Genomic DNA, 144179 nt, shown 5'->3' on the forward strand with positions numbered 1-144179 from the left:
CCATAACCTGAAAGGTAACTTGGAAATCACTTGGTCCAATCTTGATTGGGAGATCAACTTCCCCAATCACGGTCTTACGCGACCCATCGAAAGCCTTCACAACAACACCACTCTGCCTCATGGGAGGCCCCTGATATGACAATCTCGAAAGAGTAGTCTTCGGCAATACATTCAAAGATGACCCAGTGTCTACCAGCACGTTGGACATGGTGTCGTTCTTGCAATTCATAGAAATATGTAAAGCCATGTTGTGGTCTCTTCCCTCCTCAGGGAGATCAGCGTCACAGAAACTCAAAGTGTTGCAAGCAGTAATGTTTGCAACTATACTATCAAACTGCTCAATAGTGACGTCATGATCAACATAAGCCACGTCCAATACTTTCTGCAGAGCCTCCCTATGGGGTTCTGAATTCAGAAGCAAAGATAGCACGGAGATCTTGGACGGCGTTTGTAGAAGCTGGTCTACAACGTTGTACTCACTCTTCTTGATGAGCCTCAGCATCTCATCACAGTCTTCATTCACAATGCCACTAGGGCCAACAGAAGATGCATGAGTCTTTTGTACAGAGGAGGGTTTAGCAACAGGTGCCGGATTCGGAACATTCACTGCAGTCCCAACCGGACGCTCAGCAGAATCAGAAACAACATGAGTCTTCAGGGGTGCAGAAAATACACGACCACTACGGGTCAACCCGCTCATATCAGCAATATTTACCACAGAGGTTGAAGGCAAAGGCACTTCTTTCCCATCTTCAACAGCAACTGAACTGTAACGAAAGGGAATTGCTCTATCTGAAGCATAAGGCACAGGGCCTGCAGGTTTGATCACTAAGGAAGGAGAGGCCTTCGGCTTGCTACCATCATATCGGATGACACTAGGCTCAGGGATCTTGAACACAGGAGAAATCACATTCACCTCAGGTTCATCTTCATCAACGTTTCTGTTTTGAAGAATCTCAATAGTACCATCATCTAGCAGCTCTTGAAGCTCTCTGCGCACTTGGCGACAACCCAATCTATTGACAAAGCAGATACGGCGTTTGTCATGGTTGTGCTCCATATGACTGTAATCACACAGCAGACGATGCAACTCAACCAATGACTGTCGAATATGGCTTACATATTTGACCTTATACTTGCTAGGGCAACCCTGGACCATGTTAACCGACTTCCCATGCTCGGGCAATGGGTTCTTCGTAACATTGGGGCCTGAGTCCTCAAAGCTCAGAATGCCGCATCTCATAAGGTCTTGCACCTTAGTCTTCAATGGATAGCAGTTTTCTATATTGTGACCGGGAGCACCGGAATGATAAACACAATGCTGGTCGGGCTTGTACCACCACTTCGGGTTAGCAGGTACAACCGGAGGATCCCTCGGGGTAATCAGTTTCCGCTCTATTAAAGAGGGATATAGCTCAGCGTATGACATAGGAATAGGATCGAAAGTGACCTTCTTCCTATCATAATTCAAATTAGCCTGATTACTATTGCCACGAGGCTGGTAAGCCTGTTGCTGTGGGTGATGCTGTTGTTGATACTGAGGTTGTTGCTGATTATGCTGATTGTTGTCTCTGAAGACAGGTGCTATATGAGCCACCTGATGCTGATTGTTGGCATGACGCACAGGCTTCCTCTTGGCAGAGGGTCTTCTAGGTTTAACATGGGATTGCACAGCATGTGCCTCCCCATCTTTCTTCTTAAACGCCCCATATCGTTTAGAAGAGCCTTCATCCTTAGATAACCGTCCTTCCCGGACTCCTTCCTCCAATCGCATCCCCATGTTCACCATCTCAGTGAAATCAGAGGGAGCACTAGCGACCATCCGCTCATAATAAAATGAACTAAGAGTTTTCAAAAAGATCTTAGTCATCTCCTTCTCTTCCAGCGGAGGAGTAATCTGAGCTGCCAGCTCTCGCCACCTCTGGGCATACTCCTTAAATGTCTCTTTGTCCTTCTGGGACATAGCTCTGAGTTGATCACGGTCAGGAGCCATATCCATATTATATTTGTATTGCTTGACGAAGGCTTCGCCAAGATCGTTGACGGAACGGATGTTTGCACTATCAAGGCTCATATACCAACGAAGAGCTGCACCAGACAAACTATCCTGAAAATAATGAATCAGCAGTTGATCATTATCCGTCTGAGTAGACATTTTCCTGGCATACATAACCAGGTGGCTAAGAGGGCAGGTGTTCCCCTTATACTTCTCAAAGTCAGGGACTTTGAATTTGACAGGTATCTTAACACCGGGAACCAAGCACAGTTCAACAGCAGACTTGCCGAACAAATCTTTCCCTCGGAGGGTCTTCAATTCCTTGCGGAGCTCAAGGAATTGGTCATTCATCGCATCCATCTTTTCATTAACATCTGGGCCCTCAGACGACTCAGAATGAAAGATGGTGTCATCTACCCTGGGAATGGTATGCACGACAGGAGGAGGCATCGCAAGGACCGGGCTAGATGCCGGCATAGAAGCAAAGGTAGGAGCTGGAATATCAGGCATAAAATCAGGAGGCATACCCCACGGAAACCCGACTGGCATAGCTGGCATGAATTGGTACTGGCAGCTGGCACTGTTGACGAAGCGACCTCAGAAATAACAGTCCTCTGGGGAGGAGTTGTAGGAGGTGGAGATGGTTGATTCTGAGCAGCCAAGAATTGCTCCATTAGAGCACTCAGTCTAGCGACCTCTTCCTTCAGCTCACGGTTCTCTTGTTCAAGTTGATCCATCACTCTTGCAGAATTGGCTCGGGTGTAGTACCGATGAGTCAGCTTGTCTTCAAAATAAATGAAGATCACAAAGTTAGGCCACAAACAAGAAGACCAGAACAACACCTGCTTATGCAAATGATGCATGCAATGCTCGTGCATATGCTTTGTTTTTATTTCGAGGAAATTTTAGGGTATCATTTGCAAAAATGTTTTTTTTTTTGAAATTTTAAGCATTTAATCGCATATAGAAAATATCTCATCAAATATATTCAAGATAAAGAAGTACAGCATTGTTGGTTATTACAAGGGAAAAGGAAAATAAACATCCTATGGATCCCTAGAAGCTCGAGATGCTGGAAGACGAGATGCACAAAGCCTCTTGATCTCTCTCTCATATGCTGCTTCCATATCTGCTTTCTCCTTAGCAAGTCGATCATACTTCCTCTTCCAAAACTTGGAAGACTGAGGAAGCAGAGAAGTCCAGGTATCATTCGGATCGTCTATCACCTGATGCTCGAGGAATTCGATCAGAGCGTCCTTCTCCTTAAGCTGTTGGAGCAACTCTTCTTTTTCACGGATCCAGGCACGTGAAAGGTCTTTGTCTCTCAACTCCTCTACGCCTTGGTTAGGGAGGGTTGAAGGCCCAGCTACGACCAACGGTGTAGGTCTCGGATAATCATATGGCATAAGATACTCAGAGGCTCTCTGTCTGACCCAAGAAGTATACGGCTCCAAAGCAATGCAGTTCTTCGGACCCAACTCGCTTCTACCCTTCTTGTGAATCTTGTGCCAAGCGCGGACCATCCTGGCTTTCAGACCTTGGGGATCTTTACCCTCCTGAAATAATACACCTTCTAACAAAATGTTATGAGGTTTATCCTTTAGGGGGAACCCAAGTTGACGATGTGCTAAGATAGGGTTGTAGCTGATCCCACCACATGTACCAAGAAGAGGCACATTAGGGAATTCACCACAATAATCAATGATCTGAACGGTATCATACACGCGAGCATACCAAGAGATATCGTCATTAGTGAGAGACATAAGTCTCGTAGACCACCGTAGACATCCCTTGTTCTCCTTGAAAGCAACCGTCTGCGGTAAGTGAGAAATAAACCACTTATACAACAGAGGCAAACAGCACACAATAGCTCCTCCACCCTTTGCATTCCTCAGATGCAAAGAGAAATAGGTATCGCCCAACAGAGTAGGAACGAGATTAAGAACAGAAAGAATCCTAATGGCGTTCGCATCCACAAATTTGTCGATGTTGGGGAACAATACCAAACCATAGATGAGCAGCACGAATATGGCCTCAAAGGCATCCTCACTCATGGCCTTCCCATAAACGGTAGCTTGAGCGACGAGGAAATCAGAAGGAAGACCCTGAATTCCACCTTTGGTGGTCATATGCGCTTCAATCAGGGATTCATCTATGTGCAACAAGTCTGCAATCTCTCGAGAAGTCGGAATACTCTCTAAGCCATTGAACGGCACCTGATCCAGAATAGGAATACCCACGAGATGAGCATACTCCTCGAGCGTAGGCAACAGCTGAAAGTCCGGAAAAGAGAAGCAGTGATACAGAGGATCATAGAACTGCGCCAAAGTACTCATCAACCCTTCGTCAACCTGAGTAGTCAACAGAGGCAGAAGCTTCCCATAACGAGCTTTGAAACCCAAGGGATCTAATACATAAGATGTCAGATTCCTTAACTCTTTCAGATCGGGCTGTCTAAAGCTGTACTTCTTTGTATGCCTTTTTGGTCTTTCCATGTCTAAGTTTTGCAAATAAACCCTTTAAGTTCCTTGAAAATTTTCTGATTTTTATGATGACATGAATGCAGATGAATGCATGAATGTATGAATGCAGCAATCACACTCAAGGATCAAGCAAGTCACACCAGACAAAGGTCATGGGAAAGCTCATAGTATCCTTAATATCAATCATCCATTTTGGTGAATTATGGTTTACACCTTATCAACACCCAAGTTCCATTGATATTAACAATACATGAACCGGCTCAATCATCCTTAATATCAATCATCCATTTTGGTGGATTATGGTTTACACCTTATCAACACCCAAGTTCCATTGATATTAAGGATGTCTGAACGACTCAACCACGAATCACGGGTTTGTTGAGAGTCACGAGCATGGAGTCTCGGTTGAGAACCACCCAAAGGGAGTGTACTAGGGTTTAAACCTGCCGAACATGTTCTACCAGAGGTTCCCATAGTCATCATCCCATCTTTAGAATATTATCGGAGGAACGAATACTCGTATTCAAAAAATATTCTCAAGAGAGACTCTTATGAGTGTAGTGTCGCGTAACAATCGCATCAGATCTTACATCTAAACGACCTCCGCACTACGTCCTAAAAATAGGCCAAGATGGGCTTGGTAAACTAAGGTCCTTGGCTTCTAAGGCACATGTTAAAAGAATAATGCCTAACCACAAATGACTTGTGTGACATTATTAATCCAACATGACCTCCACCAAGTGAATGGACTCGCAAGTCAACTTGCTAAGGAATACTCCACACAAGTCGACGAGACTATGCCATTCTCCTATCCTAAGGTGCACTCGAATTCGGGTATAGAACTCATCTCACAGATATCACCAAGCAAACAACAATTATATATCAAGCAATTCAAGCATTACAATCAATACAGTAATCCCAAATTGTACAAAAATATGTCATATAACAAATAAACAATATCATACAACAAGGGTGAAAAGTAGGCAAAACCACCAAGGACACTCCCCAGCAGAGTCGCCACTTTTCTGTAGCGGTGTATTCGTCACTTTATGATTTATTGACTAAATCAAAAGCAAAGCATACAAAGAATCGAGCCGCCACCGCACTTTTATTTATCCAAAGGAATGGCTAAAAAGCGAACAAAAGCCTAAGAAGTTTTACACATAGAAAACTAATGAAAAAGGACAGAGATCTGGGGAAGGGGTTAATTACGCAATGGGAAGGTGTTAGGCACCCAAAACGTCCTAGGTACTTCTAGGGAGCCCTTTTCACAACTTGTTGTATGAGATGTTATTTGTTTATGAAATATTTATTGTGCAAACATGATTGAAGGGATGAGAAAAGAATATACAAATTATTATTTCTGTGTTTGAACGGATGAACCCGTTGCCTACGTACCTTTCCATGGAAGGTAAGGATCAAAACGCCGTAGTTCGGCTAAAAGATTTCCAAAAGTAAGTGAATTGATTTTAAAACAAAAGCCCTAAGGTCTTTCGTTATCCACGGGAGAAAACTCAACCTATACAAACAACAAGTCCACCATGTGAGAAAAGCTTCAACTTGCTAGTGAGGGGTTAACCCTATAATAAGCAAAGAAGTCTTACAATTCAATCACTAAGGACAAAAGGTGAGATTAACATCAACCAACTGGGATAAATCAAACCTATGGCTAATGTATGAAAACTTATCAAGAAAGTGGACTTGAGCCACAAAATAATTGAATGAGTGGAATTAACCAATTAGAATTTATTCACAAAAAGATGGTCAAAGTATGATTAGAATTCAATTCAAAAGAAGTATTATGAAAACGAAGTTTGAAAAATCAGAGGCTTAAGGCCTAGGTTTCTAATTTGAAAGAACAAAATGAAAATGTTTGCACAATAGTTTTCAGGTTTTGGGTTAACATGCAAATGGAGGTTTAAAGAAACAAAAAGGTGGGAGTGTTAAGGGAGTAAAACTTCTTAGATGTTCACCTCTTGAGATCATATGTAGATGATTCAAGTGATTCCTTTGGAATAAGGCAAAAAGCAAATAACAGATGAACAAAGTAAATGGATACCGGATGCCAATCAATGGACTTATTCCAATATCACAAAACAAAATGGATACCGGATGCCAATCAATGGACTTATACCGATCTCCTAAAGCAAAGAGCAAACATGGATACCAGATGTCAATCAATGGACTTATACTAGTCTCCTAAAACAAAATGGATACCGGAAGCCAATCAATGGACTTATACCAATCTCCTAAAACAAAATGAAACAATGATACCAGATGCCAATCAATGGACTTATACTAGTCTCACAAAACCAAATGAAATAAGGATACCAGATGCCAAACAATGGACTTATACTAGTCTCCTAAAACAAAGAGAAACATGGATACCAGATGCCAACAAATGGACTTATACTAGTCTCCTACCATATCATGGGAAACAACTGCCAAGTAATGGACTTATGCTTGCCTCCTCCATGGACAAAACAAAATGTTACAAAACAATGTTTATGAAATGATATACAAGTAATGATGACAAATGCACAAAGGCACACTCAAGCAAATATGCACAGATGAATCAAGTAAGCAAACAAACAAGTCAATTAGCACACACTATATACACTCAATTAGGCTCAAGCAAGGTTAGGCTTTACAGCCAGCTGGAATGGGGTTATTTGAGCTCTTAACCCTAACATTGAGAGTTAGGGTGAAGCAGATGAAATGAAGATGAGGGGTGTGCCTCATAGCTCTTATCCCTGGTCAGGGAGAGCTTTGATCAATGGAAAGTGTGGGAGTTCAGAAAGTTGGAACTCTTCTCCACAAATGGACTCTATAAGAGCTTGGGTTATTATTCACCATGCATCAACACATGGTGTGAGAAAGGTGAATGACACACTGAGTAGAAGGAGATGGATTACACATCTCTTTTATCTGCCAATTGCCTCATGAGAGGACTTTTCCTGCTTGGCACAAAAATTAAACAAGCACAAACATTGCCTCTTAAGGAGGACTTCAGACAGGTGCCTACCAATAACAGTAGGTCTTCCAGACTACATGAAGATTAGAGATTATACCTAAGTGGTTAAGCAACCAAGCAAAAGCAAAGTTAAAATGAACTTAAAGCAACTTATGTACCTGTGGAAACACTAAACTAATTAGTACAATGCTCAGACAAACAGACAACAGTCAATAAGCAACAGGCAATCCTAATGTACAAAATGTGTAAGCCATAAGGCAAAATAAAATGAATTAGCATCAACCTACAAAACACACAAGTGTTAGTAATCAAAATCAAACATCAATATTCACATGATGGAGCATCATCAACTATGGAACTTGGATGCTTTAACCTGAAATCAAAACTCAAATATAAGCAACAAACCACTAGGTCAAAGCCTAGGGTCAAAGATGGAGAAAAAAATTCAAAGCAGGGGCTGAAATTTAACACAAAGTAACCTCACACACATATTGACATATCCTAAAAAGGATCACATCAAAATCAATCACCAAAAGCATTTCATGATCAAGTGAAGTTCAAGGCAATTTCAAAGCTCATATGTGACCAACATGAATGAAAAATTCAAATCAAAACAGAAATGATTCAAATAAATCTGGAAAAGTTCATGCACATTCAAGACATCTAACATGATCAACATACAAAAAATCAGGGGAATCAGAGATCATTTGGCATAGAAATCAAGTTGCACAAGTTGGACAATCAAAGGTGTGACACAAATTGTCACACCAAGTTAGCACAAGCATAAAACAGCAATGGAGCATAGGAAAAATACCAAACCAAAACCAAAATGTCAAGCAATGTGTCTAGATACACCATGGAAAATTTCAGGTTCATTGGATAAGAAACAAGCATTTCACAATGACATAAGCAAGGCAATGTGACTAGACAGAATAAGGAGCATTTTGCAAAAAATTGGGATGAATTTGGATGAGTTTTCAATTTTATATGATTTTTCTAAGTTGAGAAAAAAGTTGAAATCCACATGTGAAGCACATAGCAAGGTTCATGGAGGGAAAATGAGAAAATGAGATAACATTTGAAATAATGTTCTCGCTGGGAATCGAAGTCAGTGCGAATTCAAAAAGAAGCGTGCGCTTCCAAAACGACCGTGTTTCCCTGTAAAACCCTAGCGCGCGCTGAGTTCGTAGATAATTGGAATTTCGTAGCAAAATCATGGCCAATTCGTAGCAAATCTGGAAATGCATGAAGTTCATAGGTTAAAGATGAAGATCATGATGATCTTCATCTGAATTTCCAGAAAATCCAAAAAGTGTCCAGAAATCACAAACAAGCACAGCATTCGAATCATCATCACATGCACATCAAAGATCCATAAACATTTCAACATAATTCATCATAACAAGATCAAATCGAAGAAAATAAAATTGAACATCAAACTTTCAATCATGCATATCTAGCTCAAAATAGCACCAAATCACACGATTCAAAGCTCAGATTCATCAGGACAACAAGATCTACAACAATATCCTAATGAATTTTAAAATTAAGAGAGGCGAATTATGACCTCTTGAAGTGCAGAGCCTTTGAATCGCGTGCTACAAGGCTTGTAATGGCTCAAAGTTCCTCTATGATGCTTGTGGAGATGAATGCTGGTGAGATTGAAGCTCAATTGCACGTGAATCCAGTAGATTTTTGAAATTCCATGGATGCTTCAAGCTTCGAGTATGAACAAATATGGCATGATTTCTTCCAATTCCACGTTCAAATTTCCTCAAAAATGCTTCCTCATCATGAATCAATTAAGAGAAATGGCTTTTGTGTGAAGAAATTGAAAAATATTTTGAGAGAAAAATTTGGAAAAATTTCTAGATCTAGATCTGAAATTAGTGTTTTTTCCAGAATGCAGTTATGATTAACAATATATAGGTCCTGCTAATGATGCTGAAATCAAGTTTAAGCCAAATGCAAATGAGATTAGCAACTTATGAGGTGTATGTACAAAAATGGTTTTTCACCTCATGCACTTCATGCATGCGTGAACAGTGCACAATGTTGATCCAAAACCTCTTAAACAAGGCCCATGCAAGCTTATGGATTGGTATTTTATGCATATGATCATCCAAATTGATTTTATGAAATTTCTCTTCAAAAACTTCATGAATAAGCACATGATAATGCAAATGGAATTCAAGCCGTGTAATGATATGTTAATAAACTACAAGTCATGATGAGAATATTGCAAAAAGAACCACTCATTTTGGAGCTTTGGTTGAAAAGTTATGCCCATTTGAATCTTCAAACACACTTTGCCATGATTTGATCATATCTTCTCAACCACACATTAGAAATTCATTATCTTGGACATTTTGGAAACGGGAGAGAAAAATCTACAACTTTCATGTTCAACAAAATTTCATTTGAAGCTTTCTTGATGATGTACTATTGAGTTGAAGTTGGTCTAAAATCTTTCCATTTTTGGAAAGTTCAAATTATAGGTCACTTGCTATTTTTGGAAATTCTTGACCTGACTTCAAATTCTTCAATGTGAGTGTTTGAAATGTCAAATGAGACTTGTTTGAACATGAATGAAGTATTTCTAATCACTTCCCACCTCCAAATCCACAGTTGACTTTGCAGTTGACTTTCTAGGTCTTTAGATGACTTGAAAATGTTCTGATGAAATTCAAGGCTCTACCACTTGGGATTTTTGCTTTAAAATGACATCATAACTTATATGAACTCTTGTGAATGATTGTGGGGTCCAAATCTTTAGAATGACCACCATCTACTATTCAATAAATGCCTTTGATTGCCTTGACCTGTTAATGCTTCATCTGCAAGACAAAGGTTAGATGACATATTTTTGTACTTTTTGGTTAGTGATAAAAAGAACAACAATGATATACAAATGCAAACATGCTTGGTGATCAAGAACCACTCTCAAAAAGATGACCCACCCACAGGGAAGGAAGCAAGGTGTCCAATGATCCTTGAGGCAATGCAATGATATGATATGATGCCATGAGGGATCTTTGGGACAAAATTGGGGTCTTACACTATATATATATATATATATATATATATATATATATATATATATATATATATATATATATATATATATATATATATATATATATATATATATATATATATATATATATATATATATAGTGGTTCACCAACCAGGCTCACTATGCTTACTCCACTCATCAATGGTTTGAAACCATTGGGAAAATAATAATGTCTTACACTATTTTCAAGAGTTAATATACAAATATTTTAATACAATTAACTATCATCAATCCAAACTCTAATAGCCATACTACATTAGCCTACACACAAATCCAATGATGATTCCTTCTGTTGATACAAATACTCAACTGTTACACACAAAATCCTCAAAGACCTTGATCCAATAATCTTGATATCCACAATAACCTGCTCCAAGCTTCCTTTCTGCAACATTCTTTCCTCTAATCTTACAAAGAATTGTCTAAGTGGTTGCCATTATCCCTGATTAATTGGATAACTCCCAACTTTGTTATGTGACAACCTTCATGTGGTTTCACCAAAGTCTTCAATTGAGTATAGAGACACTCTTCTGTCTTTATGAATGACACACAACCAAAATCCATATCCAAGAAACGATTCTTGCACCTGATACACAAAAACACAACTTCAAAGTAAAACATTAGATTCCCTAATGTACCTTTGGTCTATCTCTCATACTCAATCTTTAGAGTTGAAGGTCCATAACATTTGTTCTTGACAAAGGTTGAAGATGATGAATAGTATCTGAAGAATCTCATACACACGGAAAACTCACATGATCCACATTGTAGGAGGTTAATCACAAGGTATCAACAAAGAGTTATATGTTGGTGATTGAGTAACACACACTAGGTTATCTCAAGGTTCTTGGTGAAAAATGGGTTTCTAGGTTCTTGGTTTTGTTCTGAGATTGATCAATTCTATTACTTCATTGATCAATCTTCTCACCTTTTATGGGTTTCTTGTTCTTCAACAATAAGACAACAAGGATTTAAGAGAGGTGATTCCTCACACTTTTTCTCAGTTCTTCTTTCATGGGTGATACACTCTCACTTTATGAAAAAAATAAGAAGAAGAAAGTGAGTTAGAAGGTGCAAGAGGTATAATTCTCTTACAAGATGCAACCCTATCTCTCTCTCTCTCTCTCTCTCTCTCTATCTCTATCTCTCTCTCTCTCTCTCTCTCTCTCTCTCTCTCTCAAAACTACTTGGACTATGGATTTTTATCAAATTATTAAGTAATGATTCAAATCAAAGAAACAACCAACTTGAATCATAGGTTGGAAAGAATAAAAAGAGACCGTGATTCGAATCACGTGTACCTCATAATTCAAGTTAAGAGGAGTTATGAATCAAATCACACTCTTCTTTGATTTGACTCAAAAGAGGCAGAGACAAATCCGAACTTTCATGAAACTTCATGATTCGAGTCATACTTTATATGATTCAAACCATACATCCTTTCAGCCTTAATTTAAGTGTTATAACTTATGATTCAAGCAATACTCAATATTTTTGAAATTCTGGTATCAGATATAAGATGTCGAATGTAATGTTATGACACTAATATCTGTTAACACACAATGGATAAAGATACAGAATGGTAAAGCAAATAACACAAGCAATTGTTAACCCAGTTCGATGCAACTCACCTACGTCTGGGGGATACCAAGCCAGGAAGGAAATTCACTAAAATAGAATTAGTTCAAAGACTCTCCGTACACTTCAACAAGTTACAGTCTTTCTCACCTAATGTCTACCCGTGCAATTTCCACCTAAGCACTCTTAGATATGAGAACCCACTCACTTCCCTACAATCACACACCAGTGATTTTAAACAACAATCCCTTGAGAAAAGAAAATACTTTTCAATTACACACTCTTGATTTTACTTCACAGTTTCAATCAAGAAGACACACTCTTGATCTTGCTTCACAACTTTGATCAAGAAGACACACACTCTTGCTTAACAGCTTTAGAGTGACAAATTACAACCACAAATCAGTCCAATTCAATCATCAATGGATGACTTGAATGGCTTACAAGTCTCACGACTAAACAGACACAAACCCTAGCTCTCTCTCTCTATATTTTGCTCGGTATTGGTTGTGTGTTCAAACAGGTTTTCTAAGTCCCTTTTTATAGAAGCTTTTAGCTGGGCTTGGACATCTTGAAAACCCTAAATCTATTTTCCAATCAAATCTTTTTATAATAGCTGGTTAGATCTCCTTGGAAAATAAGTAAATCTGGTTGTAATCCATGATTGAATGTGCCAGCTAATCAGATCTTCAATCATACAAAGATTGCCATTAATTGTGCAGTCACAGAACACCAGACATTCACACTGAATGTTCTGTGTACAGGATGTCATGACATCGGGTCTGACATCCTGGAAAAATACTGCATAATCCAATAAATCCTTTTATAACTTCCAGCAGGTACAACCATATTAGATGCCATGACCTTGTGTATGTCATCTGAAACAATCTTGTATGAACATGTCTTTCATTTAAGCTCCAGGAGGTACAACCAATATCAGAAGCCATGGCATTGTATGTGGCATTCCAAAACAATCATGCATGAACATGTTCTTGAACTCCAGCAGGTACATATGATATCTCATGTTAAGACATCACACATAACATCTTGTGAACACTCTTTGTTTTACCAAAATTGCTGCCAACACTCAGAATCAACAAACTCCCCCTTTGGCAAATTTTGGCTAAAACATATATCTGTCCTTTTTGTTCACAAGGTAAACTATCAGCAGTTAAACAACATAACAGTAGTTTAATCAGCAGCAGAAGCAAAACAATTACTAGCTATGGCTACTAGTAATGCACACATGCACAAGGGTACTTCTCCTCCCCCTAAATTTGTGCAACAAAAACAGAATTACTTGTTATGGATGCAACTAGTAAGACACACAAATGCACAAGGGTACTCCTTCTCCCCCTAAATTTGTGCACACAACAAACAGTCTCCATGAACATAACAGCTACTGTAACTCCAGCACATGTACCAGCCAGAATGTCATTCTGACATCTGCTTCAACAACAACACCTGTGCACCATATCAGACATCCTCTTTGACATATGTAAACAGAATAACATTCTGTTTTAACACCTGTGCACTTCCTTTAAAAATAGCTGTCCTCACAACTTCCACAACAGCTTCCATATCCACATCAACACTTCTCCCCCTTTTTAGTCAAAATTGACCAAAGGTGACCAATTAGACAAAATAAATGTCAATTAGTCTATCAGAGAATGTCAGGACAGATGTTATAACATTAAACATGTTAAAACATAATAGTTAAGCAGTACAAACCATCATCATACACAGCTGTGATAGCTGAGATAATGAACAAATCCAAGGAACTCTTTAAGAGCCCTAAATATTACAAAACAGGCATCAATGAGGACTGCCACACATTACACAATTGCCAAAAAAAAAAAAAAAAAACTTCAGCATCCATACAACAACAGCAGAACAGCTTCACAACACCTTTTGCACCATCTTCATCTCGTCATACTATTCTTTACCACAGGAAAGAGCCATTAATCAGAATAAGAAGTGTCATTTTCACATTCACTTTCACCTTCAGAGCCTTCAGAACTTTCAGATCTACCACTGGATTGGGCTTTTGCATCTGAATTTCTAGCAGCCTTCTCCATTTCTTCCTTTTCCATGCTGCAGATGAGAAATTCCAAAGCTTCTTTTATTGCCTTGGCTACTCTTATTCCATTATCCAGTTCCTTGCAGGTATCTTTCAGTTGATCAATTAAGCTTCCTTGAGATGCAGGCTCTCTTTTGGCAGATGTCATGACAATATAATTTACATGACTTCCCTCAAACACCTTATAATGAATGGATAGAGGGGTTTTTCTTCTGCTTGGCATGTCATTTGTATTGAGTATGCCTGGTTGTTGACTTAAGATAATACCACAAATAATGGATGGGAAGGGAATGGGTAACTTCACAGCATTTGTGGAGGCATGTCTGATGGTTTGGTCAAACAAAAACTTTCCAAAATCATAGTTTATCTTGGTTCCAATTGCATGAATGATTCTTCCAAGAACAATGGAGATGGTAGAGACATGATTAGTAGGTACCTAATTTGCTGAACCAATCTTGTGCAAGATGGCATATTTGATAGTTAGTTTACTAGCTGATAGGTGTTTCCTACAAGGCCATTCCTTAACTTGGCCAGCTGTAATAATCCTACAGACCTCATTGTCTGTGGTCTCTAGATCTACTCCTTCATCAGTTCCTCTCCTCAGGAACTTGTTGATGATGGTTGGTGAAAGTTTCACACACTTACCCCTTACAAAAACTTTGCAGACCTCTCTGCTGCTCCTTTCACAAATCTCCTTAGGGATGTTCACAATGAATTCTTTTACTAACCCCTCATAGCACTGAGGTAGAGCAGTCACAGTTTTCATAAGACTAGCTGCCTTAATTAACTCCATGACTTCCTTTACTTCAACTGCCTCTTTTCCCAATTCTGTTTCAACCGCTACCCTTCTTTGAGTCACAAACTTCCATTTGGCAGCACCATCTTCTATGTGAAAAGAGATATTGTCTAGATGAACAACAGCCACTTTGTTTGGAGACTTCTTTACAACCTTCCTTTTAACAGGGGAGATGTCTGGGACATCGTCTTCGACATCCTCATCAGATTCAGAGCTCTCACTTTCTTTCCTCTTCCTGACCTCTACTTTACTCCAAGACTTGGAGGGACCTATACCAGCAACCTTTTTATCTCTCCTAGCTGTCCTTATCTCAGCCATACTCTTCCTTTTTCTCAGTTTATTAGCTACACTTGTTTTCACAAGATTGACCAAAGTGTCATCTTCTTCCTCAAACCTTTCTTCCTCAATATCCTAAGCAGTACCCGGAGACCTGCTAGGTAAATTTTTTCCAAGAGAACATAGTCCCTCAGCAGCTACTTCCTTTTTTGTCTTAGATGAGTCATCATCTTTCTCAGCTTGGGTTTCCACCTCAGGAGAGGGGTCCCTTCTGGACAGAGGGATAAACATATCCTTGACTCCATGTTCTTCATTCAGTATCCTAGTAACTAGGTTTCTTATGGTGCGATCAGTAAAGTGTATGTCCTCTTTATCAGAAGATTTTTCAGGAGTGTTACCTTGCTTAGCTCCAGCCATGGAAGAGGAGCCTGGGACGCAACCTGGTATCATACGCAGAGGAGTCACGTCCATCAAATCTTCATTTAGAAACTCCATGGAGGGAGTTCTTGTATGAAGGGGTTTTGAGCTAGATGATGATGGATGTTGAGACATGTTGAACTTTTTAGGAAAATTTCTTTGCCCTAGCGGAGGTTCTCTGAGTAGTTTGATGAAGATGGAAAGAATTGTGTTCAGGAAGAGCGTGCAAATGAAATAGATATTATTTCCAATACTAGGTGATGATTCATTATTAATGTGGATTTTTCTTTTCATTGGGCAGACAATATTTTTGTTACCTTTTCCACTCCACATTAATTGCCATATTTTCTCAAGAAACCAAGCCCCTAATTTCCCCCTTTCATATTTCAGTTGGTCATCATACAAATCCCTTGTAGCCTTGTTAGTTAGTTGTATTTCATGCTGTAGAACTATGAGTTTGTTTTCCACATATTTTCTAATTGAGTGATGACATCAAATAATGTACTTGGTCCAGCTGTGCTGAATATGATATTTGGACATAGTTGTACCATACAAGTTGTCATAATACAATGTCATGACATCGAGTGTGACATTGTATATAATTATCAGTAGTTTCATCCAACCTGGTTGAGAATTGTTGCTTTCATCTGATATATTTTCATCATAAACATCAGTTTCATCTTTCAAATGTGTAGGATCAGGTGTCCTTTCACTTTCTATCTCAATCTTCCTTGCACACATAGTCCCTTGTGGCCCAGGTCCAACAAAGTTCTCACTAACTTCAGATTGCATATAACCAGTCACATGTTCCCCTTTTTCAGATGTTTGGGCCATCATGACCTTCTCTTCCTTGAGGTTAGGTCTTAGCTTCTGGTGTAACATCCTTGTCTGACATTTCCCACAGACTTGTCTTACATTACCCTCGAAGGTTCTTCTAGCAACTGTACTCATCTTAGAGGAGTCATCCATTTGAGAGTTCCACATGTAACAATTGTCTTTGGTTCTGATTCCTTCCATAATTACTTCACTGTCTTTGTTAATAATCAGACACTCAGTTTTAGTGAAGATGATATTCAGACCTTCATCCCCTAGCTGACTGATGCTTATTAGATTTGAAGTCAAGCCCTTGACCAGTAGAATATTGTCAAGTTTAGGAGCTCCAGGACACTCAAGCTTGCATATCCCCTTTATTTCACCCTTTGCTCCATCACCAAAGGTTACATAGCTTATGTCATGAGGGTGAAGACCAGTTATCAAGTCTGAGTTTCCAGTCATGTGTCTAGAACATCCACTATCAAAATACCACTCTTCTTTGAGGGGAATGTGAGCTATTAGACTTGTAACATTAGTCTTAGGAACCCATTGCTTCTTGTTGATAGGCCTGTGCTGTTTGGGTCTGGGTTGATAGTGAGTCTGTTGATGAACAGGGGTAGGGTAACCATACAGCTTATAGCAGAAGGGCCTTGAGTGTCCAAATTTTCCACAGTAATGACATCTCCATCTTTGGTGTTTGCCTTTCTGCTGTTTTCTCTTCTGATAATGTGACATATGATGTGACATCTTAGGACTGCTCTTACTATTGCTGCATTTAGGTTTAGCTTAAGGTTTGCAACTAGTGTAACTGCTTTCAGCCTTAGATTTATGGTACCCTATTCCATATTTGGCTCCTGTGATTAGTCCAGTTTGGAGAATCTTGTCTAAGGAGTCGGATCCATTGTTTAGCATCCTTACATACTTGGTTGTCTCTTCTAGTTTTGAGTTTAAGAGCATAACTTCAGTTTTTAGCTTGGAGATGGTTTCCACATGTTCTGCCTTTTCATTCTCCAGCTGTACTATTTTCTGGCTTTCAACTTGTTGACTTTCATCTAGCTTGACCTTTAGGGCCACGACTTCTGTTTTCAATTTGGAGATGGTTTCCAATTGTTTTCCCTTCTCATTCTCAAGTTGAGTTATCCCCTTCTTCTGACTTTCAACCTGTTTACACAGCTCTACACTTTTGTGACACAACTTTCTGTAGGTGGAGGCCAATGCTTCAAAAGCCACTTTTTCATCACTTGAGTCTTCATCAGAACCCCATTTTCCTGTTAATGCAGTCTGTAACACCCTTCTAAAATACCCCAATAATTACTTAAATTCAACAAATATAAATCAGAGTAGATATGCAATTTAAGGGTGTCACACTTGACACTTCACACCATTCACCATAATAACTTGTCATGCTCATTTATTAATCAAAAATAAAACATTGCACAATTCGCAGCGGATAGAGATCTAATCAATCATGCAAACCATGTAATACATTACATGTAAAGTTGTTCAACAACCACAATTGAAATCAAAGTAAAACATCCCGTCCCGATGTTACATCTACCAGAGCATGACCCACTAAGGAACTACACTAGACTCCAAGCACTAGCTTCTACTCAATCACTGCTCGTTACCTGAAACATAGTTGTAAGGGTGAGTTCCTCAATCGATATAATAAGCATTATAAAATATCATGTAATTCTAAGTAAATTAACACATTTCATCACCCAAATCAGATCACACATTCAGCAACGGCAACATCAACTCAAAATCATAATCATACTCAACCCAACACAAAACACACGTATAATATTGGAATACATCCATTCATATTATACGCCATACATATATTATGCAATGAGACTCCATGCATGCGGTACCGACTATTCGTGAACACATAGTTCAACCTCACCGATCAAACCCAGATACGGCTACCAAGCTCACTAGTCCCACTCATTTGAGACCTAGTGACTCACATCACTAATTCCTCACCATGGGAATTAGCTACCACCCCAAGGGCTATGCTATGCACGCTAAATCACCTAGCATGCAAACATCAACATCAATCCACAATAATTCACTCACTAATTCCTCACCATGGGAATTAGCTACCACCATAAAGGCCATATTATGCACACTAAATCACCTAGCATGCAACCATCAACAATCCACAGTGGACATATGCTCACACTCTAAGCCATAAACAGTCCATTCACAATAGCATACATAATAGATATATTCACAACATTATGCACACCATCATACATCATCAATACAATTATCACAGAATCATATTATGTCACGCCACATAATCAATCACAGTATTAGCACACTCTACTAATACCTACACTGCTCAAAACAACGGGAAATTGATCCCTCCTATATCATACACCAATATAGGCCAATCATCAATTGTTCACAATTTTTAAAATATCAGTTTTTCTACTTTTCAAACAGTGTTAATCGGTTAACGCCCTGGGTTAACCGGTTAACGCAACACAGAACACGCTTCCTGGCACATTTTAACAGTGTTAACCGGTTAACACCCTGGGTTAACAGGTTAACGCAAGACAGACAGCAATATTTCACAATTCATAACAGTGTTAACCGGTTAACATCCTGGGTTAACCGGTTAACGCAAGACAGAAAGCTGTTCATGCGCTAACACGAAGCAGAATGCAGAATTCTCCGCATTTTCCGCCGTAGTAGGACTTCCGGACCTCCGATTCCAATTTCGTAAAAAGCTACACGTTCGGAAAATCACAACTCACCCAAATATAGATTCAATTACAGTTTTAACATAACTTATTCATCACAATTCTTCAGCACTCATCATCCCAATTAGGGTCAATTCAACGGCTTATTACTACCCATTACATGTTAACCCATAATACCCATTAAACGACGATAAACCCCCCTTACCTGAGTTAATCCGGCAATTGATTCTTTGATCTTCAACAATCGAGAATTCTCCTCCTGAGCCCTAGCCTCTTCTTCTCCCTTTTTCAGTTTCTTCTCTTTCTCTCAATGTTACGTGTTCTCTGCTTTCACGTGAAAACCCTCTTTACCAAATGGGACCTTTTTATATATATTCCAACTTTATTATTCCAATAATAATAATCCAATAATATTCCAATTATTTAATTAAATTAATAAATATACTATTAACTTAAATTAAATAATTATCATATTTTTATCGGGGTGTTACAACTCTCCCCCACTAAAAGAGTTTTCGTCCTCGAAAACATACCTCAAGCGAATAACTCTGGATAAGACTCCTTCATCTGACTCTCAAGTTCCCAAGTCACATTGCCACCTGCTGGTCCTCCCCAAGCTACCTTTACCAAAGCAATCTCTTTACCCCGCAACTGCTTCAACCCTCGATCCTCGATCCTCATAGGTGATGTTTCAACAGTCAGGTTATCTCTCACCTGTACATCATCTACTTGGACCACATGCGACGGATCAGGAATGTACCTCCTCAACTGAGACACATGAAAAACCTCATGCAAATTCGCAAGTGACGGCGGTAAAGCGATACGATAGGATACTTCCCCTATCCTCTCCAAAATCTGATAAGGACCAATAAATCGAGGTGTCAACTTCTTCGACTTCAAAGCTCGACCAACCCCAGTTATCGGAGTAACACGAAGAAACACATGATCTCCCTCTTGAAACTCAAGTGACTTCCTCCTCTTGTCGTGATAACTCTTCTGACGACTCTGAGCAATCCTCATCTTCTCCTAAATCATCTTAATCTTTTCCGTAGTTTGTTGAACAATCTCCGGTCCAACCACAGCACTCTCACCGGACTCATACCAACATAAAGGTGTCCGACATCTCCTACCATACAAAGCTTCAAACGGTGCCATACCAATGCTCGAATGAAAACTATTGTTGTAGGTAAACTCAATTAAAGGTAAATAACAATCCCAAGCACCTCCCTTTTCCAAAACACAAGCCCTCAAAAGATCCTCCAGTGACTGAATCGTCCTCTCAGTCTGACCATCAGTCTGCGGATGATATGCAGAACTCAATCTCAGCTTAGTTCCCAAAGCCCTCTGCAAACCTTCCCAGAACTTCGATGTAAATCTAGGATCTCTGTCCGAAACAATACTCGACGGAATACCATGCAAACTTACAATTTTCTCAATATACAACTCAGCTAATCTCTCTAACGGATAATCCATTCTGATCGGAATGAAATGAGCCGATTTTGTCAATCTGTCAACAATCACCCAAATAGCTTCAAAATTCTTAATTGTCCTCGGTAAACCAGAAACAAAATCCATACTGATACTATCCCACTTCCACTCTGGAATAGCCAACGGTTGCATTAGCCCAGACGGCTTCTGATGCTCAATCTTTGACTTCTGACAAGTCAAACAAGAATAAACAAAACTCGCAATTTCTCTTTTCATTCCCGGCCACCAAAATAACTTTTTCAAATCATGATACATCTTCGTAGCCCCAGGATGAATACTCAGGCCACTACGATGTCCTTCCTCAAGAATACTCTTCTTAAGTTCGGTAACATCCGGAATACACACCCGATTACCAAATTTCAAAACACCATTCTCATCAACTCTGAATTCACCACCTTGACCTTGATTCACTAGAGTCAACTTATCAACCAAAAGCACATCGGATTTCTGACCCTCTCTAATCTCATCCAAAATACCACTCGTTAACTTCAACATTCCCAATTTAACACTATTGTGAGTACTCTCACACACCAAACTCAAGTCTCTAAACTGCTCAATTAAATCCAATTCCTTAACCATTAACATAGACATATGCAATGATTTCCGACTCAATGCATCAGCCACTACGTTTGCTTTACCCGGATGGTAATTCAAACCAAAGTCATAATCCTTCAGAAACTCTAACCATCTCCTCTGTCTCATATTCAGCTCTTTCTGATCAAACAAATACTTTAAACTTTTATGGTCACTGAAAACCTCAAATCTTGACCCGTACAAGTAATGCCTCCATAACTTCAGAACAAATACCACAGCTGCCAACTCTAAATCGTGTGTCGGATAGTTCCTCTCATGAACCTTCAGTTGTCTCGAAGCATAAGCTACAACCTGCTTATTCTGCATCAAAACACCACCCAAACCCAACAATGAAGCATCACAGTAAACCTCAAATGGTTCCGATGGACTTGGTAATATCAGAATAGGAGCAGTAGTTAACCTTCTCTTTAACTCTTGGAAACCTTCTTCACATTTTGAGTCCCAAACAAACGCTTGCCCCTTTCTAGTCAACATCGTCAACGGTAACGCCAACTTAGAAAATCCCTCAATGAATTTCCTATAATAACCTGCAAGTCCAAGAAAACTCCTTATCTCAAAAGCTGACTTCGGAGCTTCCCACTTAGATACCGCTTCTATCTTAGAAGGATCAACAACAACACCACCTCTTGAAATCACATGACCAAGAAAACTAACCTCTTCTAACCAAAATTCACACTTAGACAGTTTCGCAAATAACTTCTTTTCTCGTAGAATCCCTAAAACCACTCTCAAATGTTCAGCATGCTCTTCTTCAGATTTCGAATACACCAAAATATCGTCAATAAACACCACAACAAACTTGTCTAGGTACGGATGGAAAATCCTATTCATATACTCCATAAATACCCCAGGCGCATTAGTCACACCAAAAGGCATTACAGAATACTCATAATGTCCATACCTTGTTCTGAAAGCAGTCTTCTGAATATCCTCAGTTTTCACACGTATCTGATGATACCCCGATCTCAAATCTATTTTGCTGAACACACTCGCACCAACCAACTGATCCATCAAATCATCAATCCTCGGCAAAGGATACCGATTCTTGATCGTCACTTTATTCAGTTGCCTGTAGTCCACACACAACCTCATAGTACCTTCTTTCTTCTTAACCAATAACACTGGTGCACCCCACGGTGACACACTCGGACGAATAAATTTCTTATCCAACAGATCTTCCAGCTGACTCTTCAATTCAGCTAACTCAACAGCAGACATACGGTACGGAGCCATCGATATCGGCCTAGTACCAGGTACCAAATCAATCGAGAACTCAACTTCACGTTCTGGCGGTAATTCATTCACTTCTTCAGGAAACACATCAGGAAAATCACACACCACGGCTAGATCGCAAATCGCCAGTTTATCTTTAGCCTCCAAAGTCGCTAACAGCATAAACAACTCTGCCCCATCTGCTACTGCCTCATTCACCTGCCTTGCTGATAGAAACAAACTCTTTCCTTCCTCAATCTCAGGAAAGATCACAGTCTTATCAAAACAGTTGATATAAACTCGGTTAAACACCAACCAGTTCATACCAAGTATAACATCAATCTGCACTAGTGGAAGACACACGAGGTCCATCCCAAAGTCTCTACCAAAAATACTCAAAGGACAATCTAAACAAACTAAAGTAGTAGTCACTGAACCCTTCGCAGGAGTATCAATCACCATACTCCCATGCATCTCAGATATCTCTAATTTAAGTTTCACAGCACAATCCAAAGATATAAAGGAATGAGTCGTACCTGTGTCAATAATAGCTACAAGAGGAAAGCCATTAATATAACACGTACCTCGGATCAAACGATCATCTGCAGAAGTCTCAGAACCCGATAAAGCAAAGACCTTGCCTCCCGACTGGTTCTCTTTCTTCGGCTTAGGACACTGTGGGCTAATATGACCCACCTCTCCACAGTTGAAACAAGTCATAGTCTTCAACCGGCACTCTGCAGCCAAGTGACCACCTTTGCCACACTTAAAACACTTCTTCTCAGTACTGGTACACTCATGGAAACGATGTCCCGCCTGACCACATCTGTAACACTTAGCAGGGGCACTGGAGTCTCCCCCACTAGGTCTCTTCATCTCACTCTGTCTCTGGAAACCTTTGCCAGCTGCATACGGTTTCCCACGATCATTCTGATTCTTGCCTTTCCTATCAACCCTCTGCTGATAGCTCTCCGCTCTGGCCTTGGTATCCTGTTCAAAAATCCTGCAACAGTCAACCAAGTCAGAAAACACTCTAATCCGCTGATACCCAATAGCCTGCTTGATCTCGGGACGCAACCCGTTCTCAAACTTCACACATTTTGAAAATTCTCCAGTAGCCTCATCATAGGGAGTGTAATACTTCGACAGCTCTGTGAACTTAGCAGCATACTCAGTAACAGACCGGTTGCCCTGCTTCAATTCTAGGAACTCTATCTCTTTCTTTCCTCTGACATCCTCTGGAAAGTACTTCCTCAGGAATCTCTCTCTGAACACCGCCCAAGTGATCTCAGCATTCCCAGCAGCTTCCAACTCAGTCCGGGTGGCAACCCACCAATCATCTGCTTCCTCTGACAGCATATGCGTACCGAACCTGACCTTCTGGTTATCGGCACACTCAGTCACTCGGAAGATCCTCTCGATCTCCTTCAACCACTTCTGAGCACCATCTGGATCGTAGGCTCCCTTGAACATTGGAGGATTGTTCTTCTGGAACTCACTCAGTTGACGAGCAGCTCCCATTCCCACAACATTCGGATTCCCTCCAAGTACTCCAGCTAGCATACCCAGAGCCTCAGCAATCGCAGCATCGTCTCTACCTCTTCCAGCCATCTCTATTCTGAAAGCCCAACAAGCTAAAACAATAAGTACTGATAGGGTTACACAACACTTATCCCGTACAAGGGAAACAGAATAATTACGACTCGACTCGACCGACTATGCTCTGATACCACTAATGTAACACCCTTCTAAAATACCCCAATAATTACTTAAATTCAACAAATATAAATCAGAGTAGATATGCAATTTAAGGGTGTCACACTTGACACTTCACACCATTCACCATAATAACTTGTCATGCTCATTTATTAATCAAAAATAAAACATTGCACAATTCGCAGCGGATAAAGATCTAATCAATCATGCAAACCATGTAACACATTACATGTAAAGTTGTTCAACAACCACAATTGAAATCAAAGTAAAACATCCCGTCCCGATGTTACATCTACCAGAGCATGACCCACTAAGGAACTACACTAGACTCCAAGCACTAGCTTCTACTCAATCACTGCTCGTTACCTGAAACATAGTTGTAAGGGTGAGTTCCTCAATCGATATAATAAGCATTATAAAATATCATGTAATGCTAAGTAAATTAACACATTTCATCACCCAAATCAGATCACACATTCAGCAACGGCAACATCAACTCAAAATCATAATCATACTCAACCCAACACAAAACACACGTATAGTATTGGAATACATCCATTCATATTATACGCCATACATATATTATGCAATGAGACTCCATGCATGCGGTACCGACTATTCGTGAACACATAGTTCAACCTCACCGATCAAACCCAGATACGGCTACCAAGCTCACTAGTCCCACTCATTTGAGACCTAGTGACTCACATCACTAATTCCTAACCATGGGAATTAGCTACCACCCCAAGGGCTATGCTATGCACGCTAAATCACCTAGCATGCAAACATCAACAACAATCCACAATAATTCACTCACTAATTCCTCACCATGGGAATTAGCTACCACCATAAAGGCCATATTATGCACACTAAATCACCTAGCATGCAACCATCAACAATCCACAGTGGACATATGCTCACACTCTAAGCCATAAACAGTCCATTCACAATAGCATACATAATAGATATATTCACAACATTATGCACACCATCATACATCATCAATACAATTATCACAGAATCATATTATGTCACGCCACATAATCAATCACAGTATTAGCACACTCTACTAATACCTACACTGCTCAAAACAACGGGAAATTGATCCCTCCTATATCATACACCAATATAGGCCAATCATCAATTGTTCACAATTTTTAAAATATCAGTTTTTCTACTTTTCAAACAGTGTTAACCGGTTAACGCCCTGGGTTAACCGGTTAACGCAACACAGAACACGCTTCCTGGCACATATTAACAGTGTTAACCGGTTAACACCCTGGGTTAACAGGTTAACGCAAGACAGACAGCAATATTTCACAATTGATAACAGTGTTAACCGGTTAACATCCTGGGTTAACCGGTTAACGCAAGACAGAAAGCTGTTCCTGCGCTAACACGAAGCAGAATGCAGAATTCTCCGCATTTTCCGCCGTTGGAGGACTTCCGGACCTCCGATTCCAATTTCGTAAAAAGCTACACGTTCGGAAAATCACAACTCACCCAAATATAGATTCAATTACAGTTTTAACATAACTTATTCATCACAATTCTTCAGCACTCATCATCCCAATTAGGGTCAATTCAACGGCTTATTACTACCCATTACATGTTAACCCATAATACCCATTAAACGACGATAAACCCCCCTTACCTGAGTTAATCCGGCAATTGATTCTTTGATCTTCAACAATCGAGAATTCTCCTCCTGAGCCCTAGCCTCTTCTTCTCCCTTTTTCAGTTTCTTCTCTTTCTCTCAATGTTACGTGTTCTCTGCTTTCACGTGAAAACCCTCTTTACCAAATGGGACCTTTTTATATATATTCCAACTTTATTATTCCAATAATAATAATCCAATAATATTCCAATTATTTAATTAAATTAATAAATATACTATTAACTTAAATTAAATAATTATCATATTTTTATCGGGGTGTTACACAGTCACCAGATTTGCAGCCTCTTCTGTATCACTCTCATCTGACCAAGTGGCAGCAAGACTCATCTTCTGCTTCTTGAGGTAGGTTCCACATTCAGTTCTAATATGTCCATACCCATCACATTCATAGCACTTTACTTCTTTTCCTTCTTTGGGCTTCTCATCTGACCTTACTGTTCTTCCATTGCTGATGTCAGGTGAGATGTTCTTGACATTTGCCTTGGATCTTACATCCATTTTCTTTAACAATCTGTTGAACTGTTTCCCCAACATTGCAACTTCATTGGCCCACTCTTCATCCACATCTTGACTGTTTTCCTCTTCTGTGTTTGATATGAAGGAAATGCTTTTGGTTTTCTTTTCAGTTCTATCATTCAATCCCATCTCAAAGGTTTGGAGGGAACTAATTAGCTCATCTACCCTCATGTTGGAAATGTCTTGAGACTCTTCTATGGCAGTCACCTTCATTGCAAATCTCTTAGGGAGTGACCTGAGTATTTTCCTTACCAGTTTTTCATTTGTCATCTTCTCTCCCAGGGCTCTTGAAACATTAGCAATTTCAAGGATACTCATGTGAAATTCATGAATGTTTTCATATTCTTTCATCCTTAAGTTTTCAAACTTGGAGGTGAGCAGCTGAAGTCTAGACATCTTTACCCTAGAGGTGCCTTCATGAGTGGTCTTGAGAATGTCCCAAGCATCTTTGGCCACTTCACAGTTGTTTACCAGCCTGAAAATATTCTTGTCTACCCCATTGAATATTGCATTCAAGGCTTTAGAGTTTCCAAGAGCAAGATCATCCTCCTCCTTGGACCATTGTTCTTCAGGCTTCTTCTCAGTGGTGGCTTCTCCTTCTTTAGTAATGACAGGATGCACCCAACCTTTAACACAGCTTTCCAAGCCTTGTTATCAAGGGATTTCAGAAAAGCTACCATTCGAGGTTTCCAATAGTCATAGTTAAAACCATCCAAAATTAGTGGCCTATGAACAGATCCTCCATCTCTCTCCATTGTACCAGAAAGTATTGTCCCTAGATCTCACCCAGAACCAGAGCAGGATGCCTGCTCTGATACCAATTGAATGTAATGTCACGACACTAATATCTGTTAACATACAATGGATAAAGATACAGAATGGTAAAGCAAATAACACAAGCAATTGTTAACCCAGTTCGGTGCAACTCACCTACGTCTGGGAGCTACCAAGCCAGGAAGGAAATTCACTAAAATAGAATTAGTTCAAAGACTCTCCGTACACTTCAACAAGTTACAGTCTTTCTCACCTAATCTCTACCCATGCAATTTCTACCTAATCACTCTTAGATATGAGAACCCACTCACTTCCCTACAATCACACACCAGTGATTTTAAACAGCAATCCCTTGAGAAAAGAAAATACTTTTCAATTACACACTCTTGATTTTACTTCACAATTTCAGTCAAGAAGACACACTCTTGATCTTGCTTCACAGCTTTGATCAAGAAGACACACACTCTTGCTTAACAGCTTTAGAGTGACAAATTACAACCACAAATTAGTCCAATTCAACCATCAATGGATGACTTGAATGGCTTACAAGTCTCACGACTAAACAGACACAAACCCTAGCTCTCTCTCTATATTTCGCTCAGTATTGGTTATGTGTACAAACAGGTTTTCTAAGTCCCTTTTTATAGAAGCTTTCAGCTGGGCTTGGACATCTTGAAAACCCTAAATCTATTTTCCAATCAAATCTTTTTATAACAGCTGGTTAGATCTCCTTGGAAAATAAGTAAATCTGGTTGTAATCCATGATTGAATGCGCAAGCTAATCAGATCTTCAATCATACAAAGATTGCCATTAATTGTGCAATCACAAAACACCAGACATTCACACTGAATATTCTGTGTACAGGATGTCATGACATCGGGTCTGACATCCTGGAAAAATCCTGCATAATCCAATAAATCCTTATATAACTTCCAGCAGGTACAGCCATATCAGATGCCATGACCTTGTGTATGTCATCTGAAACAATCCTGCATGAACATGTCTTTCATTTAAGCTCCAGCAGGTACAACCAATATCAGAAGCCATGGCATTGTATGTGGCATTCTGAAACAATCCTGCATGAACATGTTCTTGAACTCCAACAGGTACATATGATATCTCATGTTAAGACATCACACATAACATCTTGTGAACACTCTTTGTTTTACCAAAATTGCTGCCAACACTCAGAATCAACAATTTTGATACAAAACTATTCGCTAGGCTAAAAAATAAGACACAACCATGGATATAACAACTAAGTCAATGAATCAAGAAGTTTCTCAAAGGTACAAATACTTAAGGAGACGAAGCAAATGAATACAAGTACTGTTGGTGTAAGCCATAGAGGCCAATACTTTTGGTACTTATATTGAATTATTTATTAATAATAAAAGGCTTTTTCTTTATTATGTTTGTTTAATAAAGTCCCTAGAATAGCTAGTCTATTTAATGTATCAAGTGTGACTTGATCATGAGATCCCATTAAACATAAGGACATTATTCTTAAAGTATTTGTAGTCGAGCTTTGTTGAGAAGTGGGATAACATTAAAGCATTAAGACTATTATGGATATAGACTAATGATCACATCTCATGGATCATGGATAAGGAGTTATCAAGTCTTAAACATAGGTATGAATATTAGGAGTAATATTTATACTGGATTGACCCGCTAAGAGAATACTACATAAAATGTTATGTAAAGTTTCATAAGTTATTCTCATGGTGATAGTGGTGTATACCACCCTTGGACCTGAAACCACAATGGACTCTAGATATAGAGTCGAGTGCTTTATTGCTGATCAAACATTATCCGTAATTGGATGACAATAAAGATAGTTGATGGGTACTCCACGAAGCATGCTGAGGGACATGATTGACCTAGATGGAATTTGCCCATCCTACATAACAGGATAAGTTTCTAACGGTCCAATATTGAACTGGACAAGGATGACACAGTCTATGCCTTGTGTTCAATATAGACATAAGAGAAAAAAAGGTAAATTGTAAACACAATTATTATCACAAAAAGGGATTTGTCAGATCTAATGACATTTTCGTGTCTTTGGTAACAGTGATGTGTTGCTACATACCGCTCACTATTTATTATGTTAAATACACGATTTAATATAATTACCAATGTCGTGAAAACCTACAGGGTCACACACAAAAGGACAGATTGATGAGAGATAGAGTAAATAAGGAACACCGTAAGGTACGGTGCACTTAAGTGAATTGTAGAACATCGTAAGGTACGATGCACTTAAGTAGAATACTAAATATGGTAAGATACCACACACTTAAGTGATTTTTGGTATACCATAAGATATGGGCCACGTACACTTAAGCGGACTTTTAGCTTGCAACCCACATAAGTGGTAGCTGTTTCTATCACTAATCATGACCATTCGTAAGGATCACTAAAGGAAAATTTTAATTTCCGATGCGTCTTGGATTGCCATTTTCCTTCAGTAGTATCAGAGCCACTTACGAAACCATGCATCTGATAGCTGGTTATTTTTTTTATTTTTTGTATTAATACGATTAAAAGACATAATGAATTAAATAATAAATGAGTAATTAAATTTGGCATCATGTGTGTATGATTTGGATGATTGATGTTGACTATGCTTCGGAATCCGACGTTAGTATGGTGAAGCAGCGATACATCGATCGGCCATAGGTTACACAAATGAGATCGATCTATATATATATATATATATATATATATATATATATATATATATATATATATATATATATATATATATATATATATATATATATATATGTATATCAATTCTGATGCAAAATATGGTATATATGGTATACTATTTCTATTTTATTCATTCAACCACTTAATGATTGTTATTCCTTTGAGCGATAAATGGTCATTTGCTTCGGAATTCGATATTAGTATGGTGAAGCAATGACGTGTTGATCAATCATACTGAATTATCAATCGAGGCGTGCTCGACGGTATGAAATTGATGCATTAAGGTTCATGACGGCACAAGGGTTATGTTGTCAAAGAGTTATGCGATTAGGATTGTGACTACACAAGAGTTGTGATTTAAAGTATCAAGTGTTGATGCAAAAAATGACTTCGATTTCAAATGAATTGTTCATTAAAATTTATGCGATTAGGAGCCACCGTCTGCTAACCGGGCAACAGAACCCCCGACTAACTCTGTGTAGTGTGATCCATCACCAAAATTTAATTTGGTTTATTTAATTAACAAAATTTAAATTAATAATAATAATGTGTTCATTCTTATTGTCTTGTGGTGATAAAATTATGGCCTTAGTTTTCCTTTATTTTGTTTTAGGAATTTTAAAATACGACCTGCGTGTCGTGCCTCCCTTTTAATCTCTTAATGTAACTTCTTTTCTCATATCACTCCCTCGTATGTAAAACGAGTTTCTTTTACGTAATGTAATGTTATGAAGAAAGAGAAGAATACAATATCAAAGGAGGACAACCTTGAAGATCTTGCTTGGAGAAACTTAGATCGTTACTAGGTTGGCTTAGGTTCTCTCATTGGCTTGGGAGAACAATTGTGCTAGGGGCCATAACTGTTTCATTTTGTATGTATATTGATACATGTGAATGTATGTTTATGCACGTGAGAGATGATTTATATGATAAATAAGTCGGTGAGATCAAAATAATTGCAAAGTACCTCAAATTAAATATTAAGTTTATGCTTTCCAAGTTTTAGCACTCATCAAGAGTAGTATCGAATAATGTAGGTTTCCCCTATGCGAGGTGCATGTTCTATATTAGTAAGGTGTGATGGGATAATTGCAATATCCAATTGCTAAAAAAATAGGTCAAACTTAACTAAACAAATTATAATAAGATTATATAAGTTTAGAAGCAAAAGTTGGAAATGATCCATATGATGGATTGAAATAAGGAGTTATTCACCCAACTAAAATATTCGAGAGTTGTATTAGATACAATTGGAAGGAGTTCCTACCTAAATAACCTAGTTTTGTATAATCTGCCTACACGGACTTAAAACAAAGTGAAATATGGATCACAACCCACAAGAAAATCTTCCAATGGGATTTTTCGAATCAAATGGTCAGGGTCATTTGTTTTGAGTAAAATAGTGGGAGCATATTTAATTAAAGGCCTAATTAAATATGTTATTTTAATGATACTTATATTTTCATATTTTTCATGTAGATTACCATGACAACAAACACGTCTAACAACATTTTATGATCAATCCTTGATAAAGAAAAATTGTATGGGACAAGTTTTCTAGATTGGCACCGAAATCTGAGGATTGTCCTCAAGCATGATAAATAGTTGTATGTCTTTGAGGAATCTGTTCCTAAAGAGGAACCTCATAGTTCTGCACCTAAGGATGAAAGAGATGCTTATAAGAAGCATGTTGATGATGCCCATGAAGTTGCTTGCCTCATGCTAGCTACCATAAACTCAGAGTTGCAAAAGCAACATGAGAACATGACAACACTCGATATGATTGGACACTTGAAGATGCTCTATCAAGAGCAGGAAAGGCATGAAAAGTTTGAAGTTTCAAAAGCCCCTTTTCAAGGCAAGTTAGCCGAGGGAGCCTCTGTAGGTCCCCATGTGCTCAAGATGATTGGGTATGTGGAGAACCTTGATCTTGCAATCGTTTCCTGAGAGCTTCAGTCAATTTGTTCTTAATTTCAACATGAATGCTATGGACCAAACTCTTCCTAAACTACTAGGAATGTTAAGAACTGCTGAGCAGAATGTAAAGTCAAAAGGGAATTCCATTCCGATGATCGGAAATGGAAAGAAACAGAACAAAAGGCCCACCAAGCAGGGTGGTAAGGGGAAACGCAAGGAAGTTGCCAAACCCAAACCCACTGCTCCTGCTTTGAAGCCTAGTGGAGGCATAACAAAGGATGGCACCTGCTTCCATTGTGATAAGACCGGACACAGGAAGAGAAACTGTCCAAAGTACCTGAAAGATAAGAAGAATGGAGTAGAGACTTCAACTTCATGTATTTTTGTTATTGAAATTAATCTATCTACTTATGCATCGTGGGTATTAGATACTGGATATGGTTCTCACATTTGTACCAATATGCAGAGGTTAAAAAGGAGTAGAGATTTGGAAAAAGGTAAAGTTGACCTACGAGTTGGCAATGGAGCAAAGGTTGCTGCTTTAGTCGTAGGAACTTATGTATTGACTTTACCTAGTGGTTTAATAATTCAGTTAGAGAACTGTTATTATGTACCTGTAATTAGCAGGAATATTATTTCTGTTTCTTGTTTGGACAAGTTTGGTTTTTCATTCATAATAAAGAAAAATTGTTGCTCCATTTATTTGAATGATATATTTTATGCTACTACACAAATGAACAATGGAATATATGTCTTTGATCTTGAAATGCCTATTTATAACATTAATACTAAAAGGATGAAACCTAATGACTTAAATCCAACTTACCTTTGACATTGTCGATTAGGCCACATAAATGAGAAATGCATTTCCAAACTCCATAAAGATGGACTCTTGAACTCTTTTGATTATGAATCATATGAGACATGCAGATCTTGTTTAATTGGAAAGATGACAAAGTCTGCATTCCCAGGAAAATGTGAAAGAGCTAATGATCTTTTGGCCCTCATACATACTAATGTATGTGGACCACTGAAAATACCAGCCATAGGAGGTTTTCAGTACTTCATCACATTTACTGATGATTTCAGTAGATATGGTTATGTATATTTAATGAAACACAAATCAGAGTCCTTTGAAAAATTCAAGGAATTCAAGAATGAAGTACAAAACCAACTAGGTAAGAATATTAAAACTCTTCAATCATATCGAGGAGGTGAATATTTAAGCCTAGAGTTTGATGACCATCTAAAAGAGTGTGGGATTCTATCCTAACTTACTCCTCCTGGAACACCCCAATGGAACGGTCTATCTAAGAGAAGAAATCGAACCTTGTTAGACATGGTCCGATCCATGATGAGTCACGCCGATCTTCCAAACTCCTTTTGGGGACATGCACTATTGGCAGTAGCTTACAAACTTAACCGTGTTCCATCCAAAAAGGTTGAGAAGATACCATATGAGGTATGGATTGGTAAGAAACCACATATGTCTTACATGAAGAGTTAGGGTTGCGAGGTTTATGTGAAACGACAAATTTCAACTAAGCTTGAGCCAAAATCTGACAAATGCTTATTTGTGGGGTATCTTAAAGAAACAAGAGGGTATTATTTCTACAATTCTTCTGAGGAAAAAGTGTTTGTCGCTATAACTTGAATCTTCCTAGAAACATATTTTATTTCCAAAGGAATCAGTGGGAAGAAAGTAGAGCTTGAAGAAATTCAAGAATCACAAAGCATTGATACACCTATGGAGGAATTAGAGCAGGAAACACAAGTAGTTGTGGAAGATAAACCTGCTCAAGTAGAACAAGACCAACGTAGGTCAAGCAGGATACGTCACCTACTTGAGAGATATGGATATCTCATAACTGATCAAAGTAGTGTATTACTCATGGATCAATATGAGCCTGTGACCTACCAAGAGGCCATAACTGGTCCCGAGTCTAAGAAGTGGCTAGAAGCCATGAAATGTGAAATGGATTCCATGTACACAAACCAGGTTTTGACCTTGGTAGAGCCTCCTGTAGGAGTTAACCCTATAGGATGCAAGTGGGTCTTCAAAAAGAAGATTGACATGGATGGTAAGGTACATACCTATAAGGCAAGATTGGTTGCAAAAGGATATAAACACATTCATGGGGTTGACTATGATGAAACCTTTTCACAAGTTGCAATGCTTAAATCTGTTCGGATTTTACTTGCTATTGTTGCATATCATGATTATGAAATATGGAAAATGGATTTCAAAACTGCTTTCCTTAATGGGAATCTTCTTGAGGATGTGTAACATGACACAACCTGAAGGATTCGACATACTAGAAGAAGCCCAAAAGATATGCAAGTTACAGAGATCAATCTATGGATTGAAGCAAGCTTCCAGAAGCTAGAATCTTTGTTTTGATAAAACAGTAAAACAATATGGATCCATCAAGAATGAAGATGAGCCTTGCGTCTACAAGAAGTTTAGTAGGAGCATGATCGTCTTCCTGGTATTATATGTAGATGACATATTACTCATTGGAAACAATATCCCTACCTTGCAACAAGTAAAGACTTGGTTGGGGAAATGCTTTTTTATGGAGGACCTAGGTGAAGCAACCTATATATTAGGAATCAGGATCTATAGAGATAGATCACAAAAACTGCCTCGCCTAAGTCAGAGTACATATATAGACAAAATGCTGAGACGCTTTAATATGCATGATTCCAAGAAAAGATTCATACTTATGCAACATGGCCCGTGTCTATCAAAAACACAATCCCTTTCAACTAAGGAAGAAAGGGATCGCATGCATAATATTCCATATGCATCTGGAATAAGATATATCATGTATCCCATGTTATGTACTCGACCAGATGTCTCGTATGCTTTTAGTGCAACTAGTAGGTATCAATATGATCCCGGTGATGCTTATTGGGTAGTTGTCAAGAATATCCTTAAGTATTTGAGAAGGACTAAGGAATCATTCTTGATATATGGAGGTCAGGAAGAGCTTGCTGTAATTGGACACATTGATGCTAGCTTCCAGACAAATAAGGATGACTTTAGATCACGATCTGGTTACATGTTCTATTTAAACGGTGGCTATCACACAAGCTAAGGAGCCTAGATCTCACCAATGATCCAAACACATACTTAGGTGTTATCACCTTATTCGAGAGATAATAGATATAAGAGATGTAAAAATATGCAGAGTACCTAAACTTGACAATATTTATGACCCACAAACAAAGCCTCTTACGCAGCTGAAGCATGATGGCCATACTAGATCTATGGGTATTAGGGGTATGCCTGATTGGCTCTAGTGCCAGTGGGAGATTGTTTGTGTAAGCCCTAGAGGACAATACTTTGGGTACTTGTATCGAATTATTTCTTAATAATAAAAGGCTTTTTATTTATTATGTTTGTTTAATAAAGTCCCTAGAATAACTAGCCAGTTTAATGTATCAAGTGTGACTTGATCATGAGATCCCATTAAACATAAGGACACTATTCTTAAAGTATCTGTAGTTGAGCTTTATTGAGAAGTGGGATAACATTAAAGCATTAAGACTATTATGTATATATATTGATGATCACATCTCATAGATCATGGATAAAGAGTTATCAAGTCTTCAACATGAGTATGAATATTAGGAGTAATGTTTATACTGGATTGGCCCGTTATGAGAATACTACATAGATTGTTATGCAAAGTGTCATAAGTTATTCTCATGGTGATAGTGGTGTATACCACCCTTCGACCTGAAACCACTATGGACCATAGGTGTAGAGTCGAGTGCTTTATTGTTGATCAAACATTATCCGTAACTGGATGAACATAAAGATAGTTGATGGGTACTCCACGAATCATGTTGAGGGACATGAGTGACCTAGATGGAATTTTCCCATCCTGCGTAACAGGATAAATGTCTAAGGGCTCAATATTGAACTGGACAAGGATGACATAGTCTATGTCTTATGTTCAATATAAACATAAAGCCAAAAGGGTAAATTGTACATACAACTATTATCACAAAAAGGGATTTGTCAAATCACATGACATTTTCGTTTCTTTGGTAGCAGTGATGTGTTGCTAGATACCACTCACTATTTATTATGTTAAATGTATGATTTAATATGATTGCCAATGTCACAAAAACCTACAGGGTCACACACAAAAGGATGGATTGATGAGATATAGAGTAAATAAGGAACACCGTAAGGTATAATGCACTTAAGTGAATTATAGAACATCGTAAGGTTAAAGCGGTAAATTCATGACCATCAAACTATGGATAAGTTTAACGTCAATAAAACCAGAGTTGCCACCACGCTTTTATTATTTCCAAGGGAAAAAGGGAAAAGTACGAACAAAACCCAAAGATAAGAAGTTTTCAAATCAAAAGTAATAAAATGCCAGAGATTACAGTTAAGGGGGTTGGTTACACAGAGGGAAGGTGTTTTCACCCAAAGTGTCATAGGTACTCCTAGGGAGCCCTTTTTTTATGTGTGTATGTGTTTTTGGTATAAAATATGTTTGAGAAAAATAGAGTGTAAGGATGAGAAAAGAATTCATTGATTATATTTTTGTGTTTGGAAATACCTTCGGACTTGTGCCTACGTACCAACATAAAAATGAGGGATCAAAACCTCGTAGTTTGTGGTAACAATTTCAAAGTTGGTGAATTACTTTTAATCAAAATTTTAATAAGAAAAGGAACAAATGTCCAAAAGTTTGAATGGGGTTGTTAGTTCTTTTTTACTTTTGAAATTTTAAGTCAATATGATTAGATTTATTTACCAGTTTGATTTAAGAAAAAGAAGTTCAAAAATTCAATGGCATAAGGCCAAAGTTTCTACTTGAAATAAGGTCTAAGTTTAAAATCACAAGAAAAGAAAGTTTTTGAAAAGGGGGAGAGATTTTGAACTTTTAGAAGTGGGAGGAGATGAATAGGCTATCCTAAGTGTCGCAACGCGAAAAACAACCGGCGGGAAAAAAAACACAGAGCCGCCACCGTGCGTTATTTATCCCAAAGGAGGGAAAGGAAACGCTCGAAGTAAACCTGAAAAAGGGAAAGGAATGGTCTTACGACCAGAGATTGCAAGGCACGGGAGTCGGTTATGCAAGGGGAAGGTATTAGCACCCCTCACGTCCGTCGTAATCGACGGGATCCACGCTCGAAAGTATAGGAAAAGGTTGCTGATAAACTACTCAAAGAATGCACACACACTAGAATGAACAAGTGAAAGAAGACGAAGGAAGGGGACTCGGCAGGATGTCGCATCCTGGGCCTACGTAGTTTGTCAGAAACAAACATCAGAGTCAACGTAGTTCGGGGAAATGGGAAACAGGCTCGCTAGGATATCGCATCCTATGCCTACGTGTCTCATTTGGAATGAGAATCAGAGTTGTCGTAGTTCGGCTAATGCACGCTGAAACAAAACACAACACAGAGACGCTGAGACGTCAAAAGAAACTCAACAAGGAAATAGAATGCCAATAGCTGGGCTTACATCCGACTCCAAACAAAGCAAACAGGAAACAGAATGCCAATAGCTGGGCTTACATCCGACTCCAGACAAAACAAACAAGGAAATGGAATGCCAATAGCTGGGCTTACATCCGACTCCAAACAAAGGCAAACAAGAAAACGAAATGCCAATAGTTGGGCTTACATCCGACTCCAAACAAATAAACAATCGCTAACCAGGGAACACCAAAGGTTCTCCAACTGACAAACTAAAAGGGAGTCTGGAACTCGAGCCTAGTAGCTGTCACACAAACACCAAGAAGACGCTGACACGTCAGAAGAAACAAAGAGGTTGAACACACGAACTAAAAGGGAGTCGGGAACTCGGACCTAATAGCTGCCAAGCAAAACACACACAAAAACAAAAAGGGGTGAACAAAACACATGCAAAAACAAAAAGGTTACCCGGAGAGATCTCGCACGATCTCCTGCCTACGTACCTCATCTGGTATGAGGATCAGGGCGACGTAGTTCCCCTTAACAGGGGAGAAACTTTCTCCTAACCAGAGACCAAGGGAATAACAAACTAAAAAGGAGACTGACTCGAGCCTAATAGTTGTCATACAATCCACAATAGCCCTAGGTTGAGGTATCTAATCAAGAGTTTGACTCACACAGGAAGCGAGTCAACTCAAGTCCTAACTCTACATACGTTCAACTTCCTCGAAAGTTAAACGTACGACTACTACAGAAAAGGAGGTGAGAAGTGGAAAGCAGGTAAACATACCAAAAGCAAACACACAAGCAATCATCACACTCTATATGCAAACAAGAGGCTCAGACATGGTTGGGCTTTAGTCAAGGGGTCATATCAACCTCGACAAACAAGCCAAAATTGTAGGGGTTCTGAAACTCTTAACCACTGACATTGACCGTTAGGGTGAGCAGATGAAAGGTAATGAGGGTTAGACCTCATAGCTCTTAACCCTGGCCTGGGTGAGCTCAAATCAAAGAAAGTGTGGGGGTCCAAAAAGAGGGACCCTATTCCACTTGACTGACACTGTACAAGATCTTGGGTTAGGTTCAAGAGCATCAACACGTAGTGCGAGCATAATGAACGACTCAACGACTAACAGGGGACTGGCTACTAGTCCCTTCTATCTGTCAATTGCCTCTTCACTTAGGAGGACTTCACAAGTAACAACACAAATGTAAACAAACACAGTCATTGCCTCTTAAGGAGGACTTCAGCCAAACGCCTGCCAAAAAAGCGACAGGGCTTCCAGACTACATGGAGTTAGAAGGCTAAACTACCTCAGTGGTGTACTAACCACACTCCAAAGCAAATCAAAAGCAAGCTAGAAGCGACTAATGTACCTGTACAAAAGTCAACCAGTCAGTATCATATTCAGAAAACCAAACAGACAATCAACAGTGGTGCTTATTCATCATCTACACAAGGCAAGTCAAAAGGTAAGCAACTCAAGTGAGTTCATCACCCATGGACCTACAACACAACAAAGGTTAGTGGACAAAGTAATTTGCATCTCAAGAAGTAAGATCACATCAACCCCTAGAGCTAGATGCTTGAACCTGAAATACAAAGCTCAAAAGGTGAGTACAAGCCACTAGTACAAAGACTAGGGTCAAAGGCAAGGTAAACAATCAAAACAGAAGTCAATATTTGATATGAAGCATGTGCAATCAAGCAAGAAGAAGGCATCAAAAGGACCAAAGCCAAATCATTAAGCAAAGTCATCAATTAAACAAGATAAGGCAGAGGCCAACCATGTGATCATATTTGGATATCAAACATAGAAAATCCACATTAAAACAGAAATGAATCCAATGATCATGAAATTTTTTATGTGCATATAACATGTCATGAACAAGCATCATACCAAAAATTAAGTCCAGAAGATAACAAATGGCATGTGAATGAAAATGCACAAGTATAAGGTCAAGAATGTGACACCAAATGATGCAACATATGTCCATGTGTGTAAAACAGTGAGATTAAATGGTAAAAATGTCAAACAAAATCCAAAAGATCATGTTACATGTCATGAATGAGCATGTCAAATTTCAAGGTAATTGGACAAACTATGAGCATTTCACAAAACAATTAGCACAACATGTCATATTTGCATCATGTTCAATCACACAAACACATTTAAAAATCCAGGCACAATAAAATCAGGCAAATGTCATCAAAAAGTAATAGACATCACAACAATCCTGTGGAAAAAAGTTGCATTCAATTTGGATAAGTTTTCTATTTGTTATGATTTTTGCAAGTTGGTGAAAAACATTGAAATAATATGAGAAAATATGCATAGAAATTTGGAGGGAAATAAAAGATTGAAGGCAATTTGAAAAAATGCTAGAACCATGGATTGAACTCATGTCATGAAGGTTAACAGAAGCGCTGGAAATTAAAATGCACAAATGATGCAGCCAGGAATCGAACTGAGGAAAGCAAGGATCAAAAGGAAGCGCTCAAATGATAAAATCAATTGGAATCAAAAATGCGAGGAGCTAAGAATCGAACTGAAGAGCATTAGGTCAAATAAGCGCTTAAAAAGGAAATTAATTCTACATGCGCTAGCGGAGAATCGAGCTGAGGAAAGAGAGGTTCCAAGCGCGCTAAGTAAAAAACAATTGGAAATGCCAATGCCAGGATTCGAACGTGCACGCCTAAGGTTAAAGGCGCTTCAAGGCCAAAACGCAATCGTTTTGCCTACAAACCCTAGCCAGAATTACAGGCGGTGGCGCACGGTGGTTTCAACCACCTTCTCCGGCCAGCCAGGCGGAGCGCCACCGTGGCAAAATGCAGAATTCAATGAAATTTACATCAATGGAAAGATCTTTCCACGAGGATCACAGATATCCTATTATCTAAGCCTAAATCATCATGCATTTTCTGGATCGAAGGAAATAAGTTTCATGCCTCAAACTTAAAATCATCATATCTCACTCATTTTTCATCCAAATTCAAAGATATTTAGATCAGAATCACCAGCAATGAAAGATCTACAAGATCATGGCAATGAATTGAAGAATAATGAGATTCGAATTTTCACCAGCCTGTTATGCAGTGATCAAAAACAGTGGATTCAAGTGCTTAAATCTTCCAGATCTCCTTCCTCAACCTTGATATGAAGCTCTATGCACAAATAAACACTTGACACGACCTAGATCTTGCTTAATTTGAACTTTCCATTGATATGCAAATGCACTTGAACAACTCCAAACCTTGCTCAGTTGCCACAAAAAATGGATGAATCCTGCTCAAAACTCCATGAGGATGAAGGATCTATGAAGAAATTGTATGCTTGTGTGAAGAATTTTTGAATTTCAATGAGAGAGAATTTTGGAGGGAAAAGAAAATTCTAGATCTAGAATTGTGGTTATGGCAAATTCTGTTAAGGTTTGTCTTATATACCATGTGCTAATCCCATTGTAATCACAATTAGGCTTGGCTAATCATAATTAAGGAGATATGAGGTGCATGACCAAATTAGCAAAGACACCTATGCATGGTAAATGAGCACGTGAACAGTGTCATGCATGGTTCAAAATCACTTAAAATCAACTCATGATCAACATATAATTGGAATTTAGCTCATGTAATGCACCAAATTTGAATTAGGCATTTTCCCTCCAAAATACTCATGCATGGATAAATGATCATGTGATTTAATTTCATGCAATGCAAGGATGGATTTGGAAAATATTGGTCATAAAAAGCATAATTCAAAAAGAGGGACTCAGTTTTGGGCTTTGGATCAAAAGTTATGGCACTTTGAAGTTCCAAGCACACTTTGCAATCATTGGATCATAACTTCTCAACCATTCATCAGATGATCATGATCTTGGACTTTTTGAAAATGGGAGAGAAATATCTTCAACTTTCATGTTGACCAAAATTTCATTTGAAGCTTATTTGGTGTTGCAAAGTCAAGTTGGATGTGGACCAAAAACTTGCCATTTTGGGAAACTTTCAATTACAGGTCACTTTCCATTTTTGGAAACTTTTGATTTGACTTCAAAATATTCAATGTAGATGTTTGCAATGACAAATGAACCTCTTTTGAACATGAATGAAGTGTTGAAACTCATTTCCCCACCTTATAGTCTTCAGCTCTTGCACAGTTGACTGCATAGGTGCTCAGATGACCTTGACATGCTCTGATCAGCTTGAGCCTCCACCACTTGGGAAAATGGCTCAGAAATGAAACCCTAGCTCTTGTAAGCTCAAAATGATATTCATGTAATATCCATTTCAATAGAATGCCTCATCCCCTTGAGAAACTCTGATTGGAAGAATGCATTGATTAGGGTTGACCAAAGGTCAAAACCCTAATCTAAAGGAACCTGAGCAAGCACAATGAAACCCTGGATGATGACATATCCTTGATGATGATGACATATCCTTGCCAACAAGTTAATGCTCAATATCCTTGAAGAATCAAGAAAACCCTAATTGAAGCACAAACCCTCAGATGGTTGCCCTCGGGCTTGAATCATATAACTTCCAATCTTCTGAAAAGACTTTGGAGGATGACTTCTTATTTCCATATGATATGCAATATGCAAATGCCTAATGTCCTAAAACATGAAATGCAATATGCTAAACTAGTCCCAAGAAGAGGAGGGAAAATTTTGAGGTGTTACACTAAGCATAAAATTAAAAGTTAAGAGTTGAAAAGATCTGACCAATGGGATGCAATCCAACAGACAAGAATGTCATATAGAAATCCATTTCCCTTCGAATTTGAATAAAGCAATAATCAACAAGCAATTAGAAATATCAAACATCAAGAAAATCAAGGTATCAAATAAAGATAGCCACATCCAAGCAAGCAACTCCATAACTAGCAGTCTTCTTTGCCTTCTCATGTATCAGATGAAATATTCCTTGATCAACTCAGAAGAAAGCATCAGACACAAGATCAAAATAACAATTAGCACCAAGACAAAGTAACAAAATAATTCAAATAGAGTTCATGGGTTGCATCAGATGAAGGCTCATTTCACAATAGCTTGGTTTCAAAATGTTGGCATTGGCCAAGTCCTTTTTGCACAGGGAATGTTGCCTAATCCTAAGTCCAAAAGTTCAAGTCAAGATCAACAGTCCACCAAATATCTTTTAGGTTTTTTGTTGTTTATTAAGTGTTTTAAGGTCCTAAGACCACAAACAAAATCAAAACGCACAAACAAATATAATCACAAGATATGGATCAAATGAGCAAAGTAAAAATGACATAAACATAAACAAGTTAATTGAAAATGTAAATGGAAATAAATGATAAATGACTAAAATAAAATTGCATAAAGTAAATGACTTGAAAGTAAAGCAATATTAATAAGAGTTAGTCAAATGTTAGTCATGTGTTAGTGGTGTTTTTCTTTTTAATTGATTAAGTAATTCTTTGGAGAACACTCAACCATCCATTCACAAGCATGGATTCTTAAACCAAGACATATTCCATAGGAAGGAAAAAAGGTCAAGTTTCCACATAATACCATGAAGGATGGGAGACTTACAATCTCACTTACTAGAATGCTATGTCTTTAGGATCAAATTTAGCTCTATGTTAAGTAATCGTAATTGGACTTATGTAGAAGTCACAACTATCTGGGGCCGAGCAATAAAAATTTAGGTGTTAATGCATGTTAGAGATTTGGTATAATGAACCAAACTCCTAAAATATACCACACACTAAATGAAAAGATCAAGAGGGATGTGCCTATCTCATCCATACTTGTATTGGTTCATCTGACACAAGGTCATTGATGAACCAATTGGCCTTAGGATATTTGAGATTTCATTGGTCAATGAAAGGAAATGGAAAGACTAGGGATGAAGATGAAGGGGGAGGGGAATATAAGAAACACAAATTGGTCACTGGAGGAATTTTATCAAATTAAAATCATTCATTCATTTTGGGAGATGAAATATATATTTCATCAATCCCCTAAGTCCAATGATTTTAATCCAACAAAAGTCAAATCAACCTTGACCAAGGCCCAAACAAATAGTCAAACATCACAAGACCATAAAAATGGCTAAACATAATTTTTACACATTTTATCAATTAAAAATCAATTTAAAAATGCATTAAAATACAAATTAATTTGGTCAAAACCTAAAATCTCTTCAAAACACCAAATAAATGGCCAAGAGATTTATCCTAGGTCAAACAAGGTCAAAGGCTCTTAGACAAAAAATTTCATGATTTTTGAAAAGTTAGAAGTATTTTTAAACAATTAAAAAACATTTAATTCATGAAAGATATCAAAATTAATCCAAAAAATGGTTTTAATTCAGAAAATGAAAGAGAAAAATATTTAAAGATTGTTGGTGAAAGTCCCATATTTTTTGGATTAAAAATGAAATTATTATGAATTAAACAAAATAAATGGATTAAACATAAAATCAGAAATTAAAAAAAAACAAAAAAAAACAAGGGCCATCAGATCTCCCTCATTAATTGAGGTGGCATATCTGATGGCAAGCGCGCATATTCCACAAACACCTGAGTCACACGTGTTGCACACTTGGTAATCAAAATGGACGCTCAAGATTAAAATGTTTGAACTAGATCAGATGGTTTGGGCTTTTCCAACGCACCACCGGATCCCTAGCTCCGGTCATCTTCTCCGGTGACCTCCTCCGGACTGGTCCAACCTCAACTTAATTAAAAATGAAAAACAAAGACACTATTTCAAAGAGAAAATGCCCAGGAGCTCGAATCTGGCCTCAATTTTCTCCAATTCCAAGTATATAAAAAGATACATGGATTTGAATTTTGAGGATCATGAACTGAGTTGCTTAGATTTGACCTTGAAGCAACTCAATCTTGTTGCCTACATTGGTAGGACTTCAGCCAACCAGAAATCACAAAGAATAGTGAAGAATTGAGAGAGAATCGAAGGGATGAAGTTTCTGAAAATTCACCTTCGAGGGAGCTTCAACCTTGCTTGATCTTGATACCAATTGTCCTTGGATTGATTTCAGAAGTTTGTAGGAGGTGATTAGGATCAAAGAAATTATTGGACTCTTGGAGTTTCAATCTCAAAACAGAATGAGATTTGAAGCTCGATTTTCAAATGAAAACCTTTAAGATTTTCCTTTAATGGTGAGGGTTTGGATTTCAGGTTCAAAACTTTGGCATGAGGTCTTCAATTATGATCCATGAAGGTTGTATTTATAGCCAATGTGATTCATTTCCACACACTTCCAAATTTTTCCAAATTTAGCAATTTGCATTGCATGCTTGCATTGGCGTGTGATAGGCCCATCAAGTGATGTATTCAGGTCCAAAATTGCTTGTGTATAATGCTGAGATCATGTCATGTGGCCATGCATTTGAATTTGAAATGTGAAGGTGAAATCCATCCAAATGGTCCTTTGAAAAGAACCCATGTGAAAGTCCTTCATTTCTTGGCCAAATGAGATGATCTTGGACTTTTTGGAAAGGTTAGATCAAGGGGAACAACTTTCATGTTGAACACTTTTATATTTGAAGCTTGGATCATAATGAATTTTGAGGTGGATGTTTGGAAAATCAAACATATTTGAAACTTTTCTAAGTACCAAGTCAAATGTTCACTTCTTCCACCTTGAATAACTTTTTCTATGGACTTCAAATGGTAAATGTTCCTTCACCAAAGTTGTATCTCTTTCAAAACTATTAAATTTTGTCATAAATTTGACCTTATTTGGATTTGGCATGAAGGAGTTATGCATTTTAGAAGTTGAGGAAAATCACTTGTTCAATGATAGTGACCCAAACTGACCTATAATGTTTCCTCTTAGCACATGCATTTGAAAGTTGAATTTGAACTTATTCCAAACATAAAAGTTGGATAGGACATCTTAAATTTGATTATGGGACTTTAATGGATTTCATATCATAAAAATGGAGCATGTTATGGTCTTTGGAAGTTGACCTCCTAACTAGGGTTCAGACAAAATGACTTATAATCTTTCACCATAAAATATGACATTCCAAGAAGAAATAGCTCTTGACTTAAACATGAAAGTTGTTTGGAATGTCATAAGGAGTAACTTTGATCTTGGAATAATTTTCATATGACAAAAATTGTAGGAGATAGGGTCTAGCGAACCCTAGTTTTGACCAATTGATTTTCTCTGGTCAACCACCATGAACCAACTTGCTAACTTGACATTCTCTTGATGTTTGGGACTCATATAGGATCATATATGTGTAAGATGAAGTAAAACAAAGTATCCCTTAACATATTTGATCAAATGATGAAGAAACTTGCCGAGGAAGTCACACAAGATACCTAGATGAATTAGGGCTTCCAAGGCAAACAAGCTTCAAAATCTTGATGAATTCTTGATTAAGATGATATGTGAAGATCATGGGAATCCATATATGATGTCTATAGTCAATCTGAACCATATCTTGATTGATCTTCTTGCATTGAGGGTCTTAAACCCTAGATATGAGCTTGATGGAACATGGGTGAACACACACTACCTACAAAAGCAACAAACTATACATTGACATATTTTTGGTATTTTGGTTAGTAAATAGTGAAAAACCAACTATGATACAATCAAATGTGCTTGGTGATCTCTCCTAATGAAAACCCTAATGAAATAGGGGTAAGGAGGTTACCAAGGTATGATCCCAAAGTCGATGCATATGATGAGATAGCATGAGGGACATTAGGGTCAAAATTGGGGTCTTACAAAGGTATGATTAGAGCACGACTTAAGCGAAGCGCAATCGCACGCTCGCAATGATGGACTGAACAGAATCGCCACCGAACTTTATTTATTCCTAAAAAGGAAAGGGGAAATATCGATAAAACCTAAGAAAGAACGACAATGATTATGGTCGTTGCAACCAAATCAGGGTTCGGGAGTCGATTAAGCAAGGGGAAGGTATTAGCACCCCTCACGTCCGTTGTACTCAACGGGAACCATTAGGTTAATTGTGCGCGTTAGTGTTAGCTTGAAATGTTGGGCTTCTCGAGTTATTAGGTGGGAAAGAAAGAATAGAAGAGAGAAGAATATTTTTGGATTTTTGTCGAAGGACTAAACCTAAGTTTTTTATTAGTGGGCCTGACAAGATTTAAAAATCCTGCTCCTACGTATCTCAATAGAGAAGTCAAGGCTTACATAGTTCTGGGTAGAAAAAAAGTTTGTTTGTTGGTCAATTTTAGCGAAAGCTATATTGTATTAATTGAAGAAAACAATATTTTACCCAAAACAGATGAGGAGCGGACGTATACCACACATCGAATGGATTTACAAATCAACATTCGGAAAAAACGTCACTTATCTTGACTCAACAATCATGGCCGAAACATTGTTTTGCATCACCTTAAGACAATATGTCTTTCGTTTATGAAAAAGGTTTTTGATTAATCGCACGGCGCCGAGAAAGGGTTTGATTGGTTGGATGTATTTTTTAGTAATAGCGAGAACTTGGATGAGCGAGATATCCATCTCGAATCCTAGTCTCAGGAGTGCGTGGTATCCACCACGTTCCATTTCCATCTTAATTGAAAAAGTGTTTAATAAAGATTAAGTGTTTTGAATTTGATTGAGAAAAGGTTTGAAGAAACCGCATTGACAATTTTAAATGATGGCGAGAGCTAAGATAGGCGAGGCATCCACCTCGAATCTTAATCTCAGGAATGCACAGTATACACCATGTTCCATTTCCATCTTTATTGAAAGAGGTTAAGATCGGAATTAAGTATTTTGAAGTTTGAAAGACGAGTACTTGTGACTTGCAAGCTCTTACAGCTTGGGTCTAATACTCGGGACATGCGTCTGGATATTCCACCCAGGCAGTCTGTTTCTTTGTTAAGAAAATGGTTCGAATATTTACGAATGTTTTGGAGGGAAGACGAATATTTATGGCTTGCAAGCTCTTACAGCTTAAGCCTAATATTCGGGATTATAACTGGATATTCCATCCAGGATAATCTTTTTCTTCAACTTTATTAAGAAGATGGTTTGAGATATTTACAGGCGCTTTAGAGATAAGACGAATATTTATGGCTTACAAGCTCTTACAGCTTGAGCGTAATATTTGGGATTACGACTGGATATTCCATCCAAGATAATCTTTTTCTTCAAATTTTAATAAAAAAGATACGTTTGAATAGAAGGATTAATGTGAGTGTTTGAGGTGTTGGTCAATTAAATTGATATGGCGCATAAGTTCGTGAAGAATATGTCCAAAAGTAAGCCGGACGAAATAAATAAATAAATAAACAATTTATTTACAACACATTAAAAAAAATTAAATCGGAAAGAATAAAATCAACAAGCGTAAAAAAAACTAGATAGCAAGGTACAAAAATGGTAAAGTAAATAGTAAGAAGTTATAAAAGATTTAAATAAAATAGCAAGCACAAAAATGAAAATATGAAGATATGTTATTCTTAAGTATCGAACCCATCCCACTAAAGTAAGTGAAATTGCTTCCTCTCCACTCGGCCACTTATGTTCATTTGTTACCTTAACAACAACTTAAATATATAAACAAGCATAGATAAAGATAAATTTAAAATAAAAATACTAGCTAAAACAATATGGGCCTGGGTCTGTGAAGATTTGTCTCACCATGAATGGTCCAAACACAAAAATAAGCAAATGAGACTAACAGACCAAAACCCTAGCCGCCTGACTGTTGGGTATGGACTATGAAGATTCCCAACACAAATAATTGCTGTCAGTAATTAATAAAAGGTTAATGCAAAAGAAAACCAACAGGTAGACTTAAAGAGGGCACAGTAAAATAAAAGATGACATTAGATGGAATAAAGTTATTCCCAAAACCATTAATCATCACAGAGAAGTAAAGTAAACTTTTTAAACAAAAAAAAAATCAGAAGCTATAACCATGGACGAAAGAGGAAGCGGGAGAAGCAAGGGAACGATCGTCCCTTTCCTTCGATCAAAAGGTTTTTCGCTCTCATAAACAAAATCGATTTCCTTCTCCACTTACAGTTACAAAGAAACCTTCACAACACGATTCAAACATCGGCTAAGAGTAATATTCGAGAATGGCACTAACCAGCTGCAACGAAGCCGGCCAACGAATGAGCAAGTAAGAGTCTTGCTGAATCTTCTTCACAGCGTTCCTTTCCTACGGGTTCGTCCGTTATCAACCACCGCTCACTTTTGGTTATTGAAATTTTTAGGGTTTCTCCTCTCTCTTCAGTAGCCGTCAATACTCTTCTCTAGGGTTTTTTCGTGGTCGTCCTTTGGTGGAGGAGGAGGCTCCTTTTATACTCCCCCTGTTTAGGGTTTTTGAGCTGGCTATGTTGATCAAAAGGGTAATGCTCTTGGAAGTGCTTTAGGGTGCTCACAGTTTGTCTACATTATTCGGTGTTTGATTTGGAACAGGTAATACAAATCCTATACTTTCTTCTTTGAATTTGTCCTAATTCCTTTTTGGGTTATTTGTTAACTTTTACCACCGGTAAAGGGCTTTTTACCGTTGTGAATTTATCGGAATATTCATGTGTGGTTTGATGCTTGCAGGAGAAAACGTTGAGCTTACGAGCATGGCTTTGATTTTTTTTTTGTTGAGGCTGTGGTGTATGGTCTTTGGAAAAAGAGTTGTGAGATCCTGTTGAAACTATAGCAACTTGGGGAGCGAACTGCTGTATGTGGCCTCCATTAGAAGAGGCATTTGAACTGTTGTGTTTGATTAATTTCGGGCGAGTTGATTCCATATTGTTTAAATTTACATGATCTTCAACTTGTCACTGCTTTTGGAAAGAGGAAGAAGGCATGCTTTCCATACCCTGCGATTGAGAAACAGAAGATCCATCTAACAAACCCTTTGATGACTCCGATTTCGTAAAAGCTCTAGCCGAATCAGACAATGCTGGCCAAGAGTGTGCATCCATAACCGGCCGTACCTCTGAAGCTGCACCATTGGAGGAAGGCTTATTCCAAGCAGGTCTTGTGCATATATGTTCATAGTTGAAGAATGGTTTCCAATTTGTCAAACAAATTTTGATGGCAGTTCACAAGGTGTCATCCATTTAGCTTCTGCTGCACCCAAAATCCCTGTGCTACTGAATATAGAAGCCTTGCAAGAGTACTCAGTTGAAGGTGTGAGGTTTTCTAATTTGAATCTTTTCTCGGGCCTCAAAACAATGAAAGTCGGTTGTTCGGGGTAGTCCGTTGATGATATTCTATGCCAAAGCCTGCAGCCTAGAAAGTTCTTTAAGAGTTTGTCTTTGTATTCAAGCACACTGACCATTGAGGTGGGAAGACACTCTTCGAAATGTAAAGAACATGTTGGTGCTTCTTTCTTTTCTTCACAACTAGAAAAGAGTTCAGAAAACTTTAAATCAAAACATTCAACTGTAGTAGAGCACAACTTCTGAACCTCAACACCGCATGAGAGGCTACTCACAATTCCACGCGTCATCCTAGCATATACGTGATCCAGAGGTCCCGCTTCATTCTCCAATAATTCGAGAGTGGTTTCTACGATCTTATGCACTTCCGTGTATACTTTCGTTCCTGTGAGAATTCTGTGGGCTAAGGAAATTCGCACAGAGAGTATATCCACTCTTCTTGCTTCTCTGGCAACCAATAATTGCTTTCTCCATGTCCTCATTAATTCATTAATTTTTCCACAAGAAACACAACAGAAGCTTCCATCCAAGGTTACACCGGGACTTCCTTTCAAAATTCAAGACATTTGATTACTCTAAGCACATTGCAAATGACACGACATTCTATATGACTCTTCATTCGGTTTATCAGAGGTGCAGGTCAACCACAAACTAGGATCCTTGTTATCGTTGTAACAACGACATATACAACAAGAACATCTCTTGCAAAATGAATCTTCTGGTTTCAGTGTAGCTTTGCATGCCACATTCCGACAAACTAAGGTTTTCGTTGTTTCCTCATTTGTGTTCTCTATTTGAACATTACGTAAATCAAGAGAAGGGGGTCCTTTTTTCCTTTTATATCCTACACAACTTTTGGCAGGAGAATGAGCAAGAGCATTTTGGTCGACGTACAAGTTGGATTTCTGAGAAATTAACTTCAGAAGATATTCTATCATTTGACCCTTAGTATATCCAGTGTACTTCCTTTCTTTGCCTAATTCAGCACAGATTAATTCTAGGAGTTCCCGGCGAGTAAATGATTGAAGTATATCCGGGGCATCTTTGGACTGACGAGCAACTTCATGGACCAGTCTTTGCTTCTCTTGGAAATTCATAACACCGCATTTTGCAGGGTCGAGAAAAAAACCCGTTGTTGGTAACGGTGAAAAGACACATCTTATTTTGGTGTTCGGCCATGATTATTGTTGTTGGAAGAACAACAGAGTTTTATCTGAGAATATGTAGCATTACACTGAAAGAGAGAGAGAGAGAGAAGAGTGTCATGTAATTTGAGCATTCAATGTCATGATGAGTGATTTGGCATATTAGTTGGAATTAGTTTTCCTTGTAGTTTTGGAGTGTCTGCAGTGTTGGACATTACTGCTTCTATTTTCCACTTGCAGCTTTTTTCAAATGCATTTTCTTTTATTTTTTAGTGTAAATTGCTTAATGGTTTAAGTGATTTTGTTCCAATTCCTATTTTTTGGTGCAGGAAATATGCTACACGCATGATGATTTCTCGCCGCATGTTGTTCACCGAGATGTGAAAACAAGTATCATTCTTTTGGATTCATAATTCAATGCAAAAGTTGTTGATTTCGGTCTCTCCAGGTGACTGATTAAACCAGAAGAACTTGCCACCCTGCCAACTGTGGCTGGCGCATTTGGATACATTGCCCCAGGTAAAACAATTTCGAATTCCCGCTTTCTCATAAAATTCGACTATCTTAAGTTATTAGATCTCAATGTTTATTTAGTGTATGAATTGCAGAATATGCTCAAACAATTAGAGTCAATGAGAAGATAGATGTTTACAGCTTTGGAGTAGTTATTTTGGAACTGACAAATGGAAAAGAAACTAATCTAAAAAAATGCCAGCCGGTAGACCATCAATGAAGGAAGTCTTGAAGATATTGATCGGTTGCAGAGATCCACAAGCAAGCCAATGCAGAGAAGATTGTTGATATTCATGATGATGCTCCATTCCTTAAGAACTTTGATAGTGTGATAAAACGCATGCACGTTTGTAACGAACTTCGAACTGATTTTTTTGACTAACAGTTACAGCTCCATGTTTTCTCTTTTGAAGTGCAACATTCACATCAAACTTTAAAGAAAATAAATCCACAGCTTAATAAACTATGAAAATTTGCTTCAACCTTCTCTTTGTTACTCTGTTCAAATAGCCAACAAATGAGAAGCTTATAGGATTCTAGATGTGTTAAATGATTACAGTCCATCATAGAATCCCACAATCTCAATGCTTCTTCGTGCATTCCAACCTTGCAGCAACCACTTAGAAGAGAAATATGAATAATTTCAGATGGAGATATTCCATTTTCTCTCATATGGTTTAATAACCCAAAGGCTACCGACAAGTATTCCATTTTGCGAAGTCCTATGATAAGCTTGTCGTAAGTCTTAATGTTAGGCACACAACCACGTTCCATCATTTTCTCACAGAGCGTGGTTATGATTTCAAAGTCAGTTATCCTCCATAAATCGGCATTATCAATTGAAACATTATGTTTTTTTAACCATTAGATGCTTTATTAGAATGGAATGTGTTTGAATCGAAGGCTCACAACCTGTATCAAACATGCGTCCGAGAACACCAAATGCATTGTCTAGTTGTCCTATACATCCATAAGCACTCATTAATAAATTATAGACCGTGCAGTCGGGTACTATGCCTTTCTTCTTTAATCTTGACCACCATCTCTTCGGCATCGTAATCTTCCTTGGCAGCAGACACACCGAAGTGTGTAGAAAGTTACAAGTTTAGAACCTTTTAGGACTTGAAATGAACAAAACGCTCGTTGTGAATGAGCAAGAAAATGACGCTTTCATGAAAATGATGGTTGTGAGTGGATGGATGTGATAAAAATGAATGAAGTAGCTGAAACATGAATGAGCATGCATATGAATGAATGGAAGCTTTCCAATGTGAATGAAAAAATGTGAGTGCAAATTTGAATATGACTTATAGAAATATGAGATGGAATATAGATGGAATCTCTTTGAATTAAGATCGAAAGGAAAAATGATGTTCTATGAGAGAGACAAAACATGGATTGAATTTAGACATGAGAATGAAAGTCATGACATTCCAAATGATTCTATCAAAATACATCAAACATCTAAAGCAAAATAGAGAGGTAAAAATCTAATAGTCATGGGATGGCAAGTAGTGGCAATTTCTAAACAACCAGTGTAGGTGGATAGATTCATGACCGGTTGAAATGGTCATGAGGAGGAAAGAAAATGAATGATTGATGAAAAAAATTCCAGGTCCAAAATCAGGGTATAAGAGTTGCCCATATTTAAACATCCTCCACCAGAGGAAAATGAAACAGCACTTTTCATCGGATCAGAGTGGGGGATGGTTAAATACTATGGAGACCCAGATTTTGATCCTGAAAAATGCAAATGTTATGATATGATATGCATGGATGCAGGATTCTTTATTTTTTTGAATTTACCCGTTAGGGACACGGTGAATCCTTAACAGGAGATGTTACCGGACAGACCAATCTGTGGGGAACTCTGATGGCCCACAGAGAGATAAATACCATAGGGTAAAACAAACCGCTGGGGATAATAATCCTACTAGAGAGTCAGACACACAACATGGGAGTACTCAAAGTGAAAGTTGACAAACGACACTTTGAATACAAGAGATTCCAGCAGTAAGTTCACACATGACTTACTAAACCCGAATAAAAAAAATTCTACAACAGGTTCATACATGACTTGATAACGCTGAAACAATCATAAAGAAGGATTCTTCAAAACAGGTTCATACATGACCTGGTAATACTGGAATGAAAGCTCAACAGCAGGTTCATACATGACCTGACAATGCTGGGGAATATCAAGAAGTTCTGACAACAGGTTCAGACATGACCTAACAAACTCAGAAAAACTCAAAAGAGTATATCAACAGGTTCATACATGACCTGACAACACCAGGAAATTCAAAGGATTTTCAACAACAAGTTCAAACGTGATCTAACAATACTTGAATATTCAAGGAATTTTCAACAACTGGTTCAAACATGACCTGACAGTGTTAGGGGATATCAAAAAGTTCTGTAAACAGGTTCAAACATGACCTAACAGCATTGGAAAATTCAAAGCATTTCGACAATAGGTTCAAACATGACCTAAGAATATTAGAAAACCAAAGAATTTTTAATCAAGAGGTTCATATGTGACCTCAACACTTGGATATTCAAAGAAAGTTTCACTCACAGATTCATACATGACCTGACGACACTTAGTAGAAAAACAAAGGGAGTTTTATCAACAGGTTCATACATGGCCCAACGACACTGGAAAATTCAAAGAAAATACATCCATAGGTTCATACATGACCTGACAATATTGGGAAACACACAAAGCAAGTTTCATTAACAGGTTCACACATGACCTGACACCTTAGAGTACATCTGACAATTCTGGAGATTTCTCACAAGAAATTCAAAGATTTTGGAGATTCCTAACAGGGAATTTATGAAAAACAAAGATAAACAGGAGTCTTCTTATAAGTAGATCATCCGTGCAAAAGGCTATGATGATTCTTTACAAAGAAATCAAACAAAACCAACATCATTAGAGTTTTCTAACATGAAAACCTCCAAGCTTCTGGGAATTCCTCAAGATGATGAGTCATACATGACTTTCACGGAACCATCAGGAAAGACAGGGTAATTAAACTCTCTGTACGTGCCAAACAACAATTGGACTTTTAACCGTAAGTAATGGATTACAACCAACTTTTAACGGATAGGTGCCAACAACAATTGGACCTTGACTGTAAGCAATGGATTACAACCAGCTTTTAACAGATTGGTGCCAACAACAATTGGACTTTGACTGTAAGCAATGGATTACAACCAGCTTTTAACAGATTGGTGCCAACAACAGTTGGACTTGAAATGATGTTGGCAACAACCAAACTTCAGATATCAATTACAAATGTATTTACAAACAGACTGACAATGATGCCAACGATGATTTGAACTTTTGAAACGATACTAGCGACAACTGGTCTTTGGGTCAAGGGATAACAATCAACAACGGGACCGAAGGGGTCACACACATGGGTATAGAGTACACTTTGAACCATGCATGTCTTGACTTTTGTTTTATGCATGATATATGAATGATCATGATATGCAATGCTGACAATAGGCAGACTGGGAGTTTGTATGGACTGTTTACAGGGATTCTAATTCCTCAACACCAATAACTCAAACCCGTACAATTAACAGGCGTATCCAGAGGAGAATCTATCATGATTGACAGTTATAAATAACCAAAGGTCCATCCTTCCAGAGGATTGATAAGTTGTGTTCCATGGAGATTTTTGTTGGTGACACATGAGCATTACGCAATCTTGAGACCTTCAGAAAAACAAATGATTTTCTCTTGATTTTCACATATATCAAAGTAATTTTGTTCCTTTCACTAAATTTCAAATTTGTTTCAAGTTTCAAAATTTCATTATTAACAAATAAATAACACTTTGCGTAACAAAGAAAAACATAGAAGAACACAATTAACAATGATTGATAGGAAAAACTTGTATTTTATTCAAGAATGGTAACACACAAATGGCGTAGCTCCATGGAATGTTACAATTTTGAAAATGGCAATAAGGAAAGGTTTACGTTGAATTCAGTGGCCACTAATATCCCTAATAGATATGATTCCCCAAAACCTTACTTCTAAGGGGAGTAACTGGATTGATCTTCCGCCTCGAATTCTTTTGTGTCAATCAGTAACAACTGATGCAGTTTATGCCTTTTGCCCCTAACTTTTGCCTGGATCTCCCTTTCGGGTTTTCAATCCACCGGGACGCTTTTTTTTTTTGCCTAAGTTGCCCTTTCAGGTTTTCAACTTAGCGAGCTATCATTTTTTTATTCATCCCTTATTTCTGCCTGAATCACCCCTTCGGGTTTTTGATCCACCGGGATACCCTTTTTTTGCCTAAATCGCCCTTTCAGGTTTTCGACTTAGTGGGTTTTTATTAGGCATAGTATTTTTTAACTGCGTCAGAGTTCACGGGGTGTGAGAGCTCTTCATCATCCATAGTTGTGAGAATCAAGGCACCTCCGGAGAAGGCTTTCTTCATAACATATGGGCCTTCATTATTGGGAGTCCACTTCCCACGTGAGTCCTTGTGTAGTAGCAAGATCTTCTTGAGCACGAGGTCTCCTTCTCTGAATTCACGAACATGTACTTTCTTGCCAAAAGCCCTCTTGAGCCGTTTCTGGTATAACTGTCCATGGCACAAAGAAGTCATTCGCTTCTCATCTATGGGGTTTAACTGATCAAATCTATTTTGAATCCATTCAGCCTCTTCTAGCTTGGTCTCCATCAAGATTCTCATTAAAGGTATCTCCACTTCAATTGGGAGAACCGCTTCCATCCCATATACCAAAGAGAACGGGGTTGCCCCTGTTGAAGTGCGGACGGAAGTCCGGTATCCATGCAGTGCAAAGGGTAGCATTTCGTGCCAATCCTTATAGGTTTTCACCATTTTCTACAGGATCTTCTTGATGTTTTTATTAGCAGCTTCAACAGCGCCATTCATCTTTGGACGATATAGTGAAGAGTTATGGTGCTCAATCTTGAAGCTTTCGCATAGTTCCTTCATGGTCTTATTATTCAGATTCGTCCCATTATCTGTGATGATCCGGCTTGGAACTCCATAACGGAAAATGATCTCTTTCTTGAGGAACCGTGCAACCACTTGTTTTGTCACATTATCATAAGAGGCGGCTTCTACCCATTTGGTAAAGTAATCAATGGCAACCAGGATGAAGCGGTGACCATTGGAAGCTTTAGGCTCGATGGCGCCAATCATGTCGATGCCCCACATTGAGAAAGGCCAAGGTGACGTCAAAACATTTAGTAGGGTCGGAGGCACGTGTACCTTGTCGGCATAGATTTGGCATTTATGACATTTTCTAGCATAATTGAAGCAGTTGGATTCCATGGTCAACTAGTAATGACCAGCTCTCAAAATCTTCTTGGCCATGGCATGCCCATTGGCATGAGTTCCAAAGGATCCTTCATGAATCTTCTTGATCAACAAGTCCACTTCACGTCCATCCATGCATCTGAGCAGAATCATGTCGTGGTTTCTCTTGTATAACACGCCATTGCTTAAGAAGAATTTGGATGCTAACTTCCTCAATGTTTTCTTGTCAAGGGCTGTTGCATCTGTTGGATATTCTTGATTTTGCAAAATACATTTGATGTCGTGAAACCAAGGTTTACCATCGGCTTCCTCTTCAATCAACTGGCAGTAGGCAGGCTCAACTTTCCGCTCGATCTGAATGAGAGGCGCTTCATTATGGAATCTAACTTGGTACATTGAAGCCAACATAGCCAAAGCATCAGCAATTTGATTCTCAGTTCTCGGTATACGACGGAAAGTGATTTCGTCAAAGTATTTTATTAGTTCCATGACATAGGCACGATATGGGATCAACTTGGTATCACGGGTTTCCCATTCGCCCTTGACTTGGTGTATCACCAAGGCTGAGTCTCCACATGCTTCGAGGATTTTGATTCGGAGGTCAATTGCTGCTTCAATGCCTAGGACGCACGCCTCATATTCTGCTATATTATTTGTGCAATCAAAACACAACCTTGCTGTGAAAGGAGTGTACCCACCATTCGGATTCAATAGAACAACTCCTACGCCATGCCCCATGTAATTGGAGGAACCATCAAACATGAGCTTCCACCGAGATCCGGGTTCAGGTCCTTCATCAAGTCCTGGGATTTCACAATCTTTTACTACCATAATGTCTTCATTTGGGAAGTCAAATTTCAACGGCTGGTAGTCTTCAACAGGTTGGTTTTCCAGGTAAACATATAATACGCTTCCTTTGATGGCTTTCTGAGATACATATTGGATGTCATACTCAGATAGTAACATCTGCCAACGGGCGAGTCTTCTAGTCAAAGCAGGCTTTTCAAAGATATACTTTATTGGATCCATTTTTGAGATCAATAAAGTAGTGTGGAAAATCATGTATTGTCTTAGACGACGAGCGGCCCATGCTAAAGCACAACAAGTTTTCTCCAAGAGTGAATATCGGATTTCACAATCGGTAAATCTCTTACTTAGATAGTAGATGGCATGCTCCTTTCGGCCGGTTTCGTCATGTTGTCCCAGCATACATCCCATTGACTTTTCAAGTACAGTTAAATACATAAAGAGTGGTTTCCCCCGAATAGGTGGAATTAGAATAGGGGGCTCTTGCAGGTATTGTCTGATCTTCTCAAAAGCCATTTGGCAGTCAGAGTTCCATTCAACTGCTTGGTCTTTTCTCAGCAGCTTGAATATAGGTTCAGACGTAGCAGTCATATGAGATATAAACCCAGAGATATAGTTCAAACGTCCCAGGAATCCTCTAACTTCTTTCTCTGTACGTGGAGCAGGAATTTCTTGTATTGCCCTAACCTTGTCTAGATCTACCTCAATTCCTCGTTGACTAACAATGAAACCGAGCAACTTTCCAGATCGGACACCGAAGGTGCATTTAGCAGGATTCAGTCGTAGTTGAAATTTTCGAAGACGCTCAAATAGCTTTTGCAAGTGATCTATATGATCCTCTTCACTTTGGGATTTTGCAATCATATCATCTACATAAACCTCAATTTCCTTATGCATCATATCATGGAAAAGAGTGACCATTGCTCTTTGGTAAGTTTCCCCAGCATTTTTGAGACCGAATGGCATTACCTTGTAGCAAAATGTTCCCCAAGGGGTGATGAATGTGGTCTTTTCCATGTCTTCTGGATCCATCTTAATTTGATTATAACCCGAGAATCCGTCCATAAAGGAGAAGACCGCGAACTTAGCAGTGTTGTCTACTAGAGTGTCAATATGTGGCAGGGGAAATCGTCCTTTGGACTAGCTTTGTTTAGATCCCTATAATCAACACACATCCTGACCTTGCCATACCTTTTGGTTACTGGTACAATATTAGCTACCCATTGAGGGAACTTCGCCACTGCTAGAAAACCGGCATCAAATTGACGTTTCACCTTGTCACAAATCTTGAGAGCCATGTCGGGTCTTGCTCTTCAGAGCTTCTGCTTCATTGACGGGTAATCTGGCTGTAGTAGTAGCTTGTGGACAACAATATCAGTATCTAAACCTGGCATATCCTGATATGACCAAGCAAATACATCTACATATTCTTGTAGCAACTCGATCAATCTTTCTTTGATGCTTGCCCCAAGTGTAGTCCCAACTTTGACCTCTTTCTTGTCTTCCTTAGTGCCAAGGTTGATTGTTTCCACTAGTTCTTGATGCGGCTGAAGGGCTTTTGACTCATGCTCGAGCAGCCTTTCCAATTCTTCAGGGAAATCACAATCTTCCTCACTATCCTCTTCCGCTTGGTAGATGGGGAGTTCAAAGTTATAGGAAGTAGTGGGGTCATCGAATTCAACTAGTTTATTGGTTATTCTGCATGTTTTTTAAATGATGGTTTTTTAGAAAAGATGGAAATGAAATGCAAAAGAATTAAAAATATTTTTGTAGTTTTGAAAGGATTGCCATTTTAAGGAAAGAAAAACAAATGAATGAACGATAAGAATTTGAACAAAATGCTCTTTATTTGTCATAATGATTTTGAAATTTAAAGTGGCCCTACAAGTGATCCATTAGCCTTGGGCAGAGCTAAGGATTTTCAAAAAACAAAGGAAAACACAATTACCTTGACATAGGAAAAACTTCTGGAATCTCAACTGCTTCCCAATTTGTTAAGGCTGCTTCACGCTGGTATATCAGATTTGATGCTTCTCCATCTTCAGTGTCATCTTCAACGACACCAACTTGATTTCCATGGATAAATCATGTGCTTAGGAAAATTTCTTGTATGCTCCGCACGCGGTCCTTTGCAGGGACCAGGGATCCTCCCTTAGTAGAAGGCTTGTACCCCAAACCAAAACGATCATTTTTCTCGCTGACATTGATGACCTGCCCCCAACCTGCAGGGCCTCCACTTTCAACTGCTGACCTTGCACTATTCAAAGAGGCGAACGACAAACTGGTTTTCCCAATAGGCTATTTTACCTCAGCAAGTGTGGCATTGGATATTTCAAGTGCTTGGAAAGAGGTCTCTAAGGCATCCTCATCAGCCTCGATATAACGGAAAGAGGAGAGTTGACTGATGATAAAATCTTCTTCACCCGAGACAATGACGAGCTTGTCATCGACAATAAACTTCATTTTTTGATGCAAAGTAGAAGTCACTTCCCCAGCAGCATGTATCCATAGACGTCCCAAAAGGCAACTGTAAGCGGGATTTATGTCCATGACTTGGAAATTGATGGGGAATACATGCGGTCCGATTTGGATTGGTAGCTCTACCTCCCCAACTACTGTCCTTCGAGAACCATCAAATGCTTTTACCACAAGTGCACTAGGTTTCAATTCCGAACCTTGGTAAGATAATTTAGCAAGTGCCCTCTTTGGTAGAACATTGAGGGACGATCCAGTGTCAACTAAAACCCTAGCCAGAACATTTTCTTGCCACTTTATGGATACATGTAAGGCGCGATTGTGATTCTTCCCTTCCTTGGGTAGCTCTTCATTGCTGAAACTTAGAGTGTTGTAGGCTGTGATATTGGTGACCACCCCATCGAATTGGCCAACCGTTATATCTTGGGTAACATGAGTTTGAGCAAGCACTTTCAGTAGAGCCTCCCTATGAGCTTGGGAATTCAGAAGCAAGGACAAGATAAATATTTTTGACGGTGTCTGATGTAACTGATCGACTATCTTGTAGTCACTTTTCTTTATTATTCTTAGAAATTCACTCGCTTCATCTGCTTGCACTGCCGGCTATGCCCCTCCATACTCTGGGGCTAAATTTGCAGTTACAGTTTCCCTTGTTGGTTCTTGAGGAATTATATTAACATTGGGAGTATAAATCCGACCGCTGCGGGTCATTCTGCTCGTCCCTGCGATGCTAGTGATATTGGTGTCAATATTCTCCAAGCTTTTCTCACCTTCAACATCTTTGGGTTCTTCATCTACCACTCCATCTACCACAGTTATGTCATATTCCCAAGGTACCGCTTTGGTGCTTTCAAAGGGAAAGGGGGTAGGCATACAAACTACCACGGGTGATGGATGAACAACATCTTTTCTTTGATAAGTTATCTCAACAGGTTCTGGTAGATTGAAAAAGGGTTCAATGACTGAAACTTCCTCGTTTGTTACAGGACCACAAACTTGTAAAACACCTTGATCCATCAAGTTTTGAATATCAGTTCGTACCACTTTACATCCCCTTGGATGAACGACACATTCTTCACAGTTGTCGTGACATGTATCAATCGAACTAGCTCCCACCAATCTTGCATGGAGTGCTAGCAACGGAGTTTTAACATCTTCAACATTTTTGATTATACAAACATCAGAAGCATCCTCAACGGCATTAACATCACCATGCGCCGGTAGAGGGTTACTTTTTACGTTGGGTCCAACATCTCGGAATGAAAGGATCTTCTTCTCAACCAGCTCTCGCACAATATGCTTCAAAGCATAACATCCCTCTAGATCATGCCCAGGGGAACCCTTATGGAAAGGACAATGGGCATCTTGGTTGTACCATGGAGGTAAGGGATTTGGTGGAGGACCCAAAGGTCTGGGAGTCACCAACCCTTTCTGCAGTAACGATGGGTATAACTCAGTGTACTTCATAGGGATTGAAGCGAAAGGAGGTCTACCTCTTTGTACCCTATTTTGATTTGGAATATTTTTTGGACGTGAAGCCTGTGCCCTCGGCTGTTGATAAGAGGGTGGCATGGATGCTTGCTGGTATACTGGTGCTTGTTGAATAGGTTGATAGACAGGAGCTTGTGATTGGTTGAAATTTGGTGTGACTGCTGCCACATACGGTTGTTGAATATATTGCACTGGATAAGTTGGTTGTTGCTGAGAAAATTGATGTTGCTTCTTCCTAGAATGACTCCTTCTTTGACTGGTTGACATTGCGTTTATTTCACCCTCTTTCTTCCTTTGGAAACTTCCAGAAAACTTTTTGACATTATTACCAGATGTTTTAGAGGTGGTTATCATTTTTCCATTCTTCAATCCAAGCTCGACCTTTATGCCCACAACAAACAAGTCAGAGAAGCTTGCCGATACACTAATCACCATCCTTTTATAGAACATGGGCTTTATTGTATCCATGAACCAATCTGCTAACTCCTTCTCAACAAGGGGTGGTTCGACTTGCGAGGCCACTTCCCTCCATTGTTATGCATATTCCTTAAAAGACTCGTTATCTTTCTGGGACATGCTGAGCAATTGCCTCCTATCCGGGGCCATATCCATGTTATACTTATAATGTTGGATGAAAGCATCAGATAAGTCTTGGAAACAACGAATTCTACTTTGATCAAGGCTTAAGTACCACTTAGAGGGAGCACCCCTCAAGTTGTCTTGGAAGCAATGTATCATAAGTTTATCGTCCTCCACGTGCGCCGCCATTTTTCGATAGTACATAATAAGGTGACTTTTAGGACATGAGTGGCCCTCGTACTTATCGAAATCCGGGGTCTTGAATTTTGCGGGAATCACGAGACCAGACACTAGGCACATCTCCCTAGCAGCAACACCAAAAACTTGGTCACCTTCCATAGCCCTTAACCTTTTCTCAAGAATCTGGAAATTCTCTTTCATCCCTCTTATGTCTTCCTGCCTTTCATCCTCTTCGTCCGAAAAGTCTGGGGCATGCTGTTGATCCTCAAAATAAGGTTGCACGTGTGTACGGGCGAGAGGTGGTGCAAACGTGTGGACCACTGGATGAGTTTCATCGATAGTTGGTAGAGGAGTCGTCTGCTGAGTGGATTGTACAAAACCAGGGGTGCCTTCAACTGGAGGTGTGAAACCGGGAGGTAAACCATAGACTGGCCAGGTGGTTGGTACTTTCCTTGCAGGTTCGGGTTCAATCGTAGGACCGGTGATTTCTGAAACGACCGTCGTTTGGGTGTCCAACTTAGCCCTAATGACTTGTAGTATCTCCATGACTTGACCCATGTTTCCTCATAGGTCTTCGAGTTCTGAGCTTACTCTCTCCAATTCTTGTTCTTGATCCGCCATTCTTTGACGAGCGTTGGCTCTGGTGTTGTAGTGGTGTTGAGGACTCAGTGTGGAACTGAAGAAGACACAAAAATGCGTTTTTTGTTTGAAGAACGACATGAGTGTATGTTATGGGTGCATTTTGTACAAAGCTCTTAGTTATCTTTATTATTTATTCCAGCAATGTTAGAATATAAGAATAACATGTAATAATTGAGACCCAAAATGACAACTTCCATTAATTAAAATCAAATTCGAATACAAAAGATTTAACTTCAAGTACACATGATTCGAATACAAAAAGATTTAAACACCAACAATTCAAATTCAAGTACAAGTAAACTTAAGCTCTGTCTCAGCTCTTATGATTGTACCAAGATCTGTGGTGAGCTCCTTCATCATTTTCTTGATAAACTTGACGAAATTGAAAACTTGAGGAGGCGTGTTTTCTGGACACATACACCAATCTTCTTCCTGGAGTTTTTCTGGGAGTTCCAACATGTTGAGGTTAACAAACCTAGCTAAGTCGCGGAACTTGCCATTCCATTCAACATAGAGTTCTTGGAGTTTCTTGATGACCTGTTGATCTTCATCTAAGGTTGCTCTAGCCTCTCTATACAAACTTTTCCAGTACACACAATCATTCTTTTGGAGCAAGTAAGCTGCATCACCTTCTTGGCTCTCCAAAACTGCAAACCTCCTATTGGCTTCTTCCAACTGGTACCTGAGATGGTGACAGTTTCTTTCAGCTTCTTCCTTTTGGAGTATCTCGCGCGACAACTTTTCCTTGCATTTCTTTAGAGTGTCCCTCAGTTCACGGATCTGAGCCTCAAAGTCGAGCTTAATTTCTTTCTTATCCATAAGGGATTTATCCAACATTCTCCCTAACTCACAGATCCTATACTCAACTTTCTTGAGCTCTTCCTTCCTGGTTCGGATCACTAATATGGAACCTATAAGGATATGATCAAGATCATCCTTCTGGTCTTCCAATAGTCTGGCTCTCTTGTTACTATCCTCAAGTTCTTGGGCTTTTCCCTTACGTTCGTCTTTCAAATTCTAATTTTCCAAGATAACTCGGTTCATCTGAATCCGTAATTCAGTATTCTCCAATTCGAGCTCCTTAACCTTAGTAGTGGGTTTCTCCATGTCCTCAAGGAGTATGGGCTTGGGCTCAGGAGTTTTGGGAAAGGCTAAAGCCTTTAAGATAAATGGCAAATGGATTTCCCCAACTCTTTCTTTCACCCATCGAGTGTAAGGTTCTCTGGCGAGAATGTTTCTTTTTCTAAACTCTTTACCCTTCCTAACAACCTTTAACCAAGCCTTTCGTACTGCTCTTACATCAGGATTGCTTGCTTCGATGTCAAAGAGCACAAATGGTTGTAAGTCCTTTACGTCAGGAGGACCGTCCATGCAGTAACCGTGTTGCATTCGAGATAACATAGGGTTATAATTGATGCAACCCTTGGTACCCAACAACGGTACATTAGGAAATTCCCCACAGCTGACTATAATGTCTGGGGTTTCCCACTCTCGGATATACCATCTGATGGAACTTGCAGTGAGAGAAGCTAATTTTTGAGGAGACTTAAGTTCTTTTGCCACAAAAGGACCTTCTTCGGGCATGTGTTGCATGAACCAAGTATAAAGCAAAGGAGCATAACACAACAAAGTTCTACCCCTCTTTTCATGTCGAGCGTGAAGGGCATGGTAAATGTCAGATAAGAGAAATGGTACTGGATTGCCAGAGAGAAAGACTTCTATGGCTACCTGATCCATAAATTTTTCAACATTTGGGAAGAGCATAATCCCATGGATCAATAAAGCCAACACAGCATAGAATGCATTCCAATTTCCGCTTTTCTTGAACTTCAGAGCTAAATCTTCCAAAAACATCGCGGCAAAACCTTCGCAACCCCCTTTTTCAACTCAATTGCCTCGAACAGTCGGGACATTGATACTTAGGGATGAAGCTATCTTTTTTGGGCCCGCCTCTTCTTCGAGCTTTGGAAATGGACTGAAATCCTTCAATTTGAGACCCACGATCCTCTCAACTTCTTCCAAAGTAGGAGCTAGTTGGAAATCAGCGAATGTGAAACAGCGTAGAGGTGGATCAGAATATTGTTCCAAAGAGCCGATAATCCCATAGTCAACTTTCTTAGTTAGAAGGCTCAAAAGTTTCCCATAATTTTTCCGAACTCATCACGTCTACTTAGAGTCAAATCAGAGACCAAACCCTTCAGACTGTCCAGCTTAGGTTCCTTGTACTTAAGCATGAAAGTGTGTCTCCTTGGAGTTGTCATTTTCAAGTTCTCAATTCCTGAAACAAATAAGAGACAACTAAGAGCTTGCTTTTTATGATGTTGATGCAATGTATGTGGATGAATGTGATGCATTTTTGTATAAGTTCAATAGGCTTAAGGCCTGGATAAGTCTGATTGCTTCGTATAGAACATGGTTCTCACCAGGTATGATCTAAGGTTTCAAAAAAGTTCCTAGAGTCAGGGATCCATTAGACTGTTCGCTATCGGTGGCAACTTACTTGCCGGGCATCAACTCCATATAAAGAATCTACTCTAAGTGAGGTTCTCGCATCAATCCAACGAGAAATTCATCTCGCGGACCCATGCTACGCAACCATCCTTCCTAGTTGGACAAAGAACTAAGGTTCTACAAATGGCTCTCAGAGTCATGGATCCTAAAGAAAATATCGAAGCTTACGGCAACTTATTTGCCGAGCGACAACATCCTCTCAAGAATCTACTCTAAGTAAGATTCTCGCACCGACCCAACGAGAATTCATCTCGCGGACCCGCACTACTCAACCTCGTCCTATCTTATGTTTTTACTCGAGACTGGGGTAAAAAGTCTTTCCCACAAGGTTTGCAATCAGAGTATCTCCAAGTACCAAAGCATATCGAACCAATATAAAAGATTTATACCAATAGGATAATAAATATAGCAAAACAATAAAGAAAAAGCCACACAGGTAAACAAACAAAAGCACGCAAACGACCTAACCAGGCTTGACTCACTTAGGGAGAATCTCGTCCCCAGCAGAGTCGCCGTCTGTCGTACCTCAATGAAAAATATGAGAGTACAACTTAAGCGAAGCGCAATCGCGCGCTCGCAATGATGGACTGAACAGAGTCGCCACCGAACTTTATTTATTCCTAAAAAGGAAAGGGGAAATATCGATAAAACCCAAGAAAGAACGACAATGATTATGGTCGTCGCAACCAAATCAGGGTTCGGGAGTCGATTACGCAAGGGGAAGGTATTAGCACCCCTCACGTCCGTTGTACTCAACGGGAACCATTAGGTTAATTGTGCGCGTTAGTGTTAGCTTGGAATGTTGGGCTTCTCGAGTTATTAGGTGGGAAAGAAAGAATAGAAGAGAGAAGAATGTTTTTGGATTTTTGACGAAGGACTAAACCTAAAATTTTTATTAGTGGGCCTGACAAGATTTACAAATCCTGCTCCTACGTATCTCAATAGAGGAGTCAAGGCTTACGTAGTTCTGGATAGAAAAAAAAATTTGTTTGTTGGTTTATTTTAGCGAAAGCTATATTGTATTAATTGACGAAAACATTGTTTTACCTAAAACAGATGAGGAGCGGACGTATACCACACATCGAATGGATTTACAAATCAACATTCGGAAAAAACGTCACTTATCTTGACTCAACAATCGTGGCCGAAACATTGTTTTGCATCACCTTAAGACAATATGTATTTCTTTTATGAAAAAGGTTTTTGATTAATCATACGACGGCGAGAAAGGGTTTGATTGGTTGGATGTATTTTCGAGTAATGCCGAGAACTTGGATGAGCAAGATATCCATCTCGAATCCTAGTCTCAGGAGTGCGTGGTATCCACCACGTTCCATTTCCATATTAATTGAAAACGTGTTTAATAAAGATTAAGTGTTTTGAATTTGATTGAGAAAAGGTTTGAAGAAACCGCATTGACAATTTTAAATGATGGCGAGAGCTAAGATAGGCGAGGCATCCACCTCGAATCTTAATCTCAGGAATGCACGGTATACACCATGTTCCATTTCCATCTCTATTGAAAGAGGTTAAGATCGGAATTAAGTATTTTGAAGTTTGAAAGACGAGTACTTGTGACTTACAAGCTCTTACAGCTTGGGTCTAATACTCGGGACATGCGTCTGGATATTCCACCCAGGCAGTCTGTTTCTTTGTTAAGAAAATGGTTCGAATATTTACGAATGTTTTGGAGGGAAGACGAATATTTATGGCTTGCAAGCTCTTACAGCTTGAGCCTAATATTCGGGATTATAACTGGATATTCCATCCAGGATAATCTTTTTCTTCAACTTTATTAAGAAGATGGTTTGAGATATTTACAGGCGTTTTGGAGAGAAGACGAATATTTATGGCTTACAAGCTCTTACAGCTTGAGCCTAATATTCGGGATTACGACTGGATATTTCATCCAAGATAATCTTTTTCTCCAAATTTTAATAAAAAAGATACGTTTGAATAGAAGGATTAATGTGAGTGTTTGAGGTGTTGGTCAATTAAATTGATATGGCGCATGAGTTCGTGAAGAATATGTCCAAAAGTAAGTCGGACGAAATAAATAAATAAACAAATTATTTATAACATATTAAAAAAATTAAATCGGAAAGAATAAAATCAACAAGCGTAAAAAAAAGACTAGATAGCAAGGTACAAAAATGGTAAAGTAAATAGTAAGAAGTTATAAAAGATTTAAATAAAATAGCAAGCACAAAAATGAAAATATGAAGATATGTTATTCCCAAGTATGGAACTCATCCCACTAAAGCAAGTGAAATTGCTTCCTCTCCACTCGGCCACTTATGTCCATTTGTTACCTTAACAACAACTTAAATATATAAATAGGCATAGATAAAGATAAATTTAAAATAAAAAAAAACTAGCTAAAACGATATGGGCCTGGGTCTGTGAAGATTTGTCTCACCATTAATGGTCCAAACACAAAAATAAGCAAAGGAGACTAACAGACCAAAACCCTAGTCGCCTGGCTGTTGGGTATGGACTATGAAGATTCCCAACACTAGTAATTGCTGTCAGTAATTAATAAAAGGTTAATGCAAAAGAAAACCAACAGGTAGACTTAAAGAGGGCACAGTAAAATAAAAGATGACATTAGATGGAATAAAGTTATTCCCAAAACCATTAATCATCACAGAGAAGTAAAGTAAACTTTTTAAACAAAAAAAAATCAGAAGCTATAACCATGGACGAAAGAGGAAGCGGGAGAAACAGGGGAATGATCGTCCCTTTCCTTCGATCAAAAGGTTTTTCTCTCTCATAAACAAAACCGATTCCCTTCTCCACTTACAGTTACAAAGAAACCTTCACAACACAATTCAAACATCGGCTAAGAGTAAGATTCGAGAATGGCACTAACCAGCTGCAACGAAGTCGGCCAACGAATGAGCAGGTAAGAGTCTTGCTGAATCTTCTTCACAATGTTCCTTTCCTACGGGTTCGTCCGTTATCAACCACCGGTCACTTTTGGTTATTGAAATTTTTAGGGTTTCTCCTCTCTCTTCAGTAGCCGTCAATACTCTTCTCTAGGGTTTTTTCGTGGTCGTCCTCTGGTGGAGGAGGAGGCTCCTTTTATACTCACCCTGTTTAGGGTTTTTGAGCTGGCTATGGAGATCAAAAGGGTAATGCTTTTGGAAGTGCTTTAGGGTGCTCACAGTTTGTCTACATTATTCGGTGTTTGATCTGGAACAGGTAATACAAATCCTATACTTTCTTCTTTGAATTTGTCCTAATTCCTTTTTGGGTTATTTGTTAACTTTTACCGCCGGTAAATGGCTTTTTACCGCTGTGAATTTTATCGGAATATTCATGTGTGGTTTGATGCTTGCAGGAGAAAACGTTGAGCTTGCGAGCATGGCTTTGATTTTTTTTTTGTGTTGATGCTGTGGTGTATGGTCTTTGGAAAAAGAGTTGTGAGATCCTGTTGAAACTATAGCAACTTGGGGAGCGGACTGCTGTATGTGGCCTCCATTAGAAGAGGCATTTGAACTATTGTGTTTGATTGATTTCTGGCGAGTTGATCCCATATTGTTTAAATTTACATGATCTTCAACTTGTCACTGCGTCTGGGAAGAGGAAGAAGGCATGCTTTCCATACCCTGCGATTGAGAAACAGAAGATCCATCTAACAAACCCTTTGATGACTCCGATTTCGTAAAAGCTCTAGCCGAATCAGACAATGTTGGCCAAGAGTGTGCATCCATAACCGGCCGTACCTCCGAAGCTGCACCATTGGAGGAAGGCTTAATCCAAGCAGGTCTTGTGCATATATGTTCATAGTTGAAAAATGGTTTCCAATTTGTCGAACAAATTTTGATGGCGGTTCACAAGGTGTCATCTATTTAGCTTTTGCTGCACCCAAAATCCCCGTGCTACTGAATATAGAAGCCTTGCAAGAGTACTCAGTTGAAGGTGTGAGGTTTTCTAATTTGAATCTTTTCTCGGGCCTCAAAACAATGAAAGTCGGTTGTTCGAGGTAGTCCGTTGATGATATTCTGTGCCAAAGCCTGCAGCCTAGAAAGTTCTTTAAGAGTTTGTCTTTGTATTCAAGCACAATGACCACTGAGGTGGGAAGACACTCTTCGAAATGTAAAGAACATGTTGGTGCTTCTTTCTTTTCTTCACAACTAGAAAAGAGTTTAGAAAACTTTAAATCAAAACATTCAACTGCAGTAGAGCACAACTTCTGAACCTCAGCACCGCATGAGAGCCTGCTCACAATTCCACGCGTCATCCTAGCATATACGTGATCCAGAGGTCCCGCTTCATTCTCCAATAATTCGAGAACGGTTTCTACGATCTTATGCACTTCCGTGTATACTTTCGTTCCTGTGAGAATTATGTGGGCTAAGGAAATTCGCACAGAGAGTATATCCACTCTTCTTGCTTCTCTGGCAACCAATAATTGCTTTCTCCATGTCCTCATTAATTCATTAATTTTTCCACAAGAAACACAACAGAAGCTTCCATCCAAGGTTACACCGCGACTTCCCTTCAAAATGCAAGACATTTGATTACTCAAAGCACATTGCAAATGACACCACATTCCACATGACTCTTCATTCGGTTTATTAGAGGTGCAGGTCAACCACAGACTAGGATCCTTGCTATCGTCGTAACAACGGCATATACAACAAGAACATCTCTTGCAAAATGAATCTTCTGGTTTCAGTGTAGCTTTGCATGCCACATTCCGACAAACTAAGGTTTTTGTTGTTTCCTCATTCGTGTTCTCTATTTGAACATTACGTAAATCAAGAGAAGGGGGTCCTTTTTTCCTTTTAGATCCTACGCAAATTTTGGCAGGAGAATGAGCAAGAGCATTTTGGTCGACGTACAAGTTGGATTTCTTAGAAATTAACTTCAGAAGATATTCTATCATCTGACCCTTAGTATATCCAGTGTACTTCCTTTTTTTGCCTAATTCAGCACAGATTAATTCTAGGAGTTCCCGGCGAGTAAATGATTGAAGAATATCCGGGGCATCTTTGGACTGACGAGCAACTTCACGGACCAGTCTTTGCTTCTCTTGGAAATTCATAACACCGCATTTTGCAAGGTCGAGAAAAAAAACCGTTGTTGGTAGCGGTGAAAAGACACATCTTGTTTTGGTGTTCGGCCATGATTGTTATTGTTGGAAGAACAACAGAGTTTTATCTGAGAATTTGTAGCATTACACTGAGAGAGAGAGAGAGTAGAGTGTCATGTAATTTGAGCATTCAATGTCATGATGAGTGATTTGGCCTATTAGTTGGAATTAGTTTTTCTTGTAGTTTTGGAGTGCCTGCAGTGTTGGACATTACTGCTTCTGTTTTCCACTTGCAGCTTTTTTCAAATGCATTTTCTTTTATTTTTTAGTGTAAATTGCTTAATGGTTTAAGTGATTTTGTTCCAATTCCTATTTTTTGGTGCAGGAAATATGCTACACGCATGATGATTTCTCGCCGCATGTTGTTCACCGAGATGTGAAAACAAGTATCATTCTTTTGGATTCATAATTCAATGCAAAAGTTGTTGATTTTGGTCTCGCCAGGATACTGATTAAACCAGAAGAACTTGCCACCCTGCCAACTGTGGCTGGCGCATTTGGATATATTGCCCCAGGTAAAACAATTTCGAATTCCCGCTTTCTCATAAAATTCGACTATCTTAAGTTATTAGATCTCAATGTTTATTTCGTGTATGAATTGCAGAATATGCTCAAACAATTAGAGTCAATGAGAAGATAGATGTTTACGGCTTTGGAGTAGTTATTTTGGAACTGACAAATGGAAAAGAAACAAATCTAAAAAAATGCCAGCCGGTAGACCATCAATGAAGGAAGTCTTAAAGATATTGATCGGTTGCAGAGATCCACAAGCAAGTCGATGCAGAGAAGATTGTTGATATTCATGATGATGCTCCATTCCTTAAGAACTTTGATAGTGTGATAAAATGCATGCACGTTTGTAACGAACTTGGAACTGATTTTTTTGACTAACAGTTACAGCTCCATGTTTTCTCTTTTAAAGTGCAACATTCACTTCAAACTTTAAAGAAAATAAATCCACAGCTTAATAAACTATGAAAAATTGCTTCAGCCTTCTCTTTGTTAGTCTGTTCAAATTGCCTACAAATGAGAAGCTTATAGGATTCTAGATGTGTTAAATGATTACAGTCCATCATAGAATCCAACAATCTCAATGCTTCTTCGTGCATTCCCAACTTGCAGCAACCACTTAGAAGAGAAATATGAATAATTTCAGATGGAGATATTCCATTTTCTCTCATATGGTTTAATAACCCTAAGGCTACCGACAAGTATTCCATTTTGCAAAGTCTTATGATAAGCTTGTCGTAAGTCTTAACGTTAGGCACACAGCCACGTTCCACCATTTTCTCAAAGAGCGTGGTTATGATTTCAAGGTCAGTTATCCTCCATAAATCGGCATTATCAATTGAAACATTATGTTTTTCAACCATTAGATGCTTCATTAGAATGGAATGTGTTTGAATCGAAGGCTCACAACCTGTATCAAACATGCGTCCGAGAACACCAAATGCATTGTCTAGTTGTCCTATACATCCATAAGCACTCATTAATAAATTATAGACCGTGCAGTCGGGTACTATGCCTTTCTTCTTTAATCTTGACCACCATCTCTTCGGCATCGTGTAATCTTCCTTGGCAGCAGACACACCGAAATGTGTAGAAAGTTACAAGTTTAGAACCTTTTAGGACTTGAAATGAACAAAATGCTCGTTGTGAATGAGCAAGAAAATGACGCTTTCATGAAAATGACGGTTGTGAGTGGATGGATGTGATAAAAATGAATGAAGTAGCTGAAACATGAATGAGCATGCGTATGAATGAATGGAAGCTTTCCAAAGTGAATGAAAAAATGTGAATGCAAATTTGAATATGACTTATAGAAATATGAGATGGAATATAGATGGAATCTCTTTGAATTAAGATCGAAAGGAAAAATGATGTTCTATGAGAGAGACAAAACATGGATTGAATTTAGACATGAGAATGAAAGTCATGACATTCCAACTGATTCTATCAAAATACATCAAACATCTAAAGCAAAATAGAGAGGTAAAAATCTAATAGTCATGGGATGGCAAGTAGTGGCAATGTCTAAACAACCAGTGTAGGTGGATAGATTCATGACCAGATGAAATGGTCATGAGGAGGAAAGAAAATGAATGATTGATGAAAAATTTTCCAGGACCAAAATCAGGGTATAACAAAAGGTTTCAATCGCCATAAGAGGTAACGGTTTCTATCACTGATCATGACCTTTCGTAAGATCACTAAAGGAAAATTTTAATTTTCGCAGCGTTTTGGATCTCCATTTTCCTTCAAGTACAACATATTATTCCAAATGAATTACAACAACAATGCAAATAAATTCACATAATTACAAACATACGATAAATCAAGTAATGCATTATACACACAAATAGACAAACAATCAAAACTAAAATGATATCGACGATGACTGCAACTTCACGTCTCTCACATAATATAGTTCTCTTGGTGTGACGTGTTCCAAACTTTCTTCAATTTTATAGAGTCTTTCCTTCATGAATTGTGAATTCAATCGTTGTACCATATTATAAACATGATTTAGTAGAACAGTGGATCCATGTATCCCAAGGATGGTTTGTAACAATTAAACGTTAGTGAGCATTTCCTATCTCGGTACTGTAGATATTAATAAAAGTCGTTGTGATTGTTTGCCTTGGTGGAACTGTTGTGTAGACCGGAAGAACGAAAGAGTTTGGAACGCTTTTTGGTTAACTCTGAGTGGAGAAGGATCTTACTATGGAAGATTGGAAGGAGACACTACTAGGACTGGATCATTATGTGTTGTGTTGTTTGGTAATTTTGTTGTGTCGGAATATGAGTGTATGTTTGTGTTGGAAATTTGAAGACAATGCTTGTTAATGTGGTCCATCTAATAATCTACATTCGAACAAATAGTCGATTGTAACTGATCTATACCATGCCATGTATTCACACATTGGCTTACATTTAGTTGGCATGACACATAAACAGACTAAAATTATAAGAATGCTTAAATGACCTAATACATTGTGACAATCAAAATAATTTCATCTCCACCATTTGCCGCGTTCAACAACATAGATGACACATCTAAATCAAGTTTAACTGGCTTCCACTAATATTTGATATCATCATTATTATCCATAATTGATACGTATGAAGTAAGTTTATTTATTCTTTTAACCTTTCTTTCCTCTCCATTTAAATGTTCTCTTAACCAATTGTTTAGACATGTCTAAAGCTGTCAGAAATTTCAACAAACCTGAAAGTTGATTTATAGAAAAGATTTGTTCATCGTAAAAAAGACATTACCACTAGTAGTCGTGTTAGAAAAGTAAAAAATATAAAATTTTAAGAAGAAAAGTGAAGAGGCGTGCGCAAATGGTTCACATTACACATCTATTTTTATAAGATTTGCCACATATATATGCAAATATAATTGACACCTCCTATTAAAATATATAATAAAATAATATATAATAATTAAATATTATATTAATAAAACAAATACAAAAAGAAAAAAACATGTATTTGAACTATTGACGCTTCTTATTAAAAGAATGAGAGACAACCAATAACATTAGATCCTTCTTTAAAAATAATGAGGAGACATCTATATCAGTTGAACATTCTTTTAAAATAAAGAGAGTGTGTTAATAGAATAATTGACACCTCCTATTAAAATATATAATAAAATAATATATAATAATTAAATATTATATTAATAAAACAAATACAAAAAGAAAAAAACATGTATTTGAACTATTGACGCTTCTTATTAAAAGAATGAGAGACAACCAATAACATTAGATCCTTCTTTAAAAATAATGAGGAGACATCTATATCAGTTGAACATTCTTTTAAAATAAAGAGAGTGTGTTAATAGAATAATTGACACCTCCTATTAAAATATATAATAAAATAATATATAATAATTAAATATTATATTAATAAAACAAATACAAAAAGAAAAAAACATGTATTTGAACTATTGACGCTTCTTATTAAAAGAATGAGAGACAACCAATAACATTAGATCCTTCTTTAAAAATAATGAGGAGACATCTATATCAGTTGAACATTCTTTTAAAATAAAGAGAGTGTGTTAATAGAAGTGAAAGCTTTTATAAAAAAAAATTGTTTGAAAGTGGATTACATAGAAAAATATATGGTCTCCTACTTTGATGTTTTTTAATTTTTAATCCCTCTATTTTAAAATCATTTTTTCGGCTCGGATTTTTACCTCACTTGAAATTTTGATGATCCTCCTCTCATTTTGCATACATGATAATGATGATTGAGATACAATTTTTTTATGGGTTGGCAATGATGACTACGATTATATTTAATATTTTTTTATAAAATAAAATAATTTATAATTTATTATTTTAATTAATTTTTTTAACAAATTTTTGTTTTATATTTATTTGGTTTTTAATTAATAAATTAATAGATATTAAGAAACTGATAGGATCTTAGGCCCAAACCACTTCAACATCTCTCCCGCAAACTTACGACAACATGCTTAGTATGAATGTAATATATAAACTCTAATACTATATATAAACAAATTAATGTAAGACTTTAGTCTTCTTTCACGTCTCAATATTAAGACCAAAATGCTAAGACCAAAATGCTTTCAACATTTGTTTTACATGTTACATCTATAAAGAAAACATTTGTTCAACATTTAGACAAAATTTAGACTACAAACCAAATGCATTACCCAACTTTAAATCGTTCTGGATGCTAGCTACGTGTATCTCCACCAATCCTTTGAGAATGACATATCATAAATTCATCATCCATTCCAAACTTAATGGCAACAATTATCTCCAGCTCACTCACCTCCGCAACATCACCATCATTATATACCTCTCAAATATTGATTCAACTCCATCAACACTAATTATATTGCATTATTCCTTTGGATTATCTTTGGTATTGAAAATGAATATGTCATTCTGATTGTCAGCCAACTCTTTTTAAGTCGTCTTAGATCTACTTCTAAATTCTTGATAGAAGCATCAATATTATTTTGAATTTCCATAGGCGTATGCATTAATTGTTTGAAAGCATCCTTCAGCTTCCGAGTTTTGTCTTTCTGATGATTCTGTTAGAATTTTTGGTATGGTGGTTATTGTGTCAGATCATTTGGGGTTATTACCCTTATCAAATATGTTGAATTTATTTTGCTTATGATACTACCCTTGTTCTCATGAAAATGGCATGATTGTTATAAAGTTAAAGTGTTTATCCCTTATTCTGAGTGTTGGTAGGTAATATCTCTATACTGGAGATGAACAACATGTTAAGCAATATCTATACATGTATCATTTGGTGTTGAGTAATGAATGCATTTGGTTTGCAGTCTGAGTTTTTGTCTTAATGTTGAGCAAATGTTTTGTTTATAGATGTAGCATGTTAAACACGTTAAAAGAATTTTTGTCTTAATATTGAAATATGAAAGACTAAAGTTTAACATTGATTTGTTTATAAATAGTATTACAATTTATATATCACATATATACTAAGCAGTATGTCTTAAATAGGATGGAGAGATGTTGAAGTGGTTTGGGGCATTTATTTTTTATAAAATATCTATTAATTAAATTATTAATATAAATATAAAACAAAAATAAAAAAAAATAATTAACATAATCAATTATAAATTAATTTATTCTATAAAAAAATATAAAATAATAAATAATTATAGTCATCATTACCAACTCATTAAAAATATTTTTTTTGTTGAATTGTAATTCATGGTGTTGAAGCATGTTGCTGTCGAAACACCCTGTTGTCGAAGTGTCGAGGAGTTAGCCTCAACATGGATTTTTTACTAAGGCCCAGTTTTATAGTATTAGCAGAATTAAGTATTTTGGAATTTACTTGAGGATAAAGTAAACCCAAAATCTATAATTAAGGTGTAATCCTTATTGATTGTATAAGAACACATAACTTACAGTTGCAAAGTATAAATCTCAGTTTGATAGCATGGAGTTACTCAGCAGAAACACTTCTTCTTCCCATACTTTGATAAAACCTTAATTTCCTTTCTTCCCCAATTTTTTTATCTTTTCTTTCTTTCTCCAAGTATCAATTGTGCAATATAATTCTTCATAAATTTTGGTGAATTTCCAACATCTGGTATCTAGAGCACTGACTGAGCGATTTTTGGAAGCATAACATGATGAATCATCTGAACGTACATTTTCCGACGAGTCTCTCAATCCTGAAGAATCAGAATTACGAGAATTGGTGCAAGCAGATAAAGGTTGTCCTTTGCTATCAAGATCTATAAGATCTTGTGAAAGAGTGAGGGACATCGCTTGCAACAAACGCGATGGATGAAGAAAAAGCTGCATACAAAGAATTGAAGAAGAAAATAAAGCTCTCTTTATAATCCATCAATGTGTTGATTCTAATAATTTTGAAAAGGTTTGTGATGTTGAATCAGTGAAAGAAACATGAGAAATTCTTGAAAAATCATTTGGTGCTGGAAAGAAGGTGAAAGAGGTGAGGTTAGAAACTCACAAAAGAACATATGAATTGTTTAAGATGGAAGACAATGAAAGCATAACTGATTTTTCACTAGGATTACAAAATTGTTGAATCAAATCAAGGTGTGTGGAGAAGTGTTGACAGCAAGATCAGTTGTTTCAAAGATTTTGAGGTCATTGACTCCAAAGTTCGACCATGTGATAGTAAGCATAGAAGAGTCGAAAAGATTTATCAGCATTGACAAAGGAAGAGCTTCAAGGGACGCTTGAATCTCATGAACAAAGAATGACTGAAAGAGCTGTAGGCAAGTCAAATAGTGATATGGCTTTGCATGCGTAATCAACAAGAGAAAAGAAAGACAAATGGAAGTAGCTCTACTATAAAGGTAAATGAGGCAACAAAAATTCAACCGGTCAAAATCAGCAAGAAGGAGGCTGGTCAAATCATAGAAGACCCCCATACCAAAGTAACCAAATAGGTGATATTGTAGGTAAAGGAAGAGGCGATGGTCAAAAACCTGACAAAAGTCACATTTAGTGTTTGAACTGTCAGAAGTATGGTCACTACTCAAGTGATTGTCCTGAAAAGCAGAAGAATCAGAAAACTGATGCAAAGTTTGCAAAGCATAAAGAAGAAAAGATGTTGTTGATGGTCACAACAAGAGATGGAGAAAGATTACAGGACCAATAATACTTGGACTTAGGATTCTCATCACATATGACTAGTAGGAAAGATTGATTTGTCAACATGAAACCCTCAATGAAGAACATGGTAAAATTTGCAAATGACAATACTCTAGCAGTTGAAAGTATTGGTGATGTTATGATTATGAGGAAAGATGACAAGAGGAGGTCAATAATTTCTAATATACTGTACATGCCAAGCATGAAAAGTAATTTGCTCAGCATATGGTTGTTGGTCTAAAAGAACTACAAAGTGTCGATAAAAGACAAGATGATGAGAGTTTTGAACTCAGGTGGAAGGTTTATCTTGAAGGCACTTATGTCTCAGAATAGGACCTTCAGGATTGAACTGAATATGATGGAGCACAAGTGCATTGCAACTGCAACTAGCAAGGATGAATGGATATAGCACTATAGGTTTGGCCATCTCAATTTCAAATATATCAGAGATATGAAAAGAAGAAATATGGTTTCAGGGTTGCCAGAAATCGACATTCCAAATGAAGTGTGTGAAGAATGTGTGCAGGCGAAGCAACACAAAAAGAGATTCAACAAGGATGCAGGAAGCAAGTCGAAGGAAATCCTTGAAGTCATATACTTTGATGCGTGTGGTCCTATCCAAGTGGATTTGTTGGAGGTAACAGATACTTTGTCACATTCATAGATAATTTTAGTCGAAAACTGCGGACTTACCTGATCAAGAAGAAAAGTGAAGTGATCGAGGTATTTACCAAGTTTAAATCCATTCTCGAAAGAAAAATTGGTCGAAAGTTCAAGATTCAGAGGACTGATGGTGGTGGAGAGTATGTGTCGAAAGACTTCGACAAGTTATGTGAGAAAGAAAAAAATGTGCACGAGGTGGTTCCACCATACACTCCACAGTAGAATGGAACGACATAAAGGAAGAATAGAGAAATCATGAACATGGTGAGAAGTATGTTGAAAGGAAAGCATCTAGCCAAAGAATTATAGGGAGAAGTAATGCCGACAATTACATATATTTTGAACAGAGGTCTGACAAAGAAGCTAGAAGGAATTACGCCAGAAGAATGTTGGTTTGGTGTCAATCCTAGCGTCATTTGAAAGTATTTGGATATATAACATATAGACATGTACCAGATCAGTTAAGAAGAAAATTTGATGACAAGTCGAGTCAGATGATCCTAATAGGATATCATTCGACTGAAGATTACAAGTTGTTCGACCTAGTGAACAGGCAAGTAGTGTCAGCATGAACATGATTATAGAGGAGCTTAAGGAATAAGATTGGAATGAAAATGTCAAAAAGGATTCAGTGAGAATATTATCTGAAGAACCAACAATTGAACCAACAATTGAGAAGTATGTTGAAAGGCAAGCATCTACCCAAAGAATTATAGGGAGAGGTAGTGTCGACAACTACATATATTTTGAACAGAGGTCCGACAAAGAAGCTAGAAGGAATTACGCTAGAAGAATGTTGGTTTGGTGTCAATCCTAGCTTGAGTCATCTAAAAGTATTTGGATATATAACACATAGACATGTACCAGATCAGTTGAGAAGAAAATTTGATGACAAATTGAGTCAGATGATCCTAATAGAATATCATTTGACTGGAGGTTACAAGTTGTTCGACCTAGTGAACAAGCAAGTAGTGATCAACATGAACATGATTATAGACGAGCTTAAGGAATAAGATTGGACTAAAAATGTAAAAAAGGATTCAATGAGAATATTATATGAAGAACCAACAATTGAAGTTGAAAGAGAAGTTCGATAAGAAGAAGTCAGAGTTTATGCAAGCACAAGCATACCTCAAAGAACAAGACACATGCCTGCAAGGTCGCAAGAATGTGTGATTACATCAGATGATGTGGTCGATGATGAAGGTGAGATGGTACACTATACTTTCTATGCAGATGTCGAACCGGTCAATGTAGAAGAGGCATTGAATGATTCGAAGTGGGTGAAAGAAATGAATGAGGAACTAAAGTTCATCGAAGACACTAACACCTGGTTGTTGAAAGAGTATATCTTTGGCAAATATTTTTGTATCGTATCCACAGAGATTGGGTAATATTACCGCCGTTCTATAATTCAAATGTTATAAGTTTAGAAAGTAACAGGGTTGTTTTGTTTGGAAAAATATCGTGTTAATAGATGTTAACATAAACTATTAAGTGGTTTTAGACAAATATAAAAGCTTGGCAAGATTGGAGTTCACTATTTCAAATATCTATGATTCCCTATGATAAATAATTAGATTCAAGATTATTGATGATGTTCAAATATCCTCTCAAAGTCATTTATGTCTAAATGATATCGTGATAGTTATTATATTGATCCTTAGACGATCTCTCCACCTAACTATCAATATAGCAACCTTTAATGTTCAATATCAAAGAATAGTAATGAATAAATCTATCTCTACAACTTATTCATTACTTGAAAATCTGTTTTATGTCTAAACTCGAGTAATCTCTCTCGACAACTACTCAAATCTGGTTTTCAAAGTAAAGCAAAAACAGTTCCAATACATCAACAATCTTTATCTCATATATAAATCAAAGTGAATACATAGATAGATGAGAATAGCTACTACCTCCAATCTTGACAAAAGGAAGTTTAGCTCCTCATCACCATTGTTACAAAGCAGAAAGATTTAGAAGAAAAAACTCTGGTTTTTTCTATTACAAAAGTTCTACAGCCCAATGTGTGAATTATAATCAATAATTAATCCCTAGAATAATGTATTTTCTCTCCTAAAAGAGTTGACATTTCCTTAATTGGTCATTCTCATCCAATGCAGAAAAGCAATTCCAAGGCAGACCCAAAATGGCAAAAACAGCTGGCCTTCAAAACAACACTTTTGACCCAAAAATCAGTTTGCTGGATTCGCAGGGTTCGCGGGGCGAACTTTGTTCGCGGGGCGAACTGGTCCTGTCATGCAGTTCGCGGGGCGAACTTTGTTCGCGGGGCGAACTGAAGCTGCCTCAGTTTCCTTGTTTTGCAAGCTTCATCCAAAATCTTCCATATTATGATGCTGCAATCCAAAGCTTTCTCATCCAAAAATTCTACAAAACTAACAAATATGTGAAATAACTATTCAAAACAAAATAAATTAAACCTAATTGCATTTATACAAAATAGTGAGAATAAAAGTGTGTAATTACGTCAAAACTTGGTAAAAGGGACCAATAAAATGGTATAAAAAGTAGTACTAATTGGTCCCTAACAACTCTCCCCAACTTAGCATTTTGTTTGTCCCTAAACAAAAGTTTCCACCCTTACAATCAAAGCAATGACACAAAAGATTGAAACAAGGATTTACCAAGAACATTCAAATGGTTCAAAAGTGTTTGGCATTTTCTCAATTCACCTATCTCAATTCTAGACAAAATATGAATAAGGGAAATGGTAAAGTGCAAAAATCATTCCAAGGAATTCAAAGCCATATATGTCAAAATTGAATCAAGCTTACACACACATCATAATAATGATGAATAACATGAAGGGTTACTTTCACTCATCCAAGCAATTAAATCAACAACAACTCAAATCATGCGGTTATCACAACAAGTACCAAATCATGTGAAAAATGAGAATCAAGAGGTCTTTCAAAGGTTGTAATGTGGCTTAGGTTACAAGAAAGGATATGATTAAGACAATTCAACCAAATTGCCTATCCTAAGGGAGCATTCCCAAAGATTCACTCTACACAATTTCCCTTTCTTTGATCCCTATCTTTTTCTTTTTCTTTTTCTTTTCAAATCCACACAACCATGAGCATTTCCTTTGCTTTTCTTTTTCTAATTTTTTCTATGCTCTATGGTTTCAAGGGTGATTTCTTTTTCTTGTTTCTTTTCATATTTTTACCCTTTCATAGAAACTCACTTTTCCAAGTTTCTAATCAACTTTTCACTTTACTCTCCCCAACTTTAGATTCCAAAACCAAATTTATTCAATAATGCTCCCTACTTAGACATAAGCAAAAGGCAAAATTTTGCAAACAACTCGGTTTGAGGTTTCAACTGATACGAAAGAAATTAGGATTCATTTATTCCACAATTTTCAATTGATTTTACAATGATCAATCAAATGAATCCTAAATTGAGCTCAAAGGGGGTTAACTAAGGATTATTCCTCACAAGGTTAGTTGATTCAAACTTTTTGGTCAAGTGGTTTTTCTCACAAACAATGCCTCTATCATTTTCAAAAATTTCACACAAAAATGGATTGATGCATGATTTAGCATGATAAGAATGAGTTAAAATAATGCTCGGTTTCCCGCTTTTTAGTGTACAATGGAAAGCTTCCTCACAAATGGTTAAGTCCTATTTTGATTCAAAGATGACATACATTTCAATGAGTTTATGATATGAAATTTGCACAAACCATCAAACTACTCATGTTAAGTCTAGAAAGCGATAAAGTGTACCTTGAAATACCGACACTACTTCTTATCATCACCACTCGAAGTGTCCTATGCTTCTTTCTTTGCGATCATTTCTCGGTTGCTTTAAGCTTGACTTAAGAGTAAGAACAATTTAACAGAAATGTTGGTAAACCCAGTTGATTAAAAACACACTTAAATCTCAAATAGTATTCATGCAATTATCAAGACAAACTCTAAAATTCAACAAACTCCTCAATCTTCCTTCAACTCATCGCCATGGGTTACACCACCTCCTGCACCCCCCAAAAATTTTGGCCTGCCCTCAGGCCACTTATCATAATCAACAAAATCCTCTTAAGAAAGGAATGGAGAGGGGAAGTTTTGAAATTTGGAGGTTTGGATGTGGAGTAGCGAGGTTGTTGAAAGAATCTCCTAAGTTCGTGAAAATAGGAATGAAACGAAAATGACATAAAACAAAAGTTTTTTTTTTTTTTTTTTTTTTTTTTTTCAGTTCGCGGGGCGAACTGAAGGAAATTTCAAAAAAAAATTAGTTCTGTTATTTACTGTTCGCGGGGCGAACTTTGTTCGCGGGGCGAACTTTGTTCGTGGCGCGAACTGAAGCTGTGAATTCAGTTCGCGGGGCGAACAGTGTTCGCGGGGCGAACTGTAAAAACCAGAACCCAATTTTTTTCAAAATTTAACACAGCAAAAACTCACACAGCAGAAAAAAATTAAAATACAGACTTACAACGTTGGGTTGCCTCCCAACAAGCGCTTTGTTTAACGTCGTTTGAGCTTGACGGTCCACTGATTATCCCGGTTTAAATAGAGACACGACATCCACATCACGATTTATGTCGCCACCATGGTAAACTTTGAGTCTTTGACCATTTACGGTCCAACTCTCGTGTGACTTTGGATCCTCGATTACAATGGCTCCATAATTCCGTACTTCCTTGACAACGAACGGTCCTGACCCTTTTGGCTTCAGCTTACCCGGTAATAACTTGAACCTTGATTTGAAAAGCAGTACCATTTGTCCGACATGAAACTCCTTGCGACGGGCCTTTCCATCATGGTATTTTTCTTCAATTGCATCATTTCGGAATGAATCATGTTTGTCATGTGGATGCTTCATAGCTTTAAAAAGATTAAAGGTCACCTCTTCGTCTTGCACTCTCACCTTCATTAGTCCATCATCTACGTCAATCATCATCCGAGCTGTTTTCATAAAAGGTCTTCCAAGAATTAGGGGCACATCACGGTCCTCATCCATCTCCACTATTACGAAATCTACCGGAAACAAGAATTTGTCCACCTTCACTAACATGTCTTTAGCAATTCCGTATGGTAAAGTGGTAGACTTGTCGGCTAGTTGTAAAGTCATTCTCGTCGATTTAATCTCAACATTCCCTAATCTTTTAACAATGGAGAGAGGGATTAAATTTATACTAGAGCCCAAGTCAATCAAACCATTTCCAGTGTATGTGCTTCCAATGGTCACCGGTAGAACAACCCGGCCCGGATCGGACTCCTTCCTTGGGAGAGTCTTTTGGATGATAGCACTACACCGTGCATCAAGCAGTATGGTCTCGTCTTCCACGTGTCTCCTTTTCTTTGTAAGAATGTCCTTCATGAACTTGGCATACCGTGGCATTTGTTCTAATGCATCAGCAAATGGAATATTGATTTGAAGCTGCTTGAAGATGTCCATAAACCGTGCATAGTGTCTAGCGTTATCCTTCTTTGATGGTGCGTGCGGATATGGTAGATGTTGAACTGGAATGACATTCACTCCTTTGTCTCCTTTTTTCTTATTTCTTGGTTCGATTTCCTTATTCATTTCCGCTTCACACCGCTGCTCTTCCATCAGTTGTTGGTTCTGCTGTTTTCGCGGCGCGAAGGGAGATCGCGGCGCGAACTGAGCAGTTTCTACCACTTTCTTCTTCCCACAAGCCACATCCTCATTTTCCAGCACAGCATCCATATCATTCTCAACTGTAATTTCCTCACCTTTTTTACTTGTCAACTCTCTACCGCTTCTAGTAAATATTGCTTTGCAATGCTCCTTTGGATTAGTTTGAGTATTAGCGGAGAAAGAAGATCCTGCAGTTTGTTCCGACAGCTGTTTCGCAAGTTGACCTATTTGATTTTCCAAATTCTTGACTGCTGCTTCATTACTCTTCTGATTTGCCATGGAAGCTTGCATGAATTGTTGAAGAGTGTCCTCTAGCTTGGAACTTCCTCCTTGCGATTGTTGGCCTTGAGAATTGGGGTGTTGATAAGGACTTTGCTGCTGAAAATTTTGATTGTTGAACCTTGTTGGTTGGTAACCTTGATTGTTCCTTTGATAGCCTTGATTTTGATTGTTCACATAGCTCACTTCTTCTAGCGGAGGGCAAAAACCAGTAGGATGATCTCCTTGGCATAACTCGCAACATGCTACTTGATGTCGAACTTGAGAACTTTGAATCTCCTTCATTTGCTGTGGAAGCTTGGCCATTTGTTGAGTGAGAAGCTCCACTTGTTGAGAGAGTAGCTTGTTTTGAGCAAGGATGGCATCATTGGTATTTAATTCAAGAACTCCCGGTTTACGTTGTGAAGGACTACGGTCATGTTGACTTTGACGATCATTGAGTGCCATCCGGTCAATAATAACGTTAGCTTCTTCCGCAGTTTTTGACATAAGAGAGCCACCCGCGGTAGCATCCAAAAGTGTTCTGTGAGTTGATTGGAGCCCATTTAGAAAAATATGGATTTGAGTGAGCTCATCAAAACCATGACCCTTGCATTTTCTCAACATTGACTTGAATCTTTCCCAAGCCTCATTTAAAGACTCGTTGCTTCCTTGAGTGAATACCGCAATAGCCGTTTTGGCTTCCATGAATCGGGACTGAGGGAAATATCTTTCTAAGAACTTTTCTTCTAACAAATTCCAATCCGTCATAACTCTTGCTGCTTGATCAAGGTACCACTCTTTTGCCTTTCCCACTAAGGAGTGTGGGAACATCCTCTTGAATAATGCTTCTTCACCCGCTTCATCAATTCCCGTCGAACCCGCAATCTCATAGAATTTGATGAGATGGGAGTACGGATCTTCATGATCCATTCCGGTGAATGGATTTGCATAGAGAAGTTGGAGGATTCCGGTCTTCATCTCCGTATTTCTTCCTCCACGGGCAAATTGAGCATTCCTTCTTGGACTATTAGCGGACATTTCGGTACGATTATCCTCCGCCATGTTTCCTTCACAAGCTTCTACAACCACTTCTTCGATTGGAACAAGTGCGGAAGTAGATGCTTCTTCTCTCCGGTTCCTCTCTTCGGCTAGTTTCCTTCTTCTTCGTGTTTTGCTGTTGAGCTTCCGAAGTGTTCTTTCAATTTCAGGATCGAATTGAAGTTGCTCCTCGGTTACTTTTCCTCGCATGCACTAGAATCTACAAAACTAACAAACCAAGTGAAACAAAAGAGGGATAACAATAAAAGTAACAAAACTTAAAACAAAGAATTATTGCAATGCTTGTAATATCGACACCAATCCCCGGCAACGGCGCCAATTTGTTGAAAGAGTATATCTTTGGCAAATATTTTTGTATCGTATCCACAGAGATTGGGTAATATTACCGCCGTTCTATAATTCAAATGTTATAAGTTTAGAAAGTAACAGGGTTGTTTTGTTTGGAAAAATATCGTGTTAATAGATGTTAACATAAACTATTAAGTGGTTTTAGACAAATATAAAAGCTTGGCAAGATTGGAGTTCACTATTTCAAATATCTATGATTCCCTATGATAAATAATTAGATTCAAGATTATTGATGATGTTCAAATATCCTCTCAAAGTCATTTATGTCTAAATGATATCGTGATAGTTATTATATTGATCCTTAGACGATCTCTCCACCTAACTATCAATATAGCAACCTTTAATGTTCAATATCAAAGAATAGTAATGAATAAATCTATCTCTACAACTTATTCATTACTTGAAAATCTGTTTTATGTCTAAACTCGAGTAATCTCTCTCGACAACTACTCAAATCTGGTTTTCAAAGTAAAGCAAAAACAGTTCCAATACATCAACAATCTTTATCTCATATATAAATCAAAGTGAATACATAGATAGATGAGAATAGCTACTACCTCCAATCTTGACAAAAGGAAGTTTAGCTCCTCATCACCATTGTTACAAAGCAGAAAGATTTAGAAGAAAAAACTCTGGTTTTTTCTATTACAAAAGTTCTACAGCCCAATGTGTGAATTATAATCAATAATTAATCCCTAGAATAATGTATTTTCTCTCCTAAAAGAGTTGACATTTCCTTAATTGGTCATTCTCATCCAATGCAGAAAAGCAATTCCAAGGCAGACCCAAAATGGCAAAAACAGCTGGCCTTCAAAACAACACTTTTGACCCAAAAATCAGTTTGCTGGATTCGCAGGGTTCGCGGGGCGAACTTTGTTCGCGGGGCGAACTGGTCCTGTCATGCAGTTCGCGGGGCGAACTTTGTTCGCGGGGCGAACTGAAGCTGCCTCAGTTTCCTTGTTTTGCAAGCTTCATCCAAAATCTTCCATATTATGATGCTGCAATCCAAAGCTTTCTCATCCAAAAATTCTACAAAACTAACAAATATGTGAAATAACTATTCAAAACAAAATAAATTAAACCTAATTGCATTTATACAAAATAGTGAGAATAAAAGTGTGTAATTACATCAAAACTTGGTAAAAGGGACCAATAAAATGGTATAAAAAGTAGTACTAATTGGTCCCTAACACTGGTCACTTGTGGAATTGCCTTAAGACAAGAAGACAATCGATGTGAAATGGGTATACAAGGTGAAATTGAATCCCAAAGGTGAGGTAACTCGACACAAGGCAAGACTTATAGCGGAAGGATTTCTTTAGAAGGAAGGAATCGACTTCGATGAAGTTTTAGCACCTGTTGCTAGGATCAAAACAATCAGGTTGGTTGTTGGTCTAACAAATATGAAAAACTGTTACACATGTTAAATGGATGTGAAATATGCATTCCTGAATGACCGCTTGGATGAAGAAGTTTATGTTGCACAACCAGTTGGGTTTATGAAACATGGCGAAGAAAATAAGGTATACAAGCTGCATAAAGCCCTGTATGGACTTAAGCAAGCTCCAAGAGATTGGAATAAGAAGATATACAGTTTCCTAACAGAAAATGAGTTTGTGAAGTGCACAGCTGAGCATGGAGTATATGTAATAAGAAGTAATATTAAATTGCTTATACTATGTCTCTATGTCGATGACCTGTTGATAACAGGAAGTTGCAAGAGATCGAAGATTTCAAACATGACCTAAGTGAGAAGTTTGAAATGTTAGACTTAGGAAATCTCATATATTTCTTTGGCATTGAATTCTATAAGAGTAGTAGAGGCTTGATGATGCACCAAAGAATATATGTGGGCGAAATACTTAAGAGATTTGAGATGCAAGATTGCAACCCAACTTCGACTCCGGTTGAGCCGGGATTGCAACTGTCGAAAGACACATATGGAGATGATGTTGATCCAACACAGTACATAAGACTCATTGGATCACTTCGATACCTTTTTTATACAAGGTCTGATCTAGCATATAATGTGGTTATGGTGAGCAAATTCATGCAGAAGCCAAAAGTATCACACCTAGCAGTGACAAAGAGGATATAAGGTATCTGAAAGGAACTCTCGACTACGACATTTTGTTTCCTGCAGCTGATGAAAGAAAAGAGTGTAAACTAGTGGGATACACCGACTCAAGTTGGTGTAATGATGCTGATGATAGAATATCCACAATTGGTTTTATGTTTATGCTAGGTGGTACATGTAACACCCTTCTAAAAATACCCCAATAATTAATTAAAACAACAAAATATGAATCAGAGTAGATATGCAATTTCAGGGTGTCACACTTGACACTTCACACCATTCACCAAAATAGTTTGTCATGCTCATTTATTAATCAAAATAAAACATTGCACAATTCGCAGCGGATATGCAAACCATGTAACACATTACATGTAAAATTGTCCAATAACAAAATGAAAACAAGTAAAACATCCCGTCCCAATGTTACATATACCAGAGCATGACCCACTAAGGAACTACACTAGACTCCAAGCACTAGCTTCTACTCAATCACTGCTCGTTACCTGAAATATAGTTGTAAGGGTGAGTTCCTCAATCGATATAATAAGCATTATAAAATATCATGTAATGCTAAGTAAATTAACACATTTCATCACCCTAATCATATCACACATTCAGCAACGGCCACATCAACTCATAACCATAATCATACTCAACCCAAACACAAAACACACGTATAATATTGGAATACATCCATTCATATTATACGCCATACATACATTATGCAATGAGACTCCATGCATGCGGTACCGACTATTCGAGAACACATAGTTCAACCTCACCGATCAACCCAGATACGGCTACCAAGCTCATTAGTCCCACTCATTTGAGACCTAGTGACTCACTCACTAATTCCTCACCATGGGAATTAGCTACCACCATAAAGGCCATGCTATGCACGCTAAATCACCTAGCATGCAAACATCAACAACCATCCACAATGGACATATGCTCACACTCTAAGCCATAAACAGTCCATCCACAATTGCATACATAATAGATACATTCACAGCATTATGCATACCATCATACATCATCAGCATTTTTATCACAGAATCATATCATGTCATGCCAAATAATAAATCACAGTATTAGCACACTCTACTAATACCTATACGGCTCAAAACAACGGAAAATGATCCCTACTTTATCATACATCAGCTAAATTACATCACTCAGCTGAAACGACCAAAACTGCACAACAACAGCTCAGAAAAAACCAAACTTCTGCCCATACGCGTATGCCCCATGTCCATACGCGTATGGCACATTTCCTAGCCAAGCCCATACGCGTATTGCCTGTCTCATACGCGTATCCTACGCGTACCACCTCTCCCATACGCGTACTAACAGAGACAAAACTACGTTAAAATCATCATCTTCTTCATTCATACGCGTATGGCCTCACCCCATACGCGTACCACTCACAGGCTACGCGTATGGCGCGTATCAGCGCCAGATTCCTCCCCTCCGTGCCATCTCATACGCGTATGGCCTAGTGTCATACGCGTATGACCAGAACCAAAATTTCAGATCTGCTATGGGTTTTTCTCTGCTACGAGATTTCTCAATTCCAACCTTCCACAGTCCAATTTTTACACAGCATTCGTTCATATTATCTAACACAGATCATACCCATTCAATTTCACAATTTCTAACCTTATTACATCTAATTCCTACGAATTTTCTTCAATTATAAACCCTTATCTCATTCATCCATAAGTTCACAAATTTCAGCATTCATCATCCTAATTGGAGTCGATTCAATGGTTTATTACTACCCATTAAATGTTAACCCATAATACCCATTAAACGACGATAAACCCCCCTTACCTGAGTTAATCCGGCAATCCTTTAGCTTCAAGCTTTTCCCTTCTTCAACCCTTGTTCTCTTGCTCTTCCTCTTTGCCCTTTTCTCACTTTCTGTCGCTTCTCTAGTTTTTCACGTGAAAACCCTTTTTACCAAAACAATCTCTTTTCTGATTCCAACTTTTATTATTCCAATAATAATAATCCAATAATATTCCAATTATTTAATTAAATTAATAAATATACTAATAATAATATATATGAATGGTTTATCTTATAAATAATACCCTCTCATTCATATTATCATCATAATATACTATTAAACTTAAATTAAATAATTATCATATTTTATCGGGGTGTTACAACTTTCCCCCACTAAAAGAGTTTTCGTCCTCGAAAACATACCTCAAGCGAATAACTCTGGATAAGACTCCTTCATCTGAGTCTCAAGTTCCCAAGTCACATTGCCACCTGCTGGTCCTCCCCAAGCTACCTTTACCAAAGCAATCTCTTTACCCCGCAACTGCTTCAACTCTCGATCCTCGATCCTCATAGGTGATGTTTCAACAGTCAGGTTATCTCTCACCTGTACATCATCTACTTGGACTACATGCGACGGATCAGGAATGTACTTCCTCAACTAAGACACATGAAAAACCTCATGCAAATTCGCAAGTGACGGCGGTAAAGCGATACGATAGGCTACCTCCCCTATCCTTTCCAAAATCTGATAAGGACCAATAAATCGAGGTGTCAACTTCTTCGACTTCAAAGCTCGACCAACCCCAGTTATCGGAGTAACACGAAGAAACACAGGATCTCCCTCTTGAAACTCAAGTGACTTCCTCCTCTTGTCGTGATAACTCTTCTGACGACTCTGAGCAATCCTCATCTTCTCCTGAATCATCTTAATCTTTTCCGTAGTTTGTTGAACAATCTCCGGTCCAACCACAGCACTCTCACCGGACTCATACCAACATAAAGGTGTCCGACATTTCCTACCATACAAAGCTTCAAACGGTGCCATACCAATGCTCGAATGAAAACTATTGTTGTAGGTAAACTCAATCAAAGGTAAATAACAATCCCAAGCACCTCCCTTTTCCAAAACACAAGCCCTCAAAAGATCCTCTAGTGACTGAATCGTCCTCTCAGTCTGACCATCAGTCTGCGGATGATATGCAGAACTCAATCTCAGCTTAGTTCCCAAAGCCCTCTGCAAACCTTCCCAGAACTTCGATGTAAATCTAGGATCTCTGTCCGAAACAATACTCGACGGAATACCATGCAAACTTACAATTTTCTCAATATACAACTCAGCTAATCTCTCTAACGGATAATCCATTCTGATCGGAATGAAATGAGCCGATTTTGTCAATCTGTCAACAATCACCCAAATAGCTTCAAAATTCTTAATTGTCCTCGGTAAACCAGAAACAAAATCCATACTGATACTATCCCACTTCCACTCTGGAATAGCCAACGGTTGCATTAGCCCAGACGGCTTCTGATGCTCAATCTTCGACTTCTGACAAGTCAAACAAGAATAAACAAAACTCGCAATTTCTCTTTTCATTCCCGGCCACCAAAATAACTTTTTCAAATCATGATACATCTTCGTAGCCCCAGGATGAATACTCAGGCCACTACGATGTCCTTCCTCGAGAATACTCTTCTTAAGTTCGGTAACATCCGGAATACACACCCGATTACCAAATTTCAAAACACCATTCTCATCAACTCTGAATTCACCACCTTGACCTTGATTCACTAGAGTCAACTTATCAACCAAAAGCACATCGGATTTCTGACTCTCTCTAATCTCATCCAGAATACCACTCGTTAACTTCAACATTCCCAATTTAACACTATTGTGAGTACTCTCACACACCAAACTCAAGTCTTTAAACTGCTCAATTAAATCCAATTCCCTAACCATTAACATAGACATATGCAATGATTTCCGACTCAATGCATCAGCCACTACGTTTGTGTCGCACCTCGGAAAAATGGGGGATACGACTACAAAGCGAAACGCGATCGCACGCTCGCAATGATGGACTGAACAGAGTCGCCACCGAACTTTATTTATTCCTAAAAAGGAAAGGGGAAATATCGATAAAACCCAGGACAAAAGAAAGGATAAGATATGGTCATCGCAACCAATATCAGGGTTCGGGAGTCGATTACGCAAGGGGAAGGTATTAGCACCCCTCACGTCCGTTGTACTCAACGGGAACCATTAGGTCAGTTGTGTGCGTTAATGTTAGTTTGAAATGTTAGGCTTTTCGAATTATTAGGTGGGAAAGAAAGAAAAGATGAGAAGAAAATATTTTTGGATTTTTGACGAAGGACTAAACCTAAGTTTTTTTATTAGTGGGCCTGACAAGATTTACGAATCCTGCTCCTACGTATCTCAAAAGAGAAATCAAGGCTTACGTAGTTCTGGGTAGAAAAATGTTTGTTTGTTGGTTGATTTTAGCGAAGGCTATACTGTATTAATCGAAAAAAACATTGTTTTACCCAAAACAGATGAGGAGTAGACGCATACCACACATCGAACAGATTTATAAATCTACATTCGGAAAAGCGTCATTTATCTCTGCTCAACAATCGTGGCCGAAACATTGTTTTGCATCACCTTAAGACAATATATCTTTCATTTATAAAAAGGTTTTTGATTAATCGCACGGCGGCGAAAAAGAGTTTGATTGGTTGGATTTATTTTGAGTGATGGCGAGAACTTGGATGAGCGAGATATACATCTCGAATCCTAGCCTCAGGAGTGCATGGTATACACCATGTTCCATTTCCATCTTTCTTGAAAAAGTATTAAGGTAGGAATTAGGTATTTTGAAGTTTGAAAGACGAGTACTTGTGACCTACAAGCTCTTACAGCTTGGGTCTAATACTTGGGACTACGTCTGGACATTCCACCCAGGCAGTCTGTTTCTTTCCAATATTGCTAAGAAAATGATTTGAATATTTATGAATGTTTTGGAGGGAAGACGGATATTTATGGCTTGCAAGCTCTTACAGCTTGAACCTAATATTCGGGATTACAACTGGATATTCCTTCCAGGTAATCTTTTTCTTCCAACTTTATTAAGAAGATGATTTGAGATATTTGCAGGTGTTTTGGAAAGAAGACAAATATTTATGGCTTACAAGCTCTTACAGCTTGAGCCTAATATTCGGGATTACGACTGGATATTACATCCAGGTAATCTTTTTCTTCCAACTTTATTTAGAAAACAATTTGAATATTTGGAATGTTAAGAGAAGACGAATATTTATGGCTTGCAAGCTCTTACAGCTTGAGCCTAATATTCGGGATTACGACTGGATATTCCCTCCAGGTAATCTTTTTCTTCCAACTTTATTAAGAAAATGATTTTGAATATTGGAGTGTTAAAGAGAAGACGAATATTTATGGCTTGCAAGCTCTTACAGCTTGAGCCTAATATTCGGGATTACGACTGGACATTCCATCCAGGCAACCTTTTTCTTCACGTTTTATTTAGAAAATGATTTGAATATTAGAGAGAAGACGAATATTAACGGCTTGCAAGCTCTTACAGCTCGTGCCTAATATTCGGGATTACGACTGGACATTCCATCCAGGCAACCTTTTTCTTCACGTTTTAATTAGAAGGTGATTTGAGGTATTGGATTAAAACAATTAAAGTACCGAGGTTTGAAATTATTGAAAGTTAAATTGATGTTGCTTAAGAGCTCATTGTAAGAAGGCCCAAGAGTAAGCCATGTGAAGAAAATATCAAACAAAAACTTTATTTACAACACACTTAAAAATTAAATCAAAAAAAGGGTAAAATCGGGATTTGCACGGATGGAGATCGAGGGACACACAAAACCTAAATAATGTGCTCAAAGCCGATTTGCACATATTGACAACAATTGAAATGTCATATGTGATTAGTCAAAACGCGGCGAAATACTATCACTATATCGATAAAAATAATCATGGATAAATGACAAGAAAATTGTCAAATCCATAAATTAAAGAATCGATGTTTTGCCAATTAAAATAAATAAAAGGTGTAAATACTAAAGAAATAATAAGTGTGAGAAAAATTGGATTAAAACATAAATGTGAGTAAATTAAAAAGAATAACTTTAAAAAAGAAAATAAAATGTTGTAAAACCAAATATGCCACACACGGGTATCGAACCCACTACCTAAATGGGAATGAAGATACTCCACACCCATCCGGACACCAGTTGTTTGTTTTCAAACCAAGACCAAAACATATTGATATTATCCAAAACCTTTCAAAGAAAAGAAAAATCAAACAACAAAGTCTAACCGTGGGCTGCTGGACTATGCCTGACTAAGGCCCACGAACCTAAACCTCAGACCCGGGTCGGTGGAGGCCCATTCCGGATTCTCGGCCCAACACAAAAGGGATGATGGAAGGCCAAGGGATAGCGTGACCTAGCCGCATGGCTGTCTTGGTCACGATGAAAAAAGAAAAAAACTAATAATAACTGATGATACAGCAAAACGAAAAGATTATGCATTGGGTTTTGTGGGTCTTAATAGGTGTCGTTCCAAATACCACCTGGCATTTAAAACAAAAGCCAAATATCTTTTTGAAAATAGCCACGGATGATATCCGATTCCCTTTTCTACAAAATCCACCTTCTCTCTCAAAGATCTCATTCTTTTGAACAGCAACCAAAATTCAACAAACATAACACAACAAGAACATGCAAGGAACCATGAAGCTACATCAAAGAAAAGATGGATCGAAAATGGAACTAACCGATTGCAGCTGGATCGACCAACGAACGCGTAAGCAAGGTTCTTCCTGAATCCTTCTAGCTTATGATATTGTTTTTTCCTTCTGAGTGGAATCCGGATTCCCTTAGGTTTTTTGTTGAACAGTCTTTTCTTCCGCCTCTGACTAGGTTTTTTCTTGTGTTTTCGAATTAGGGTTTCGTGGTGGTCGGCCCCCTCTCTCTGAATCGCTCTCTTCTATTTATGCCAGGCTGATTAGGGTTTCGGTTGGTGTATAAAGGTTCAAAGGAGAAAGCTTTCAGAAGTGCTTTTTCATGCTCAGAAGTGCTTTTATCTTGTTTGATGCTATCTTCCGGAAAGGTAATCTGAACCTACATACTTTCTTCCTCTGACTTGTCTTAATTCCATTTGGGGATATTTCTGAATTTTCTACAGCTTGGTAATCATTTTGTGTTACTGCAGTGAAATTTGGTGAAAACTTGATGAGCTCTTAATTCTTTCAATGGCGATTTCGGCCTCAACGGTAATTCCTTAGTAGCCTCAGCTCTGGTACATCTACTGTAAAACCGTTGGCTCAAATTTCTCATCGGCTTAAATTTCTTCTTAATCTCTGTTGCCATAGTTAAGAAAGCCTGCTCAATATTGATAGAGTCTTTAGCATTTGTCTCAAAGAAAGGGACCGTCATCGGCGAATTGGGTGTTTCCACAGATAAGTAATCTTTTCCATTAACCTAATCCCAATTCCATTCTGCAGACACTAATCTCTTCTTAGTGTTTTGTTCGATTGTGTAGTAGTCGAATTCAATTGCAAAACGGATCTATCTGTTGTTTTTTTTCATCCGGTAGATCAGTTTCATTATTAATCCCATTGATGTTTGGTGTACAAAGCTTGTCTGCAATGCCATCACACTTACCATGATACTTCATCATGTCCTGTATCTTTAACATAACTGGCACTTTGTAATCACTTGGTTTTGCGCCTTAATTGGTTTGCGTTATGTTGAACTAGTGTAGGATGTGGGTTAGCTCGATTGCATGGACCTGCTGCGCGAAGCTCGTGTTGGTTTGATGGTTCAAGATGCAGCAACCAAAAACAGAAGTGCTACTTCAATTCTTTGAGGTCTTGATATCAGCTTAAATAATACACATGGTATCATCATCATCACAATGTTTAAATATTGTTACAATGATGCATCTACTTATAAGTCTTGATGTCAACTGCAATTTTTTATTTCCGATACTTATCCTCCTCATTTTTTTTCCATGTCTCTAGGAAGAAGCTTCATTATTGATTATTTGCAATAGACTTATATCGTTTTTCATGGGTGGTAACTGTCCTTGTGTTGCAGGTTTGAGGTCTACCGTAAGGCTTGCCAACAAATTGATCTAAGGACATCCAAGGCATAGAACAATGGTAAAACTATTGGTACTTACTCATCTCTCATGCGTAATGATGAACTTGGTGAAGTATGTCTAACTGTGATAGTTAATGTTATGCAGCATGGAGACCAAAGCACCTCTGGTTTGCTTCAATGACAATCATGTCAGCAAAATCAACACTTGTTTTTCGCCACTGCATGCACGATGTTACCAGCAATGCCTTTAGCTTCAAACAGACTGTGTAGAGGTATGCCAAATGGAGTGGCCCATATGTTTGCAAGTTGTAATTTTGCAAATTTGTCGGCGGTGTTGGGAGGACAGCCAGGCCAAGAGCCTAAACTCTACCAAGCGGCACTTTGTATCGAACTCGGTTTAGCTTAAGAGAATTTTTGTTGCCATGCCTTACTTTCTTCCATTATTGGTTGTATGAAGTATTTGTAGGATAAAGCTTTGAAGCTATTAAGATTTGTACGGTTCTGAATTATCCCTCTATGATGAATGTATCCTAAAGTTCCTTGCTCTTGCAGAACTGTTGTTAATGAATTTAAACCAGCACTGATAAAATCAGTTTGAGGGTGGGTCCTGTCACCTGTTATAAATACATGCACACCCTTCCTGAATTCAATCCAGCTACAACCTGGTCTCTTCTTCATATTTTATTGCTTCATTGTGTCTCTTAACTCAGATACTTCTTCGTATTAACCTACCACTCCATAAACATTTGGCATTAATACATAATTTCCACAGCGATCTGGCTTAATTTCAATCACCTTGCTTGCTGCAATCTCAGCCAAGTCTGTATCCTTGTGGATACAGCATGCTGCTAGCAAAGCCCTCCATCCAACAGGATCGGCCTTAAAAGGCATTGTTAGCATTAAATCATAAGCCTCCATGAGTTTCCCTGCTTGACAAAGCATGTCAATCACACAGGTGTAGTGTTCAATGGATGGGGGATACACCATAATTTGAATCCATTACTGCTAGAAACTCAAGCCCTTCCTCCACCATGCCAACAAAACTGATTTCGTTTGGTACCAATTGGGCTTGACACATACGAAAAGAATATGTCTAATGCCTCATCACCATGGCCATGCATTCCATAACCCGTGATCATGATGTTCCATGAGGCCACATCTTTCTCTGTCATAATATCAAACCATCCGAGCATCTCTCATATTTCCGCATTTTGCACACATATCAATCAGTGCATTCGAAACGACAACACTAGAGCCATAACCAATTTTTGTAACAAACCCATGAACAATTCGTCCATTGTCAAAATCTCCTATCACAGAAAATATAGACAAAACACCAGTAACTGCATATTTACAAGGAATCATCCCATTCTCCCCCATCCTCCTAAACATCCACAAGGCCTCTTCAAAGCGTACAATCTGCACATACCCATTAACCATTGAATTCCAAAGCACAACATCTCTAACAGGCAATTCCTCAAATTCCTCATGTGCATCCAACACTAATCCAAATTTCGAGTATTAACCAAGGCATTTCCAACAAAAACATCCAACTCCAACCCGAGTTTAAGATAATAACCCATGAATCTTCTTATCCTCCGAAACCTCCCGTATTGTGGAAGCCGACTTGAAACGAATCCAACAATGATTGAAATGTAAGCAAAAACATTTTTTGTCATTGGGTAGGGTAGTCGAAGACTTTAAGAGCATAACCGATGAGGGTGCACTTGGAATATATGTTGATGAGGCTGGTGATGGCAAGTGGGGATGAAAAGAAACCAATTTTGAGCAAATGGGAATGATCGGTTGCCTTTGATCATGAATGTATGCAAATGAATTTTAGGCCAAGCGTCAAAATAAAAATAAATAAATAAAAAAATCAGGGTCAAAATCGGGGTATGACAGTTGCCCCTATTTAAGTATCTTCAACTAGAGAATATGAAGCAGGACACTCTTCATATGATCATAGTGGGAGATGATTAAATACTGAGAAGACCCGGATTTTGATCCTGAATCCCCATGACATGACATGATATGATATGATGTGATATGATATGACATGGATGCATGATGTTTTTTTTTTGTGATTTTTTTTTATCTGCTAGGGATATGGTGGACCCTTAACAGGAGGTGCTACAAGACAGACCAATCTGTGGGGAATGCTGATGATCCACAGGGAGACAGACAAATGGTGAGAAACAACTTGCTGGGAAAAACAAATCCTGCTGGAGAATCAGACACACACTGAGGAGTATTCAAAATGAGGTTTGATAAACGACACTTTAGAATACGAGGGATTTCGGTAGTAAGTTCACACATGACTTACTAAACTCGAATGAAGGAAAAGATGCTACAACAGGTTCATATATGACCTGACAACGCTGGGGAATAATCAAGGAGAAAACTCTTCAGAACAGGTTCATGTATGACCTGACACCGGAATAAGGGTTCAACAACAGGTTCATACATGACCTGAATGGTATTGAACAAACAGAGAAAAATCTTCAGAGCAAGTTCAAATATGACCTGACACCGGAATAAAGCGGTTCAACAACAGGTTCATATATGACCTGAATAGGATTGAACAAAGAATCTTCAGAGCAGGTTCAAGTATGACCGGACCCCGGAATAAAAAGTTCAATAACAGGTTCATACATGACCTGAATAGGATTGAACAAAGAATCTTCAGAGCAGGTTCAAGTATGACCGGACCCCGGAATAAAAAGTTCAATAACAGGTTCATACATGACCTGAATAGGATTGAACAAAGAATCTTCAGAGCAGGTTCAAGTATGACCGGACCCCGGAATAAAAGTTCAATAACAGGTTCATACATGACCTGAATAGGATTGAACAAAGAATTGGAAAAACTCTTCAGAGCAAGTTCAAGTATGACCTGACCCCGGAATAAAAGCTCAACAACAGGTTCATACATGACCTGAATGGTATTGAACAAAAGGAAAAACTCTTCAGAGCAGGTTCAAGTATGACCTGACCCCGGAATAAAAGGTTCAACAACAGGTTCATACATGACCTGAATAGTATTGAACAAAAATTGGAAAAACTCTTCAGAGCAAGTTCAAGTATGACCTGACCCTGGAATAAAAGGTTCAACAACAGGTTCATACATGACCTGAATAGGATTGAACAAAGAATCTTCAGAGCAGGTTCAAGTATGACCTGACACCGGAATAAAAAGGTTCAACAACAGGTTCATACATGACCTGAATAGGATTGAACAAAGAATCTTCAGAGCAGGTTCAAGTATGACCGGACCCCGGAATAAAAAGGTTCAACAACAGGTTCATACATGACCTGAATAGGATTGAACAAAGAATCTTCAGAGCAGGTTCAAGTATGACCGGACCCCGGAATAAAAGCTCAACAACAGGTTCATACATGACCTGAATAGTATTGATCAAAAATTGGAAAAACTCTTCAGAGCAGGTTCAAGTATGACCGGACCCCGGAATAAAAAGGTTCAACAACAGGTTCACATATGACCTGAATAGGATTGAACAAAAGGAAAAAATCTTCAGAGCAAGTTCAAGTATGACCTGACCCCGGAATAAAAACAATTAGACTCTGGCCGTAAGCAATGGACTACAACCACCCTTTAACGGATTTTGCCAACAACAAATGGACTTGAAAATGACTGCGAAAACCGGATGTTGGTTTAAAGATACCAAAGACAAAATGGAATTAGAGGTCCAAGGACATAGGATCAACAACAAGACCTAGGTCAATGCAAAATGAGCACGAAGTACATTTCGGCTATGCATGATTTGAATGCATGATATATGAATGATCATGATTATGAGAATGCTGACACTGGGCAGACTGGGAGTTTGTGATGGCTTTTTATGGAAGCTCATGATTCCTCAACACCGAGAACTCAACCAAATATTTGTGATAGATGTTGTCAAAGGAGAATTCTAGCCAGCTTGATAGCCACAACTTAGCCAATGAGATCCTTTTTAAGGATCAACGAATCGTGCTAGCATAGTTTTCGGGCACTCGTCTTAAACTCAATAGTTGTTGGCGTATGGCAGAATTTGTTTGAGCAGTTTGAAAGCCCGAAGAAAGAGGTTTTGCCCCTCTGTGGCTCATCTTGCCCCAGTTTGTTGGGTCTTTGGAAATGTTCACCTTGAAAGTGAGTTTGGAAACAACTTGCCATGAGACCACCTCGAGAGGGCTTGCCCCAAGTGTTTGAAACTTGCAGTGGTCTGAACTTGACTAACCAAATGCTGGAATGGTAGACTCTTGATTGATTGTCCTTTGGATAGCTGGATTCATTGAGCTCTGAGGTGGTTTGCCCTAGTCTAAGTCTTGAAGCAAATTACTCTTGGCTAACTGAACCTTGGAGTGATTGGACTTACTGAGCTCTGAGGTGGCTTGCCCTGGTCTGATTCTTGAAGCAGATTACTCTTGGCTAGGTGACCCTTAGGGTGACTAGCTCGAATTAACCGATGTTCAAAGTGATTTGCTCCTGACTAGACTTCTTTCACTCCATCAAGTTCCTCAACTGTATTTGGCATTTCTTTGATGCTAAGTGCTGAATCGCAAATAAAATTGTTCATTCAAAAATGGTAAGTTTAATTCAATGCTTATGCAAAAATTTGGAATCAAAATTTATTGATATGAATGGGTGAAATACAATGAAAGAGTCGTTGATAAGAACGCAATGGTGATCAAGTCATTCACAGTATGCAAGTTGGTGCCATCAAATGATTAACAAAAATCGTTTGGAGTCAAGTTAACACAAACTTGTTATAGTATGCTTTCAAAATAAACCCTGCCTCAATTAGGTCTTTTAAGGGTTGTAACGTGGTCTGGTTCACGGGTTTTTTGAAACAAAAGGATATAAGGCTCAAAATTTATTTTTACCCACCCCTTCTTCTTGATGATCTCCAGTTCCTACGTTCAGTTAATTCAATACACGCATTCGACTTCCAAGAGGGTTCGAAGGTGTGATGAGGATTCAAGACGAATTTTCTTGAATGGCAGTCACCTTATTTTGTTTTTGTCGAGGATTTAATGACCTCTTTTGATTGATTTATTTTATCCCTAATTTTGCCTGAACCGTTTCTTTGAAGCTTTTGGTCCATCGGGATGCCCCCAACTTTTTCCTAAGTCATTTTGTGGTTTTTGACTTAGCGGACTTTTTTATTTTATTTTTTTAAAGGTATTGACTGCCACATTATTGGTGGATAAGGATCAACCAACACTAATTTTAGCTTTTCTTAGCTTCTTCGACACTTCAACATGTGCGCGAAGGATAACATGTGGTTGAACCTAATTGGAGGGTGTACATATGGATGATTTTTTTTTTGAAAGATCAAATGCATGATCAAACTATCTGAACATAACTACCCTGCCCCAGGTTAAGATTAAGGGTTTTAGATCCGAAATAAACACCAACTTCTAGGCTCAAAGTGGTTGTCTAGGGATTAACTCCTTATCACTCCAGTGTTTGGGGATTTGAAACAATGCCTTACATCATCGACAAGGTTTTACTCAAAAGCATACCACAACAATTTCAGGTGTTTCGTTTTCATCATCCTCCCTCCAATCTTTGTTAACACAACAGTTAAACAAAAGTGAATGAGAGGAGTATTTTTGTTTTTTTTTTAACATAAATGAAAAACGAGTGAATACGAATGGATTAATTCAAAAGATGCATAAACATTTCATTAATCCTACCAATTCAGAGAAAACAACAATGCTTAAAAGCAATTAACAGCCAACATGCAAAGAAACTACAAAAGAAGTGTTGAAACAGCCAAATGATTGCCAACTTTAGGGAATTGACTTCTTCAAACTTGAAGGTTGGGATCAACAAGCTTTTCGACATTGGCAGGATGATCTTCAAATTCTTTTCCTTCAGTCTCATCGTTGAACGCAACCCTCTTGGATCCACTACTCACTTCTCCTTTTCTCTCATTGGTATGGGTCGTGATATTGGAAATCCAAGGCGGTATCTCAATGCTCTTACCAGGAAACAATGATAGCTCACTAGCCACATCCCTGACATCTTCCTTGTGGTACAAAACCTTGAGGGGTGTCAAGGGTCCTTTCCCTTTCTCATTACCTGGCTCAGAAATCAAGGTATATGTACCTGAGCCTTCCTCCTTGAGTGTTAGTGACCTTATGTCAATCAATCCTCGCAGCTTGAGCTTGAAACTCTTGCATTGCTCGATGGAGTGCCCCATTGTCCCAGTATGGTATTCGCACCTGACCTTCGGATGATCTTCTTCAAAGATTAAGCTCTTTTTGTTAATCAACCCTCGCACCAAGGCTTTCATCGCTAAGCAAGAATCCAGGTCATGTCCCACTGCCCCTTTATGGAATTCACATGTTGCATTTGGATTGTACCATGGCAGGTATGGTAACACAAGTGTGAGATCTCGAGGGGTCACCAAAGCATTTTGGATCAATTGCGGGTAGAGCTTGCTATATGGCACCGGAATCGAGTCATTGTGATCCTTGTTCCTCTTATTCTGATTCTGATTTTTGTTCTGAACCTGGCTTTGGTGACTTTGAGGAGCAATAGCCAGAGGATGTTGATGATGACGTCTTGAGGGAAGGTCATATGCCGGTAGACGAGAAGTTGCCACATAGAATTTCCCTTGACTTGGGGTAACACCAGATGGATGTGGGGTAGCAGTTCCCTTTGTTACAGCAGTGTATATTGGGTGACCCTCTTTTCTCAACAAGACTTGCAGGGTTTCCAAGACCCATCTCATTTGGCTCTTCAAAAGATTAAGTTCCTCCTTCAGTGCTTCTTGGCTTTTCCTTAGCTCGTCCATCATCTCCTGAGACATGGTTCTTTGTTCTAACGCGTGTTGAGAATCACTTTGCTTCACGGACAAAAGATGGATGAGTTTTTTTTGGTATTTTGTCTGGAGAATGACATGCATTATGATGCGATGCAAATGCAATGAATGAATGCAATGCAAGCCATACATATTTATGTTTTTTCTTCAATACACGGGTTCAAAAGTCTGAGGTACTGATGAATCTGATTGTTTTCCAAGAATAGGTTCTCACCAGGTATGGTCTAAGGTTTTTGAAAAAGTTCCTAGAGTCATGGATCCATTAGACTGTTTGCTACCTGCGGCAACTTACTTGCCGGGCATCAACTCCATCTAAAGAATCTACTCTAAGTGAGGTTCTCGCATCGATCCAACGAGAAATACATCTCGCAGACCCACACTACGCAACCATCTTTCCTAGTTGGGCAAAGAACTAAGGTTCTACAAATGGTTCTCAGAGTCATGGATCCTAAAGAAAATATCGAAGCTTACGGCAACTTACTTGTCGAGCGACAACATCCTCTCAAGAATCTACTCTAAGTGAGGTTCTCGTATCGACCCAACGAGAAATACATCTCGCGGACCCGCACTACTCAACCTCGTCCTATCTTATGTTTTTACTCGAGACTCGGGTAAAAAGTCTTTCCCACAAGGTTTGCAATCAGAGCATCCAAGTACCAAACCATAATCGAACCAATACAACAGATTCTATCAATATGACAATAGAGATAATAAAAACAATAAAGAAAAGCCACATAGGTAAACAAACAAAGGCATACAAACGACCTAACTAGGCCTGACTCACTTAGGGATGTTCATGTCCCCAGCAGAGTCGCCATCTGTCGCACCTCGGAAAAATGGGGGATACGACTACAAAGCGAAACGCGATCGCACGCTCGCAATGATGGACTGAACAGAGTCGCCACCGAACTTTATTTATTCCTAAAAAGGAAAGGGGAAATATCGATAAAACCCAGGACAAAAGAAAGGATAAGATATGGTCATCGCAACCAATATCAGGGTTCGGGAGTCGATTACGCAAGGGGAAGGTATTAGCACCCCTCACGTCCGTTGTACTCAACGGGAACCATTAGGTCAGTTGTGTGCGTTAATGTTAGTTTGAAATGTTAGGCTTTTCGAATTATTAGGTGGGAAAGAAAGAAAAGATGAGAAGAAAATATTTTTGGATTTTTGACGAAGGACTAAACCTAAGTTTTTTTATTAGTGGGCCTGACAAGATTTACGAATCCTGCTCCTACGTATCTCAAAAGAGAAATCAAGGCTTACGTAGTTCTGGGTAGAAAAATGTTTGTTTGTTGGTCGATTTTAGCGAAGGCTATACTGTATTAATCGAAAAAAACATTGTTTTACCCAAAACAGATGAGGAGTAGACGCATACCACACATCGAACAGATTTATAAATCTACATTCGGAAAAGCGTCATTTATCTCTACTCAACAATCGTGGCCGAAACATTGTTTTGCATCACCTTAAGACAATATATCTTTCATTTATAAAAGGGTTTTTGATTAATCGCACGGCGGCGAAAAAGAGTTTGATTGGTTGGATTTATTTTGAGTGATGGCGAGAACTTGGATGAGCGAGATATACATCTCGAATCCTAGCCTCAGGAGTGCATGGTATACACCATGTTCCATTTCCATCTTTATTGAAAAAGTATTAAGGTAGGAATTAGGTATTTTGAAGTTTGAAAGACGAGTACTTGTGACCTACAAGCTCTTACAGCTTGGGTCTAATACTCGGGACTACGTCTGGACATTCCACCCAGGCAGTCTGTTTCTTTCCAATATTGCTAAGAAAATGATTTGAATATTTATGAATGTTTTGGAGGGAAGACGGATATTTATGGCTTGCAAGCTCTTACAGCTTGAACCTAATATTCGGGATTACAACTGGATATTCCCTCCAGGTAATCTTTTTCTTCCAACTTTATTAAGAAGATGATTTGAGATATTTGCAGGTGTTTTGGAAAGAAGACAAATATTTATGGCTTACAAGCTCTTACAGCTTGAGCCTAATATTCGGGATTACGACTGGATATTACATCCAGGTAATCTTTTTCTTCCAACTTTATTTAGAAAACAATTTGAATATTTGGAATGTTAAGAGAAGACGAATATTTATGGCTTGCAAGCTCTTACAGCTTGAGCCTAATATTCGGGATTACGACTGGATATTCCCTCCAGGTAATCTTTTTCTTCCAACTTTATTAAGAAAATGATTTTGAATATTGGAGTGTTAAAGAGAAGACGAATATTTATGGCTTGCAAGCTCTTACAGCTTGAGCCTAATATTCGGGATTACGACTGGACATTCCATCCAGGCAACCTTTTTCTTCACGTTTTATTTAGAAAATGATTTGAATATTAGAGAGAAGACGAATATTAACGGCTTGCAAGCTCTTACAGCTCGTGCCTAATATTCGGGATTACGACTGGACATTCCATCCAGGCAACCTTTTTCTTCACGTTTTAATTAGAAGGTGATTTGAGGTATTGGATTAAAACAATTAAAGTACCGAGGTTTGAAATTATTGAAAGTTAAATTGATGTTGCTTAAGAGCTCATTGTAAGAAGGCCCAAGAGTAAGCCATGTGAAGAAAATATCAAACAAAAACTTTATTTACAACACACTTAAAAATTAAATCAAAAAAAGGGTAAAATCGGGATTTGCACGGATGGAGATCGAGGGACACACAAAACCTAAATAATGTGCTCAAAGCCGGTTTGCACATATTGACAACAATTGAAATGTCATATGTAATTAGTCAAAACGCGGCGAAATACTATCACTATATCGATAAAAATAATCATGGATAAATGACAAGAAAATTGTCAAATCCATAAATTAAAGAATCGATGTTTTGCCAATTAAAATAAATAAAAGGTGTAAATACTAAAGAAATAATAAGTGTGAGAAAAATTGGATTAAAACATAAATGTGAGTAAATTAAAAAGAATAACTTTAAAAAAGAAAATAAAATGTTGTAAAACCAAATATGCCACACACGGGTATCGAACCCACTACCTAAATGGGAATGAAGATACTCCACACCCATCCGGACACCAGTTGTTTGTTTTCAAACCAAGACCAAAACATATTGATATTATCCAAAACCTTTCAAAGAAAAGAAAAATCAAACAACAAAGTCTAACCGTGGGCTGCTGGACTATGCCTGACTAAGGCCCACGAACCTAAACCTCAGACCCGGGTCGGTGGAGGCCCATTCCGGATTCTCGGCCCAACACAAAAGGGATGATGGAAGGCCAAGGGATAGCGTGACCTAGCCGCATGGCTGTCTTGGTCACGATGAAAAAAGAAAAAAACTAATAATAACTGATGATACAGCAAAACGAAAAGATTATGCATTGGGTTTTGTGGGTCTTAATACGTGTCGTTCCAAATACCACCTGGCATTTAAAACAAAAGCCAAATATCTTTTTGAAAATAGCCACGGATGATATCCGATTCCCTTTTCTACAAAATCCACCTTCTCTCTCAAAGATCTCATTCTTTTGAACAGCAACCAAAATTCAACAAACATAACACAACAAGAACATGCAAGGAACCATGAAGCTACATCAAAGAAAAGATGGATCGAAAATGGAACTAACCGATTGCAGCTGGATCGACCAACGAACGCGTAAGTAAGGTTCTTCCTGAATCCTTCTAGCTTATGATATTGTTTTTTCCTTCTGAGTGGAATCCGGATTCCCTTAGGTTTTTTGTTGAACAGTCTTTTCTTCCGCCTCTGACTAGGTTTTTTCTTGTGTTTTCGAATTAGGGTTTCGTGGTGGTCGGCCCCCTCTCTCTGAATCGCTCTCTTCTATTTATGCCAGGCTGATTAGGGTTTCGATTGGTGTATAAAGGTTCAAAGGAGAAAGCTTTCAAAAGTGCTTTTTCATGCTCAGAAGTGCTTTTATCTTGTTTGATGCTATCTTCCGGAAAGGTAATCTGAACCTACATACTTTCTTCCTCTGACTTGTCTTAATTCCATTTGGGGATATTTCTGAATTTTCTACAACTTGGTAATCATTTTGTGTTACTGCAGTGAAATTTGGTGAAAACTTGAGGAGCTCTTAATTCTTTCAATGGCGATTTCGGCCTCAACGGTAATTCCTTAGTAGCCTCAGCTCTGGTACATCTACTGTAAAACCGTTGGCTCAAATTTCTCATCGGCTTAAATTTCTTCTTAATCTCTGTTGCCATAGTTAAGAAAGCCTGCTCAATATTGATAGAGTCTTTAGCATTTGTCTCAAAGAAAGGGACCGTCATCGGCGAATTGGGTGTTTCCACAGATAAGTAATCTTTTCCATTAACCTAATCCCAATTCCATTCTGCAGACACTAATCTCTTCTTAGTGTTTTGTTCGATTGTGTAGTAGTCGAATTCAATTGCAAAACGGATCTATCTGTTGTTTTTTTTCATCCGGTAGATCAGTTTCATTATTAATCCCATTGATGTTTGGTGTACAAAGCTTGTCTGCAATGCCATCACACTTACCATGATACTTCATCATGTCCTGTATCTTTAACATAACTGGCACTTTGTAATCACTTGGTTTTGCGCCTTAATTGGTTTGCGTTATGTTGAACTAGTGTAGGATGTGGGTTAGCTCGATTGCATGGACCTGCTGCGCGAAGCTCGTGTTGGTTTGATGGTTCAAGATGCAGCAACCAAAAACAGAAGTGCTACTTCAATTCTTTGAGGTCTTGATATCAGCTTAAATAATACACATGGTATCATCATCATCACAATGTTTAAATATTGTTACAATGATGCATCTACTTATAAGTCTTGATGTCAACTGCAATTTTTTATTTCCGATACTTATCCTCCTCATTTTTTTTCCATGTCTCTAGGAAGAAGCTTCATTATTGATTATTTGCAATAGACTTATATCGTTTTTCATGGGTGGTAACTGTCCTTGTGTTGCAGGTTTGAGGTCTACCGTAAGGCTTGCCAACAAATTGATCTAAGGACATCCAAGGCATAGAACAATGGTAAAACTATTGGTACTTACTCATCTCTCATGCGTAATGATGAACTTGGTGAAGTATGTCTAACTGTGATAGTTAATGTTATGCAGCATGGAGACCAAAGCACCTCTGGTTTGCTTCAATGACAATCATGTCAGCAAAATCAACACTTGTTTTTCGCCACTGCATGCACGATGTTACCAGCAATGCCTTTAGCTTCAAACAGACTGTGTAGAGGTATGCCAAATGGAGTGGCCCATATGTTTGCAAGTTGTAATTTTGCAAATTTGTCGGCGGTGTTGGGAGGACAGCCAGGCCAAGAGCCTAAACTCTACCAAGCGGCACTTTGTATCGAACTCGGTTTAGCTTAAGAGAATTTTTGTTGCCATGCCTTACTTTCTTCCATTATTGGTTGTATGAAGTATTTGTAGGATAAAGCTTTGAAGCTATTAAGATTTGTACGGTTCTGAATTATCCCTCTATGATGAATGTATCCTAAAGTTCCTTGCTCTTGCAGAACTGTTGTTAATGAATTTAAACCAGCACTGATAAAATCAGTTTGAGGGTGGGTCCTGTCACCTGTTATAAATACATGCACACCCTTCCTGAATTCAATCCAGCTACAACCTGGTCTCTTCTTCATATTTTATTGCTTCATTGTGTCTCTTAACTCAGATACTTCTTCGTATTAACCTACCACTCCATAAACATTTGGCATTAATACATAATTTCCACAGCGATCTGGCTTAATTTCAATCACCTTGCTTGCTGCAATCTCAGCCAAGTCTGTATCCTTGTGGATACAGCATGCTGCTAGCAAAGCCCTCCATCCAACAGGATCGGCCTTAAAAGGCATTGTTAGCATTAAATCATAAGCCTCCATGAGTTTCCCTGCTTGACAAAGCATGTCAATCACACAGGTGTAGTGTTCAATGGATGGGGGATACACCATAATTTGAATCCATTACTGCTAGAAACTCAAGCCCTTCCTCCACCATGCCAACAAAACTGATTTCGTTTGGTACCAATTGGGCTTGACACATACGAAAAGAATATGTCTAATGCCTCATCACCATGGCCATGCATTCCATAACCCGTGATCATGATGTTCCATGAGGCCACATCTTTCTCTGTCATAATATCAAACCATCCGAGCATCTCTCATATTTCCGCATTTTGCACACATATCAATCAGTGCATTCGAAACGACAACACTAGAGCCATAACCAATTTTTGTAACAAACCCATGAACAATTCGTCCATTGTCAAAATCTCCTATCACAGAAAATATAGACAAAACACCAGTAACTGCATATTTACAAGGAATCATCCCATTCTCCCCCATCCTCCTAAACATCCACAAGGCCTCTTCAAAGCGTACAATCTGCACATACCCATTAACCATTGAATTCCAAAGCACAACATCTCTAACAGGCAATTCCTCAAATTCCTCATGTGCATCCAACACTAATCCAAATTTCGAGTATTAACCAAGGCATTTCCAACAAAAACATCCAACTCCAACCCGAGTTTAAGATAATAACCCATGAATCTTCTTATCCTCCGAAACCTCCCGTATTGTGGAAGCCGACTTGAAACGAATCCAACAATGATTGAAATGTAAGCAAAAACATTTTTTGTCATTGGGTAGGGTAGTCGAAGACTTTAAGAGCATAACCGATGAGGGTGCGCTTGGAATATATGTTGATGAGGCTGATGATGGCAAGTGGGGATGAAAAGAAACCAATTTTGAGCAAATGGGAATGATCGGTTGCCTTTGATCATGAATGTATGCAAATGAATTTTAGGCCAAGCGTCAAAAAAAAAAAAAAAAAAAAAAAAAAAATCAGGGTCAAAATCGGGGTATGACAGTTTGCTTTACCCGGATGGTAATTCAAACCAAAGTCATAATCCTTCAGAAACTCTAACCATCTTCTCTGTCTCATATTCAGTTCTTTCTGATCAAACAAATACTTTAAACTTTTATGGTCACTGAAAACCTCAAATCTTGACCCGTACAAGTAATGCCTCCATAACTTCAGAACAAATACCACAGCTGCCAACTCTAAATCGTGTGTCGGATAGTTCCTCTCATGAACCTTCAGTTGTCTCGAAGCATAAGCTACAACCTGCTTATTCTGCATCAAAACACCACCCAAACCCAACAGTGAAGCATCACAGTAAACCTCAAATGGTTCCGATGGACTTGGTAATATCAGAATAGGAGCAGTAGTTAACCTCCTCTTTAACTCTTGGAAACCTTCTTCACACTTTGAGTCCCAAACAAACGCTTGCCCCTTTCTAGTCAACATCGTCAACGGTAACACCAACTTAGAAAATCCCTCAATGAATTTCCTATAATAACCTGCAAGTCCAAGAAAACTCCTTATCTCAGAAACTGACTTCGGAGCTTCCCACTTAGATACCGCTTCTATCTTAGAAGGATCAACAGCAACACCACCTCTTGAAACCACATGACCAAGAAAACTAACCTCTTCTAACCAAAATTCACACTTAGACAGTTTAGCAAATAACTTCTTTTCTCGTAGAACTCCTAAAACCACTCTCAAATGTTCAGCATGCTCTTCTTCAGATTTCGAATACACCAAAATATCGTCAATAAACACCACAACAAACTTGTCTAGGTACGGATGGAAAATCCTATTCATATACTCCATAAATACTCCAGGCGCATTAGTCACACCAAAAGGCATTACAGAATACTCATAACGTCCATACCTTGTTCTGAAAGCAGTCTTCTGAATATCCTCAGTTTTCACACGTATCTGATGATACCCCGATCTCAAATCTATTTTGCTGAACATACTCGCACCAACCAACTGATCCATCAAATCATCAATCCTCGGCAAAGGATACCGATTCTTGATCGTCACTTTATTCAGTTGCCTGTAGTCCACACACAACCTCATAGTACCTTCTTTCTTCTTAACCAATAACACTGGTGCGCCCCACGGTGACACACTCGGACGAATAAATTTCTTATCCAACAGATCTTCCAGCTGACTCTTCAATTCAGTTAACTCAACAGCAGACATACGGTACGGAGACATCGATATCGGCCTAGTACCAGGTACCAAATCAATCGAGAACTCAACTTCACGCTCTGGCGGTAATTCATTCACTTCCTCCGGAAACACATCAGGAAAGTCACACACCACGGCTAGATCGCAAATCACCAGTTTATCTTTAGCCTCCACAGTCGCTAACAGCATAAACAACTCTGCCACATCTGCTACTGCCTCATTCACCTGCCTTGCTGATAGAAACAAACTCTTTCCTTCCCCAATCTCAGGAAAGATCACAGTCTTATCAAAACAGTTGATATAAACTCGGTTAAACACCAACCAGTTCATACCCAGGATAACATCAATCTGCACTAGTGGAAGACACACGAGGTCCATCCCAAAGTTTCTACCAAAAATACTCAAAGGACAATTCAAACAAACTGAAGTAGTAGTCACTGAACCCTTCGCAGGAGTATCAATCACCATACTCCCATGCATCTCAGATATCTCTAATTTAAGTTTCACAGCACAATCCAAAGATATAAAGGAATGAGTCGCACCTGTGTCAATAATAGCTACAAGAGGAAAGCCATTAATATAACACGTACCTCGGATCAAACGATCATCTGCAGAAGTCTCAGAACCCGATAAAGCAAAGACCTTGCCTCCCGACTGGTTCTCTTTCTTCGGCTTAGGACACTGTGGACTCATATGACCCACCTCTCCACAGTTGAAACAAGTCATAGTCTTCAACCGGCACTCTGCAGCCAAGTGACCACCTTTTCCACACTTGAAACACTTCTTCTCAGTACTGGTACACTCATGGATACGATGCCCAGCCTGACCACATCTGTAACACTTAGCAGGGGCACTAGAGTCTCCCCCACTAGGTCTCTTCATCCCACTCTGTCTCTGGAAACCTTTGCCAGCTGCATACGGTTTCCCACGATCATTCTGATTCTTGCCTTTCCTATTAACCCTCTGCTGATAGCTCTCCGCTCTGGCCTTGGTATCCTGTTCAAAAATCCTGCAACAGTCAACCAAGTCAGAAAACACTCTAATCCGCTGATACCCAATAGCCTGCTTGATCTCAGGACGTAACCCGTTCTCAAACTTCACACATTTTGAAAATTCCCCAGTAGCCTCATTATAGGGAGTGTAATACTTCGACAGCTCTGTGAACTTAGCAGCATACTCAGTAACAGACCGGTTGCCCTGCTTCAATTCTAAGAACTCTATCTCTTTCTTTCCTCTGACATCCTCTGGAAATCACTTCCTCAGGAATCTCTCTCTGAACACCGCCCAAGTGACCTCAGCACCCCCAGCAGCTTCCAACTCAGTGCGGGTAGCAACCCACCAATCATCTGCTTCCTCTGACAGCATATGAGTACCGAACCTGACCTTCTGGTTATCGGCACACTCAGTCACTCGAAAGATCCTCTCGATCTCCTTCAACCACTTCTGAGCACCATCTGGATCGTATGCTCCCTTGAACATTGGAGGATTGTTCTTCTGGAACTCACTCAGTTGACGAGCAGCTCCCAATCCCACAACATTCGGATTCCCTCCAAGTACTCCAGCCAGCATACCCAGAGCCTCAGCAATCGCAGCATCGTCTCTACCTCTTCCAGCCATCTCTATTCTGAAAGCCCAACAAGCTAAAACAATAAGTACTAATAGGGTTACACAACACCTATCACGTACAGGGAAACAAAATAATTACAACTCGACTCGACCGACTATGCTCTGATACCACTAATGTAACACCCTTCTAAAAATACCCCAATAATTAATTAAAACAACAAAATATGAATCAGAGTAGATATGCAATTTCAGGGTGTCACACTTGACACTTCACACCATTCACCAAAATAGTTTGTCATGCTCATTTATTAATCAAAATAAAACATTGCACAATTCGCAGCGGATATGCAAACCATGTAACACATTACATGTAAAATTGTCCAACAACAAAATGAAAACAAGTAAAACATCCCGTCCCGATGTTACATATACCAGAGCATGACCCACTAAGGAACTACACTAGACTCCAAGCACTAGCTTCTACTCAATCACTGCTCGTTACCTGAAATATAGTTGTAAGGGTGAGTTCCTCAATCGATATAATAAGCATTATAAAATATCATGTAATGCTAAGTAAATTAACACATTTCATCACCCTAATCATATCACACATTCAGCAACGGCCACATCAACTCATAACCATAATCATACTCAACCCAAACACAAAACACACGTATAATATTGGAATACATCCATTCATATTATACGCCATACATACATTATGCAATGAGACTCCATGCATGCGGTATCGACTATTCGTGAACACATAGTTCAACCTCACCGATCAACCCAGATACGGCTACCAAGCTCACTAGTCCCACTCATTTGAGACCTAGTGACTCACTCACTAATTCCTCACCATGGGAATTAGCTACCACCATAAAGGCCATGCTATGCACGCTAAATCACCTAGCATGCAAACATCAACAACCATCCACAATGGACATATGCTCACACTCTAAGCCATAAACAGTCCATCCACAATTGCATACATAATAGATACATTCATAGCATTATGCATACCATCATACATCATCAGCATTTTTATCACAGAATCATATCATGTCATGCCAAATAATAAATCACAGTATTAGCACACTCTACTAATATCTATACGGCTCAAAACAACGGAAAATGATCCCTACTATATCATACATCAGCTAAATTACATCACTCAGCTGAAACGACCAAAACTGCACAACAACAGCTCAGAAAAAACCAAACTTCTGCCCATACGCGTATGCCCCATGTCCATACGCGTATGGCACATTTCCTAGCCAAGCCCATACGCGTATTGCCTGTCTCATACGCGTATCCTACGCGTACCACCTCTCCCATACGCGTACTAACAGAGACAAAACTACGTTAAAATCATCATCTTCTTCATTCATACGCGTATGGCCTCACCCCATACGCGTACCACTCACAGGCTACGCGTAATTACACGCGTATCAGCGCCAGATTCCTCCCCTCCATGCCATCTCATACGCGTATGGCCTAGTGTCATACGCGTATGACCTGAACCAAAATTTCAGATCTGCTATGGGTTTTTCTCTGCTACGAGATTTCTCAATTCCAACCTTCCACAGTCCAATTTTTACACAGCATTCGTTCATATTATCTAACACAGATCATATCCATTCAATTTCACAATTTCTAACCTTATTACATCTAATTCCTACGAATTTTCTGTTGGTGTAAGCCCTAGAGGCCAATACTTTTGGTACTTGTATCGAATTATTTATTAATAATAAAAGGCATTTTTCTTTATTATGTTTTGTTTAATAAAGTCCTTGGAATAGATAGTCCATTTAATGTATCAAGTATGACTTAATCATGAGATCACATTAAACATAAGGACACTATTCTTAAAGTGTCCGTAGTCAAGCTTTATTATGAAATGGGATAACATTAAAGCATGGAGACTATTATGTTTGTAGACTGATGATCACGTCTCATGGATCATGGATAAAGAGTTATCAAGTCTTAAACATAGGTATGAATATTAAGAGTAATATTCATACTGGATTGACCCGCTATGAGAATACTATATAGAAAGTTATGCAAAGTGTCATAAGTTATTCTCATGGTGATAATAGTGTATACCACTCTTCGACCTGAAACCACCATGGATCCTAGATGTAGAGTCGAGTGCTTTATTGCTGATCCAACGTTGTCCGTAACTGGATAACCATAAAGACAGTTGATGGGTACTCCACGAAGCATGCTGAGGGACATGAGTGTCCTAGATGGAATTTGCCAATCCTGCTTAACAGGATAAATGTCTATGGGCCCAATATTGAACTGGACAAGGGTGACATGGTCTATACCTTGTGTTCAATATAGACATAAGGGCAAAGGGGTAATTATACACATAATTATTATCACAGGAGGTTTTGTCAGATCACATGACATTTTCGTGACTTGGGTAGCAATGATGTGTTGCTAGATACCGCTCACTGTTTATTATGTTAAATGCGTGATTTAATATAATTGCCAACGTCGCGAAAACCTATAGGGTCACACACAAAGGACGGATTGATGAGAGATAGAATAATTAAGGAACACCGTAAGGTACGGTGCACTTAAGTGGGAGACGAAATATGGTAAGGTACCAAATACTTAAGTGATTTTGGCATATTATGAGATATAGGCCAAAATGCACTTAAGTGGGCTTTTTGGCTTGAAGCCCACACAAGTGGTTCTATAAATAGAACCCCTTGGGTAGAAGCATTGTCACTTCATTCCACTCAGACAGAAATTCAAGTAGAGACTTGGAATTTTGTTTCCCTCTTTCCCTCACTCAAAGCCTTCATTCACAAACAGCTAGCACTGCGATTGAAGGAATCCGTTCGTGTGGACTGAGTAGAGACGTTGTCATCATTCAACGTTCGTGATCGCCCCGTGGATTTGCTTCAAAGGATTCGATCATTATCAGAGATCTGCATCAAAGGTTTGAATCGCCACAAGAGGTAACGATTCTATCACTGATCATGCTCATTCATAAGGATCACTAATGGAGAAAATTTTAATTTCCGCTGCGCCTTGGATGGCTATTCTCCTACATTTTCTTCAATTATAAACCCTTATCTCATTCATCCATAAGTTCACAAATTTCAGCATTCATCATCCTAATTGGAGTCGATTCAATGGTTTATTACTACCCATTACATGTTAACCCATAATACCCATTAAACGACGATAAACCCCCTTACCTGAGTTAATCCGGCAATCCTTTAGCTTCAAGCTTTTCCCTTCTTCAACCCTTGTTCTCTTGCTCTTCCTCTTTGCCCTTTTCTCACTTTCTGTCGCTTCTCTGGTTTTTCACGTGAAAACCCTTTTTACCAAAGCAATCTCTTTTCTGATTCCAACTTTTATTATTCCAATAATAATAATCCAATAATATTCCAATTATTTAATTAAATTAATAAATATACTAATAATAATATATATGAATGGTTTATCTTATAAATAATACCCTCTCATTCATATTATCATCATAATATACTATTAAACTTAAATTAAATAATTATCATATTTTATCGGGGTGTTACAGTACACCAGTTGCTTGGAGTTTGAGAAAGGAACCAATAGTGACACTGTCGTCGTATGAAGCAGAGTACATAGCTGTTTCTCTTTGTGCATGTAAAGCAACGTGGATGGTGAATCTGGTCGAAGAGATTACAAGGAAGAATCATGGAGCAATTACCATGAAGATCGACACCATACCCGCTATCCATCTGGAGAAGAATCCGATAGCACATGGACAAAGCAAGTACATCGAAATGAGGATCCATTATCTTCAAGAGTAGGTAGCAAAATCGAAGCTGAACTTGGTACACTACATAACTGAGAATCAGATTGCAAATATCATGACGAAAGGAGTGCGGGTCGAAGTGTTAAAGAAGTTAAGATCTATGATGAATGTAGATAGCTTAGACGCAATGAATTAGGTGGTGTGCTGAATTGTAATTTCTTGTGTCGAAGCATGTAGTGCTCGACATAAATAAGGATGTGGCGAAACATGTAGTGTGCGTCGAGTTGTATTAGATGTCGAAGTGTCGAAGTAGGTTGCTTGACACATGATTTTGACTTAAACCAAAATAAGTATTTTGGATCTTTATAATTTTTAGGCTTTACCTTAAGGAGAAAGCTAGCTCATTTATAAATAGAGGGAGTAACCCCTATTTTCATAATAATCTTGTAATCACTTGTAGTTGCAAAATTAACGAGATTTTTCACAGACTCTGGACAGAGAGAGACTCTGCAGAGATCATAGTCTTCCCTTATTTTCGTCAAACCCTAATCTTCTTTCTTATTCAATTATTTTTCTTGTTTTCATCAACATTGTGCAACGATACAATCTTGCAATCAAGGTTGGTTGATTTACTCGAGTGAAGAGTGCAGAACGAATGAGAAGTTGATCGATTGATTGAATCTTGTTCATCAAAATTGACTCAGAATTACTCAAAATTTTAGATTTAATTCCAACAAATTTCATCAATTTTATGCATTTTTTTGGCACAAAACAATTTTGTGCATCTTACATCATGTAATCTTCAACAACAAAAAATATTAGCTATACGTTCCTTGTAGTGGAGTCCTGCATGATAGGCAACTAACACCATTTTCATATTTTTTTACCTATTCCTCTCCCAAAGATAACATAATTTAAACATACACATGGTTGCCCAACCCAATTACTCCTTTTATACTATTATACAAACCATTTTTGTTTTGTTACCAATTTTAACCATGAAAACAGATTTTATTAATCAAGTTCTACAGCTAATATATTCGTTTATATGCATATTCCATTTACACTATAAGACAAAGTAGCACGATGCAATTGCTATGTCGAGTGAGAACAAGAGGGGCATTATTAGTTTAAAGGACAAACACAAAGCGTCAACCAAAAGAAAATTGTACCCTTAAAAAGTAGTAGCTTTAGGAAAAGCTTCTAAACTCCTTTTCATGTCCCAAATAATCTGTTCCCTTTACGTATTGGTTTGGGGTCACATAATTCAAATCATGCCGTTGAAAAAGGAAAGCGCAATACTTTTGTTAGGTACATATTTCGTATTCATATTCAATTGAAAAATGCATTACTATAGGATTAGGTTCCAAAAGGAACATGTTTTAGATGCCTCGTTGGTATTTGAGCCCCAAAAGTAGAAGGAAAAAGGTGCAATCATGGTGTTCAAATTTCAAATTTAGATTATTACTATCCCTAATTCAGTTTTGTTTGACCCAACCTAGCTAATGCATCATTCATGTAGTTATGTAAATAAAAATTGTTATTTTTTATGTATATATAATTTCTTTTTTAATAATATTTCTTTCTTCTATTTATGTCATAACTTATAAATGATACGGTATCGAAGCTTATATAAAACTATTTATTCAAAAAATTTATTACATTTTTTTAGTCCAATTTTATTTTGTATTTAAGGCAGAGAAAGTGTTATGTGATTTTATTTTGGCTTCTCTTACTCCCGTGCTTGTGCAAAGCCTCCTACAACTATTTACCATCCTCAGTCAATTTGGAGGAAATTAGGGATTTTATGTGTCTGAATTGACTTGTAAATCCATTGATTTAAATTGAACTAATTGATTAATTATCTAAATATCTATATTTATAGATATATTTAATTCAACTCATGTATTTTTAATTGGATTATTGAATAATTTTCAATTCGTTGACCAAATGTATAATATTGTTGATTTCTTATTTATTTTTTTAAATATGAAATTATTATAAGATTACAAACAATTATTTTGTCACGTAAACTCACTTAATTCATTTTACATAGTTGTTTTATCCATATTTTTTTGGGGGATCGATGAGAGTTTAGATCCACATTTTTAATGTGTCAGTTTTATCCCGTTCTATCTCTTAGAGTCTGCAGACCCGTTTATCCTTACATTTTTGCAGATAAATTAAAATTTTAGACTCCCAATATCAATTATGTTCGTCCCTAGTATTTTATAGATTTTTACAAAATAAGACATGACTGTTTACCATCTCTAATCGATATTTTTATTAGATTAACAAATTTATAGACTAAAGTTATATTTACATATCATAAAATGAACAAAATAAGTATAGTGGAAAAGTGAAATAGAGTGAATCATACTGGAATTGTGTAAAATAAAGTATCAATTCTATCGTTTTGGTGTTTTTACTACATAACAAGTCAATTTCTTCATTATGCCCAATTCAGAGAAATAAATATGATAATAATGATGAATTGAGATAGATAATCAATACCACTCCATTTTATCCTCGTCGATACAATTTTAATTAATGTTAGTAAGAAAATATCATTTCTTTTAATTTATACCACTTTACTTCTTCTCGTTCCATCAACCCAAAAAAGTCTATGTGTGATGGTTTAATTACTTCTTATAAATTTTATGAGAATGATAGGTTTCATGAAATTTCCTACGTAATGACATGATATATATGGATGAGTTTTATTTGATATTATATAACGTATTTTATCCAATTAAAATGTTAAAAATATATATAATTATAATAAATTATGATACATTTATTTTAAAATTAAAAAATATATTATTTTTATTTTATACATGGTTCGAAAATCTAATCCATAAATCCCTCTTTAAATATTCTTCTTGCTTCTTTTTGTTGTGGTCATTTTTCTTTATAAATTTTAATGATAACAAACTCAAATGATCTAAGTACTAAAATTTTGTATGATCATTGTTATCTAATCCATACTTATGAGTGATTATAATAGAATAGATACCATCACAATAATGCTATTCAAGTTTCATCCTAATCTACTGAAGTATATATACAAAGAACTCCATTAAGATCATAAACTCACAGAGGTCATCCATAATACTAAATCTAAAATAAGTTTATTTGGACTCTGACCCAACACTCATTTTTATATATATATATATATATTATATATATATATATATATTATATATATATATATAATATATATATATATATATATATATATATATATATATATATATATATATAATATATATATATATATATATATATATATATATATATATATATATATATATATATATCATTGACAAATGATCAAGTTTCATTCAAAAGATTAAATATAGTCTTTAACGTTTAAAAGTATCTCAAGAACATCTTAAATATGGAAATTCATACTAGAACTGCGACATGCACCATTTCATGTGTTAGAGATGTTTTTACATTCACCTTGATGTTTTCAAAGTAGCACAAATCAACCTTAACCAATGAATGTACAACATTCATAACTTGAGTATATCCAGACTCACATTTCATGAAAGATGTCCACTACAAAAGGAATTATTCACCAATCATATCTTATACACAATATTTATGCATGTATGTGTCTTCATCAAGTCTATAAACTTGAGTATTACTAACATCTTATTAAGATCAAGCCCAAAATTCTCAAAGATTAATCAGGCTTTATTCCCTCTTTATTATCTCTGTTACACAATAAATGACTTATTTAAAATAAAATGGTATCTAAAAATAAATGATTCATTTCAATTTTCAATAGATCTTTTCTAATTTTACCCTTAATTAATATTATTCTCTTTTTCATTTATTCATTTTTCTTAATATATATAAAATTATAAACCGAATCACTCATTGTGGGACGGATAAAATATATTATATCACTTTATGGACCCTATTAAATTGTCTTGAAATCCATGCCTAACAATGAGTACCTTGTAACTACTGGATATCACATCTTAAGAATCACCACTCTTTCATCATTTTGATGAAACACTTTTCATTTAAGAAAAATTGATTGAACTATATCTCACTTATTCAAGTGTGTATCTTTACAAGGTTTTCTTCACCATAACAAAAATGGATCAATCCTTAATTGTATTTAGTAAATTCAATCTATATTACTAAGACTCGAAATCTAATCTCAAACACTATCATCATATTCATTTTGAAACCTACTAAAATTCTTTTTTATGATAGCTTGAGTAAATTTGTGTAAGTTTGACGAAGCTAAAAAAAAATAGGGTCGGGCCAAATATATTAGTGACCATGTTATTATTTTAATGGTTTAAATATGAGGATTTGAAATCATGACCTTTGCAATTTACAAATAAGTATATTTCCACTAGGTCAATCATACCATTTGATAGTAATATTGCAACAAAAATAAATATTTCATAAGTGATTCAATATTTAATAAATTACTTAATATTTTAATTATTAATGCTTCACCATCACGCATACATAAAAATAACATTGATATTTTGAGAAACTAAGAATCCAAATCTTACTTCAAAAATAAATATGAAGATGAAACTTTAATGGAAAATGATGGTGAAGATTGTGAGAGAAAGAGTAAATAATAAAGCTACATAATCAAACTATAAAAAATGATTATGGTTTGAAATGGTGGAACACTAAATAAATATACATGAATACCTCATAAACAAACACATATCTTCTCATCGATCTGAAAAAATTCTGGATTTATATGAAGGTTGGACATGAAGATATGAATTCAAACCCAAAATTTGGGACTAAAACCAAGAAAAAAAATTTAAGTTACACGGACTAAAGACAAAAACACACCAATTTATAGGGACGAAAATAATATTTAATCCAAAATTCTGGATTTGTGTTCATATCTTCATCCCTAACCATCATACAAACCCTGGATTTTTTCAAATGCAAAATTATTCTTTGTTTATTCCTTATTTTCCTTTTTCATAAAAATGATTTCTCACACTTCTATCAAGAGCAAAGACTATCACCGTACAATAAAAATCCACCACCGACTCTATTAGATGATAACGCTTGCAAACCCATATCCTTTCATTAAAAACAACAATTAAATTAAATGAAACCGAGTAAAGTTATGTATTGAGGATTTGAAATGGAGTAAAATTACCAACTGAATACGTAGTCATGGATGAAGATGTAGAGGAGGAAGAAGAATATGAATTAGAGGAGATGAAGAAGAAGAAGTTCAAATTACAAAATCAATTCATTTTGAGATTTAATCCTCTTTCCCATTATGTAATATATACATATGCGTTGCAAATATGAAATAAGAAACCTAACTAGTTTAGTGAAGATGAATATTTGTTGTAAATACAAGGTTCATGATTCAAACCCTCTTTGGACCAATTTTTGAAATTTTTGGCTTTTATTATTTAACACCAAAATAATTAAATGATAATAATTAGTCTACATGGAATTAAAAAAAAAGAAAAACAAATTTGTCACATTAGCAACTTTAGCCACATCAATTTTTTTATAACGGAGAATTGACGTTAGAGACTAAAACAAAACGAAATTCAATATATAGGGACTCATATAGAAAGAAAAAAAAGATGCGGGACCGGAAAACTATTTAAGCCTACTTTAAAAATAAGTTCTCTAATAAATAATAAAAAAATTATTAAAAAAAAGTCATTAATAAATAAATATTGAACAAGTTAATATTTAAACAATAATTATTTCTTAGTGTAGTAGTAGAGTAAGATTTTTTATGACAATGGTCGTGTGTTTGATCCTTCATAATGACATTTTTAGTGAATATAAGAATTAAAATCATAAAAATCAAATTTTCATATTCGAAGTGAGGACTCTTATATTACAAAATATAGACCTATTCGTTGAACGACTATGTAAATCAATTAATTAATCTACAAACTTGTATATACTTTAACTAAATTATATAAAAATTAATTGTAATCGACTATTTTACCGAGACCCCTAAATATTTGAGGCCTTGTGCGGTGACTCACCCTGCACACCCACAAGTTGCCACTGAAAAAATACATGTTTGTAAGTCTGTCAAGTAGTGGTGTAAGCGGATTATAAAAAACCCAATTAAATTGACAATCTAAACTTAAAAGAAATTGAAAAAACCAATTTTTTTGATTCGGTGTAAAAACTGAAGCAACCCGATGAAAATCGAGTTGGTTTGGTTTGATTCTCGATTTTAATTTCAAGAACCGTTAAACAAAACTGATAACTATAATGACCCTTTTTCGTGTTTTAAATTCTTTTAGTTAATTATCATTTCTTTATATCTTTTTTTGCTTCTTCTTCAAAGAAATTTCTTCTAGTTTTGTTACAAAATAGTTTTGATGTGTATTTGATATATGAAACATATTAATTTGTGTGTATGATAACCTTTTGTTATTATTATGTTGTATTTTATTTGTTACTGCTTTGTATGTATTAAATACAACTTGTAAGTTGTTTGAAAAGTAGAGTATGAAATAGATGAAAATATTATATAAAATGTATCATTCAAAAAACTAATAGTAGAAAATACATTAAAAACATGATAGCGAAGAATACACAAATTGATGAAATGTTTGAAAAAAAAGCGATGTAAATTGATCAAACGAATCGAACTAAATTTAATAAACCATTTTATAAAAATACTAAAAATTGAACCAAACTAAACCAATATAGATATCATCAGTTCAGACATTTTTTAAACCAAAAACCAGTTCATACAATATTGATTACACCCCTATTATCAAGGCTAAGAGAATATATAGTATAGTGTCTTTTGTAACTAAGAAATTAAAGGTGTAATATATGAGCAGGTTGTATTAAGCCTCATAGTGAAAACTCACAATTGTGAGAACCAAGCTAGTCCACCTTAGGTGAACCACTATAACTTTAGTGCGTTAACCTTTGTCTTCTTAACTCTTTATTTTTATACTACATGCACATTATTTGCATTTATCAATTTATTCTCAAACATTCTTAAGTCATAATACTTACCTTGGGAATTTAAGAAACTAACCATTTTTTGATTCCAAATTTATCTTAAAAACCATTTTATTAGAAAGGTCAAATGCATCCCTTCATCCTTTGTGTTTGACATTTGTAATTTTTTAGTTATTTGATTTTATATTTTCAATTTAGTCCTTTAAGTCACCAAATACTTACAATATTTTTCAAAAATAGAGTCACTTTTACAAAATGAAGACACGTGTTTTGCCCGTTGTTATTATATATGGATTGATTTTTTTTTGAAAAATACTAAGTAAGGTGCCTCAAAAGTTGACGAGACATCTTGACTATGATATTCAATGGTTTACTATTTTTGGAAAACTTTCATTTGATTCCAGATTTTGTGTTTCAATTACTGCGTGATTAATTTTAGAAAGATTTATTTTGTTCAAATTTTACATGATTTGTTTTGAAAAAATTTCTAATGGAAAGAATTAATTTGTTATAAAATTTGCATGATTTGAAAAGATTTAATTTGGTGAAGATTAGATATGCTATGGAATAAATATTTGATTTTCTTTAGATTGGATACACCATGAATTTGTTTGTGAAAACCCTAATGGGATTTCTAGATGGATTGAATTCTCTATATAAAGAGACAGGTCCCCTTGTAGATTAACAGTACAATAGAGAATACACATATTTTGTGAGATTAATTATTCGAGTTTTGTAGTTAATTTTGGTTGTGTAAAAATATGTCATTTGTTATCTATAATACTTAGAAGAGATATCATTTTTGGTTTGTATACGTGAAGTTTGTCACATCCATAATATTGATTCTAACAAACTCTTGGGAGAGTAATTGAGTGGAAGTGACGAAATCTTAGACTCATGGGGAGCCTGAGTTGAAATTCACTAGTAGTATTAGAAAAAAGGCATTGAAATTGAGAGAGTTCAAATGAGGTTGTTGTGTACTGTTCACTACTTATAATTAGTGATTTTTTTTTCCAGTGGGATACTATCCCTCACATGTAAGTGAAAATTGCATCGAATTGGGTTACTAATTCCTTGTGTGTTATATTTATTATTTGTTTAATTTTCCATCATTTAATTCAGATCATCTTGTCTCACACATTGTTTCAAAATTGTGTGTGACATCTTGTTTCTGATAAAAAAAAATCAATTGACATCAAAGCATGCATCCTATTCTAGTTGGGTGTGTTCTAGGTAACTATTATTTAATAGTTTAAGATGGACAACACTATCATGCCCTAAATTTTACCCTTTTTGCCATTTCATTCACTCATCATGACATTTACAACATCTGCATATTATGCCATGCATTTCTTCAAGCATAATTCCTAAAAAGTCAACCAAAATACCATTTCAGTTTTGCACATAGACCAGTTGAGTAGATTTCTTAACCGCGTGTAAAATTAGAGAATAATGTTTTTCAGGTTTGGGCCTATGATGTGCTCATTCTTTTTTCTTGCGTATTCACGCGTTCGCATTTTGATCCGCTTGAGCCTTTTCATCTGGGTATTTTTAATTGCATGATTTGCGACAATCTATGTTATAGAACTTTATTATGCGTAGATTATTTTAGTGCATTCAATTGTCTTTTTCGCGTATTCACGCGTTTGTTTTTTATTCATTTTTATTTATTTTTATTCATTTTTATTCATTTTTTAAATCAGATTAATTAGAAAAATAAATAGAATAATTAGTTTGTTTTATTAAAAATTATGTGAGTTTGTTTTATCAAATTTAAGACCCAATTGATCACTTATCAAAAGCTCAAGGATTTTGTTGGGATAAAATGAAATAGAAACCCTAAGTGTAGTTGTATATATAGTTAATTGATCACAAACAACATATTCACTATGTCGCCATTTTCCCTCCATCACTTAATACAAAATCATTGTCGTCCTCCTCCCTTTCCTCCAACAACCACGTTGTTCCACCTTCAAACCCTTTTTTTCTTCTGGAAAACCACTATACGCCATCTTCAACCTTCGCCTCCGTTCAACCCTAATTTCTAGCAACCCTTAGGTTCCAGTGCCATCATCTTCTTCAAACAACAATAACGTGATTTCGGTGCCACCAAACAAACAACAACAATAACACTGAAGCAAATCCAGCGAGCCACCGCCGTCGGTTGTTGTTGAAAACATTTTCTTATATATATATATATATATATATATATATATATATATATATATATATATATATATATATATATATATATAGTTTACTTATTTTTATTTGTTTATTTGTTTTATTTTTTTATAATTATTATAGTGAAACCTAGTTTAAATAGTTTTTGTGCTTGCATTCTGTTTTGGTTGTTGGTTTCGAATGTGTACGTTATGCTGGCCCGTGTTTTCATTCAATGGTATTATGTACATTTCTTAGAATTCTAATATTTATGTGTTTTTTAGTCAAATGTACGTTCGCATATTTTTGTCAAGGCTCTGCTAGATTTATTTTGATTATGTAATGTCATGTAATGCTGTAAGTTTATGGGAGTGACGTAGATTTTGTTGTTTGCGTTTCTGTTATGTCAAAATCATGTTTGAATGTTGAAATCGTGTTATATTTTTTTATTCGATTGCGATGAACGTGTTTTACATTAGCAGTTTTATTTTTATTTTTATGTGTGACATTTTAATTCTGTTGTCATTACAATTAACTTAGATCTATGCACGTTATTAGTAGTTCGACATAACGTCAATTTGCGTTTGCATATGATATCTTATTCATGCGATCCCTTTCTTCCTATTGCAGATGCATATGATATATTATTCATGCAATCCCTTTCTTCCTTAGTTGAAGGGGATTGTGTTTTTGATAGACACATGCCATGTTGCATAGGTATGAATCCTTTCTTGTAATCCTGCATATTAAAGCGTCTCAACACTTTGTCTATATATGTACTCTGAATTAGGCCAATCAGTTTTTATGATCTATCTCTATAAATCCTGATTCCTAATGTATAGGTTGCTTCACCTAGGTCCTTCGTAGAAAAACATTTCCCCAACCAAATCTTTACTTGTTGCAGGGTAGGGACATCGTTTCTAATGAGTAATATGTCATCTACATATAATACCAGGAAGACGATCATGCTCCCACTAACCTTCTTGTAGACACAAGGCTCATCTTCATTCTTGATGAATCCATATGGTTTTACTGTTTCATCAAAACGAAGATTCCAGCTTCAGGAAGCTTGCTTCAATCCATAGATTGATCTCTGTAACTTGCATATATTTTGGGCTTCTTCGGGTATGTCGAAACCTTCAGGTTGTGTCATGTACACCTGCTTAAGAAGATTCCCATTAAGGAAAGCAGTTTTGACATCCATCTGCTATATTTCATAATCATGATATGCAGCGATAACAAGTAAAATCCGAACAGATTTAAGCATTGCAATTGGTGAAAAGGTTTTATCATAGTCAACCACATGAATTTGTTTATATACTTTTGCAACCATTCTTGCCTTATAGGTATATACCTTACCATCCATATCAGTCTTCTTTTTGAAGACCCACTTGCATCCTATAGGGTTAACTCCTACAGGAGGCTTTTCCAAGGTCTAAACCTAGTTTGTGTACATGAAATCCATTTGAGGTTTCATGGCTTCTAGCCACTTCTCAGACCCAGGACCGTTATGGCCTCCTAGTAGGTCAGAAACTCATCTTGATCCATGAGTAATACATCACCTTGATTAGTTATGAGATATCCATATCTCTCAGGTAGGTGACGTATCCTGCTTGACCTACGTTGGTCTTGTTCTACTTGAGCAGGTTACTCTTCCACAACTACTTGTGTTTCCTGCTCTAATTCCTCTATAGGTGTATCAATGCTTTGTGATTCTTGAATTTCTTCAGGCTCTACTTTCCTCCCAATGATTCCTTTGGAAATAAAATCCGTTTTTAGGAAGACTCCAGTTCGAGCGACAAACACTTTTCCCTAAGAAGGATTGTAGAAGTAATACCCTATTATTTCTGTAGGATACCCCACAAATAAGCATTTGTCAGACTTGGGCTCAAGCTTAGTTGAAATTTGTTGTTTCACATAAACTTCGCAACCCCAAATCTTCATGTAAGACATGTGTGGCTTCTTACCACTCCATATCTCATATGGTGTCTTCTCAACCTTTTTGGATGGAACACGGTTAAGTGTGTAAGCTACTGTCAATAGTGCATGTCCCCAAAAGGAGTTTGGAAGATCGACGTGACTCATCATGGATCAGACTATCTCTAACAAGGTTCAATTTCTTCTCTCAGATACACCGTTCCATTGGAGTGTTTTAGGAGGATTAAGTTGGGATAGAATCCCACACTCTTTCAGATGGTCATCAAACTCTAGGCTTAAATATTCACCACCTCGATCTAATCGAAGAGTTTTAATATTCTTACCTAGTTGGTTTTGTACTTCATTCTTGAATTCCTTGAATTTTTCAAAGGACTCTTATTTGTGTTTCATTAAATACACATAACCATATCTACTAAAATCATCAGTAAATGTGATGAAGTACTGAAAACCTCCTCTGACTGGTATGTTCAGTGGTCCATATACATCAGTATGTATGAGGGCCAAAAGATCATTAGCTATTTCACCTTTTCCTGTGAACGGAGACTTTGTCATCTTTCCAATTAAACAAGATCTGCATTTCTCATATGATTCATAATCAAAAGAGTCCAAGAGTCCATCTTTATGGAGTTTGGAAATGTGTTTCTCATTTATGTGGCCTAATTGACAATACCAAAGGTAAGTTATATTTAACTCATTAGTTTCATCCTTTTAGTATTAATGTTATAAATAGGCATTTCAAGATCAAGGACATATAGTCCATTGTTCATTTATGCAGTAGCATAGAATATAACATTCAAATAAATGGAGCAACAATTATTCTTTATTATGAATGAAAAACCAAACTTGTCCAAACAAGAAACAAAAATAATATTCCTGCTAATTGCAGGTTCATAATAACAGTTCTTTAACTGAATTTTTAAACCACTAGGTAAAGTCAATACATAAGTTCCTACGGCTAAAGCAACAACCTTTGCTACATTGCCAACTCGTAGGTCAACTTCACCTTTTTCCAAATCTCTACTCCTTTTTAGCCCCTGCACATTGGTACAAATGTGAGAACCACATCCAATATCTAATACCCATGATGCAGAAGTAGATAGATTAATTTCAATAACAAAAATACCTGAAGTTGAAGTCTATACTCCATTCTTCTTATCTTCTAGGTACTTTGGGCAGTTTCTCTTCCAGTGTTCGGTCTTACCACAATGGAAGAAGGTGGCATCCTTTGTTATGCCTCCACTAGGCTTCAAAGCAGGAACAATGGGTTTGGGTTTGACAACTTCCTTTTCTTTCCCTTTACCACCCTGCTTGGTGGACCTTTTGTTCTGTTTCTTTCCCTTTCTGATCATCAGAATGGACTTCCCTTTTGACTACAGATTCTGCTCAGCAGTTCTTAACATGCCTAGCAGTTCAGGAAGAGTTTTGTCCATATCATTCATGTCGAAATTAAGGACAAATTGACTGAAGCTCTCTGGCAACGATTGCAAGATCAAATCAGCCGCAAGTTCCTTTACAAGGGGAAAACCCAACCTCTCAAGGTTCTCCACATACCCAATCATCTTAAGCACATGGGGACCTACAAGGGCTCCCTCAGCTATCTGGCCTTGAAAAAGGGCTTTTGAAACTTCAAACCTTTCATGCCTTGCCTGCTCTTGATAGAGCATATTCAGGTGTTCGATCATATCGAACGCTGTCATGTTCTCATGTTGCTTTTGCAACTCCGAGTTCATGGTAGCTAGCATGAGGCAAGCAGCTTCATTGACATCATCGACATGCTTCTTATAAGCATCTCTTTCTGCCTTAGATGCAGAACTAGGAGGTTCCTCTTTAGGAACAGGTTCCTCAAAGACATATAACTTTTTATCATGCTTGAGGATAATCCTCAGATTTCGGTGCTGTAGCGGGGTATTCGTTACCATTAGAGATATTGACTAAATCTAAGGTAAATCATACAAGTCGAGTCACCACCGCACTTCTATTTATCCAAAGGAATGGTTAGAAAGCAAACAAAAACCTAAAAGTTTTATCGAATCAAAAACTAGTAAAAAATTCAGAGATCTGGGTAAGGGGGTTGGTTATGCAATGGGAAGGTGTTAGGCACCCAAAACATCCTAGGTACTCCTAGGGAGCCCTTTTCACATTTGTTGTAAGGTTGGTATTTTTGTGAAAATTTGTTTGTGCAAACATAATTGAAGAGATGAGAAGAGAATGTACAAGTTATTTACATTTTTGTGTTTAGATGGATAAACCCATTGCCTACGTACCATCTTTAAAAAAAAGATTAGGATCAAAACCTCGTAGTTCGGGGTAAAAATCTCAAAATGAGTTGGTGAATTTATTGGTCCAAAAGCCTTAAGGTCTTTTGTTATCCAAGGGAGAAAACTCAACCTAAAACCACAAATCCACCATGTGAGGATAGCTTCAACATACTAGTGAGGGGTTAACCCTATAATAACCATGGAAGACTCATTGTCCATCACTAAGGATATAGGTGAGTATTACATCTACCTCAAGGATAACTCAAACCTAATAGCTAAAGGTTATGAAAAATTTGATTAAGAAGGTGGCCATAGAAACCACAAAAGCATTTGAATGAGTTATATTTACCGATGAAAAGTATATACAAAATATGGTCAAAGTTGACTTAGGATTCAATTCAGAATAAGTGTTAAGAAAAGAAAGTTTGAAAATCAAAAGCATAAGGCTTAGGTTTCTAATGTTTGAAAATAATTGTTAAATGTTTGCACAAAAGTTTTGGCTTGGGTTAGAGTGGAGAGAAGAAGAAGAATGGCTAAAGTCCTAACATATAAGAGGTAAGGGACAAGAAGCAAAACCACACATGGAGTTCCTCTCTTGAGATCATAATAATGATCCAAGTAGCTCTCATTCTTTGGAATAAGAAATCACATAAGCATAAACTCAAGCAATCAACAATCAAATGAACCCTTTGGAAAGCTCCTCAAGGTATCTTGGGTCCCTCTCTCTTGGAAGCTCATGGTAATGGTTCCTCAATTTGGCTCAATGTTGGAATCCCTAGCACAAAACACACACATCAAAAGGTTCTATAAAAACAAATGTGGAATGGACAAGAGGAGTTTAGAAGTTGGTCCTTTCAAAATCATCTTCAATATTAAGCATTCTAAAGGCCCAATGCCTAGTTGCTCTTTGACTTTTATAGCACTCTAAAGGCCCAATGCCTAATTGCTCTTTGACTCCAAATTTGCATAGGGAGAGTCCTAAAGTCTAAGTCCATTTGTCCATTTCTTTGCATTTGGTCAACAACAAACAAACAAAACACAAGCACAAAAGTATATACACAATTATGTGCTCAAATGAGCAAAAGGCAAATGGCATTAACATAAACATGTGCTCAAATGAGCAAAAGGCAAATGACATTAACATAAACATGTGCTCAAATGAGCAAAGGAAAAAAGCAAATGAATAATATGTACAAGAATAGTAAATTGCATAAAAGTAAAGTGCAAAAAGTAAATGTTAATGGTTAATGGTTAATGTTAGTAGTTAGTGTGCCATAAGGCAAATTTAGCGCTATGTTAAGCAATCGTAATTGGACTTATGTAGAAGTCACAACTATCTGAGGCCGGTCAATAATAATGTAGGCAACAACACATGTTAGAAGTCTTGATTAGTGAACCAAGTTCCAACAACTTGCCATGCCAAAAGAAAAAAGAGAATTGATCTTGTATTGATTTAAGTCCTTTGCATGGTTTAGGAAACAACCTATCCTTAATGAAAAGCTATTCACTTGATCAATTGATCAAGATGAATTAGATTTGAATCAAGGAAGATTAAGTCTCCCCAATCAATGCTAACTTATCAACCTTCAACTCATTGATCAAAAAGAAAAAAGAAGAAGAAGAAGGAGATGAACAATGGAAAAAGAAATGGAAAGAATAAAGTGCATTAAATGAAATAGAATGTACCAATCAACAAGTGTGGACCAATGACATTGAGGATCATGGTCAAACAATCAAAAACAGAAATGAGATGAAGATTGGAGGTCAAGAAATGAACAAAATATTTTTGGCATTTTTAATATTTAAAATAAACTTGAATTAAAATATTAAAGAAAGGTCAAAATTCAAAATCACTTCAAATCAACTTTGAAAAGTCCAAGTGATTTATCCTAAGTTCAACAAGGTCAAACAAAGTTTGACAAAAAATTTCAGCATTTTTAAAAGTCAGAAACTATTTTTAATCAATTAAAAATGAATAAAAATAACCTAATTGAACTAAAATCTCAAATAAATCTCAAATCAATTAATAAATTGATGAAAATATTTTTCATAGATCCATCATCATTCAAATAGGTTGAGAAAATATTTTTGTATTTTTTGAATATTAAAAACTATTTAAAATGAATTAAAAATAAGCAGAAAAGAGAAAATTCACAAAAAATATCAAATGATGAAATAAAAAATATAAAAAATCATTTGTAGAAACTAGAATTTAAATGGAGAAAAATGCAATTGGTCCCATATTTTTTGGAATTAAAATGAAGAAGTTATGAATTTTTGAAAATAAAGAAAATAAAAGAAATTAAAACAGAAATTAGAAAATCAGAAAAAACCACAGGCGTCTGATCAAGCCTCATTAATTGACGTGGCTGATCCTACGGATGTGAGATGCGCGCTCATGGTGAGTCCAAGTCAAACGCGTCACACCTGGCATTAAAGCAAGTAATCCAAACGCATGGCTGGGATTAAAACGTGGGAGATGCATCCAATGGTCCAGATTAAATCTAGCATGGTGGACGGTGGCCAGCGCCACCATCTTCTCTGGCGAGCATACAAGCTCCCGCCAGAGTTACAGGTCCTCCAAACTCAACCAAAACTCACGATCCAGGTACCAAATTAAAGCTAGGGTGATGTACATCACCCCTGTTCCATCTATTTCCACTCTAGATCTCCATAGTGAGAGAAATCAGAGGTTAAAACTTGATGGTGTTCATCATGAACTTGCTCGATTTTGAAAATTGAGCATACAGCAATGATGCCTCTATAGAGAGGACTTCAGTCAACACAATAGCCAAGCAAATAGATCAAGGAATAGGGAGTTTCGAAGAAAAACCCAGTTGATGAAAACCTTTGAACTATGGAGCTTTGAGTCACTTTCCTTGCTTCCTCTTGCTAAACAGAACTTCTATGGACTGGATGATGAAGGTTTAGGAACTTTAGATCTGAAGATTCAACCAAATTCAGTTGAATTTCAGATCTGAAATTCTGAAGAAATGTGAACTAGTTCCTTTAGGTATGGCTAGGGATTCAATTGTGCAGCATATCAAGCGCCTTCAGGTTGAGCTTTGATGGAGGTATGCACCTCTATTTATAGCTGGAATTGGCTGAGCAAGTAAGTTTCCTCGTGTGCATGGCAAGTGGATTTTCCTTGCATGGGCTTGCATGATCATGTAGAAGGCCTAAACTCAATTGCATTTGCATGCTGATGACCAAACAACTTGAAATGAACGTGTAATTGGCAATGCATAAGCTTGTGCATGGAATTCTAACATGTTATGCATAATTGAGCTTAAAACTTCACCTCTTCGAAAATGCAACTTGAAAAATTGAGACATAGGCATGTGGGTAATGGTTGGAAAGGTATTGACATAAGGAACAAATGTTATGTTGGACCAAAACTCATTTGGAGTGTGGAAATTTATGAAAACAGGCCATGAAATTCATAGTGCAAAACATGCCTTTGAGAATTTTGCCAAATTAGTCCAACTTCAAGCCCTTCTGTTTTGATGATGAAAGCCTCAGATGGAAAAACTTCCAACATAAAAGTTGTAGGTCTCTTCAAGACAGTCAAAATGTACTTATATTTTGCATCATTTGGATTTTTTATGAAGGAGTTATGGGCACTTGAAGTTGGACTTTTTTGCCTTTTAATGCATTTGGTCCAAAGTGACCTATAATGTTTTGCATTATCACATATATTTATTTTGAGATTTTGAAATTTTATTCAACATAAAATTTGAAGTAGACATCTTAGTCTTTCCAATGCATTTGATCCCATCTCAAAATCATAAAAAATGAATGAGTTATGTTCTTGGGAAGTTGACCCAAAATTAGGGTTTCAGTCAAGATGACCTATAATGTCTTGGAATGGGAGATGACCTTCCAAGCTTCGAATCAATTTTTGATGAACATGAAAGTTGTTCATATTGTCCTTAAGAACATTTTTTTTGGGATCATCTCCATTTGACCAACACATAAAAAGTTAGGTCTCAGTGCATTTCAAAATAGTCAGATGAATTGACTAATCAACTTCTCAAGTCCACAACTCATATCTTGATGAATTGATGATTGAGGACACTCAAATAAGTTCAAATATGCATGAAATGATGAATTAAAGAACTTCCCTTGATTCTATTTGACCATGGGCTGAGGTTGCTTCATTAGCAAGGCATTATGGGTGATTAGATGAATTAGGGTTTCCTTGAGGAACAAACCTCAACCCTTTGACTTGCTTTGATCAAAATGATGAATTGAGATACTTGGGAGGCATATTTGATGGATGATAGCTTGGGGAACCATTTCCATGCTTGCCTTCATCTTCTCTTGGCCATATCTTTGTACCAATGATTTCCTTGAAGCTCTTGACCTTGTGATTGCTCAAGCTACAAACAAAAGATGTTAGTGACATATTTTTTTGTGCTTTTGGTTAGTAAATAAAAATGAGAAAAGCAATGATATACAATTTCAAGCATGCTTGGTGATCTCAAACCACTCACAAGAGGTCCCCCCCAAAGGCAAAGGGAACCAAGATGCTTATGATCCTTGAGGCTTTGCAAATGCAATGTTACGATGCCATGAGGGATCTTAGGGACAAAATTGGGGTCTTATAGGTGCCAATCCAAAAAATTTGTGACAGACAATTTTTTTTTATCAAGGATTAATCGTAAAATGTTGTTAGAGGTATTTGTTGTCATGGTAATCTACATGAAAAATATGAAAATATAAGTATTATTAAAATAACATATTTAATTAGGCCTTTAATTAAATATTGTAAGACCCTAGTTTTGGCCCTAAGATCCCTCATGGCATCATAACATTTCATTTACATTGCCTCAAGGATCATAAGCATCTTGGCTCCTTCCCTTTGGGTGGGAACCCCCTTGTGAGTAGTTTGAGACCACCGGGAATGCTTGAATTGTATATAATTTCTTTTCTCATTTTATTTACTAACCAAAAGCACAAAAATATGTCACTAACATTTCTTGTTTGTAGCTTGAGCAGTCACAAGGCCAAAAGCTTCTAGGAGATCCTTTGTGCAGTGATATGGTTAAGAGAATATGAAAGCAATCATGGTAATGGTTCCCAAGGCTCCCATCCATCAAATATGCCTCCCAAGTATCTCAATTCATCATTTTGATCAAATCAAGTCAAGGGGTTTGAGTTTTGTTTCCCAAGGAAACCCTAATTCATCTGATCATCAATAATGCCTTGCTCATGAAGCAACCTCAGCCCATGGTCAAATACAATCAAGGGAAGTTCTTAAAATTATCATTTCATGAATATTTGAACTTATTTGAGTGTCCTCAATCATCAATTCATCAAGATATGAGTTGTGGACTTGAGAAGTTGATCAGTCAATTCATCTGACTATCTTGAAATACACTGAGACCTAACTTTTTATGTGTTGGTCAAATGGAGATTATCCCAAGATAAAAAATGTTCTTAAGAACAATATTAACAACTTTCATGTTCATCAAAATTTTATTTGAAGCACGGAAGGTCATCATCCATTCCAAGACATTATAGGTCATTTTGACTGAAACCCTAATTTTGGGTCAAGTTCCCAAGAACATAACTCACTCATTTTTCATGATTTTGGGATGATACTTAATGAATTGGAAATATTATTGTGTCTAATTCAAATGTTATGTTGAGAAAAGTTTCAAAATCTCAAAAGAAATACATGTGATAATGCAAAATATTATAGGTCACTTTGGGCCAAATGCATTGAAATGTGAAAATGTCCAACTTCAAGTGCCCATAACTCCTTCATTAAAATTCCAAATGATGCAAAATTTAAGTCCAAATCTATTGTCTTGAAAATATCTACAATTTTTATGTTGAAGATTTTATCATATGGAGCTTGCATCATTGAGACAGAGGGGCTTGAAGATTGGCCAAATTTGGAAACTTCACATGTGCATGTTTTGCACCCTACACTTCAAGCTCAAATTTCTTTAATTTCCAAGGCCCAATTGGATTTTTGATCAACATAGAATTTTTTCCTTATGCAACAAGCTTTCTAACCATTACTCATAAGGTAGCATATGGAGTTTGGAAGCATCATTTTCGAAGACATGAAGAATTAGGTGCATTTTTGGAAACTTGATTCAATTGGCATGCATGAGCTGATTACACCTAAATTACACGTCCATTTCATTCACTCATGATCTCAGCTTGCCAAGCCATGTGGAATTGGGCCCTCCATGCGCCTGTACAGGCCCATGCATGGAGGCCCTTTCCATTCATGCAAAATTGAAGTCACACATTCAGCATTTCTTACAGCTCTCTCCATCTATAAATACCTTGCCATAGCTCTTCAATTCTTCAACCTAATGGCGCCTAAATCCCTGCTGAATTGAATCCCCACCCATACCAAAGGAACAAACTTCATTTTTCTCTAAAATTTCAAATCTGAAATTCAATTGCATTTGGTTGAATTTTAAGATCTAAAGTTCCTAGACCTTCTTTATTTGATCCATTGAAGCTTCTGTTTGCAAAAGGAACCAAAGAGAGTGACCCAATTCTTCACAATCCAAAGGTTTTGCTCCACTGAAATTTGCTTCGAATCTCATCATACTTTGCTCCATTTGCCTTGATCTTGTGTTGTCTGAAGTCCTCTCTATAGAGGCATCATTATTGTGTGCTTAATTGTTGAAATCGAGCAAGTTCAGTTGAACACCACCAAACTTCCATCTCTGATTTCTCTCTTAATAAGAATCTAGAGTGGAATTGAGTGGCATAGGAGTGATGTACATCACTTCACCTTTCGAATGGTGCCTGGATCATGCATTTTAGTTAACATTTGAATCTCTGCATTTTTGAACTCTCACCGGAGCTTGCCGGAGAAGACAATGGCGCTGGCCACCGTCCATTTGCCAGATCCAATCTGAGCCTTGCGATGCATTCTCCAGACTTAATCTCCATGCTTCATTCTTATGACTTTTCTTTAATATCCATGTGGTTGCATTGACTGTGGAATACGCTAGGCGCGCGCTTGTGGATCCTTGGATCTGCCAGCTCAATTAATGAGCTCAAATCTAAGGGCTCACGCTTTTTTCCATTTTTTAATTCTGATTTTATTTTCTATGTCATTTTTAAATTCCATTTCATTTTCTAAAATCCATATCTCTTTTATTATTGGTCCAAAAATTATGGGACCAATTGCATTATTTCTCTTTTAATTTCTAGTTTCTGAAAATGATTTTTAATATTTTTTATTTTATCATTTGCTATTTTTTAATAATTTTCTCTTTCCTGATTATTTTTAATTCATTTTAAATAGTTTTTGATATTCAAAAAATACAAAAATATTTTCTCAACCTCTTTGAATGATGATAGATCTATGAAAAATATTCTCATCAATTTATTAATTGATTTGAGATTTATTTGAGATTTTAGTTCAATTAGGTTATTTTTATTCATTTTTAATTGATTAAAAATAGTTTTGACTTTTAAAAATGCTGAAATTTTTTGTCAAACTTTGTTTGACCTTGTTGAACTTGGGATAATTCACTTGGACTTTTCAAAGTTGATTTGAAGTGAATTTGAAGTTTGACCTTTCTTTAATATTTTAATTCAAGTTTTATTTTAAATATTAAAAATGCCAAAAATATTTTGTTTATTTCTTGACTTCCAATCTTCATTTTGCTTCTATTTTCTATTGTTTGACCTTGATCTTCCCTATCTTTGATCAACATTTGTTGATTGGTACATTCCATTTCATTTAATGCACTTTATTTCTTCATTTCTATTTCTTCTTCTTCTTCTCCTTTTTCTTTTTTGATCAATGAGTTAAGGATTGGTGGTTAGCATTGATACATGGAGGTTTAATCTTCCTTGATTCAAACCTAATTCATCTTGATCAAATGATCAAGTGAATGGCTTTGCATTAAGGATATATTGCTTTCTAAATCATGCAAAGGACCTAAATCAATACAAGATCATTTCTCATCTTCTTTTTGGCATGACAAGTTGTTGGAGTTTGATTCACTAATCAAGACCTCTAACTTGTGTTGTTGCCTACATTATTATTGACCGACCTCAGATAGTTGTGACTTCTACATGAGTCCAATTACGATTGCTTAACATAGCGCTAAATTTGCCTTATGGCACACTAACTACTAATACTAACCATTGACCATTAACATTTAATTCTTGCTCTTTACATTTATGCAATTTACTATTCTTGTACATATTATTCATTTGCTTTTCCCCTTTGTTCCCTTGAGCACATGTTTATGTTAATGCAATTTGCCTTTTGCTCACTTGAGCACATAATTGTGTATATATTATTGTGCTTGTGTTTTGTTTTGTTTGTTGTGGACCGAATGCAAAGAAATGAATAAATGGACTTAGTTTCTAGGACTTTCCCTATGCAAATTGGAGTAAAAGGACTTTAAATGTTGAAGATGGATTAGAAGGACCAAACCTCTAAACTCACTCTTGTCCATTCTTGATTTACTTCATGGAACTTTTGATGTGTGTGCTTTTTGTGCTAGGGAATCCTATGAGAGCTCAAATTGAAGAACCATTGCCATGTTCACCCAAAGTGAAAGATACAAGATGCATTAAGGATCTCTTAAGAGGCTTGTTTTGATTGTTGCTTGAGCTTACTATTATTTTGCTTGCATATTCCAAAGGATGGGAGCTACTTGGATCATCAATATGATCTCAAGAGAGGAACTCCATTTGTGGTCTTGTTTTTTATCCCTTACCTCTTGTATGATTAGGACTTTATCCTTTCTTCTTCTTCCTTCCACTCTAACCCAAGCCAAAACTTTTGTGCAAACATTTAACACTGCTTTTCAAACATTAGAAACCTAAGCCTTATGCTTTTGATTTTCAAACTTTCTTTTCATAACACTTATTTTGAATTGAACTTCTAAATCAACTTTGACCATATTTTGTACATACTTTTCATTGGTAAATATAACTCATTCAAATGCCTTTTTGTGGTTTCAATGGCCACTTCCTTAATCAAATTTTTTTATAACCTTTAGCTATTAGGTTTGAGGTATCCTTGTGGTAGATGTGATACTCACTGATATCCTTAATGATGGACAATGAGTCTTCCATGCTTATTATAGGGTTAACCCCTCACTAGCATGTTGAAGCTATCCTCACATGGTGGATTTATGGTTTTAGGTTGAGTTTTCTCCCTTGGATAACAAAAGACCTTAAGGCTTTTGGACCAATCAATTCACCAACTCATTTTTTGAAATTTTTACCCCAAACTACGAGGTTTTGATCCTAATCTTTTTAAGATGATACGTAGGCAATGGGTTCATCCATCCAAATAAATTGTAAATAACTTGTATATTCTTCTCTCGTCTCTTCAATCATGTTTGCACAAACAAATTTTCACAAAATACCAACCTTACAACAAGTATGAAAAGGGCTCCCTAGGAGTACCTAGGATGTTTTGGGTGCTTAAAACCTTCCCATTGCATAACCAACCCTCTTACCCCGATCTCTGACATTTTTACTAGTTTTTGATTCGATAAAACTTTTAGGTTTTTGTTCGCTTTCTAACCATTCCTTTGGATAAATAGAAGTGCGGCGGCGACTCGACTTGTATGGTTTACCTTAGATTTAGTCAATATCTCTAAAGGTAACGAAACCCCTATAGAAAAGTGGCGACTCTGCTGGGGATATTTGCCTAGTGGGTTTTGCCTACTTTTCATATTTGTTGTATTGTTATGTATATTGCTTTGTGACATATTTTTGTGCAAATTGGGATTATTGTATTTTATGTAATGATTGAATTGCTTGAATATTAATTCCTTGTATGCTTGGTGATCTTTGTGAGATGAGTTCTATACCCGAACTCGAGTGCACTTAGGATAGGAGAATGGCATAGTCTTGTTGACTTGGGTGGAGTTATTCCTTAGCAAGTTGACTTGCAAGTCCATTCACTTGGTGGAGGTCATGTTGGGATCAATAATGTCACACAAGTAGTTGTGGTTAGACATTACTCTTTCCAATATAGACCATAGAAGCCAAGGACCTTAGTTTACCAAGCCCGTCTTGGCCTATTCTTAGGATGTAGTGCGAAAGTCGTTCAAGTGTAAGATTTGATACGATTGTTACGCGATACTACACTCATAAGAGTCTCTCTTGAGAATATTTTTGGAATACGAGTAGTCGTTTATCCGATAATATCCGAAAGATGAGATGATGACTATGGGAACCTCTTGTAGAACATGTTTGGCAGGTTTAAACCCTAGTACACTCCCTTTGGGTGGTTCTTAACCGAGACTCCATGCTCGTGACTTGCAACAAACCCTTGATTCATGGTTGATCCGTTCATGTGTATCCTTAATATCAATGGAACTTGGGTCTTGATAAGGTGTAAACCTCAATCCGCCAAAATGGATGATTGATATTAAGGATGACATGATCCATCCCATGACCTTTGTTTGGGGTGCTTTGCTTGATCCTTGAGTGTGATTGTTGCATTCATGCATTCATGCACCCATTTGCATCCATATCATCAATAATAAGAAAATTTTCAAGGAACTTAAGAGGTCTATTTGCAAATTTTCAGACATGGAAAGACAAAGAAGGAATACGAAGAAGTACAGTTTTAGACAACCCGACCTAAAAGAGCTAAGGAATTTGACATCCTATGTACTAGATCCCTTGGGTTTCAAGGCTCGTTTTATGATCCCTTGTACCGTTGCTTCACATTTCCGGATTTTCAGCTTTTGCCCACGCTTGAGGAGTATGCCTACCTTGTCGATATACCTATTCTAGACCAGTTGCCATTCAGTGGCTTAGAGAGTATTCCTACTTCTCAAGAGATAACTGATATGTTGCATATAGATGAATCTCTGGTTGGTGCGCATATGACTACCAAAGGTGGAATTCAAGGTCTCCCTTCTGAGTTCCTCATTACTCAAGCTACTATGTATGGGAAGGCCATGAGTGAGGACGCCTTTGAGGCCATATTTGTACTTCTCATCTATGGGCTAGTGTTATTCCCCAACATCGACAAGTTTGTGGATGTGAACGCTATTAGGATTTTCTCTACTCTTAATCCCGTTCCAACTCTGTTGGGTGACACTTACTTTTCTTTGCATATGAGGAATGCAAAGGGTGGTGGTACCATTGTGTGCTGTTTGCCTCTGTTGTACAAGTGGTTTATTTCTCACTTGCCACAGACGGTCGCCTTCAAGGAGAACAAAGGATGTCTACGGTGGTCTACGAGACTTATGTCTCTCACCAATGATGATATCTTTTGGTACAACCGTGTGTATGATGGTGTGCAGATTATCGACTCTTGTGGTGAATTCTCCAATGTGCCTCTTCTTGGTACATGTGGTGGGATTAACTACAACCCTATTTTGGCACGTCGTCAGCTTGGGTTCCCCCTAAAGGATAAACCCAATAACATTCTGTTAGAGGGTGTGTTCTTTCAGGAGGGTAAAGATCCCCAGGGCTTGAAGGGCAGGATGGTCCGCGCTTGGCGCAAGATCCTTAAGAAAGGGAGGAAGCAGCTGGGTCCTAAGAACTGTATCGCTTTGGAGCCTTATACTTCTTGGGTAAGGAGGAGAGCTTCCGAATACCTTATGCCTTACGAGTATCCAAGACCTACACCTTTGGTTGTGGCTGGGCCTTCAACCCTCCCTGACCAAGGAGTAGAGGAGTTGAGAGACGAAGACTGTTCACGTGCTTGGATCCGTGAACGAGAGGAGTTGCTTCAGCAGATCAAGGAGAAAGATGCTTTGATAGAGTTCCTTGAGCACCAGGTTATTGATGATCCTGATGATGCATGGACTTCTCTACTTCCTCAGTCTTCCAAGTTTTGGAAAAGGAAGTACGATCGACTTGCTAAAGAGAAGGCAGATATGGAGGCAGCCTATGAGGAGGAGGTGAAGAGGCTTCGTGCATCTTATCTTCCTGTGTCCAGAGCTTTAGATGATTGTTTCTAGGGATCCATGGGATGTTCATTTTCCTTCTCTCTTGTATTACATTTGGTTACCAAAACTGCACTTCTTTGGTGTAAAAACATTTCCAGATATTATTTGATGAGATATTTCCATATGTGATAAATGTTTAATATTTCCAATGTTTGCAAATAGAACTCTAAAAGTTCCTTTGATAAATGAAAACGAATCATATGCACAAGCATTGCATGCATCATGTGCATAAGCAGGTTTTGCTCCAAGCTTCTTGTTCTATGGTCTAACTCTGTGTTCTTCATTTATTTTGAAGACAAGCTGACTCACCGGTACTACACCAGAGCCAACATTTCAAGACTGATGGATCATTTGGAACAAGAGAACCATGAGCTGAAGGAGGAAGTAGCCAGATTGACTGCCCTGATGGAGTCATTCATGGTTGCCTAGAGCCAGTCTTCTCCGACACCTTCAACTCCTCCCCAGAGGATAGTCATCTCTGAGATTGTCTCCTCAACTGTGTCTTGGCCAGCACAAACTTTGCTCCAGCGGCCATGCCAGCCGGATTCCCGTGGGGGATGCCTCCCAATTTCATGCCTGAGGGTCCTGCCCCCACCTTTGCTTCTATGCCGGCATCTAGCCCGGTCCTTGCTGTTCCTCCTCCTGTCGTGCATACTATGCCCAGAGTAGACGACACCATCTATCATTCTGAGCCGTCTGAGGGACCAGATGTCTATGAGAAGATGGACGCTATGAACGATCAATTTCTTGAGCTTCTCAAGGAATTGAAAACTCTCAGAGGAAAGGATCTTTTCGGCAAGTCTGCTGCCGAACTCTGCTTGGTTCCTAATGTGAAGATCCCTGTGAAATTCAAGGTCCCTGACTTTGAAAAATACAAGGGAAATACTTGCCCTCTCAGCCACCTGGTCATGCATGCCAGGAAAATGTCGACTCAGACCGACAACGACCAATTGCTCATCCACTATTTTCAGGACAGTTTGTCTGGTGCTGCCCTACGTTGGTATATGGGTTTGGACAGTGCAAACATCCGATCCTTTACGATCTTGGCGAGGCCTTCGTCAAGCAATACAAATATAATGTGGATATGGCTCCCGATAGGGATCAATTGAGGGCCATGTCCTAGAAGGACAAGGAAACATTCAAAGAATATGCCCAGAGGTGGCGAGAGGTAGCAGCACAGATCGTGCCCCCGCTAGAAGAGAAAGAGATGACCAAGATCTTTTTGAAGACCTTGAGTTCTTTTTACTACGAGCGGATGATTGCTAGCGCTCCTTCTGACTTCACCGAGATGGTGAATATGGGGATGCGTCTAGAAGAAGGAGTCAGGGAAGGGCGCCTGACCAGAGAAGAAGGCTCTTCTGCCAAACGTTATGGGGCGTTTGTGAAGAAGAAAGATGGCGAGGCACATGCTATGACCTCCCATATGAAACCAAGAAGACCCTCAGTGAGGAGGAAGACCGTGCGTCCCGCCGATAACCAGCACCAGGTGGCTCATATAGCACCTGTCTTCAAAGACAATCAACAACAACATCAACAATATCAGCAACAACAACATCAGCAATATCAACAACATCAGCAATATCAATAACAACAGCACCGTCCACAACAACAGGCCTACCAGCCTCGAAACAGTAATCAAACCAACACAAGTTACGAGAGGAAAAGGGTCACCTTTGATCCTATTCCGATGACATATGCATAGTTATATCCCTCTTTGATAGAGAGGAAGTTGATTACGCCACGAGACCCACCGGCTATACGTACTAACCCTCAGTGGTGGTATAAGCCCGAATTGCATTGTGTTTATCATTCTGGTGCTCCCGGACATGACGTGGAGAATTGCTACCCTTTGAAGACCAAGGTTCAAGACCTTGTAAGGTGTGGTATTCTGTGTTTCGAGGATGTAGGTCCTAATGTGAAGAAGAACCCATTGCCCGAGCATGGGAAATCTGTCAACATGGTCCAGGGCTGCCCTGGCAAGTACAAAGTCAAATACGTCAGTCATATTCGACAATCACTGGTCGAGATGCATCGTTTGCTGTGTGATTATAGTCATTACGAGCACGACCACAATAGATGCCGAGTCTGTTCTGTTAATCAAAGAGGTTGTCACCAGGTGCGTAAGGATGTTCAAGAAATGTTGGATGAGGGAGTCATTGAGATCCTTCAAAACAGAAATGTTGACGAAGATGTTGATGAGGTCAACGTTATGTCTCTAGTATTCCAGATCCCCGAGCCTGTTATCATCAAGTATGATGGTAGCAAGCAGAAGGTTTCTCCTGCTCTGACCATTAAGCCAGTCGGCCCAGTACCGTACTCTTCTGAGAAGGCGGTCCCTTATCGCTACAATGCTGTAGCATTGGAGAATGGGAAAAAGGTGCCTCTGCCCTCTTCATCTGTTGTTAATATTACCAACGTCAGCGGCCTGACCCGCAGCGGTCGTGTTTTCTCGGCTCCGCCAAACCCGCAAGTTAATGCTCAAAGGAATGATACCGGTGATAATGCTGAACGCCCGATTGGGAATGCTGTGAATGCTCCGAATTTGGCACATGTTGTTAAACCTGCCTCTATGTTGAAAACTTCTGTCTCTGATGGCCCGAGTGACAATACGAAAGAAGATTGTGATGAGATGCTGAGGCTCATCAAGAGAAGTGAGTACAACGTTGTAGATTAGCTTCTACAAACGCCATCCAAAATCTTTGTATTATCATTGCTGATGAATTCAGAACCACACCGAGAAGCTCTGCATAAGGTGTTGGATGTGGCGTATGTGGATCACGACGTCACGATTGAACAATTTGACATTATTGTTGGAAACATTACCGCTTGTAACAATTTGAGTTTTTGCAACGCTGATCTCCCCGAGGAGGGAAGAGACCACAACTTGGCATTACACATATCTATGAGCTGCAAAGATGACGCCATGTCCAATGTGCTGGTGAACACTGGGTCATCATTGAATGTATTGCCGAAGACTACTCTTGCAAAGTTATCATATCAGGGGCCTCCCATGAGGCAGAGTGGGGTAGTTGTGAAGGCTTTCGATGGGTCTCGCAAAACTGTGATTGGAGAGGTTGATCTCCCAATCAAAATCGGGCCAAGTGATTTCCAGATTACCTTCCAGGTTATGGATATTCACCCATCGTATAGCTGTCTCTTAAGCAGACCATGGATTCACGAGGCAGGCGCTGTGACATCCACCCTACACCAGAAACTGAAGTTTGTTAAAAATAAGAAGCTGGTGGTGGTAGGGGGAGAAAAGGCTCTCCTGGTTAGCCATTTGTCTTCCTTTTCATATATAGATGTTGAGGATGAAGTTGGAACGCCGTTCCAAGCTTTATCTATTGCTGAACCTATTAAGAAGGGAACTCCTTCATTTGCTTCCTATAAAGATGCAAAGTTGGCCATTGAGCATGGTGCAACTGCTGGCTTGGGGCAAATGATT

The 144179-nt window shown here is 37.6% G+C and overlaps 1 protein-coding gene, 4 long non-coding RNA genes and 1 pseudogene across 10 annotated transcripts; 4 read left to right on the forward strand and 2 right to left on the reverse strand.

Moving 5' to 3' along the window:
* The first annotated feature begins 48031 nt into the window (after positions 1 to 48031).
* Positions 48032 to 71174, forward strand: LOC127101358 (uncharacterized). Of its 6 annotated transcripts, none has more exons than XR_007794619.1 (4): positions 48033 to 48377; positions 48472 to 48676; positions 48815 to 51089; positions 51179 to 51565. It is a non-coding gene; the product is annotated as an uncharacterized LOC127101358 (long non-coding RNA). The 6 variants fall into 6 exon arrangements; XR_007794617.1 differs by lacking the exon at positions 51179 to 51565 and adding exons at positions 70510 to 70699; positions 70789 to 71174 and having other exon boundaries at positions 48034 to 48676; positions 48815 to 50187; XR_007794616.1 differs by having other exon boundaries at positions 48036 to 48676; positions 48815 to 50187; positions 50900 to 51089.
* Positions 49284 to 70303, reverse strand: LOC127101357 (VIN3-like protein 2). The gene is made up of 2 exons (XM_051038743.1): positions 69072 to 70303; positions 49284 to 49457 (listed from the first exon to the last, which is right to left on the reverse strand). Exons 1-2 carry the CDS (start codon positions 70134 to 70136, stop codon positions 49284 to 49286), a joined length of 1239 nt encoding a protein of 412 aa, XP_050894700.1. The 5' UTR covers positions 70137 to 70303.
* Positions 67493 to 68288, forward strand: LOC127101359 (uncharacterized). Its single transcript, XR_007794621.1, has 2 exons — positions 67493 to 67988; positions 68083 to 68288. It is a non-coding gene; the product is annotated as an uncharacterized LOC127101359 (long non-coding RNA).
* A 22554-nt stretch (positions 71175 to 93728) lies between the features above and the next one.
* Positions 93729 to 94520, forward strand: LOC127105027 (uncharacterized). The gene is made up of 3 exons (XR_007794883.1): positions 93729 to 94002; positions 94199 to 94308; positions 94411 to 94520. It is a non-coding gene; the product is annotated as an uncharacterized LOC127105027 (long non-coding RNA).
* Positions 94521 to 94709: 189 nt separating this feature from the next.
* LOC127105026 (uncharacterized) lies at positions 94710 to 95846 on the forward strand. The gene is made up of 3 exons (XR_007794882.1): positions 94710 to 95098; positions 95298 to 95362; positions 95449 to 95846. It is a non-coding gene; the product is annotated as an uncharacterized LOC127105026 (long non-coding RNA).
* LOC127104071 (pentatricopeptide repeat-containing protein At3g14730-like) lies at positions 95847 to 106414 on the reverse strand (annotated as a pseudogene).
* Positions 106415 to 144179: the final 37765 nt, after the last annotated feature.

Source organism: Lathyrus oleraceus, chromosome 7 (genome assembly GCF_024323335.1).
Source record: "Lathyrus oleraceus cultivar Zhongwan6 chromosome 7, CAAS_Psat_ZW6_1.0, whole genome shotgun sequence".
NCBI lineage: Eukaryota > Viridiplantae > Streptophyta > Magnoliopsida > Fabales > Fabaceae > Lathyrus > Lathyrus oleraceus.

Excerpts from the sequence above, each read along its gene's own strand:
- LOC127101357 (XM_051038743.1), bottom strand. The coding sequence starts at position 70,136 with ATGAATTTCCAAGAGAAGCAAAGACTGGTCCGTGAAGTTGCTCGTCAG. Across the intron at positions 49,458-69,071 it reads GAATATCATCAACGGACTAC|CCCGAACAACCGACTTTCAT; the intron begins CTCGAACAACCG and ends TCAACGGACTAC.